Below are 111,621 nucleotides of genomic sequence, written 5' to 3'. Positions count from 1 at the left end.
AACATTACAGCACTCATACAACGATTTATTGTTTCCCCCCTTTTCAAAATATATACTTTGCATTAAAACATTATAAATATACCCTGCACAATATAAATAAAACAAATTTTAATACGAATTTCAGCAAACAAACAACCCTTAATGTGTTTATTCCTTTATTAAGATATTCATGTTAATGTTTATTTTCACTGTTTCATTTAGGGAAACTCCTGAGGTAAATAATTTATATCTCTGAACTTTAATAATAAATCTAAATAAAATGCTGCGCTTCCCACCTCCAGTCGCAATGACTTCTGGGACTTCCAGGGCGAGTTCGGTGCTCAAGTCTGCATCAGTGCGTCCTAGATATCAAGATCACATCCGGGAAGTTTCACGCGTCCTACTTGCGGTCCTGAGTATAGACCAATTACCATGTTTGTAAACATTTAGGATGCGCGCGCAGGGAGGTGGCAGAAAAAAACGGGAGCGCTAGCATTTACAGCGAGGGAATGACATCAGATGCGGTGCAGAGTTTGTTGTTGTCTTAGAAATAAGATATATTGATTACACATTATATATATTATTTACACAATGCTTTCAGCATATAACAGCTCATCGCCCAGTGATAAGCACAGTGATTCGGCAAAATTAACGTTAAAGTGAGCGGCGTTCATCTGACAGGTCCATTGGCGATAGCACCCACCCAATGGATATTGGATAAGACGAAATGACTAAGCATCCAGCTCCAAATATACAATCTCATTGAAGCTCCAAGTGATTTTACAAGAGAGAAGTTAAAGGTCTACAAGTCTTTGGATCCCAACAAAAATGTTCTGTGTGGTCATGTGCAAGAAATAATGCTCCATGATGACCAGATTCAACACTATGTAGAGCTAAAAACCGATATTCTGCTTAGCCAAAGACAAGGAAAGAAGACGGAGTTAATGTTATACAAGACCTGGGTAATTAATCACCAACAAGTAAACGACTGCATTCTGACAGCGAACTGCACCTGTACGGCAGGATACGTGAACGAGGTAAAGTCGGTTTTATATTCGCACATTCGGACTTTCTCCTTAACAATATAATTTCATTAAAGTATTATTTGCAAACTCTAAATAGCGAAATCTTATTAGCAGCCAATGACTATCGAAGTACAACATGTTCACAGTCAAATAAACTGTCACACTTGCAGGTTATTTCAGACCAAATATTAAAAGTGCAGTGGTAAACAATATAGGGAGTGTGTCACAAGTTGTAACTGAATGAATTTGTGAATATAAAACCAACTTTACCTTAATAAACGTAGCTAACTTTCACGTTTCATACTTAGCATTCAGTGTCCGCAATTTAATTCACCATATGTAACTGTTTTTGCTGAAATCATTTCTGCAATCAAAATGAGTGATGTGTATGATTCAGCAAAGCGTGAACTTACCTGATATGACATGAGAACTGCAGAGTCCAGCATTTCTAATTTGCTCCAAACGTCATTCAGCTCCCATTTAGCCAAAGACGTCTGCAGTCAGTATTAAAGCAGTGTGTGGTGTATGGTAAAAGTTAAGTTTTCTATTTTTGGACTCGAATTTGGCATCCTACTGCACAAAACAACATTTTTCCCATTGCAGCCCGTCCTTTTTTTACAACCGGGGACCCGTGTGACGTAGGTTGGTAATTGATCTATTGGAACTGAACTTGGGCAGCTGATGATGACGTTGCACGAGAACGCAAGACCGCTGAAGAACGCACATTGAGAAACAGTACAAATGGAATAACCCCTTTACGTTTACCTCTAATACTTTGCTGCAGTTATTCACAGTTTTTCTTAGTCACTTTGGAGCATTTCTCTCAACACTATTTACATTTGCACAACAGTTAATGCATTTCTCAAAACAATTAGTCATTTGTGCACATCTAGTAGCAGTTTCTCATTCCTTTCAACAAATAGAAAATGCTTTTGAACATGCATCAGCTGCTTTCATACAACTCTCTGCTGTTTTATAACATTACCATTTGCTTATGTCATGTCAGTCAAAATAAACTAAACTTGTGAATGCTGAATAGTCATTCCATTTAAAACTAATAGCCCTCATTTCATTACTTAAGACATTACATACAAACACTTTTAAAATCTTTTTAAATCTCCTAAAAAAAAGGGTTCTAAATTCAATAGTTTCATGAATGATTTCATGACTATCTTGCAAAGGTCATTATAATTATTGAAGCTGCCGGCAGTACATCTTGTCTACATTGTGTCTACTGCACTTGTTACAATGTGAGGATTTGTGCAGAAGTGCATTGAACAAAAACAGAGAAGTATTTCTAGCTTAATCAAAATAATAAATAGAGGCCGGGAATTTGTTTTATTTATCACCATCTTTTGATAGATAGATAGATAGATAGATAGATAGATAGATAGATAGATAGATAGATAGATAGATAGATAGATAGATAGATAGATAGATAGATAGATAGATAGATAGATAGATAGATAGATAGATAGATAGATAGATAGATAGATAGATAGATAGATAGATAGTCTCCAAGTGACACTAAACAATTGAAATAAATTGATCTGAGGGATAAGTTGTGGTTGTTTTTTTAACTGAACAAAGATGAATGAATAAATCTCCAAAAATGTCACCTCCATTTATTTTGGATGAAGTACAGAAGCAGAAAATCTTCAAATGTCACAAACTCTTGGCAAGACAGGGATTAAAGATCTCTTGTTTCTCTCCTGCCTGTTAGAGGCTGATTTACGACTTTCTGGTCTGCCAATCGTCTAAAATGACACCATGATTTTGTTTTTTTCTCTAATATCCTCCTCAGTTACCTAACATAAAGCCGTTTTACTTCTAACCAGCTGTGCACCTAATTAGATGAAGGACGTAGCCAAATAATTCATTAATTTGCATCAAAAAATAATTAACAGTAAACTGTAAAATACTTTAATAATAAGCCCTTGAATCCGAGCGCATGCAGGTAACTGCTGATACTCTAATTAAACAGCAGCGGTCTGTACTTATCCTGATTTCTGCTCTTTAATTTCCCCGCAGTGTGTATATGTGCTTCATTATTACTCATTCTGATTAAAGGGACGAGATGTACTGCGAAGAATATTACTCCGGGTTCCCTGCTGTGTGTTTTGGGAGAGGGGCTTGTGGAGGTAAGATGAAAGACAGAGGAGATGTTTATTCTCTGCCCTGGCAACTGGATCAGACGTTAATCTTAATTCAGGGCCAATGAATAGCTGTCCTCATGGAGTCGTTTTGATTGCATAACGTTGACACCCGCGGTCAGTTTGCTGACTAATGCGGAGAACTGTATCATTCTGAGGTACTCTTAGCTTGGTAATCGCATTAACCTGTGTTAGATACTCACAAGTCCTTCTGACTGTACACTCTTTAATCCAAACGATTATAAATGATATTTTGTGTGTAAATCAGTCACCGTTTGGTATTTTAGATATAGGCTGAAAAGAAAATGATCAACCAATTACAGTACAAAACGGTAGCCTTTGTAACACTGACACCCAGGGGCATCTGCTAGTATTTCGTCTTATTCATTCTTATTCATTTCTTTTCGGCTTAGTGCCTTTATTAATCTGGGGTCGCTAGAGTGGAATGAACTGCCAACTTATCCAGCATATGTTTTATGCTGCGGATGCCCTTCCAGCTGCAACCAATCACTGGGAAACACCCATACACTCTCATTCACAAACATACACTACGACCAAGTTTATTCAATTCACCTATAGTGCATGTCTTTGGACTGTGGGGGAGACCAGAGCATCCAAAGGAAACTCACGCAAACACTGAGAACATGCAAACTCCACACAGAAATGGCAACTTACCCAAGAAGGGCTTGAACCAGTGACCTTCTTGCTGTGACGCAATCGTGCTACCCATTGTGCCACTGTGACGTCCCGTTATCATTATTATTATTATTATTCATTCATTTTCTGTCAACTTAGTCCCTGATTAACAGGGGTAACCACAGCAGAATAAACCGCCAACTATTCCGGCTAACCGATTTAGTGTACCAGATTAAAACAGAGATAAATCATTTTTAAATGTTGCAGATAAAAATCAACACAGTTCAGCAGTTTATTAAAACAGTAGATATTAAAATCCACTTATGACTTGTAATCGTAATAAGCTTATTTAAAGTGAACAACACTGCAGCGCTCATTTCTCAATCAGTCTTTCTTGATTACTGCCTCATTTGGAGCTGTTACGACTCTGAAAGTACTAAATTGTTTTAAGATGTAAATGATTTGTAATTACAAAGATTTGTTATCTGGTGCAATGCACAAAAACTGAATAGGCTACAAATATGAGGAAACATAGCTTTTAGACTATTTTACATCACAAATGTGTGTGTAATTTGTGTTGTATTCTTGTTTTCCATATTTGTTATTGCATCCTGTATTAATCCAATAAGATTATTAATTATTGTGCAATGAGTGGCCTGGATCGCTCTAGGCCAGAGAAGCTTATCCTCATGAAATATGCAGTCAGCACTTTGGAAAAGGTCTTTAAATATCATGGACTGACAAAACGGACAGCCTTTTGTGGCTGTGTTACCAACTAACAAACTAATTTTAAAAAAAAATGGAATAACAATTTTTAAACAATTTAGTAAATTTCACAAATAATTACGTTAATTAAGTTATTGCAGAGAGTGACTTGAATATAATAGTACATTCTTAGAAATGAAGGTATGCATGCTGTCACTGGGGTGATACCTTTTCAAAAGGTACAAATTTGTACCTAAAATGAACATACAGTATTAATACCTCAAGGGTACATACTACCTTAAAAGTACAAAAGTGTTCCTCTTAAAATTTTTAGGTTAAATATTTAGCTAATATATACGTTGGGCAGCACAGTGGTGCAGTGGGTAGCACAGCACTCTCATCTCACATCAAGATCGCTGGTTCAAGCCTCGGTTGGGTCAGTTGGCATTTCTGTGTGGAGTTTGCATGTTCTCCCCATGTTTGCGTTGGTTTCCTCCGGCTGCTCCGGTTTCCCCTACAAGTCCAAAGACATGCGCTGTTGGTAAATTGGTTTAGCTAAATTGTTTGTTGGGTATGTGTGTGAATGAGTGTGTATGGGTGTTTTCCAGTGACGGGTTGCAGCTGGAAGGGCATCCACTGCGTAAAACATATGTTGGATAAATTAGCGGTTCATTCCCCTGTGGCAACCTCAGATTAATAAAGGGACTAAGCTGAAAAGAAAATGAATGAGTGAATGAATATATACTTTTGAGGTACCAATATGGACCCTTTACGTATAAATGTGTACATTTTGAAAAGGTACCTCCTCAGTAACAGCATGCATACCTTTATTTCTGAGTGTATAGCAAGACTAAAATAATGTTACACTTCACAATAGGGTTTATGAGATAATAATAGTGGCTGTATCTACTAACATGAAATAAATAGGGGAAAATACAATTCGTCACCTTGGAATTATAAGGTTCTATCTGATCATTTTGAGATATTGAGCTTCAAAGTTTTTAAATTCCATATAGCAAACATTATGTGTGTGTGGAGAGGTATAGAATGATCGAAAACCCAATGAGGGGGGAGAGCATGCTCAGAGCCTGGCGGCTAATCAGCAGGCCAATCAGAAATAATAAATAACATCTGTTTATTCTAGTGATTGGGCTGGAGAGACACTCTTCTTAAGGAGAACAGAAAGAGCAGGCAGGAGAAGAGAGCGCACACACACAAAGTCATTTAATAAGAGCATGTCAATAAGTCTATTTTGACAAAATTTCAGATAGAACCTTATAATTCTAAGGTGACAAATTATTATAGTTTTTTTTTCATCATTTGTTAACATTGATTAATGAAAATAAAGTCATTTATAGTTTAACTTTTGGTGCATTAACTAATGTTAACAAGATTTTAAAAATGCTATGATTAATAAATGCTGTTCAAGTATTGTTCATTTTTAGTTCATGTTAGTAAATACATTAACTAATGCGTCCTTAATGTGACCGATGCTACTTTCTTGTTTATTCCAAAATGTATTTTTATAGTGAAGAACGATGCACTGTGAACACCCACAAGTCAGACACTTCTCCACTGCACATAAAGAGATTATCATCTTATATACCGTCATGAAAAAATCTTATATACCGTCAGTGTACTGTTTTGCATTTTTATTCTTTAATATCACATGTGTAATCCCATTTCCTCGAGGTAATACAACCTCATTGCAGAACTATTGACATTGTGGCCTTATATTGATAACAGGATGCCATACTTTCTCCAACAGATTCCTTCAGTCATTATATAATGAACTATTTGCTGTAACCTGAGGTAATAAATGAAACTGAGCAACATTATTATGTTTAAAACAGGTTTGTGAATTGTCTTGCTCTGTGAAAGACATCAAAACTTTATTTGAGATTTTTCTGTAGGGTTTTATAGTGAGATTTTCAACCTAAAATGTTGGTGGTGAAAAACGGTGCACACTAAACTGTATCAGCATTCTACTTATCGTTATATGTGGTTATATCTGTGCAATTTATGTTGTAGAGCATACAGTTTAAAATTTGATTAGTTACTTAAAGTGAGTAAACCAAAACTTAAAATCAACAAGTTGACTTTACGAAAATAATGTATGTAAACTCATTGTAAACTATTTACTTTTTCCAAATCTGCTCTCCAGCGTGTCTTCTAAATTCAATACAGCCTATAATTGTAGATTTTATAGACTCAATGAAGCACCAAGTACGTAATATTGTGATAATTATAGTAGTTTTTTTTTTTTTTTTTTTTTTTTTTTACATAAGTGCTAAAATAGTCTGTAAGAATGGATTAGTTGACTTTAAAAAAAAGTAAGTCATTAACATAATTATAAAATTCAACTTAATAGTTCCAAGTTGTAATGGATGCACTTTATTTTTGTAAAGTCAACTTGTTGCTTTTAAGGCAATTGGTTTAACTAATAACTTTTTACAATGTACATAAAAATATTTTTGTTGGTTGTTGAAGTTTCTTTTATGTTCAATCTACTTTAACTTGTAAAAACTAATAAGTTAACCTAATTCCTTCATGTTGTCCAAACACAAATTGTTTGTATGGAACCCAGCTTTTTTGAAGTGTATAGGTCAATCAGTCACAGAAAATGGGATTTTTGCAAAAACAATATGTAAACGCTTTTAAAAAGAATAACAATAAGAGTATATGAACTTTTAAAGTAGAATCTCTGACACTGAACAAAAATCATTTCTAATGTTATAATTGTATGCGTTATTTGCATACATCATTTTTTTAATATAATGGTTCTTTACCATTAGTGTTCCATGGAGAGCTTGAAAATCTATTAAACCTTTCGACTGCTCAGAAGGTTTTTTCTTTGTGGTGGTAAATCAATATTTAGGTTAACATTAAACTTTTTTTAACATTCTCTTTAATGTTCTTTTAGGAATCAAATATGACTTTATGTTTATGTGTTGTAGGAGTGTAACGTAAAAAAAATCATTTTAACTTTAAAAATAAACAAACTTGAACTGATAGTTTAGTTCCTGCAGTGCAAATACTGCAAAAAGCAAGTACATTTGCCAATAGTAACAGGAACTATTTTCTTTAGGTGCAAAAGCCCCAATATAGAGCAGTCATGAGCAATATTGGTTATCTAAGCAACCTTGAATGGAGGATAAACTTTTTTATTCTTAGTGCAAAAAACATTAAAAAAAAAAACTTTTCATTCATCAATCTTCCTTCAGCTTAGTCCCTTTATTCATCAGGGTTCCCCACAGAAGAATGAGCCGCCAACTTATCAGGCATATTTTTTACACAGCGGATGCCTTTCCAGCTGCAACTCAGTTCTGGGAAAGACTCTCATTCACACACATACACTACAGCCAATTCAGTTTATTCAATACACCTATAGCTCATGTCTTTGGACTGTAGGGGAAACCGGAGCACCCAGAGCAAACCCACGACAACACGATGAAAGCTTTTATGAAAAGTTTCATAGATGTAAATGGTAATCCACCGTCAATGAATTTTCTAATGTGTATTAACAACAACAATTTATTATGTAAATGTAAGGTTGAAATTATGTTAAAGTTCCTTATGCAAACATTACATCAAATAGCATTTTAGTTTTCATTGTTGTCCAAAGCAGCACCCTCATGAACTAGGCCAAACTTCTCTGCATCCTATTTTTGAATAACTATTAATAGGAAGGGCAGAGGGGATTATGACTCAGATAGTCTGAATGATTCACAGGATTGAGTAAGATCGGTATCCAGTGAGCCACTTCAACATTTTAGATCCAAAGACCCTATCAGATCCCAAACCCTCAACCAGTGCTACATTTTGTCTGGTAACATTTTAGAACCACAAATTCTGTTTGTCATTTGGTCTTTTAATGTCAATTTTATTGCCATCGATTGTCCCAAACCATCCAAACAACAGACATTGATTATTAATGATATTCACTCTACTCTGTTGTTGTTTTTTTCAGAACTTTTACCGGCTATGAAATCAGTTAAAATAAAAAAACATTTATTTTCGATTGTAACTTTGATTATAGACCATTTCAATGTGTACATGTCACTGGCCCATAAACATTTCCTGCTCATTATCAAATCATATTCATAACTGTAACTAGAGGCAATTCAATCATAACTTATTGTTAAAACAGCTATCATAACATTATTTATCAATATGTGACTCTTTTTGGATTCTCGGAAGCTATGGAAAATAAAAATGTAAAACAAGAAACATGTTGGGACCATTGTTTTTTGTTTACACCCCTCAAAATGATGTTATTAGACAGTAGTCAACATTTGAAGTAGATCAAAACCTTTCATCGAAAATTACCGGACAACACACATTCTTGTCTTGGGACAAATTTGAAAAAGTTTTCTGATCCACTTCAAATTTTGACTAATGTACACATTTTACTAAACATTTTAAAATCTATTTTAATGTCCTCAAATCGACTGCAAGATCTTCACTGGTTCGACTTTGTCTCAAAAATTAAGTGCTATTTTAACATCCATTTTGAGCAGCTTTTCCTGGTGATTAGGTGAAAAAGCGATCTGATATACTTAGTCTCTTTGAACCCAAACATTTATATTAATTTGAACAGGTAAAAAATAGTGTGGTCATGGTTAATGTTCTGACATAGGTATCTCGGGGAGCCATTGAACCTGCGCTGAGCAGTGGAACTCTCTGTGGACTAAATGATCATCTTGTTTCAAGCTAATTGATTCAGACATGGATTGATATCAATAATCCCTTGCAGTCATGTGATCCAAAATAGTCCTTGTGCTGAATCTCAATCCAGTAGAGCACCTTCACCGGCAGGTTGAGTTTACTTTTACACTTTGGTAAACACAGACACCTTTTAACAACTTTATTTTTCTTCAAAGTGTCTTTTTTTATTGTATTGTATCATCAATTTGAGTAGCTTAGGGGTTTATTGGGATGTCTGGATCAGGAGGAACTCCAGGACACTAAAGCAGCCATATGTGATCATGGACATTTTGTGTTGAGAAGTAGAGCTTGTGTGTTTTTTGTTTTCATCTTTCGTGATGGGTCAGCGGCTCAGCGATGATTCGGACGAAAAAGAGATTGATGTTGCTGAACTACAGGAGTGGTATAAGAAGTTTGTGATTGAATGTCCGAGTGGAACCCTCTTCATGCACGAGTTCAAGAGCTTTTTCGGTGTTACTGAAAACCCGGAAGCAGCGGATTACATAGAAAACATGTTCCGGGCTTTTGATAAAAATGGGGTAAGTTGTCCAATTTCAGATATTTTAAAAAATATAGGGATATATACTTAATTTTGATCCTCTTTAAACATTCTGTTAACTAGAAGTAACTTCTGAAAGAAATAATAGTATGAATGGAGATTCGGGTTAATAGAAACAGTCCATCAAAAATAAAGTGTTACTAAAGAAAATACTTGACATTTGAAGTACATTGAAAAATATGATATAATTAACATAATATAATGTATGAACCTGAGATTTTCTTTTTCTTTGTTACAGGACAATACTATTGATTTTCTGGAATACGTGGCGGCCTTGAATCTAGTGCTGCGAGGGAAGTTGGAGCACAAACTGAAATGGACATTTAAAATGTATGACAAGGATGGAAGCGGTTGCATCGACAAAACAGAGCTCAAGGAGATTGTGGAGGTAATCATCCCTTGTGTCCTTTCTGTTGGTCAACAAGCTCAGACAATAATCAGGCTGATTTACAGATCGGTTGAGATTAGAACTCTTCGTGATTGACTACGCTGTAAAAAAGTCGTTCTGTGGCCTTGTAGATTTCATTACATTTAATATGTACACTTTATTTAATTAAATTCATTTCCTGTTTTTAGGGCATTTTTTGTTTTGAAATTACTTAATGTCTGCAATAAAATCTAACAAATTTTATTATAAGAATTTAGCTATTATTTTTGGATAATTGTAAAAAGAGAAAATATTAATTAAATCCAATGTGATTAAAATGAGCATTTTCAAATTCACAATCAGTTGCTGTAATAACAACCAATAATTAAATCAATAATTCTGGTTAAAATGTGCTAATGTACTGTTTTTAATCTACTGTTTTGTTTTTATGTACTGTTTTCTGATCTCCAGCTGCATTGGTGCTAAGGTTTCATGAGGATTTGATGAGCAGCTTTTATCTAGACAATGAAACCTACTGGTGATATGTTTATAGAGGTTTAATCCATTTGACCTCTATATTTGTATAGCAGAATATTTGTGTGCTGAGATTATTCCACTACTTGTTTTTTAAAGTGTACATATTTATTATTAAGTACTACTGTCAATATGAATTTTATATGAAACTTGTTTAAACTATGAAATAAAAACAAAAGTAACTGAGACTTTTTATTTCCCAAATTTGAGGGTAATAGTCAGAACTCAAGGTTTATACACTGTAAAAAAAAAAAATCTGGTTGTCTTAGATTTTTATACTTATACAAATTAACCTTATGTGTCCTTTGGACTTATAACATGTTAAACTGACTAGAAAACAGCTTATAAAATAAAGTTAGAACATGATTACATCATTTAATAAGTTATTTCATTCATTCATTCATTTTCTTTTCGGCTTCGCCTTAGTCCTTTTATTAATCTAGAGTCGCCAGAGCAAAATGAACCACCAACTTATTCACCATAGGTTTTACGCAGCGAACATAAGTTCATTGAATGACCTAAAATATGTTGTCAGGACTAACTGATCATATATTGTTTTTACAGTGTATGCACCAGTTTTTTCTCAGAATTCTACATTTATGTCTCACAGTTCTGGCTTTTTACACAGAGTTCCATGTTTATGTCTGGTAATTCTAATATTTTTTTCTTAGAAAGCATTTTATATCAAGCAGTTTTGAATTTATTGGTCATGAATTGGAAGTTTACCTCCCAGAATTTCATTTTTTCTCAACGTTCTGATATTTTTCTCTTCTCAAAATTGTTCTTATCTTGCAAGTCAGACATTAATTCAGAACTACTTGTTCACTTGCATTTTCTGACATTTTCCTCAGAATTCTAAGTTTATATCTTGCTGTTATAACTTATTCTCCACATTTTTTTCACAAACAAAATTCCCAAAGTTTACAATTCTGAGAAGAATGAAAAACTGAATCGAAACCAGTTTATAACAGATGTAAACTTGCAATTACCAAAACAATACCTTTTTTAAAATCGCAGAAACAAACGTTCATATATTTGTATGCATTCATGTTTACACAAGCACAATTATCACCTTTTATGTTACTTTTACAGTCAATCTACAGACTAAAAAAAGCCTGCCATGGTGAACTCGATGCAGAATGTAACCTGCTTACCCCAGATCAGGTGGTGGACAGGATATTTGAGCTGGTGGATGAGAACGGAGATGGTAAAATCTACTATGATTTATTATTTTTCAACACAATTACTAAAAAGTTAATCAAACTCTGGTTATTCTCTTTTCAGTCTTTATAATATAGCCTTGTTTATTTTAATGTCATTGGCATTAATAATTAAATGATCCAAGGCAGTCCTGATTGTCTTTGGTGTCCGCAGGAGAGCTTTCTCTGGATGAGTTCATTGACGGGGCTCGGCGTGACAAGTGGGTCATGAAGATGCTGCAAATGGACGTGAACCCCGGGGACTGGATCAATGAACAGAGACGCCGCAGCGCCAACTTCTGAACTCCACATTCACCAAAATAACCCTTAACATAAGCCTGCCCTTTAACCAGTCTCAGTCCTGGGTTGTCAAAGTCAATCTTGAGTCATCAGTATAAACTGTATATACTTCTATCAACTACTTTATACATTATCTCCTAGTCCTTTTCTGACCAACAGAATTTAATCACTTTTACATGTGTATATTCATTTTTTCTTCATTGTTTCTTGTTTTATTGACTTTTTGTTATTAGGACTATTATTATTCAGCATATAAGTGCATCTGACCTTTACTGTATATGGCATATTACTCAATTCATACAAAACAGCCAGTTTCAAATGGGCATATCTTTGTAAATATATGAATATTGTAAAGAGCTAAGTTTTTTGAAGGTCCTAATTGTAAAGGCACAGAATCTGTAAATGTCTCAAAAATAAAACTCACCAATTGTATATTAAATGTTTTGTTTATGTAATTCTTTGTTTTCTAATTTCTCATAAACTCAGGCTAGTAATTAAAACTATTTAGTTAAATTTTTATAGTCATTTGTTTTATAAAAGTAATTGGTATTTAGTAAATAGTACAACAGATTTTTGTGTTCACATCGATTCACATCGGTTTTTTCAATGGCTCAAACTTGACTCAAACCTTTAAGAGATTGTAATATTGGCTTGATTTGTGTTTATTAGTAAAGTCAACATTAGCTATTCTGATTTATAACTGAAATAACTCTTCATTCAATGTTTTTAAAGTATATTTTTGCAGATTTAAAATTATGTTTTCTATATAAGGCCAAGCATGAATAAGTTTAGAAGAGTTTTGCTCTTCCTACAGTTTATTAATTGAAACAGATTAGCATTTTTTAGGTATAGTAGTAATTATTTCAAAAAATCTCCTTAAAATAAATTACAACTTATTTTGCAGACTAAAACTATGTTATGCATACATGACTGTGTTAAACATGTTTTAATAATTAATAAGCTATTTAAGCTATACTTTCCCTGCTGATAACTTTGACCTAGGATATCATTCATTCATTCATTCATTCATTTTCTTTTTGGCTTAGTCCCTTTATTAATCCAGGGTCGCCACAGTGGAATTAACCACCAACTTATCCAGCACATGTTGCAGTGGATGCCCTTTCAGCTGCAACCCATCACTGGGAAACACTCACACACCTTCATTCACACACATACACAAGAGACAATTTTAGCATACCCAATTCACCTGAACCGCATGTCTTTGGACTGTGGGAGAAACTGGAGCACCCCACATGAACGCGGGGAGAACATGCAAACTCCACACAGAAATGCCAACTGACCCAGTTGAGGCTCGAACCAGCGCCTTTTTGCTGTGAGGCCACAGCACTACCTACTGCGCCACCAATTTAAAATGTCTGTTGTTAAAAAAAATTAAATAAATTGTAATCACACACATTATTTAATATTTAGCTTTCTATATTAAAATATACATTATGCGCTCAGACTCACGTCACTCTGCATTTAATAATAGGCCTAACTATTACTTAAACTGTTGGCTTATAAATATATGCATTAATTAATAATTTATACAAATACTATTATTTAATACAGATGTTTATTAGTAGTACACTCAAAAAAATTATGTTTGCTGTTTGTTCAAACTACTTAATTAAAATGGGCTGAAACAACACAATTCTTGAATTTTGGAGGAGACAACTTAATGGTTTTATGTTCAATCTACTTAAATTTGTAAAAACTATTAACAAATCTATTGTGTGGAACCCAGCATTTTTTACAGTCTTTCAAGTTAATTCTTCCAGTAAGCTATTAGCATTGTGCAGTTGCAGACTATCCATTGAATCCTGCTTGTGCCTCATTTAAAAGAATAAACAAACAAGTACGTCACAGATTGTTTTCTGCCATTTCAAATCAATAATCGACGCAAGCTTTATTTGTCGTGAACTTTCATTAGCTTTTAATCAATGCTCTTCCTTGGATCTATAAACAAGGCGCTCCCTCACGCCAGATGGCGCTCAAAGCTCTCAAAACAACCCAATTTAAACCTCCAATTCGAAAGTGAAGCGAATGCGCGTTTTCCTGTGTTTTTCTACGGACACTTTATTTGCAGAAATTGATTTACGTGAATGTTTAAAGGAACGCAAAACCAAACATTCATCGCCATTGTTTGGTAAGTTAAACCTTCAGCTCTAGTCAGCACACAATGCGTCTGTCGGTGGACATGTAACGTTAAATAAACCTGTTTTGTTTCCTCAGAACGTGTTATTACTTAGTTTTTGATTTAAATATGATTATAGTAGACTATAAATTAAAAAAAAAGTTATTTGATACATTTAAAAGTGTTTAAATGAAAGATACGACTAAACCTTGACGGCATATTTAAACAGGTTTGACCGGTTTGTTTTAAATCCTGTTCTTTAGAACCAGCATTGCACAGTTGGCATATTGAGTGTCTATGCGTGTATATTGATGATATTATAAACGTGGCTTACAGTCCCTGATTTTGTCCTGAGCAATAACACTCAATGTGTTCAGTAGATTTTTGTATTCTATATAATAAATGTGTCTGTGCAGAAAATCATACCAACAGTCGAGTCCCTTCTTAAATCTCAGAGGAATCTAATGGACAAGTTCGTATCAAGGAAGGTAAGACAGATCATAAAAAGGCTACCTATTCAAGAGCATTTTAAAGAAATAGTTCTGTTCTGTCTGAAATTTCTGTTGTTATTTACACACGCATTACTTGTTACAAACCTTTCTTTCTTCTGGTAAACACTAAACAATATATTTTGAAAAAAGATGGAAACCTGTAACAAGTATTTGTTTTTCCTATTATGAGAGTATATGTTGACAGATTTCCAGCTTATTTCAAGATATATTATTGTGTATTTTGTGTTCAACAGAAGAAAAAAAACTCCTTAACATCTAGAGCCACTTGAGGGTGAATAATCAGTTAGTAAATTTCATTTTGGGTGAACTATCTCTTTAATTGTGATCCTCAGACAGAATAAATCTATTTTGATATAGGAAAGATTGATTTCAGAAGCATTACCCTGGTTATTGATTAGTTTTGTTGTGAGCAGTTTTGTGTTGTTACTTATTTCTTTGGCAGGCCTCGTTCAGCTCAGGCTGGCAACTGCTCCACAGGAGAGGTGATCTGTTCACCTGTCCACCCACCGATGCCCTGGCGCACTGCATCAGTGAGGACTGCCGGATGGGAGCCGGGATCGCTGTACTCTTCAAGAAGCACTTTAAGGGAGTTGAAGAGCTCAAGGCACAGAGTGAGTGTGGATTGCAGTTACTGAGAAGTGTAAAACTCAAATTACACCAATCTGATTGTTAGTTGTGTTTGTCATCTTCTGTTTTGTGCAGAGAGGCAACCTGGGCAGTGTGCTGTTCTTGAACGATCTGGTCGTTTTGTGTACTACCTGGTAAGATGGTTTGTTGAGTTTTTTCGTCTTTAATTTACAGCCTCTGTGTTTTATTGCATTGATTATAAGTGACAAATGTTCAATCAAAATGAACAAAAATGCCTTACAAATCCACAATTAGATTAAAAATATTAAGGATGTTCTATTTGTTGGACAAAGCATATAAATACAGTAACCAATCAGAGGCATTTAGATTAGTCACCTCTGAAAAGGCCAAAGTTTTATATGCATTCTATTAGACAAAAAATGTTTCATATGCATTTTGTTATTTATCTTTAATTTTGAAGCTCTTTTGATTATAACACATTAGCATAACATACACAACCTGACAGAAGTCTTGTCATTGCTCCCAGTTGTAAAAGCAACAAATAAGAACTTCTAGTTGATCATTTGGAAAAGTGGAAGAAGGTAGATTTTTTACAATGAATTATCTGTTGAACTGCATCTTAATCATCACAAATACTGCGGAAGACCTACTGGATCCCGCATTAACCCAAGATTCTTAGAGAAACAGTCAAGTTTTGTGAAGGGGAATCATGGTTTGGGGTTACATTAAGTAGGGGGGCGTGCGAGACATCTGCAGAGTGGATGGGAACATCAACAGCCTGAGGTATCAAGACATTTGTGCTGCCCATTACATTACAAACCACATGACAAGACTTTTGTCTCAGCAAAGTCAGACATTACTGTCCTAATTTAATGATTAAAACTAAAGGCATGATCATATTTTATTTTGGTAAAATACTGTAAGTGTAATCTAGAGGCCTTTGGCTTTCATATAAGCCACATCTGATAACAAATGATCAACTAGAAGTCAAGTTATTATTTATTGTTCTTAAAACTTGGACATATTTTTGTCAAGTATTGTAATGTAGATAGATAGATAGATAGATAGATAGATAGATAGATAGATAGATAGATAGATAGATAGATAGATAGATAGATAGATAGATAGATAGATAGATAGATAGATAGATAGATAATATGCACATTCTAGACAAAGATGTGTATTATTTGATAAAAAAATGTTTTAATGTATTCCATTGTTTCACATCATTGCGTTATTATTTACTGCAATTTACATTCTCTCTAATTATTGTAATATTAAAAGCAATAATAATAATAATAACTTTTAATAGAAATTATATCATATAATAGAGGTTTTGCTTAGCATGAAAGCCTTTTCCTGTAATGAGCTCTTTTTTTAAATGTATTGTTTATATAGTTTAAATCATTGTTTTATTGATAACAGTTTCTTAGTCACTGTTTAATTTTTCTTTTAATTTTTACATTTTTAAATTAGAAAACCGAGATACAATTAATAAGATGAATTTAAATATATTTGTCTTTTATAAAGGCCAAAATGCCACTGAAAATCATGTTTTAACTAACAGAATTGTTCCAGAACTTACCTTTGTCACTTTTGTTTCTTCCTGCACTAGGTCACAAAGAAGTACTATTACCAAAAGCCCACAAGTGAGAGTCTCCGAAAGAGCCTCATGTCTATGAAGGAACACTGCTTAGCTAATGGCGTCAACCGAGTATCCATGCCTCGGTAATCTGACAAATACAATATGTTCATTTTTCATTTAAATGACAATGTTTGTTTTAAATTAGATCTGTTTTTAGGGCTACTTATTTTAAATTAGATTCTACATTTAGGGCTTTAAACAATGAAAAATAGTTTTGCGTTTGTCAGTTATCAAATAGATTTTGTAAGAAAAATAGATTAACTTTTAAATATATTTTATTGCCCTTCATAGATGGCAAAACAAATGTATGTTGGGGAAAGTACTTTTAGAAAAGCTCTGCTAAAATAACTGTTATCCTTTTTCACCTTCTAGTATTGGCTGTGGTCTGGATAAAATGCATTGGGAAAATGTGTCTTCCATCATCACAGAAGTCTTCCAGGACACTAAAATCTCCATCACAGTGTACACAATCTAGACCCCAGTAGGTCTAAAACTCAGGGTATTTCTTTTCTGTTCTTACAGAATGGTCAGGGGGTTGCTTTTTGTTCCCATGGAATTTCACAACTTAATACTTATTGTATGTAGGGTGTTCGATTATCTTCTGGGGAAATGAAAGCTCTTAAAATGTTTGAAATCATACAGACTGTTCCTGTTATATACTCTTAATATTCTGCAACTGATGTTTTGTCACCACTAGAGGGCGATGTTGCATAGGTATAGTTCAATCTCAGAGATTATTTGATAAGTGACGCTTTCAGTAATCAGTAAGTGTATGAAAAATAGAAGTGCACTAAATGAGCTATAAAAAAATAATTTCATCATTCTTTTGTTATTCTCATTCACAGATGATTATGTAGTGGTCCTCAAACCTGTTTCTGTAGCTTTACCTGAATTTGAAATTAGCTGAATATCTTTTTATAGCAGAAAAAGTAAGAGTGCTATTTGAGTATGTGCTTCAGAACTCAGCATGTGTCTCGTTTTGAAGGCTGCACCCTCTGAAGGTCGCATTAGTCAACTGCATGCGTCAGCCAGGCTCTCTTATTTCAGAGAAGAAAGCACCCATTATAACATTGACTGTTATTCCTCATGAGGCATAATTACTGTCATTTCTGTCTTTGGAAACAAATGTGACCTCCTGAGGGTGTAGCCTTCAAAATGAGACACCGCTAACATCATACATATCATAGCGCTGTCTGCTTCTTGCTTGTGACAGGAAACCGTCTCGAGTTTATTTTATTAACATACAAGGATTTGCATACAAGGATATTTTTTAAAAATCATTTCTAAAATACATTTAAACATGATGCTTGAAGCAATGAAAACTATAGTTTAATTAGATGCACTGTGAATTATATGACAAATAATACATTTAATGTTTTTTTTTTATTATTACATGTTTGGCTAATGTTTTTATGTTAATCAGCAAAATATCAATAGGATAGACCATATACTTTAGATGTAAATACTATATGGGTGTGGTTTAAATTTATTATTTTAAAATTCAATGTCATACAAGACGTGTAGAGCTGACAAATGCTGCTAAAATTGCTGGATGATTGTAATAATTTGCTCTGAAGTACCGAGGCGGTGCCCGGGCTGTATTAATCTTAATCAGAGGCCAGCTGTTTATACTGTTAAGAATGCAGGGGTTCCACACAATCGATTTGTGTTGAGACAACATGAAGGACTTAAATTAACATGGTAGTTTTTACAAATTTAAGTAGATTAAACCTAAAAGAATTAAGTAAAAAATCCAGAATTGTGTTGATTTAGCTCATTTTAACTAAGTAGTTTGAACAAACAGCAATTTTTGAGTCTACCCTACTTTAAAATATCCTGCAATCTCTCATCATAATACTCAAAGTTATCTTGACAGTCTTCCCAGGGTGTAAAATTATCTTCTTCGTTCTCAACGAAAGTAGACCAGACATACACGAAATCCACAGGCCTCATCATGCGTAGTTTACACCCTGCCCTAACTAGCGCCTGAAGTCCGGCCTGTATCTCCGGTTCCTCCCATTCAAAGAGACGGGAGCAGTGGATATTAAGGCGCAGCGCCTTGCGTGCTTTCAAGATCTCCACAAGCTTAGCAGCGCAGGCCACACAAGGGCTGGACGATGTGTACCAAGTCACTGTATAGCGGAGGGACTTGTCATAATAGGCCAGCACCTGTTGAAAGAAGGCCTCTTCGGCATGTGAGCCTGAATGCTCATCCTCCAGGTAACCACGAACGCCATCCGTCTCTGCTGCTCCACCTTGTATGTCGACCTGGTAGCACAGGAAGGTCTTGTTGCGCCCGGACGAGTACTCCACATTTTTAAATTGGAACTTGAAGAAGGTTGGGTTTATTCGGTCTCTGTGGGGAAAAAAGGAATATTACATATAAAAACAACATATAAAAACAAGATAATCACATTGTGTTTTTGGTGCATTTGGACTGCCATTGGTTGCATTCATATTCAGTCAAATGTTTGGTATACAGCTGGATTTGCATAAATTCATACACTTATTCCAATAAAATGTATAACCAAAGTATTTACACTGGATTGTGTTTTGATTGTGTTCACAGTTAAAGAGTTTGTTTTAATCATTGGTAGTTGGGATAGTTAGAAAATAAACATTATCAACGTTTGTCCACATTCAAGTGGTTTTAAAGAAGCTATTCTGAAGAAGGTATTTAATTTTGGGTTATCTATCCCTTCAAATTAAAATTTGCTGCAAAATAGTGGAGGCTGATTTAAAGGACCATCACATGAGATTCTGAAGAAAAGCCAGCTAGGCTTTTCTGATGTCACCCATCCATTGTTTACTGATCTTCCTTCCAGCTGGAAATTTAATTGTAAATCACACAAGTCACAAAAATCATGTTTGATAAATCACGTGTTTTTTCCCCCAACATTCTTCACTATATATCCCTTCGTGTTCAAAAGAAATTTGAACAGTTATGACCACAATAAATAGGCTAACATTGTTAATATATGTAAAATGTCTAGTCATATTTTGTGTATATATAATGATAAATTAACAATAAATAATGTTTTAATGCATTCACTATTTTGCTTAACAAACCCTAATTTGAAACACATTTTTGCTGAATACTTGGCTGTCGGTGGGTCCAGTGCTCAAGATCTCTTAACTGAAATCTACACTCGCATAACCCAATAAAACCAGGACAAACATTGAAAGGTAAATGATGGCGATGCTGGATCTCGTGTGTTGATCCACAATCGCCGCACAGGGGTGCCTCTGTAATGGAAACGTTTTGTCCAGTTAGGGCAGTGCGCGGATATTATGTCAGACATCGCCATATGACTGGTCAACAGTCACATTTGTATTCGCCCAAATCCAAATATTTCAATATTGCTGCGGAAAAACCGTCCCGCGCAGGACTTGGTCTCTGCCTGTCCCAGTCTGCACTGCTAACATCTGCCTGGATTTCATTTTACCTATTTCCATAAAAAGTGTAGGCATCAATCATTCTGTACTTGGGTGAACTGTTATGTACAAATAAATGGCCGTTTATAAGTTAACAGTCTTGCGTCTGAGTATGCCATAAAAAGCGAGGACCATTTAAAAATTGCAGTTTAAAATAAATGAAAAAATATATTTGTGAATGAACTTGATCTATAGGGCCAATAAAATCTTTTTGTTGACATTTTGGCTACTTTCAGTTATTTGTGGAATGTAGGCATACTAATGGGCTGACTGTAAATTAAGTTATATGACTTTAACTCCTTTTATTGACTTTGATTATTGTGAAATTTGCTTAAAGACAGGCCTCCATGTTTTTGCAGTTTTTATAAATATACAAATAGGCCACAGTTTTAAATAGAACGACGTGAGTTTCAGCAGGTTTATACGCGAATTCTTTGTTGGGTGTTCAGGCGTTTGTTGGTTAGTGGTGTTTGTGCGGTTTGCGATTTTACTATTGATTGCGGCTATTGATTCTCTGTTTTTGACTCTTTTCTGGATTTGACTCACGGCTTTGGACACCCCTCGGATTTGTTTGCCAACTCGGCAAAACCCCATAATGGGAGTTTTATCAGTGTGTATGTATGCGATTTATACATAGATTAGGCCTACCAATTTATAAATGCTACTGTTGACATTAGTGACCTTGTATTAATATATAATAAACTTATCAACTTGTTTTCAATATTAAGTAGAATTAATAGAATTAATAGTAAAGAATTAATAGAATTAATAGTAAAAAATAATACAATTTATGTTTCCCCATACACTCAGTTACTAATAACACACTTATTAGGCAGCTGTGTGTCTGCTCACTTGATCATTTATTACTCTTAACTCTCTTTCTGCAGGAGGAAACACTGAGTAAAGTGTTGGGTGTGCCTTTGTCCTATCTTAGGAACAACAGTCAGATGAGGCAGGGCTTCCTTTATTCCTCACACATTTATTGGGCTTCCTGGAGAAGCATGGTGAGCGCTGAGTGTTTTCAAGTGTGTCACTTATGCTGAGATTGTATTTGTAAAACATGTGTTTGTGTTTAGGCCTCGATACAAGCGGCCTGTTTAGGGTTGATGGGATACTGTTGTGCCAGTATGAGCTGAGGAGATGTTTTGATCAAGGGTGGCTTTCCAGAGCTGAAGATTGAGGGTGTTCATTCCTCAGCCTCCGTCTTAAAACATTTCCTCTGAGTGCCTCCCGGTGGTTTCATTTCAGGGCCACTCATGATTGAGCTGCTGGAGGTGTTCAGGAGTAAGTGAAGTTCAGATGCTGTTGAGAACATTTTGTGGACTAGTTTCATTTCAAAATGGATTTATCAAATTCTTGAAATATTTTATCTTACAGTCTTTAAACTGAGCAAACCTCACCAGGCGGTGAAAAAAATCCTGGACAGCCTTCCAGAGGACCATTTTAACATCCTCTGCTATTTAGCATTCTTCCTTTCCCGTGTGGTTGCTAATAGTGGAGTCAACTGCATGACCACCACCAACCTGTCTATAGTCTTTGGACCAATCATCTTTCAGTAAGTGTTTGTATATCTGTATGTCTGCTGATGTTTTCTGTACTTCAAAGCACATTAAACATATCTTCAGGCTGAAGTGTTTTAAATGCACCAATTTGTGGGATCTGAGAAGATAGAAAACAGTCTGGAGCTGTCTGACGTAAATGAAAGATGGATGTATGAAAAATGCATTAATGTCACTTGTTTTGTTATCTGTGTTTGAAGTGTTCCTTAAGGCCCCACAATGCTTGAGGAGCAGGAGATGTGCATCAGCTTCACAGAGTACATGCTAGACAATCTCAAACATCTACTTCCCAATATGTACTCTCATGCATCTGACAGCAACACAACAGTGAGTTTATACTTATATTTCAGAGGATAACCGCTCTGCTATGGGTTGTAGGAATTCAGTGAGAATGTTTTTTGAAAATGATGATAGATTATTATGTTGGTTTGGTTTATGTGTGAGAGACTTGTGTTTGATGTGTTTGAGGAGGCTGTCAGTGTGTTTAATGATGGAGAAGACTTCACTACTGAAGAGTGTGTCCAGCAGCAGCTTATCACAGAGGCAAGGTACAAAACACAAATACACACAGCAGATGCTGGTCAGATTACAAATTTACACACACATTTATAATAATTAAAGTAATGTGGAGTGCTAGGCTTGCATATTTATGCTTATGATTTGTCTGGCTTTTTTTAAAGATCAAAGCCTCCAAAAGTTGGACGACTTTGGCATCTGAGAAAAAGATTCTCACATTTTTGGGGAAAGCTCGGCTCATGCACTGGCAGGTCCAAATTGCAAGAGAGTAAAGAACTTTCTGGGGCAGGTGATGGCCAACACAGGTCACTGCAGCCACCGAGAGTCACCAGGAAAAACTGAGGGTTGGTGAGGGTCACCAGAGATATTAGGGTTGTTGAGGGTCACCAAAGATACAGAGGGTTGGTGAGGGTCACCAGAGATACAAAGGGTTGGTGAGGGCCATCAAAGAGGGTCACCAGAGATACAGAGGGTTGGTAAGGGTTACCAGAGATATTGAGGGTCTGTGAGTGTCACCAAAGATACTGAGGGTTGGTGAGAGTCACCAAAGATATTGAGGGATGGTGAGGGTGACAAAAACTGGGTTGGTGAGGGTCACCAAAGACAACATAATAAAGCTTTAAAATAAAGCTTTGAATTTGTCAAAAAGTGTCTCTCTTCTTTTCTATGACTGCATAGTGCTTAGTTTGCAGTTATGAAGGCAAGTTGTTAAATAAGTTAATAGAGTTTATATTAAGTCATCTTAATCATGTCACTCTAAACGTTAATGGCAACTATTACCTCTAATACAATGAGTAACATGAGCGACACTGTCAGTTATTCACAGACTCATTGTGCAAATTGTGAACTACAAATAAGCACTGTTTGCTAGATGACAGAACAAATTAAATCTGAACAAATCACAAATTTGTGCATTTTTTTAAGACTACCATAAAGTCTTTCTACAAAATGAATGGCTAAAGAGAAAAAATGTCAATTATACACTTAACTACTGAGAATCACAAACTATAAAAATAAACACATCCAGAAGTATTTATAATTTGTATAACATAATTAATAATTATGTTGTTGCTATGCGATTCATGATCTCAAAATATCATCTGACTTGATGGAAACAATGTCTGAAGATTCAAAAAGATTGAATTTTATTATACACTCCTTCTTTGTTTGAAATCCATCAATAACTTCTACAAGATAAAAATCTGCAGACTGCTTTTGGCTTTTAGCAACATTATTCAACTTACCCAGACTGCAAATCTGTGCAAAGGCAGTGTGGTGGATTCTAGCTTAAAAAAATGGATTCACACTTTTTTCTTTTTTTTTTTTTTTGAGTGGACACAAATAGACTTACTATGACTCAGAGTAGAGTCAATGGGCTTGTATGAAGCACTTTTGTTTGTAACAAGATTTTATAAAATCTCAGGTGGAGTATTACTTTGTTTGGTAGAAAAACTTTTTGTCTGATGATAAGACCAAAGCCGAACTTTTGTCCTTCAGTTACAATAGATAGTTAAAAGTCTGTGGAGATCTGAACACCACACCCATGTGCTAGCTGAACATTGAATTTCAAACATTATTCTAGTCTTGAAAGCTTTAATTCTTCAGAGTTCTGATTTTCCCACTAGAAACTGAATGATGGTTGTGGATTCAATAGTTCAAACACGTGAGGTCTGGGTTTGTGCAGGTCTGGATGGGACTCAAGGTATATGGTGTGAAGATGTAACTTTACAGCTATAAAACATTTTTTTATGTTTTCATTGATGTTCTCAAATGGTGGTAACTCTATCAGCTCCAACTCTAACTCCTACTTTTTTGATAGGAAAAAATGTCTCTTTTATTATTTGCTGCTTTGTGCCTTATTTAGTTTGGTTAAATCACATAAGAGTTTGTTTTCCCTCTTGGTGCGGTTCGCGTGGGCAGGTGTGAATGTAGTAATCGCACTCGAGTGCAAACTAAAAGCAGACCAAAAAAACGTACCAAGACCTCCTTGAAGAGGTGGTCTCGATATGCTTTCAAACGAACCCTGGAGCAGTTCGTTTGTGGTGAGAACATGATCCGAACAAGAACAGACCCAACTGCAAAAAGTACTGCACCTTTTTGGACTAATCTAGCTGTCGTAGTCCGATGTTCTGTGCATTATGGGGTGTGAAGGAAAAATATTTATTGACAGAGCTTTACTAACCAATTTTAAACAGAGAGAGAGAGGGAAAAACATTACCTGATGGATCTTTGGTAATATTTCTGGAAGATGACCATGTAGCAGTTTAGCAAAATTAATTTTAATTGATTTAATTATTAAATAATCACTTTAATTAATTAAGTGACTTGCGATGCGCTTTCATTTGCAATGCATTTAAACATTGTTTTACAGCCGCAGCTGTGATTCATTCTCAAAAAGTATAGGTTGTCTAAAGTGATGTATACAAACCATATAGTATACCATGACCAGGGATCCAATCAGTCGTCCCTTCATAGTAAAAAGCTGTATTTTGTGTCTGCTGGTTTGTTTACTTGTGGGAGGTCCATTGACATTTTCCCACACATTAATTCTGACCAAGCGAAAAGCAGTTAAGGAAATACGTTTAATAACATCTGGCCAATGAGTGATATGGATTTTGTCACATGATTGCATTTAGTTTTTTTCAACTGGTTCGTACCAAAGCAATCAGTGTGGTGTGAAAAGGACGCAAAAACAGCAGTAAATGCTACAATTAATCATTTGTTGCTCTTGGTCTGGACCAAATGAACCGAACCACAGATGTGAAAACCCCCTAAAACGGATTCTGCTATGGCATCACAGTGAAAACTCAGGAAAACTTTCATTTCAGTTGTGTAGTTTGCATAAAATCTACTGAAAATCTCATCACTCTGTACCATGATGTCAGTTAACAGTTTTCAGTATTTTGTATTTACAGGTTTACTAGATATTTTTTAATTGAATTATGTGGCCTTCATCTTTTTGTCAGCATAAAAGTGAAAACCAACTGTTTTAGTCAGAATTTAGTCAGAATTTAATGCTAATAAATGAAAACTCAGAATTTTGGTTCAACTTAATTTAGAAAAAAGACAAGTCCAATATGAACTCTCAATTCTAAGAAGATACTTAGAATTGTAAAATTCACAATTCTAGAAAGCCAATAAACTTGATGTTTTCTGATATCAATTTAAAAGAAATGTGAGATTTTACACAATTAAAAAAAATCTAAATTCAGTCAACAAAAAGTCACATTTATGTAATTTTTTAGATGACTGTATGCAACTTCTATAGAGTTCAGTGCACTATTCAAACTATGTACAAAAATAGGCCTATTCTATGCATATTTTTCTCTTCTATGCCTATCTTGTATTCTAATGATATCTCTTTGGTGTAGCATGTAGAACTTCAATGGTCCAAGTACTGAGCTGTGTGGTACTCCATATTGAATGATTGATAATATCAAACTTGAAAGAAAATAAATTTTTAAATAAAAAAAAATCTCCTTAAATCACCAAAAAGCAAATATTTTATAGAAATATTAATTAAAATATTGTTATAGCAGTAACAGTGTATTACTATTAAGTGACAGATGTTTGACGTACCCTACAATGATCTCAAATGGCGGCAGCTCCATCGGCTCTAGCTCAAACTCCTCATTTTTGACTGGGCCTTTGGCTTCTTCTGGTATCTCCCCATTCCCTTGAGGCATCTCTTCATTTTTTGGTTGATTTTCTGGGGTCTTCTCTGGTTTCTTTGTCGTCTTTTCATCTTTATTTTTGCTCTTTTCTTTCTCCTTTTCAGGTTTACTCTCTACTTTCTCCACTTTCTTCTCTTTCTTTTTTATAAAACCACCTTTACTAGGAGTCTTGCTGTCCTTTTTGTCTGCCATGATTTAGCCGTGCTGTAAAATGAGTCTCCTAGAAGGGAATGACTGAGGGCTGTTGTTGATTTAGTATGTGAGTCAGAGAGATGACAGGCTGAATATGTTCCTAAGTCTGAGAGTTAAAGAAGAAGATAAAGATAACTCACTGTCACAAACAGGAGCTGGTCAGAGAACACATGAGGGAGGGAGACTGAAGGGCAGCTGCTCTCTTGTTTCCATGCTAAAAAAAAGTATAATGAGGAGGGGGGATGTTTTTACTTTATTGTTTTAATGCGGCCCCCACACTTTGTTCAATGAGTGCATCGCCTTGCCATTTTCTTCCTACTCAATATCAAATGCGTAACGAGTATTGATTTACCCACACACTCATCTAGGCATCTCTCCGGCCTTTTGATCAGGATATTATTGCTGTTCACAAACCAACAACAGGCAGTTTATTAATAACTGTAGTTTGGCAGAGAGTTCAGAATGACTCAGTCTCTTCACATAGTGAATGCCATGGTTCAGTTTAGGCCCTTATAACAAGGTTGTTTAAAGGTCAGTTTTACACTAGTCAGTCCGAGAAAAAAATACAATTTTACACTCAATGACCCATTAGCAGTGGTGTAAAGTCACAAATTACAAATAGTCAAACTACTGTAATTGGGTAGTTTTTCTCAGGAATTGTACTTTACTAAGTAGTTTTATGAATAAGTACATTTGTAGTGCTGTAAATACTTTCCTTTATCCTGCAGTCACTACTTGATTGTGATTCCTGTCCAATCAAATCACACATAGAAGGTAAATCGCATCATAATGAACTACCTCAAGACATGGCGATTTATAATTGCAGCAAACTGTTTGGAAGCAATAAAAGTGTCCAAGAAGATGTCTGAAATCTTTGAACACATTGACAGAGGCTGTTTAAATGCATGTTACTGATGAGAAAATGACAGATAATAATAATAATACATTTTATTTGTAATGTGCTTTTCTTAGACTCAAATCGCTAGAACTTTTGCTAGTTTTGTAGTGGATGTTTACTGTATGATGACCGAAATGCCCTAAACACCCATCAACATAACATCAGATTGATGCTGTACCCCAATGTCATGGAGACATTGCACTTTGTTTGAAAATGAAAATTGAGTTGACGTCAGAACCCAACGTCAGGCTGACGTCAATATCCAGCGTCCAACCTAAAATCAACCAAATTTTAACAACAACGTCTAATGATGTTACAGCTTGACATTGTGTGGAAGTTTTCATTATGATGTCTATGGATTTGGTTGTTATACCTGACGAATAAATATCAGTATTTGATGTTAATATTGTGTTGGTTTAAAATGTTGGCTTGACGTTCTAACACAAGCTAAAATGAACTAAATATCAACATCATTACTGGACATCAAAATCACATTGCCCTTAGACCCTGGCTAGACAATGAATTTGTGAATGTCACCTGACATCTAAATCTAGCTTAATATTAACATCTTAAGACATTGTTTGCCTGCTGGGCAATAACTACAGTAAATGCATTACAGAATGTTACATTTACACACATCCAAGAATTACATGTAAATGCATCAGCTTTTTACAGCGTAATACTCACTACTCTTGAGTTCTTTTAAAATGTCTACATTTTACTCCTAACTTTGAGAAATATTCACAACAGATACTTTTACTCTACTTGCACTACTTTTTTAGGCAAGTTATGGTACTTTTACATGAGTATAATTTTTCAGTGCTCTTTCCACCACTGCCCATTAGCACACTTTAGTGGAAGAAAAGAGTCTCTTTTCTGAAGATCGCAATCACAGATGTGGTTTTCAAGGTAAAATTTCTGTACTTGAGTCTTGTTGTCCCCGCTTCACAAATTTTTAGTCATTGTTTGTTTTGTGCAGGGCCAGGCAGAATCTATGGAGAATTTTGCACAGAATTCATTGTAAAAACATCTAAAGTATAGAAACTAAAGTCTTAAAACATATAGAAACTAAGTATAGAAACTAAAATCTTAAAACATGAAATAAAAAATAATACCTTTTTATCTTTTATTTAAAGTTTACAATGCAAATCCAACTTGGTCTACTTGTTTAGTAAACTAAGCAAATTCCATATAATATATCTACTAACTAAAAGACAGAAAATATGACTTTACAAACTATTATAAATAAAATATACAAGCAGTTCTATTAACTGAAATTAATATAAAAAATGAACAAAAGTATTTTTACACACATTTACTTAAACTAAACGTTGGGCTAAAAAATGTGCAGATCTCCCTCCATAACTAAACCATATTTTGTTATTCACAGTTTCACCATACTTTTAAACAGGATTATGTGTCTTTGAAAACAATCAGTGTTTTTAATGAGCTCTCTAGCTGTACATGTATAACTTAAAAACCATTGGTCCGAGTACTAAACTATGCGGAACTCCATATTCAATGATTGATATTATCAGGAAAAGAAATTCAAGGTTATTGCAGCTGTGTTGTTGAAATACATCTGCTTCTCCTGATGCTTTATTTCTGGTTAAATTAGCAACTGTAGACAGACTCAAAAGTTTGTGTTATAGCTTTAAGCTTTTTATAGGCCATCTTTGCTGTGGTACTTGGACAAATCCATTCCATGCAGCAATATAAAATCTAAAGTAGACATTCTGTTGTGGGCTAAAAAGGCTTAGATTTATTGCATCTTTTTCATTATCTATGTGGATATTAAAGTCAACAACAGCTTTTTTCTATCCAATACTAATTCCGATATAAAATTGGTAAAATTTTTAATAAATAATAAATCATCTTCATTGTACCCTGGAGGCCTGTTTACAGTAGTCTATATAAATGTATAATTTAGATTTATTGACTATATAATGATACATGAGGCCCCATTACTTCAAATTTAAATTAAATTCAGTTCAATTAAAACTTGACTGCTGGCTGATATTGAAAACGTTATTGTAAATTGTAGCAACACATGCTCATCTGCCTTAGGAAAGAAGCTCATGTTTATAACAGTAAGGTCAGATCTGGTTTTAGCCAGGTTTCTGTTGAACAAAGTACATCTAATATTTGGTCAATAAAAAAGAAGTGCTTTAGATCGGTGTGATCTGATTTTTAATAAGACTGGTATTTATTGGACTGGGCAGCAATGTAACTCAGTGGTTAGTACTGTCACCTCACAGCAAGAAGGTTGCTGGTTCTAATCCAAGCTGGGCCAGTTAGCATTTTTGTTTGGAGTTTGCATGTTCTTCCTGTGTTTGCATGGGTTTCCTCCTGGTAGTCCAGTTCCCCCCACAGTCCAAAGATATGCAGTATAAGTGATTTGGACCAATGAAATTGGACATAGTGTATGATTTTGTGTGTGAAAGTGAGAGTGTATGGGTGCTTGCCAGTACTGGGTTGCAGCTGGAAGGGAATTAGCTGTGCAAAACATATGCCGGAATAGTTGGCAGTTCATTCCGCTGTGGTGACCCCTAATAAATAATGTACTAAGCCAAAGGAAAATGACTTAATTATTTAGACCAGGGCTGCCCAAACTCTGTCCTGGAGGGTTGGTGTCCTGTATATTTTAGTTCCAGCCCCAATAAACACATCTGAACCTATCAAATTAATCAAGCTCTTTTTAGGTATACTAGAAAGCTCCAGGCAGGTGAGTTGAAGGAAGTTTTAGCTGAGCTATGCAGGACACCCCTGATTTAGACTGTACACTGTAAAAAGCAAATAGCTACTTTACTCTTTTTATATTTTAGTTGCATATACCCATTGTAACTTGGAACTGTTAAATTGACAAATTAATTTTAAAACTATGCACAGTTCATTTACTTAATTTTAAGGCAGTGGGTCTACTCACATTTTAAGGTAGTCAAAATTGTTTTAAAATCAACAGGTTTACTCACTTTTTTAAGTAAAGTGGTCATCTTTGTTTTGCAACGTGCCTATTTTTAATTTGATGAACATCAAGTAAATAATTTCCTGTAAATAGGTTTGGTTAAACTCATGAATTGGTTTTATATTTACTGGTTCAGGGAACAGATAAAGTCTCTATAAGGTGGCGATGTGCTGTTTTTTCAACAATTCAGATGGAAAACATCAAATCCTTTCAAATTTGTGTTGTGCCCTGGAGGTCTGTATACAGTAGACAATTTAATATCAATAAGGGTTTATTGATTATAATATATAGCAATAATAAGACACAATTAATTTGAAGGAATAGTTACCGAAACCAGGCTGCTGAGTAATGCTGGGTATATTACTATAAATTGTTGCAAAGGCTTATGTTTATAACAATTACCTTTGGGTGTAGACTCATGTCATATAATCATCTGGTTTTAGCCAGGTTTCTGTTAATGATAGCTATAGTGCAATCCAGTTAGTCAAGTGCCAACACTAGGACTATGAGTATTACTAATTAATATAATTAGTCCATAGATGTTAATGAACTTTAGTGTACTTAAACAGTACAGTGTGAAAACTATGGTTTGAGATTTAATAGTAGTAATTAAATCTACAATTTTATATTCTATCAAGGTTACAATATGACTTAAAAAAACTTTTTACTTTACTAATTTTTCTGAGCTTTTATTTTGAAAAGAAAATCAAGGTATGTTTGAGCATTCTGTTATTTTTTATGGTTGCATCCTTCTAACATTATGACCTGTTTTTGTTTTATGTTACAGCACATTCACATTTCAGTCTAACCGCACCAGAGTTCACTTGGAGGTGGACCAAAAGCCATCTGGTTGCTTGGTGTGCATCAGGGTTCAGATAGCAGCATTAATACCTTGTTCACCCAAATTAAAACTAATAGTTCACCCAAAACTGAAGATTTCATCATTTACTCTCCCTTCATTGCACAAAAGTAGATATTTTTTTAAAAAGCTGGATGCTGGGATACAATGACTTCACTAGTATTTCCCCCTGCTATGAAAGTCGATGGGTCACAGCAGCCTGCAATTTAAATATCTTCTTTTGTGTTCAACAAAAGAATCACATAAAGGTTTAAAACCACATGGGGTAAAGTAAATGATGCCATTTATTTTTTTTTTATTTTGATGCCTTTAATAGAATTAATCTCACTAACAAAGCAATCAAACCAGAGTTTAAGAACTATTCACTGAAGGGTTCTTTGCAGAACATTATGTATATGGCATCACTGTGAAAACCTCCTTTTGGAGCTTTCTTTTTTATGAAAGTGTAGATTAACTAGGATTACATAATGAAGACAAGGTCTAGCTCTGTTTTAATCAGGGGTGCCCAAACTTTTTCTTATAAAAAGCCAAAAAGCTAACTCGATTTAGAGGTGTGGGCCGAATATATAGCAAACCGTATATATTAAATTTGTCATGGGTAATTTCCTAATTTTTTGAGAGGGGTCTGGAGGTAGACCTGGTGCAGTGCAGTCTGAGCTGCAAACAATGCTTTTAAATGCGCTCACCTAACCCTACCGCTAACCCTACCCATCACAGTGACTCACGCCATTGTGTCTGACATTGCATCGCTGAGTGATGCAATCACATCTTACATCATAAAGGCTGCATCCAGATACTATTGAATTTTTTTTTGGTAATATTTAAAAATATCTAAAAAAAAAAAAAAAACATTGCTTTAAATCATGTTATCTAATCGGTATCATTTTTAACATTTTATAATTAACTTATTACAGTAAAACATAAACAATCCTATTTAGAACACAAGTTCAATGCTGAATACACCAGTCAGGCTTACTTTGATTTGCTCACAGATGTCTTGTGCAGTTTGCTGACAGTATTTACATTTTAAAAGTCTGATTCATTTACAGTATTTCATTATTTTATTTCAGTTGCCTTTGTTGTAGCTCACCAATAAAACAAAGAAACAAAAGTGACGATAAATTCCTTAAGGCAGGGGAGTCCAAACTCCATCCTGGAGGGCCGTGTCCTGCAGAATTTAGCTCCAACTTGCCTCAACACACCTGCAAATTTGTTACTAGAAAGCCTAGTAAAGCTGCGGTCACACTGGGCTTTCCCTCCCATAGACCCATTCATGAGCATGCGAATGCGTCAGACCGGAAACACAGGGTCATGCGTCAATTTTCATCACTTGGCTGCGTGAGACCAATCGAGGATCAAAACATGACCTCTCTGGACAGAAATTTAAAACTGGAGCAATCGCTCGCTTTTTTAAATGTCTAATAATCTTGTTTAACCCCGCCCCTTTTCGCAAAGCCATACGACAGAATTTCGCAAGCTCAAACTCTAGTGTGACCGCAGCTTAAGAGCTTGATTAGCTAGCCCAGGTGTGTCAGATTGGGGTTGGAACTAAACTTTGCAGGACACCGGCCCTCCAGAAGCGAGTTTGGGCACCCCTGCCTTAAGGCATACATGAGGCTTTCACCCCAACCACATCCTCATCATTCAGATGGGACGGTGGGCCAAATCAACTTTGGGCCAACTTTGGGCATCTCTGGTTTAAATAGACATCTTGTCATTTTTAAATGTTATTTTCATAGAAAATTCAACGGACCAATACACACCTACTCATGACATTCACTGACATGCATCCTTTGTTGGCATAGAGACTGCAATTTCTTTTGATGTTTGTCGAAAAAGAGAGCATGACAATGAGGAAATTAAAATGCGATTAAACCCACTGATTTCCTTCACAAATGTAATGAAATGTCAAATGGACTTTGCTTTTCCTATTAAATTTGCCGCTATAGTCGTTATAAATCACATTTTGCACAAATAAAAAATACAACGGCAAGCACACTGCAACCCAGAAAATGATACTGTAGTCCTACTGGAGTGCCAAACTGAAATCAAGATTTATGTCTAACACAAACACATGAATGTTCATTATACCTGCACTGCAGCACTTCTGCTCTGCCTTACAAATAAGTCTGGTTGAAATTGGGTTAATTGATTTAATGTCCTTTTTGCTATTTTCTTCCACATGATCAGAATACACAAACTCTACTGTTTAAATGCTCTACCTAGAACAGTGCGCTGTTCTTATAAGTGTAAACACACACACTGACATCAGTGATTGTGCTACACAGAAAATGAAAGTGCTTGAGTTTTGGCATATTATTCGCAGTCATGACAGGCCAAATTCAGGTTTATTAACCAACACTTTTTACTGAAATGAAAATGTCTTTTCCACACAAAAGGTCTTTAATGCGCAGCAGCTCTTCTTGATATCCCACAGGCTTCATTTCTCTCTTTTCAGTCCTGCAAGCTAGGAGGGAATGCAGTCTACCATCAGCGTTTTCCAATTCCCAACAGTCCTAAAATGTAATTATTTTCAATTACAGAACCTGCCTGCGGCTTTCTAGCGGGTGAGTTTTGTGCACAAAGAAAACGCACAAAAAGCTTGTCAGCTATATTGCAACTCTATTTACCCAACTCTTGCCTTAAATGATTAAGAAGCTAACTATTATACACCAAATGTTTATTAAGGTTTTGTTGGAAATGTAGCAGTATTTTCTTCATTACTGGTGTTCATTTGGCTTGAAGGACAGGTCTGTGGTTCTACAACATGCTGATAGTGAAGGAGAGTTATTATATAAATGTTTAACTATTCAGTGTGTACTGTACTTGTCTGAATCTGTTGCATTTTAGGAGGTGAATGGTGAAACAGAACTACTAATACTGAGCAAAGTCATATGATAATAACTTTCATTTCTTTTTTAAATATTTAAATAGAATAGGTAGATCGATAGAGGGGGAAATAAATTATGTTTTACTGGGATATTATTAAAAATGGTGTATTATTGTAAGTGTTTACCTATAATAGTAGTTGTTTTTACATAATTTTGCATGAGAATAAAAGTGATAAAAAGTGAGTTGAAGACCGAACAGATAAAATATCTTATGCATCATCATTACCTGAGTGTTTCAATGCTAAATGTTCACAGCAACAAGTGATCAACCTCATTGATATTAAAATGAAAAGCAAGTCCTGTTTAGATTATGGTTTGCACGTCTGCAGTCCCAGTTCTTTTTCCCTTTTGAATGAGGAAAATAGATATAGCTGATAGTGGCGGTTGCTTACACACAGGTGCACGATGCACATGCTAGTTTATAGTCATCTGTAGTCCTTGTAGTGTGCTCAAGGGAAGTTGAGGGATGAGATGCAGTCAATCCAGGATGACAACACAGCTGAATTTGTCTGTGTTAGCTCTTTCATGTAGACTTGGTGTGTCACGGCCTTTAAGTTTAGCCTTTTCTACAATACTTAAAAAAAGGAAACATTTGCTAACTAAAGTATTTGTTTACTTTGGAGTAATTCTGCAGTTTGTATATCAGGCACGATCCCTATTTTGTATTTGAGGTGTTTGGTTTGATATCAGAACAAAGGAAATATAATTAAGACCAGAGTATCCTATAGTTAGCCTTTAAGTAAATCAGAGTGTCTAAGTTTTTTGGCAGAAATCGGCATTGGTCTGGCCTAAGAGTCTTGCTAACCGTGTTAAATATCTGGTCCACTGACGTGGTTGTTGCTGGCACAGTAAAAACTTTCTTGGCCACTTGTGAGAGCAAAGGGAAATCGATGGACTTGCGTTTCCAGTACTGTAATGGATCTTCATCCGTCGGCTCTTCGTGGAGATACGTGGACAGTTCCTGCTCCACAGTCTTGGCCTGCATAGTCGGCCTCTGCTTAATGAAAGAGAAAAGCTTGCAGCGTTTGGAAGGAGATGGCTGGGTCTCAGAGTAATGCTCTATTGGACTCAAAGTCCGAGTATGCTTTTCAACCTCTTCCAGCAGCACCTGCTTGTGCCAGTCGCTGTCACTGCTCCAGGACAGCTTGAACTGTGGGTCCAAGGTGGTGGCTGTTACATAAAGAGGATCCTCAAGAATGCCTGCCAGTCTGCGGTCCAGAGCTTGAGACAATCCCATCACGATCCCAGAGCACTGGTGAGTCACAACCTCTGCCAGATGCTTGCGCAGTCCCAACACACAGGGCAGCGCTAGGCTGATGGACACGTGCTTGTCTCCTTGCACCATGTCTGAGGCCTCCTCAAAAGGCTCCAGCACTTCAACCAGCTCCCTCAGAAGCTCTTTCTCTAAATTACCCAAGACTAGGTCATTCCTATCCACAATGTCCTCAAGGAAATCCATTGAGTCCACCATTTGGCGCAGTATCTTTAACTGATCGTTCCACTTGTCTGTGGATGAAGGTCTTTGCCAATTTGCTGAGGAGCCGAACACTTGCACAAGTTTTTCAGGAGCCACTGTAGCAATAATGTAGTTATAGAGGAGGCTTGCTTTGTTTAGAGGAAGCGATACATGAGGAGAAGCGCAAACGCCCTCCTTTATGCACTGAGCTAGTAATCGAGCAAAGCAGTCAATCCTACTTCGACCGAGACACTGATCTAAAGACCTGTGGTACTCGTTGCTACTAATGCCTTCTTTGGATTCTCCTTCTCCAGGATCTCCATTGCTACCATCTTCCTCCCCTTCTTCATCTTCTTCACCATTTCCAATTAGACTGAACCCAGGAAGACGAAAATCAGATCTGCTTTCACAAGGCAACAAGTCGGCGACCACTCTGAACACTTTTCCAGTGATGCCATGGGATTCGGAGATCTCATCAAACTCGCTGAGCATTTGCTGAGTGTTGCTGTGGTCTGGAAGGGGTAAGCAGGCTAAAAGGGCGGATCTGATGTGCCAGTCGGCGTTTATAAAGTGGCAAGTTACTCCTAGATACCCAGCACCAGAGCTGTTACCCACAGAGCTGCTTCTCCAGAGGTCAAGTGTCACACTGCAGGACTCTGCTCCTTTCAGAGCCTGCTTGGCAGCTAGTTGCACTTGTGAGACGTAAGCTGGCAGGAGCTGCTGTTGTATATAATGACATTGTACTGGTATGTATCGGGGCTCCAGGAGCTGGAGAAGTTCACGGAAACCCTCATATTCCACTATTTGCGGCGGCTGCAGGTCCCGGATGATCATCTTAGCGATAGCTTCAGAGATTAGCGATTGCCGAGGGTCGCTGTAGTCAAACTTGTTCAACCCTGCAGCAGTTTGAGGGATCATTCGACCGCTTGGAGGACCGGTACATGTCTGCATAGCCTCTCTTTTCACATCTTTCTTCCTCACAAATTCATCATACATGGCCTGATGTTTACGCTGTGAATATGACATGATTATATACAGGTAAATATATATATGCAGAATATGATATATGTAGTAATAATATAGTATTTAAAGCATACACATAAAGAACAATGGCATTTTAAGGGTTCACACTTTTTCTGGTTAATGAACATCTCTAACTTGTTTTTAATCAGTAATTACTAAAGTTATTAGTAAATAACATTTTCTTTTATTAAAAAATGTAACAAATATAATTTTTTTTAGTTTTTTTTTTTTTACATTTTATTACTTTTTTTTCCTAGGAAATTAAATGTTTAATCAAAAAAATGTATGTCTTTATAACTACAGGATCCCAGAGAAGTGTAAATTTTGAAATGTGACCATGTTTAGATTTTTACCTCCAATTTGTTCTTGTTATTAAGACACAGAACACTGTTTATTACAAAATAAAACAACTCTTACCTTTAAATGTGTAACAAAGTTAGAAGTAACTGTCCGTTTAGCCTGAATTCTTGTGCCACAAGCTTTGCAGTTTGATTCAATTTTGCCATTTTCTCCCTCACAGACGATATTGAAGTAATCCAGAATGGAGACCCTAGATTTTGACGCCATCAGTGATCTTCTTATCTTCCCCGATATTAGCGACGACACCGTGAAAATAGCTCTTAAAATAAACGTTGATATCCTCTTGTTTTCCCAAATATCTGCTTAGCTTTGGGATTTAGGTTAATAGCCTAAACTCGGCATAGAGATAACAGGATAGAGATAGCGCGTTCACCTGATCTGATGCTGATTGCATTGTCCTGTCATTGTGAAAATATCTTCTGTTACACGTCTTGATCAAAACAAAAAAATGCACGTCCGTCAGATTTACGTGAGCGCGTAAACGTTTGTGCCCGGTTCCGTTTCAGCTGTAAACATGGCTATCCGCTAGCAGCTCATTTGCGATGAACACCAGGAAGTAGACAGCGAATGGGGCATTTATTTATTTAATTATCATGCCGCCTCTATTTGTCTGTTTTGCCGATATTATTGGACATCCACCCACTATGTGATAAAGGTTTACTTAAGCACCCACATTAAAGAACAGCTTTATTGCTCGCTTTGTGGAAACAATGTGTTAGCAATAGATTTAATGCTGTCAATGTCTATAATGTACACAACACATACACGACTGCGAGGACGCGCTTGACACTTAATGCTCGTGCACGTTTAAATCGTGAATACCTATTTTTCTGTTTTAGCAGGAACTTGTGGTATTAATAAAAGGTATCTGTTATTATAAAGCAGGGGAATTACATATAAAATAAAATGATTAATTACTATTTTTGAAAAATACAGTGCTCTGAAAACCTGAGTATATCCCATTTTGAAAATTAACATTTTGATTCATTTCTCAGAAAATATAGGCAATGTATTTTGGTGCATTTAAACAAAACAGATTTATTAAACAGATATATTAAAATAATATTTTATTCACCAAACATATTTAGAAATAGAAAGATATAAGAATAAAATTCAAGCAAAATATTGCAAAAAAAAAATCACATTTTTTGCTTTTCTTGATTTTTTTCTCTTCTTTAAACTTGTATTTAATATTTTTCTATAACATATACATTTGGGTGTACTAGTTTTCAGACGGTTATCGCAAGTTATTTTGTTAGATAAGCTCCAGATTTGGCTTTAGTACTGACTGATCTAATGTATATGCACAAATATACCATGGTATAGCTTCCTATTAAAAATATTCATTTAAAAGATAGATTTGTGAGGGGTGTAATTATATATGCTGAGCACTTTAAATTGTTCCAGCTGTGTAAGTTTATGAGGATAAATCAGTCAATTTACCTTCATTAACAGCTCTTAACTTAAATTTTACATTAAAAAAAACATGCATTTTAATAATAACATGATTCAGTCACAGAAAATAGTTGGACAATGTTTTAATTAATTAATTTATATTACTTACTGAAGAATCTGATAATTACGCACACACATACATTTATATATATAACATAACAACAAAAGCATTCATATTTAAAATGAAAAACCTGGCAGTGCAAGTTATCAAAAATGATTGACTACAAATCCAATGTAAAGTAAATATGCACATTTAATGAATTCAAGTGTGTATTACTGCTTGAAACAGGTTTTTTTTAATTGGGAAAATAGCATTGTTTATGCAATAACAGTGATGTCAAACATCCAACATATCAATAAATAATGAATATGGATGAAAAAGAAAGAGTCTGCCGTTATTCCTCTTTTACTTCCACCTGAGCCTTCTCTGTCCTCTCTTGTTTCTCCTTCATTTGGACTTGCATCTCTTTCCTTGTAGCAAGTATTGTGCTTTGCAAGGATGCAATTTCTACAGACAGAGTGATGACTGAGGGGGGGGAAAGGTACATAAAGTGTTAACATTTAAGATCAGAGTAGTAATACTAAATCAATTAATTAAATGATGCTTAAATAACTCCTAAAATAAAACATACACAATGCAAATGTTCAGCAAACCACATCAAATCAGTACAATATAAAGCAGTGTTTCTCAACCACATTCCTGAAGGCCCACCAACACTGCATATTTTATATGTCTCCTTTGTCTGTCACACCAATTACAGCTCTTTCAGTCTCTACTAATGAGCTGATGATCTGAATCAGATGTGTGTGGTTAAGAAGACATGGGAAACGTGCAGAACTGGTGGTCCTTTAAAAACGAGGTTGAGAAACACTAATATAGAAGCATACAATTAAACAGCTTAAGCAAACAGTATATATCCACCTTGTCTTTTTTTACAGCGTTTCAAATTATATATTGTACGTCCATGTTTGTGGAACTTCCATTCTAAATGCTAAATCAAGACTGCACTACAAATAAACCATATACATAGTGAAAACTGAGCAGTTTGATATGGGGTTAATTTTATATATGAAAAGAATGTTATGCTTGATATTTTATTGTGACTTTCATATTGCAAGCATATCTATTGCTTTTGTTCCTCCAAATAATTTTCTGTCTGGTAGTGCAGTAACATTAAATATACATCAGTAATATTGACTTATGAATTTTTGGAGTTCTTCATGCTCTGCTAAAAGAAATTTGTTAATTCTAATCATTTTATTTTTTTATACTTTTAATCGATGAACTGTGAGACGTATGTAAAAGATCATCACAACAGAGCTTACCCTCTTTAAAGGCAGACTGAGCTTGTTTCAGATTTTGCGGTACAAGGATCCCAAACCACTTCAAGGGATCCCTGTGTTCTGGCGTGGGTGAGTCTGTCTTTGTTTTCACTTCATCTGTCTCTTGTTCGCCTTCTTTAACCTCCTTTTGTTTGGTATGTACTCGTCTCCGAAGACCTGTCAAGAAATGATAAATCATATAATTCCTTATTATTGTTTTAAGACCATGCATGTATTATCATCAAGGCCTAATATTATTAACATTCATCAACTGCTAAATGAGAGTAAAAATCAGTCCTGGTTGCCAGTAAATTAAAGTTATTTGCCATCTGGCTGGTAATTTATGGATTTATTACTATTAATATCTTATCATTATTATCAAATCACTGCGCTTAGTTTTTACTATAAGCTTTTGATGCGAGCAGGTCATAAAAAACTGAGAATGCATTTGAGATGTTTACTTGTGGACTACATTAAAATGGTTTTATACTTGAAAGCAAAGCAATAAAATAAATAACAACACCACCAGTAATAATAGCAAGTAGATGAATTTCTATCATTTGTTCTGCCTGTTTTTAATCACATAAAATACACATTTTATTGGCTGGAACATTTCTCAAGTCAGTTGCCATAAGCAGGTGTGGCAAAAAGTTTGTTTTAGGCACTGTGAAAATGATTAGATGTAAATCAGGGTTTCTGCAGTTTCAACCAGTTCAATTTAAGACTTTTTATGGCATTTTTAAGACCATTATGAATAAAGTTTTAGACTTATACAGGACTAATTGCTAAGGACTTTTTTTTCAAATATCCCAGTTAGAAAACATTATCACTTCCCTTTAAAAAAATATTACATTTAAATAAAACAATTATAATAACTTTGAATTTTTATATATATATATATATATATATATATATATATATATATATATATATTTTTTTTTTTTTTTTTTTTTTTTATATATATATAAATTTTCAAATATATCTATTCACAAACCCCATATCCCTTACCAAGAATATAACAAAACTGCTGTCAATACCTTCAGACTACAATAATAATTATTTAATAATAAAAAAAATGTAGGTCAGGTCAGTATCCTTAGCAGAATGGAGAACTTTTAAGCAAATGCAACTGCAAGAAAATTTTTTAGAAAAATTAAAACCTGTTTAAAAAAAAGAGGTTTTACAACACAACATTTAACTAGATTAAAGACTTTTTAAGGCCTAAAATTTAGCTTTTGAGATTTAGGACTTTTTAAGACCCTGCTGATACCCTGTAAATACTAAACAATTGGCAACAATTTATATATTACAAAAGTCTTGATAAATCAAAAGCCTTATATGCCAGCAAGTCTGACTTACCTGTCTCTTTTGCTCCAATGTCTTCTATTGTTTTAGTTTTCTGTTCTTCTGCTTTATTCTCGCTTCTCTCACACTTGAACTCTGCTGTTCCTCCTTCCAACAAACTTTGAATCAAGTAGAATTAGTCAGCTAGTACAATGATTAAAACTAAAGCACGAGGGAAAAGTTAACGATAATCGCATGTTGAGAAAAACAGACCTGGTTTCAACATGAACAAGTGGCTGCATCTCACTAGCATACTGCAGAGCAGAGACCTGCTTATTCCCCATTGAATAACGTGCTTTGGCGATTGAAAACCATCCCTGTGCAACAGAATTAAGGACATTTTTAAAAATAAAGATCTTTATAATTCGTGACACACAATCAAAGTCAAATGTAACGTTAACTGCAAGTTTACCTCTTCTATAAGGGAATTAAGTCTTTGTCGTTTCTCCTCCAGAGCCTCGAGCTGCTCCATAAACAGCAGCAACTGCTCGTCCAGTCGGAGATTTTCATCAACTCGCATTTCTGTCGTTTTTTAAACCAGAAAGTACTGGATGATTAAAAAGGCAGAAAATAATGGACTCGATAAACAGATGTATTCCTGTGGAACGCTTCAGAGCCTCTACCGGTCACATGATAAAAAGTCACATGACAAAGATTGCGTAGTGTTTTGTGAATACGAGTTTTGCTTGCTTCTTTTTTCTCACCAACAAGGTCAAAGAAGTGTCTTTTAAATTGATCAACAAAATTTAACCTATAAAACAATTTTTGAAGTTTAATTCTAATATTGATGTAAAATGTTCATTTTGTTAATTTCATACTGAAACTGTTTTTCATTTATTTTGGAAGTGTAATTCTGTACAATTTTATAAACATATTGGATTATTTATTAATGATAATATACAACAAGATGTCTCGGTTACTTTTAAAGAAATTATTTTTGGTTATTATGAATCTGCCCCTACTAAGAGAAATGCTTGTTTTGTTATAAATTTTATTTATTTTCTTTGTAAATTCCATATCCACAAATGCAAATTTACTAATACTAAACCCTATTTTCCTGTTTTTTTTTTTGCAAGAATTTAGTCATTATATAGCCTACAATTAAATTCATTATCTAAAAATAAGAAAGCAAACAGAACTATTTCATTTTGTAATGACTTTAATTTATGTACTGTTCATGATTCTTAAATGTCTTACCCTCAAGTTTATATCATGTTCTTTACTCTTTTTTTTTCTTCTGTCTTTCTCTCTCGTATCTAATTTTAATTGACAATGTTATTCATATTCTGTATTGTAAACAAATATTGCTACAAACTTGTCAACGTTAAAACAGAAAAAAAAAAGTTTTGCTTGTTTCTGCTCTCCGATGACTACGTTCAAGCTCGCACATAACGTTATTCTTTTTTGTGAAGCTTCAGTGTGAGAGATTCTATTCTAAAGTTTATATGTTCTTAATGTTATTATTATTTTAAAGCATTTACTTATGCCATATATTCGATCATTACAATCTAGTGTTATTTCGTTTGTAGTTTTAACTTGAACGAATAAAAGTGCCAAATGCTTTATTTGTTTGCGTTCCAATGTGGCTTTTTAATAATTAATAAATATAATTTAATAAACCAATTTTTATTAGACCTTAGGCTGTAAGAAATTAATGTAGGTCAAGCTCCTACACTTTTTTTTTTAAATCTGCAAGCAGATAAACAGTAACCCTGTCATGGACAAACTCAAAGTAGTGCAAGTTTATTTGGCAATGTATCCCTTTACCAACCCAACTTTTTAGATTAGGGAAAACGTATATTTATGTTAATGAAATAATAGACAAAACATTTATTTCCCAATAAAATACGCAATCGATGCACGTTCTTTTCAAAATAAAACCCAAGATCTAAAATGTTTGGCATACTTTCAAACAATATTAACTGGCTCTTATTGGTTTATTAAGAAATCACACAAGATGTTTTGCTGAGGTTATAAATAATTTGTTTATTTTCATAAAAAAAACTAAATGACAGGGTGGACATTGGCATGACAGGGTGGACAAAGGCTTTATTTAAATTGAATTGAATTGAATTTTATTTGACAGATTTTAGACAAACTGTACAAAAAGTATTCCATACACTTTGTTAAAAAAAAAAAAAACTGTATGTATATGTAATGTATGGTTTCAAATTACCAATGTTGCATAAAACAAACAGTCGCCACAGCTATACGAACAGTCAACTTATCCAGCACAAGTTCTACACAGCTAATGGCCTTCCAGCCGCAACCCTATTCACACTCAAGTAACATATAAAATAAAACATCTTCGTCCACCATGCAAACTAATTATCCTCATCACAACCATCTTTTGGTAGCTTTTTTGAACAACCTTAAACTTTTTATTTCCTTGATTGATTTTGGTAGTTTGATTCACATGATTGCATTTGTATATAAAAACATATTTTTCCTCACTAAACTTCTAAATTTAAATAAACAAATATTAAAATCCCAACCCCTAGTACTGTATGAATGCTGTTGCCTCACCATTTAAAAATAGTTCATCAAATAACTAGGAACCACATTAATAAACATTTTACATACCATTCCCAGTTTTAAAGAACACACTCTAACAGTTAACATGCCTAATTTATTAAAAGACTCTTTGTGCAAATGTGCCCTAGGATGCATTTTTAAAATTATTCGTACTAATTTATTTTGTGCCTTTTGCAATTTTTCCTTCAAACTCTGTGAGTTTAGTGAACTAAATATGGAGGAACATTTGAAAAATAACAGGTACAACATGAAATATTAAAGGTTAAATATAAAAGGGTTGTTAGTTTGTTTTTACTGCAAACCAGTGAGCCACCATGTGAAATCTCTTCTGTTATCAATTAGGTTTTATCAATATGAAAATTAATGACAAACTCAACAATGACTGTCCTTCAAGTTAAACTAAATTTGTTAAAATATGCAAATCTTTACATTGTACATTGTTTTGGAGGTGTGAATGTAATGTTGAAAGCAACTCAAGTTAAACACCTTGATAATACTGTTTGTTTGTTTTTCTCAGAAGAAGTTAAATAATTACATTACAGATATTCACATAAATTTACAAATGCTTAGGGCTGTATTATATAAAAAAGAGAAGAATAATAAACAAAATAAAAGTTATTAAAATGACTGTCAAATAACTTGTTAAAGAATATAAAAAGATCTTTTTAATTTGATCTAATTTACCTACTTTTTAGACTCACTGAAGTTGGCTGATTAGTGTATGGGACATGGCAAAATCCGCTTCAGAGAATATGGCAAACATTGACAAAAGCACATTTCAAACACACAATTCGACCTGCATGTGTGTAAAGCTTTAAGCGATTATATTAACACATCAGAATTTCATTATTTCGCATTATGTTCATATAGTACTGACTCAATCTTGTGGGACATCGAGGGCACTTTATAGTGATAATGACCCACTCAGGCCCGGCGCCAGAAAGTCAAAACTGAGGGGGCACTTTAAATCCATAGGGGGGCACTAGACCTGGTGACTGATTTTGGTCTCTTTTTTCTTTTATTTAGGCTATTTATTCACATTTGTTATTACTTTGCTTTAAGTTACTGACCTAAGGCAGTAATATAGGCTACGTTTTAATAGTAATAACAATATGCAGTTTTGCTATTACGAATTGTATTAACGATGGTAATGCATACCGCTTATTAATGCAGACGGATCATGGCTTCAGTGCCAAACGAGTGCTTTAAATCATATGTTATTCTCCTTATTTTCGTTTTATTTCAAATAACAGGCATATGAATGTTTAAAGTTTTAGGTAAAGACTTCAAATTATGCCCACACATGCAAGCTGACCCACGATCAGACTATTCATTTAACCGGTAAATAAATATAGTGAAATCAGCTCAACCGAGTCATCCCGCTTCACGTAGCCTATTACCCAACCAACATCAGTGTTAGGGAAAAGCTAAATGTTACAATCTAATGTCATTTAAAACAATTACTTAGTTACATTTTAAGGCATTAGTGTAGCCAGAAAAAAACCTAAAAATGATACCAAATTTGACCCCTGCTGAAAAATCCAGCTTAAACCAGCCTAGGCTGGTTGGCTGGTTTTAGCTGGTCAACCAGGCTGGTTTTAGAGGGGTTTTGGCCACTTCCAGTCTGGTTTCCAGCCATTTCCAGCCTGGTCTCAGCTGGTTAGGCTGGGAGATGACCAGCTAAAACCAGCTTGACCAGCTTAGCCAGGCTGGGAGCCCAGCCAAAACCAGCTATGTCTAGCTTAAACCAGGCTGGTCAAGCTGGTTTTAGCTGGATTTAGCTGGTCATTTTCCAGCCTGACCAGCTAAGACCAGGCTGAAAATGGCTGGAAACCAGCCTGGAAGTGGCCAAAACCCCTCTAAAACCAGCCTGGTTTTAAAAGCCTCACACCCCTCTAAAGCCTCATTTTAAATGTAAAAACAAAGATTTATCTTAGACTATAATAAGTGTGTTTTTTTCGTGATATTGTAAACCATCATAAACCATTAGGTTACTAGGCCTACCCGTCATTTTATTTATTAATTATTTTATTTATTAAGCCTTTTTTTAATAGCTTGTTTTCAGGTTATTTTCATTTTAGGGCCATGAGCTACAAGTCAAAACAAACTCCATATGTTGTATTTTAGCTCTTAAATTATATCTACAATATATTTTATGTTGTTTAATTTTGCATAAGCAAATAGCAGTATAGCCTAAATTACATATTTTTAAAAGATTATCATTCTGCCTACCTGGAGCATGTGAGAGGTTTCTCTGTAGATCCGCGGTAAATCCACTTAAGCACGTCACCTATTCCCTTTATAACACTGCAAACTTGACTTCGCAGGCCGATCATCTTTAAACGCAAAAGGCATTTATTATGTGTTATACCTTGACTGCTGCTGCATAATGGGATGTTTCTCTACACAACTGTGAAAGTGAGCTTTTTAGCAAAATGAAAGCAAACATTCAAAGGGTTCTGCGTTTTGTCAATTTTAGCTTAATTGTAATAATATTAATAATAATATTAATAAATAAATTAAAATATTATGTATAGTGTAGCCTACTGTGGGACTCTGCAGTAAACTATTTATTTTATTAAAACATTTTTATTAGGCTACATCTTCCCGAATAACTAATAAATGACTGGCAGTTGCGTCTCTGCTAAAATTAATTTAACAGCAAATTTCTTATGGGTTTTTTTTTTCTTTTAGAGCTCAAGAGAGTTGTGTTTAAATAACTAGTTAACCAAAACATGTAATTAATTAAGCTGCTCCTATCATGTCACCCACTTTTCTCCCTTGTTAGTTGAGTGCGCCTCCATCGCCGTGTGCGCGTTTTAAAGGCTATTTACGGGCGCACCTGACTATGGAAGCATATGAGTAGCATAATTCAATTCAAAATGTAATATGCAAAATGGCAATGCAATATGTTAAATGGCAATGTATTTCTGTATTTGAATTTGCATTTTCCAAGACATATGTGCAATGTTTGGTGCAGAATGAAAATGTAAATTAAATTACATTGTTTGCATTTCTCATTTCAAACACTGTTTTAATATGTAAATTGTATCCACATTTCAAAGCTTTATAAGTAGCAAAATTAAATTGAAAATGCTATACACAAACTGAATTTGATGTGAATAAAGTAAAAGCAGAAACTGTAGCAAAATGATCATTTAAATGTTATTTGTCCTAAATGCATTTACACTCGCGTCTAGGAAATGCAGGATTACATTTTCAGCATAACAGCATGGGATGTGTGTAGCAAAATTAATTTTGAAATGTAATACACAAAACGATAATGCAGTATGTAAATGGCAGTGTATTTCTGTATTTCAGTTAGCATTTCCAAGACATATGTGCAATGTTTGCTGCAGAATGAAAATGAAAATGAAAAAAAACATAATGCATTTTCATTTAACACATCGCGACGAATGAAAGCCGATTTGAAATTGAAAATGCATTCTGGCCTGGCCACGCCCACAGACGGCCACCGTTGCTGCAAGGCAGGTTTTAGGTTATGTCGTCACAGCTGCATCGAGGACATTTGGCAGCATAAACAGGGCGAAGTCTGTTCCTCAGCGGCTTCGTGAAGCTGCACGAGCCCTCGAGCGTGAACTGGGAAATACTTTAGAAAGCCAATCACCTCCTAGCTCAGTAAACTTGGCTTAAGGTGTGATATTCGCGCACGCAGTTTTAGGGATCATCTGCAAATTACATCGACAGAACCTAAAGGGGCTTTAGCTGATGTGTACTGTATGCTTATGACAAGAGCTATTGCCTATTTCTGCATTGTATGTACCATATAGTTAGAGGTATAGTAGCTTTGCTACCTGTATTAAATCAGTCTGGCCTCTAACCATTTATTGGAATCTCCTGAATTTTTTTCTACTTTGCGTTACTGTGCGTTTTGGTTCTGTTGATGATTTGATAATTCTTATAATTTGCAGATGATCCCTAAAACTGCATGCGCGAAAATCAAAAGGCCAAGTTTACTGAGCTAGGAGGTGATTTCTTTTCTAAAGTATTTCCCAGTTCACGCTCGAGGGCTCGTGCAGCTTCACGAAGCCGCTGAGGAACAGACTTCGCCATGTTTATGCTGCCAAATGTCCCAAATTGTCCTCGCTGCAGCTGTGACGACATAACCTAAAACCTGCCTTGCAGCAACGGTGGCCGTCTGTGGGCGTGGCCAGGCCAGAATGCATTTTCAATTTCAAATCGGCTTTCATTCGTCGCGATGTGTTAAATGAAAATGCATTATGTTTTTCTCATTTTCATTTTCATTCTGCAGCAAACATTGCACATATGTCTTGGAAAATGCTAACTGAAATACAGAAATACACTGCCATTTACATACTGCATTATCGTTTTGTGTATTACATTTCAAAATTAATTTTGCTACACACATCCCATGCTGTTATGCTGAAAATGTAATCCTGCATTTCCTAGACGCGAGTGTAAATGCATTTAGGACAAATAACATTTAAATGATCATTTTGCTACAGTTTCTGCTTTTACTTTATTCACATCAAATTCAGTTTGTGTATAGCATTTTCAATTTAATTTTGCTACTTATAAAGCTTTAAAATGTGGATACAATTTACATATTAAAACAGTGTTTGAAATGAGAAATGCAAACAATGTAATTTAATTTACATTTTCATTCTGCACCAAACATTGCTCATATGTCTTGGAAAATGCAAATTCAAATACAGAAATACATTGCCATTTAACATATTGCATTGCCATTTTGCATATTACATTTTGAATTGAATTATGCTACTCATATGCTTCCATACCTGACCTGACGCAGGGACCGGATCTCTGGACAATAGGACTAGCTTTAATCTCCCCATTTTCATAATTCAGTTGCTATGTCATATATTTTAAAATATTTAAAAGTGTGTTCTGAAGGTTGTAACGACGGGGGGGGGGGGGGGGGGGGGGCACAAACTCTTTCTGAGAGGCAAAGCCCCCCTTTGCCCCCCCGTAGCGACGGGCCTGCCTTTCTTAAGACGACAAATCTGACGAGAAACACCTGAGGGAAAACCTGAGGCAAGACTTGAAGCTCTAAAAGATTATATTCATCAAATGAAATGCAACCAGAGAGCAGTTTTGTGGACTCTGTCACTCTTTAGTATCCTTGTTCGCTCCTGTCATGCCAAAATGAATAAAAAGCCCGTCTGGCAGCGTCCACTCCAGCCATAACTCACCTTATATTCGTTATCAAGCATCTGACAGTCAGGGCTAATGATAAAACTTCTGCTCAGGCAGCGATGTTTACGAGCGAGCTAAATGCTGCATTGTGTAACTATGGTAACAGTTACACAGACGGTGCTACTTCATAGTTGCCTAAATATCATTCTGAAATCCCGTCAAGACTCTCAAAGAGCGTAAAAGAGTAATAAGAGTTGAGCATGATATTACTTGAATACTACTTAGCTCCCATAGAAATATATACCTTGGATGTCGCCTACCCTGATGTTGTCTATTGGAAGGAATGCGTCAATAGAGCCGCCATTTTAGTACAGGGTAGCGCTCCTTTTAAATGAACGCTCCTTTTAATTGAGCGCCATCTAGCGGTCACATAACCTAATGACTAAATATTATGACAACTTGTTCGACTTCTTTTATAAATATATAACTTGATATTACTTTTTTTTCTCACCACCACACTGGTCTTTTCACAAGATAAAATTTTGTTGTTGGGAACTGTATTTTATATACTTAAATTTGACTTTTGCATTAAAAGTACTTGAGTAAGAGACGTTTTACTTGATTTGGGTCATTAAAAAAAACCCTATGATGTATGTAGCCTATACCTGCTGTAGTCAACCTAAATCCTACTGTAGGTTGACATAAAACCAAAACAACACCCATTCTTGTCTTAGGACATTTTATTAAGCAATTTTTTTAAATAACATAAGTTCATGACATGTTAAATATATAGTATAATTTGCTGGTTTTAAACATACAGAATAATAATAAATATAGTTATGAAACAACCATAACATAACCCTTATGTCATAGAACATCTTTGATTAACTTTTCATTACCTACACCAAATGTTGACTTATGAAAGTACATTTATAACAACCATTTATTTGTTAGACTCCTGTATTGTCAAACCATGTTGCATACATATGCATTCAACAGACTTGCATGACAGTGCATTGCTGTAGAGGACAAATAAAACACGAGACAGGTGTTTAGAAAGAGTATAGTTTATTTAGTTTGACATGCAAACAAGACAAACTTTCAGAAAACAACCCGGAAACATTATAATGCGCGCGCTCGTGAATATAAACCGCGGTTGTCTTCAATAGACCTTCTTTGCTCAACAGCTCAGCTGAAAAACAAAAGCAAAACATTACAACAGTCAGACAAAGAGCAAAGAGCATAGAATCACCAAGAGGTGACACTCTACAATTTGGGAAACAATAACGCGCTTTTTGAAAAAATTTAATAAAAACAAAGCAGCTGCTCCATCGCGACAGCAATGAGATCCAATGGACGGCCGATCGGAAAACGGGGCTGTTGCTCTTGGTCATTCTAAGCTCTTTGCATAAAGTTAAATCATAACAGTTACCATGGTGTCTATTTCAAACTATAGTTTAAAATAGACTATGAGTGGGCCTCCCTACTCCCACCCACCATAACCCTCGCAGCGAGGTCCCACTGCCGGCCCCCCGTAACTCAAGTCAAGCATTTACTTCTGTCACCCTTTAAGGATAAACAGGTAACAGATACAAAGAATGTGTCGATGTGTGAGGCATATTCAGTATATCAGGCATGCAGCATAGTAGAATACGGGGTTGATCAAGCGACAAAAATTAGGACCAAGTTCTCAGACGGGTGCTCAGGCTGGACATTTTCCCCATTGATTATGAAATAGTAATGAAATATGTACAAACGTAGTACAAATATGTACATCTCACATCTCGTTTTGAAAAAATAAAATAGAAATGAGAGAAAGTATATTAAAATCACAGGTATAAACAGTCGCAAGAAGTAAAAAAGAGTAAATAAACATATAAAACATTCAAATTATTTATTGTTTTTTGTAGTTTTTCTTTTTCTAGTGTTAGTGTAGTATTATATTGTTTAATCTTATTAAACATCATTGGAAACTTCTAATTTCATTAAAGGTTGTTTATTGTGGACGAATGTGCTTTAGATTTTTAAAATACACTAACAAAATATTAAAATATTCGCACTGACAAAAACACAATACTGTTCACTGAACCCAACAAGGGCCTCCTAAGGCACAGGTGTCAAACTCAGTTCCAAAAGGGCCGCAGCCCTGCACAGTTTAGTTCCAACCCTAATTAAACACACCTGATCAAACTAATTGAGTCCTTCAGGCTTGTTTGAAACCTACAGGTAAGTGTGTTGGAGCAGGGTTGGAACTAAACTGTGCAGTGCTTCGGCCCTTTTGAAACTGAGTTTGACACCCCTGTCCTAAGGCATCTAACAAGTATTTATACAGTGGTTCTCAATTCCAACCCTCAAGTCTAAACTGTTCTTTAAACTGGGATTGTCAAAGTTTGAACAATTTGGAGTCTCTAAAGTTGGTCTGCAATCTTGACTGTACCAGGAGGCAAATATATATGAGCAACAGATCTGACAATGTTCACTTGTGTGATGTTCACTCACCATTTTAACCATGATAAAGAAAAGCTGCAATCGCACACTGGAGTCCAATCGCACACATTTATACTTCTATTTTCAGAGATTTTATTTTGCTCAGTGTACTGTTAGTCAATTAAGACTACAGTTTAACAATGTCCAGTCTGAAACTCTGCTGTTTAAATAAAAGATCATCCCAGTACACTATTTGTTGTGTTAGTATGATACGGTAATATAAAACAACATATTGTCTAACAGTAAAACCTTCCTTGTGCTTCCATTTGGCTAAACAGACTCATAGTAAATTATAGTAAACACAGTATATGGCACTACTGGTTTGTTAAAGAGATTGCTTCACCCTATAATGAATATTCTGTCATCTTTTACTCAGCCCTTACTATGAGTTTCTTCTGTTATACACAAAAGAAGATGTTTTGAAAAATGCTGGAAACCTGTAACTATTGACATCCATTGTATTTGTTTTCCTACTGTGGACATCAATGGTTACAGATTTTCAGATATGTATCTTCTTCAGTGTTCAACAGAGGAAAGAACCTCATAGGTTTAGAAACACGTGAGTAAATAGTTGAGGGAGAACTCTCTCTTTAATTGAGTAAGGAGTCATTTAGAAAACTCACAGAAATGATGATCAGAGCTTCAGTTTGATTCACAGGATTTTATTTGACGTATTAGCCAACAATACATAAAAGCAGTTCAGCACAAAACAATTAAAAAAACAATTCATTACAAAACAATCATGAACACTTAATTATAAAACAATCAGTCTCTCTTATGACAGAACACCAGATTCATTAATGAGGTAGAAAATAGTTGAGCAGATCTTTGATGACACTTTAGAGGAGAAAACTGTGACAGCACTGGAGTTAAAGTTCAGTTCAGTTCAGTTCAGTGTGGTTTAATTGTCACTAACCCAGAGGCCTGCGCGACTTCCTCTCATTTAAACAAAGCGTGGGCACATCTGAGGTAAACATCAGCAGTGGACACACATACAGTGCAGGACAAAGCTCTCATCAACACACTGACACTGAAAAGTAAGGTCTGAGGGGTTTGGAATGACATGAGGGAGTAATTAATAACTTTAACAGTCTTGTGAAATTTCTGGAAATGCTGCTGTTCTCCTCTTCGCTTCTTTAGTGTTTTCTAAAATGAAGAAAAACAACACAAAGTTATTTCAGCAGTGATATGAAGGGCTGTCAAATAAGACTTGTGACTCTAAAAAGAGCAGAAGAGAAAAGAACAGGAATAGCATGAAGCAAAGAAAGACTGAAGATGTAGTTTTGTGCTCGGTGTGTTCCTCTACCTCCTCTTGTCTCACTGCTGCACAGGATTTGGGCTCGTTGGATTGAACCACCGGTGCTCTTCTAACTGATGTAACTGCAGTCGCTTCTCTGGATTGCGGACCAAACATTGGGAAATCAGGTCCAGGCAATCTGAAAAGTGACAGAGAGAGTGTGAAATATGTCTGCATACTCAAGATTCATGAACGTGTTTAAATCTTACAACATCAAATAACAAAACATTCACAATGAAATGACTTTAATATCTACAGTAACCATTATATTGAACCCTTTTCTATTCGTGACTGACATATTTTATTCTGTCACTGAGGCTGAGATTGTTCAGAAGAGTCTGCTTACCTAAAGATAAGGTGAGGTCTGTCTGGAGGTCTCCAATGATTATCGAATGCGTGTCGTAAAAGGCCAATCGTGTATGTAATATTTCATACAGGATGAGGCCTAATGTCCAGACGTATGCCGGGTTAGGAAAGAATGTGGGATCCCTCAGAACCTCAGGCGGCGTGTAAAGTAAGGCTCCTGTAAGAGAGACATTTTCAGAATTCAGTCATTTCATAAGACAATACTGTGACCAAAGAAACTCCCACAAAATGCCCACTCACCTCGATAATCACTGCTGTTGAAAGGCTCGCTGGTGATTAGCCGAGCACAACCAAAGTCAATCAGTTTGAGCTCTGATTGGGGTTGAGTCACCAGGATGTTCCCCGAGTGGATATCTCCATGGAAAACTCCACGCTCAGCGCAGAACTTGACAGCTTGGATCAACTGATGCATTAACCGGCGTGCGTGGTTTTCATCAATGTCCAATGAACTTCTGAGATAATAAGCCAAGTTCTGGGATGACTCGGCGTACTCCAGAAAGAGAACGAAGTCGTTCTTATTCTTAATCCAGTGGTGTAATGTGATGATGCTGGGACAAGGTGGGTCCTTCATCAACTTAAGCATGATTGCCACTTCTGCAAGCACAGGTTTGGAATGGCCATCCTAGAAAAAAAACAGATTTCAAAGATATTACCAAAGCAGAATGGCACAAAGTACAGAAACAAAAACTTCATGAAGTAAATAATCACTAAGCTCCTGTTTGGACACATGTTTGCTTGTATTTGAGCATTTAGTCATGCAGTTTAAGCTAAAAGAGGACTCTACATGTGTGTGTTCTGTCTGTGTGTATGACGCAATGATCATTTTTATCTGCATTAATGTTAAATGAATATTAATTAACTCCACAGCCCTACAATTATGTGTTCAAAACTAGTCTCTGGGTTTATTTCTTCCGCTGAACACAAAAGAAGATATTTTGAAGAATGTTGATAAACCAGTAAGCAGTGACTTCATAAGTATTTTCTTTTTCTACAATGGAAGTCAGTGACTCCCTGTTTCCAACATATCAGCTTTTGAGTTCAGTTTAAAGTGGTCCAGACAGGTACGGGACAAGTGAAGGATGAGCAAATGATCAGCACATTTTTACTTTTGTGTAAACTGTTCAACTTACAACGTCGAGATAACGGTCCTGTTCACGCTTCTTGATGTACTTCAGGGCAACCTGCGGAAAAACAACAACAAATGAAATGAAAGCCGACAAATGATTTATATTGAGTAATCAGGAGGAAAATGTTGACTGAATTTGAAAAATAGTTCTCTACCTTTGTTCTCTCATTAAATACGTGAGATCCCAGATACACCTTGCCAAAACTTCCTTCTCCAATCAGTTCTTTCACTTCAAAAAGACCCACCCTAGATCCTGAAACACAGAAAAACAGCAGGGAGATTTACTTGGATTGTCTGGTATGAAACAGATCAAATAAATGACTCGAATCCTTTAAATCTGGATCTAATGCAATGAGCTGAAAGCAGAAACTTCCATCAGAATTGCAGGAGTAAACTGATTACTAATTTATAATAATAAAAGGAAATGATCACTTACCAAGAGTGAGCCCAGAAGCCTCTTTAGGCTCTTCAAGAACTGACTCTGGCTCGGACTCGGACTCGGACTCGGACTCGGACTCGGACTCGGACTCGGACTCAGACTCAGACTCAGACTCAGACTCAGACTCAGACTCGAACTCGAACTCGGACTCGGGCTCGGGCTCGGGCTCGGGCTCGGGCTCAGGTTCAGGCTCAGGCTCAGGTTCAGGTTCAGGCTCAGGCTCAGGCTCAGGTTGTGGTGTAAGATGCTGGACTACATCTGTGTCACAGCACAGGAAAGGGCGCGTTGCAGCCTTCCATACTCTCTTGAAGAAAGCAGAGACTCTTTTGCCTTTCCTTCCTTTCTTGGGTTTTTCTAAAATGAAGAAAACAAACAGAAACATCTCCATGAACAGAGCTGCAGCTACAGCGCTCAGCATATTCATATATGCAGTACACCCCTTTTAGAAAATTTATATTTTTATCCATTTCTCAGTGAATCTGGGTAATATATATTGGTGCATTTGAACAAAACAGATTTATCAAACAGATTTATTTATTAAAATAATAATTTAGTCACAGAACATCTTTAGAAATGGAAAGATAATAGATTAAAAACAATTAATATCATGCAAAATATTGCAAAATTTACAAACTACAACATTTCAACAAAATTGTCAATATTTTTGTTTCCCTTAGATTTTTGCTAATTTTGAAAATTTAATTTAATATTTTCCCTGAACATATACATTTGGGCTACTAATTTTTGAAACATTATTTAGTTATTTTGTTAAATAAGCTCCAGATTTGGCTTCAGTTCTTACTAAACTAATGTACATGCACAAATATAATATTATAAAGCCTCCTATAGAAAATCTGAATTTAAATGAGAGATTTGTGGGGGGTGCACTCATATATGTTTAGCACTGTATTAATACACAACCAACAGTACATCAAATGACACTGTCTGATTTATAAGCTAAAAACAACAAAGCATAAAAAATAACAGACGGCAGAAATAAAATGAACCACATTCAGGATGACTCACCATCAGTCCCATCAATATCAGAGGGGTCTTGAACAGACGAAGGCGACTCAGGACAGGCCGAATCAGCATCCGTCATGTTCTTAATATTGGAGAGGTCATGGACACTGATTGGCTGAGGATCTTCCCAGACCTGGCCTGGCAGAAACACCAGCTCAGTATCAACATGACCTGTGAGGGCCATCGAGGACTCTGGACGGGCCGGATCTGCATTCGGCACATCTGCTGTTTGCTTGATGCTGAAGGGGCCCGGAACACTCAACGGCTGAAGATCTTCACAGACCTGGCCTGGCTGCCACACCGGCTCAAGGTCTGCATGTGCTGCGACGGTCCTGGAGGGACCTGGAACAGGCAGGTGCTCGCAATCATCGACATCTGACCGTGGTTCAAAGGGAACCACTCTGTTCCGGTCACAGCAAAGGAAAGGGCGCTTCACAGCCTTCCATGCTCTCTTAAAGAAAGCAGAGGCTTTATTCCCTTTCCTCCTTTTCTCTGTGTTTTCTGAAATAAAGAAAATGAACAGGGAAATATTAGAAAACTCTATAATCACAGGTTTAAAATAGACAACGTGCTGTAAATTAGACATATAAAAGGCAATCACACAAAAGAAACAACAATAATAAATGTATAACTATAATAGAAAATGTTTGAAAACTAAAATTAATTATGTGGAGTTGCAAATCATTTCTATGATGTAAAATGACAAACACAAGCTGAAAAATAGTCGGTAAGTCATAAGACCATATTAGACATCAGGAAAAATCCTAAAAGCAACTATTTAGCAAAAATATTTTTCTGTTATATTATTATTAAGGAGAAAGTCAGAATGTGAGAATATAAAACCAACTTTACCTCAATTGTATTAATTCATCCCTGCTTGAACAAATAAAGACTTAAATATAATATTCTCACTCAGTTTGCTAAAATATAACAAATATTCCTCCACACCATCAAAAACTAAGAAAATTACAGTGCAGATCTACACAAAGGATTTAAATTAAAGTAAAATTAAAATGATTTTTTATCAGATACATTAACAAGGCACAATTTCTGTTGAGTGGAAAGGAGAAACTTAAAAACCAGAATGTCATTACATATAAGAGCAGGGCTCTATCACAAAAATATACAAAACCATAACTACACACACAAAAAAACATTACAATGAAGAGACGTTGCATATTTGCTACACTAATAACCTTACATGGCGATATATTATTATTATTTTACATTTTACTTCATAATTTACTGTATTATTAAATAATACGTGGGAATACACAGTTTTTGTAAACTCTCATCTCACCTGTTGGGCTTCTCATCACGGTAGAAGGTGAAGGAGAAGCCATCGTGTCACTTTGATGATTTTCGTTGACAAACTCAGTCGTGATCGTATTAACTCGATTAAAAAACGCAGCTGACGTGTTATTTGCCATTTGAGATGCAAAACAAGTCGCTAAAGTCGTTAAATCAATGTTCACTGTACTCGTTCGTTTGTCACTCTGAGTAAATTCTGAATTCTGACCAGTGACGTAACGGCAATCGAATTCGTTCTTTTTATTCGTCATCGGTGGTGGGGGAGAGGGAGGGGGGCGCAGGCCGCGGGAGGATCCAAGATGGCGCTTTGATCGGTGAAGTTCGTTGATCGTGTTATGATATAAGTTCTGTCTGCACAAAAAAACAACCCAAACCCATCGCAATCTGTTGTCTGAGAGACGAGGCGACTTTTGCAGAGTATTTCTGTGCGAATCCTGAGATTTCTGAAGCTGTTCGAGGATTTCCTAGAGAAGACTAATTATAAAGAGCACATCTTTAATCAGTTTTTATTCCGTTCTTGTTTTCTGATTATTTCATTAAACATTTGTTGTGTTGTGCTTTTCACTTCATTTTTCCTTTTATTTATTTACTTCCTTTTATTTAATTATTTCCTTTATTAACATTTTTATTTATTTACTTTGTTTTAAATGTATTTTCCTATTTTATCTGCTTTTTTTATTATATTTTTTTTATTGCAGGTTGGAGGAGATTGTCCATGTCCCACATGGTTGAAGAAAGAGGAGGTGAGTGTTTTTAATTTGTCATTAGTTTGTCTTTGGTTTGTCACTGTATAATGCTGTACGATGTTTGACTGATATGAAAAAGATCACAGAAGTTACCATGAAACAAAAAATATTTATTAAAAAGAGATTTTGATATATCCCAGCCGGCATTTCAACGGTGATTCAACGTTGAATCAACGTCAGGTCTATGGTTGGATCAACGTTGAATTACCTTTCGATTTTGCAAATTGGATCAACGTTTATATAGTGACGTTGTTTCACCGTCGGACCACCACCGGTGATTCACCGTTGAAATCACAACGTTGTTTCACTCTTACCTTCTTCATGGGTGAATTGTGGTCGTTTTGTAGACGTTGAATGAAGGTTGAATTACCTTTCGATTTTGCAAATTGGATCAACGTTGATACCGTGACGTTGTTTCACCGTCATACATTTCAACGTAAGTTAAATAGGAATTACATACAACGCAAAGTCCATAAAAATAGCAAACAAATTTTTACTAATTAAAAATACACGACACAAATACACAACTTAGTCTGTGTATCAATTTATTTAATTCACACCTCATTATTTCAATTATTCTAAATATACAGCAACATTTACAGCATACATAGTTCATTAAAACCATGCAGGTTACTATACATGCTGTACACTCAAATACAGAAAAAAGGCATACAATTAAATAGTCACTTTTTAATTAGGTTTCATGAATTAAAGTTAATGTTTACTAACATGAACAAAGAACAAATACTTGTACAGCATTTATTAATCATTTAATTAATTGAAATATGTCCTGATGCTATTAAAATCAAAATGTATGCTTGTTAACATTAATGCACTGAGCTGACATAAACTGTACTTTCTTTATATGAAAGATGCTTCATTGCTCTTTGTTCATGTTAGTAAATACATTAACACTTACTAATACAACCTTATTGTAAAGTGTTACCGTCTTCAGAAAGACAGATACTAACTAAATTAAACTAAGTAACTAAACTATGCTTCAATTCTGTTTACAAAGTTTACAAAATACCCATTTTTAAAGTGGCTGCAGTAAAAAAATAAAATAAAAAACATCACTCACAACTAAGAATCACAAGTGAAATACATTACATCTGTTTGAGGTTTTATAGATTGATAGAAACAGATAGAGGTAAAAGATGGCACTGGGGACAAAGAATCAAGTGTAAAACACTAAAACATCTATATCAGTCTAGCAGTTAAATACATATTTATTTCTCAAACACCAGGTGAGTTTCCTACAAAATTAATAATGAGGTTTGCTATTCCAATTCATTGTGAATGAATGGCTTCACATTCACAATAGTGAAAACTCATGCTATAATCTTAACCTGACATTACTCCTTCACTTTGCAGGTCTGCATGCTAAATATTTAGTTTTTTTTTTTTTTTTTTTTTTTTGTATAAAGTACATCTATTGTGTTTAGCATTACTGCAGCAAAACTGAGCACCTGTGACAGTGGAACATAGACAAATATTTCAGTAAATCATCAAGAAAATGTGTAGAATATATGGTTTGATTCTCTCTCACAAACACAACAGTAAAAGCAATTTGTTATTCCATTATTATTATTAGTATCATAAAAATTGCATGTTCACATGGGTCTTATAATAATGGCTCACATTTGTGAATGTAGGACCACTATTTCACTATTACATGTCACATTAAGTGTTCATATAGGTTCTGTAATTAATTACTTGTGTCATCCCACAAGTCCTGTTAATCTTTAGAACACAAACTAAAATATTTTAGATTAAATGCTCCTCATCCTCTACAGACAGCAATGGTCCCAAGATGGTCATTGTCAAGATAAGGCACAAAACACATTGTCAAAACGTTCCATGTGACTTCAGTGATTTCAACTGTGAACATACCAAGCTCCAACAACACTTTAGTGAGGCAAAACAAAACATTAAATACAATTGTGTTTGCGTATATCTCTCCCTCATCAGATCAGCGTGTGTTTACTACGAGCAGTAAGCACACACCATGACCTGTTGTGGCAAAGGCAAACAAGTTATTTTTACAGTACTTACTGTGATTTTACCTTTATGACAAATGTACTGGACCTGTTACACATATCACTATCTTTTATGAACACAAATTTCACTGTAACGGATGCTATTGTTTTGCTCCAGTTATACCTTTAGAGAACACCGTACTAGTCAGACATCCATACAAAAGCAGAGAGTTTGGTCTTGTGTAGCAGAACTGCAATAGATGCCTGTCTGTCTAGGCTGACACTGGTTTAGGCCATCAGTATGTCCTTGATGCCCTCAAATGGAGCCTCCAGAAAACCTGCAATAAATGAAATACAAGGTTACAACTAAGTTGGTATCAGCTATTATACAAAGTGAAATTCAAATATTTATTTTTTTATTGAATCCAAATTAGTCCTATAATATCGCCACACTCAATAATTTTGAGTCATCCATCTGAATATTCCTAACTAAGAGAAGTGAAGAATTAGGTGTGATATCGTCAGGAAGCCCTTCGCTACCACCGGTGCCAGCATTTCCAGAATTCAAATTTCAGATTCTCGAAAAAATTGCTTTTATTTATTTTTTTAACCAAGGCTGCAGTAAAGAATCATGAAACATTCAACACATCTAATAATTACAAGTTGTTGTAAACCATTATATGTACTGTAAAAGCTGTTTAAAGCTTTTTAGACATGGTTGAGAAAAACTCTAGAAGGAGTAGCACTTCTGCAAAAGTCTGCATGTAGGACAGAGAATTAAAGGGATAGTTCAAAATTTGTATTCTGTCGTCATTTACTGACCACGTTGAACACAAAAGAAGATATTTTGAAGAAAGCTGCAAATCTATTCAACCATTGACTTCTATAGTATTTTTTTCTACTATGGAGGTCAATGTTTACAGGTTTTTAGTTTTTTTTTTTTCAGAATAGCCTCTTTTGTGTTCAACAAAATAAACTCATAATGGTTTTAAACCATTTGGGGAGTAAAATGTGAGTAAATTTTCATTCTTGGGTGAACTATCCCTTTAAGTTGGAAAAGACCAGAATTCTTAAGTAGACCCTTTTCGCAAGACAGATGATGCATTTCATTTGTCATCTTAATCCTCAAGTTTTTAATATTTAGATTTATTTAAATAGCATGTTTATTTATTTGTTTTAATGACATTTAATAAAAACAACTTCTTAATGACATCACATGTACTGGACCTGCTACACATGTATCACTATTTTTTTTAATACAAATTTTACTGTAACGGGTGTTGTTGTTTTGCTCCAGTAATACCTTTAGAGAACACAGTAGTAGTCAAGACATCCATACAAAAGCCTTGGCATGGAGTAGCAGAACTGCAGTCTGTCCAGGCTGACACAGGTAGGCTATCTGCGTGTTCTTGATGCCCCTCAACTGGACCTTCCAGAAAAATCAGAAAGTTAAAACCCATTACACCTTTTATCTGCTACTATACAAAGTGTAATTTAAGCATTAATTTCTCACTAAATACATATTTGTTCCCCAATACTGTCACATTGTATAACATCACAACATGATTTCACAATAATAATATCAATATAACAATATAATATCACAACATGGCCTAACAATCAATAAACAAACAGATTAGAAAGAGAAAATCACCAACCAAAGCACCAAGAAGATTTAACAGATAGCTTTGTTAAAGGTAAAGTAAACTTACATGGACAAAGCCTTTTCCATTTAATGCTGTGCAAGTTAGTGCGTCTCTGGAGTAAGTTACATGTCTAAAAGCAAAAACAACAACAACAGTGAAACGACAGCAGTTCACTTTGTAATAATAACACTAATAATACAGCGTATAAAATGGATATTGTTTTATAACGTTGCTCAGTAACTTTAAACTGCGTTTGGAGTTTATCGCTTTGAATTTGCCATAAAAACGCTCATTTAGACTAACGTTAAACATTTGACATTACCTTGAGGTTAGCTGCGTCACCGGAGCGCAAACAAGACTAAAAACAAACTGGAAAGTTTTAAATGCTTCAAAATTCGAAACACTACACCAAGTCACATTTAAGATACACTGTGTGTAAAACAAAATCGGGGGGTAAATAAAACATTAAAGCATCTAAAAACACGCTTACCTCTGAATTCTGCTGCACTGCAGGTCAGGTGTTCGTAATTAAGTGAAGTGAAGCGCTGCGCGTGGCCGCGTGCGCCGAGTCCTCCGATACCATGGTAACCAAACATGTTGAATATTGGGTGAAGCCATGACGTTAATTCAACATACAGACCATGATAAAAAAATGTCAACGTTGATTTGTACAAGGATTTCTGTAACTTTTTTTAACCATTTATCATTCAACATTGTTTCAACATTAAACAACTGACGTATTTTCAACCACATTTCAACGTTGAAGCCTTGTCATATGCAGGCTGTTTTTCAACCGTTCAACATTAAACGTTCTATCAACATTATTTCAACGTTCAAAACACATCTGACCTTATTTCAACCATATTTCAACGTTGAAGGTCGGTCGTGTGGCGGCTGGGATGTTAATATCAAAACAATTATAATGATGGAAAACTACTGAGTTGCTCAATAAAAACTGCAAGTTCCAATTGAAAGAGTGAAAAAAGTGACCAGTGAAAGTGTTTGTTGTGTGTGATTTATCTTTTAGCTTCAAACCACTCCAGAGCAGAGATGTATAGTAACGAAGTAGAACTACTTCACTACTGTACTTAAGTACTAAAAGGCAGTATCTGTACTTTACTGGAGTGTTATTTTTTTCTCCTACTTCCACTTTTACTTAAGTACATATTTTCCATGAGTTTAATACTTTTACTCCGATAGATTTTTTATGTGATGCATCGTTACTCGTTACTAGGGGTGTCAAAATGATCGATATCAGTTCAGTAATAGGTCATAACCGGTGATTACGTGATGACGTCATTTATCTCCTATGCGCGATGTCGCAATACTATTGCGGAGGACGGAGGCGCGAGTGAAGGCGGCACACGAGCCGCTAATTTACTATAGGGAGAAATGTTGTAAAACTTCACCTCTGCCTCTCTCTTTCTCACTTTGGACATTTGACCCGCTGGCCTGTTTGTAAGGTAACTTTCCCTCTTTTCTTGGCTGTTAAAGCTGTCGATCCATCCAGACACGAGCGTGCCTGATGTAGTTTTCTCCACTGTGTCTATTACCTGTGATAACCGGCTATTCTTCCCGCCATGGGTGAACAGCGCTTCTTTTCTAAAGCCCTTTCTGTTGAGCAGATGAAGATAATAACCAATCATCATAAGACCTCGCCTGTCAGCGCTCAAAAAGCAGGCGGTATAATATTGACATGAGTTTATTAGCTGTAAATGCTCATGCTGTCTTCTGTGCATGAGTTTTGTTTGATACATTCAGAAAGAGTGCTTTCTTTAAGCAGGTCAAATTAAGAGTACAGTTCATATATGTGACTGCTGTATTAAAGAACAAAATTGTATTAAAAATAACCCTATAACTGTCACACCAAGACAAAAGCAATATATTTATGCAATATAAAAGCAATAAGTGCAAGACCAATTTAATTAAAAACATAATCAAAATTTTAAAAAAATAATACTAAACCATAGCCATAAGCCATAAAGTATTTTAGAGTTTCTTTTAACACAGTACTATACACACTTTCCTGTTTTTCTTTTTTCTTTTTTTTTACAATAAAATCAAAATCAAGTGAATTAGTGCAACAGGATTTAGTTTGCTTGTTTAGTTTAGTTTCACGACTGCTTCCAGAAGACATAACTCCTGTTTATTGTGGTATTAACCAATCAAACTTCAAAACTACCAAAGTGTGAGTGTGTGTGAGTGAATAATGCATGTAAGAGAGAAACTGTGTGATTGTACCTGTGTGTGCGTCTGTGTGTGTGTAAGAGAGAGAGAGAGAGAGAGAGAGTGTGTGTGTATGAGAGTGTAAAAGAGTGTAATTTCGTGTTTGTGTGTGTGCGCCCATGTATATGTATAACAACATCGGTATTACACAGATGTTAGGAGGAGATGGTGAATTATGTGGACATTATGTATAAAATTCAATCACACTAAATATTTTTTTATTTTCAGAAAGTAAAACTACACATAATTTCCTGTAAGGGTTGGGTTTAGAGATTGGATTTGGGGTTAGAGCATTCAAAAGTTTGTAGAGTATAAAAACAATTGTAACCTATGTAATGTCCCCACAATTCACAAAAGTGTGTGTGTGTGTGTGTGTGTGTGTGTGTGAGAGAGAGAGAGAGAGAGAGAGAGATAGAGTGAGAACTGTGTGTGAGAGTGTATGAATGTGTAAGAGTGTACATTTAGGTGTGTGTGTGTGTGTGTGTAAAAGAGAGAGAGAGATTTGATTTTACAAATCCTTTTATTAACAAGCAATTATTTAACAATTGATTTACAGCTCAAATCAATTCATTTATAAAAAACAGCTCTTCATTAATGACAGAACACAAGCCATCATCGCAACACCATTCAATTTTAAACACATTAATTGCTTTCATCATTTTATAGTAATTAAAATCAACAATAATTCTTGATTTTACTAGGTTTTTAAAAACTACTACAATGTTTTTACCATTCCTCTTTTCTATTTCATTTTTTCTTGTAATATAAATAGCTGATTTTGCTTGACCAAAAATAAAATTCAATAATTGACATTTATATTTGTTTTGTCTTTTATATTTAAAACCTAATATAAAACATTGTTTCGTAAATAAAAAACCAAGTAAAGAAACTAAAACATTTAAAAGATCAAACAGAGGAGCAAGTCTTTTACAATACATAAAACAGTGAAAAATTGTTTCCCTTTCTAAACAAAACGGACATTGATCACTCACACTAGAATTTATTTTAGTCACAAATGCATTAACAGCTATAGCACCGTGTAAAATTCTCCACTGCAAATCCCCCGATCTTTTATTCAATGGTGGTTTATACAATAATCTCCATTCTGGTTTTTCTTCTTCTGCTAAACACAGTTTATCTCTCCACACAGTGTCAGATCTCTCTTTTAAAGTACACTTATTATTTAGTTTCACAATATTTTTATAAAGCACTTTCCCTTTAACTGTACTAAAATCAACATTCCCATTTTCCTTAAAACATAACAATGGACTATTAATCCCAGAATTTTCAATCTTAGGTGTAAGTCTAATGTCTGGGAAACAATCTTGATCATTAGGGAAAATAATACCTTGACTGTAACCTTCAATTAAATTTTTTTCTTTTTCATTTAAAAAACTTTTCAAAACATTCAAAAATTTTGTAACAAACCTCACCGATCTAATTCCCATATATAAAGCAACATTTTCTGCATCTCTTAGTCCAAAACCCGCCTTGTCAACAATGTCTCTTAGTTTGGTCATTTTGTTGGAAATAAGCAATTCTTTTAGTCCTGGGGTATCATCTTTTGTTACATCAAGGCGACTGCCAAGAAGTACTGGTTCTTCAAGCAGCCAGAAAAGAGATGTTGTTGAATCTGCCCGCGAATGTTTAAAAAGTCCCCATACTTTAAAAATACTTTTGTAAAAAGAAGGTATTCCAGTCAGATCTAGATGCACATTATCTGCCAAAAAAAGTGACGCATGAAGATTCAAGCCATTTATTCCACGTAGGATGCATTGAGCTAAGGGCCTCCACACGAGATTTTCAGGCCCATACAACAACTTCTGAACGAATTGTAGTCTATATGTGGCTCCCCTGCTCACAAGATTCACCAACCCTTGGCCACCTTCATCTCTTGGCAGAAACAGAACACTTTGAGGTGTCCAGTGCAAATTGTCCCAAAAGAAGTTGACCAGTTCTCCTTGAATTTTTGGTAAGAGTCCAGCAGGTGGATCAACACAAGCAAGTTTATGCCACATAGAGGAACTCACCAAATTGTTAATAATGAGTGTTCGTCCTCTGTAAGAAAGTTGTGGGAGCAACCATTTCCACTTCTGTAAACGACTTTGAATTTTTTCAAGCAATCCGTTCCAGTTTTGTTGAACAAAGTCACTTTCACCTAGGTAAACTCCAAGGTATTTTAAAAAACCCCTCTTCCATTTTAATCCTCCAGGTAATAAGGGAGGGTCTCTTTTCCAGTCACCTATGAGAAGTGCTTCACTTTTTTCCCAATTAACTTTAGCAGAAGAAATCTTTTTAAAATTGTTAATAATACATTCCAGTCTTCTTACATCATCAGTGTTAGTTATAAAAACAATAACATCATCTGCATATGCTGAAAGTTGCACTTGAGCATTACCGTGGGGTATAGAAAAACCTTTTAATTCCGCTCTTATTCTGTGTAGAAGAGGTTCAATGGCAATGGAATATAACATTCCTGACATAGCACAACCCTGTCTAACACCTCTCTGTACATCAAAAGGAGCGCTTAAACCACCATTGATTTTGAGTACACTTTGAATGTTACTATACATTACCTCAATCATTTTTATAAAATGAGTACTAAAACCAAAAACCTTTAAAACTTTTTTCAAATACTCATGTTCAACACGATCAAAAGCTTTCTCTTGATCTAATGAGATCAATCCACAATTAATACCAAATAATTTAGCAACTTCTAACGCATCCCTAATTAAAAAAATATTATCAAAAATTGATCTATTTGGTATAGAGTAATTTTGATTAGGCTGTATAATTTGGTCCAGTACTTTACTTAGTCTTACAGCTAAAGCCTTTGATAAAATTTTATAATCTGAACACAAAAGTGACACAGGTCTCCAGTTAACTATTTTTTGAAGATCTCCTTTTTTGGGTAAAAGAGTAATAACTGCTCTTCTACAACTCAAAGGCAATGATCCTTTATTTAAACTGTCATTTAAAACTAAAAACAAATCTTCACCAATCACTGGCCATAAAACTTTATAAAAATCAACAGGAATTCCATCAATGCCAGGCGATTTGCCATTTTCCATGCTCATCATTACTGTATATAATTCATCTTGTGATATAGGCAGCTCAAGCATTGCATTGGATTCATCATCAACTTTAGAGAGATTTTCAAAAAAAACTGAGTTTTCAACATCCCTCTGTAATACTTCACATTTATATAAAGATGAATAAAAATTAACTGCATATTTGCGAATCTTACTAGAATCTGTAATATCTTCTCCTGTTTCAGACTTTAGTGAATGTATTAATCGGCTTTTTCCATTCTTTTTTTCCAAATTGAAGAAAAATTTTGAAGGTGCATCCATTTCTGAAATATTTTGAAACCGAGAACGAATTAAAGCACCCTTTGCTTTTACATTCAATAAATCTGCAAGTAAATCTTTTTTAGTTTTACTTTCTTCAAAATCAGTGCTATTATTTGTAGAAGCTGTTGTATTTAAAAGTTCTGTTATACTTTTTTCTAACTCTTTCATTGCTCGCATTGTTTCTTTAGTAACATTAAAAGTGTACTCTTTACATAACTGTTTAATTTGTATTTTCCCGCAATCCCACCATTGTTGCAGTGAAGAATACATTTGTTTTTGTTTTTTAAAATTTTCCCAAAAAACAGAAAAAAATTCTTTAAAATTTTCATCATTTAAAAGTGATGTATTAAAGTGCCAGTATGCACTTTTTACTTTCACCGAATTGACAAAAATCTTACAAATAACCGAACAGTGGTCAGAAAACCCAACAGGAATTATACGACAATCTTTGACATAATTTATTTGAAACTTGAACATATAGAACCTGTCAAGTCTTGCCATAGAAATTTGGTTATCTTTGCTATGTACCCAAGTATATTGTCTATCATTTAAATGTACATTTCTCCAAACATCACATAAATCACAAACTTGTACTAAATTCTTCATTTCTTTCTGCGAAGCATTATGTGGTTCTAAATGATTTCTATCCATTTTATCATTTTCTGTGCAATTAAAATCTCCACCTAAAAACAATAAATCTTCTGAATCTACATTATTGATAACATCACAAAACTTCTTTAAAAAAATTATTCTTTCAGCTCCTTTATTAGGAGCATAAATATTTAAAAACACCATTGTTGCATGTTCAAACTTGACTTTAACTTTCAAAAAACGGCCTTTAACTATTTCTTCTGTTTCAACAGACAGTGGAGACACTGTCTTAGAAAACAAAACAGCTACTCCTCCACTGTTGTAAGCCAAATGGCTCATAAAAATCTGACCATCCCAATCTTTCTTCCAGTTTATTTCATTAAGATTGTCACTATGTGATTCTTGAATAAACGTGACATCTAGGCGTTTCATTTTTATGAATTCAAATAAACACATTCTTTTCTGACTGTCTCTAGCACCATTTAAATTGAGAGTTCCAATGTTAAACACCCTCATAGTAAATGATGTTTTAAAAATAAAAGAAACAATCAGAAATACTGCAACCTTAACCAAGAACAAATTACACCAAATCTGGTTTTTCATCATTAAGGAGGTTTTTTTTCTTTACTTTACCCACTAATTTCCTTAGACGATAAACCTCTGTGTCTATGAATGCACCTTCTCTAGTCAGAATCTTTACATCTTTCACGAAAGCAGAAACATCTTCAAAATAATCCTCAGCCTCCACGTTTGGTAAAAATTTTGTTTCCCTCAGAAATTTCTTGATTCCCTCAGCCGTATATCTTTGTGTTTGACTTTCACTTTCATTTTGCGATGAAAAGGAATAAACTGAAGAACTGGAATCAGAAGAATCAGCATCGTTATCTGATATTATATAATCAGCCTTACTCTTGTCTTTTTTTGCTTGTTTGATCACTTTGTTTTCACTGACTTTTTTTCTTTTATTAGGAACTTTAAAGATTTGCTCTGGTTCAATTTCCATTTCCACTATCCCTTCACCTGTACTTTCCTTAGCTGTTCCAGCTGTGGAAAAATTTGCCTTTTGTCTACTTGTGTCATCCTTAGAATTAATTGAGGTTTGAACAGCAGACGAGCCTGCTACTACCTCTGCCATAGTAGGAGCCACCGCACCTCCCCCGCCTCTCTCCTCAGAGACCGCAGCATCAGCCGCGACAGACGCAGCCGCAGAAGACTCGCCTTGTACGTCTCCCTGACCTGTCTCACCTCCACTTGTACACGATCGAATTAAATGCCCAATTTTTCCGCACCCGAAGCACTTCATTATGCTCTCGGATGTTGCGTAAATGGTGTAATTGAACCCATCTACTTTGACATTAAACGATAGGTTTAATTCGTCATTGTTGTCTTTCAGAATCATATAAACTTGTCTTCTAAAAGACATCACATGTTTAAGCATGGGTGATTTACACCCAAGAGCTATTTTCCTGATCGGTGAAACTAATTTGCCAAAAGAAGATAATTCTTTTGTAATGCATGCATCGGAAACAAACGGAGGTATGTTTGACACAATAATTTTCCTGGATGGACTACTAAGAGGAAGTACAGGTATGAGTTCATCATTTATCACCACTCCTTTTTGCACAATCTCATTAGTTTTTTCTATCGTGTTCAAAAACAAAACAACCGCATTGTTCATCCTAGAAGCTGAAACCACCGATGAACATCCCACTACTTCGCCAACCGCTAGAATACAATCTTCCACACTGGCCTTACACATGATTTTAATTCCATGACGCCGAGTCAAACTTTCACAATCTGCGTCTCCTGACGACGCCATACCTCCCGGCAACAAAACACGCCGGGAGTAAACTTACTACACTCACAAACACTAACCAACAGCACACTTATACAAACAACAAACAAAGAAAGAAAAGTTAGAAAGAGAACCATTCAAACTCACCGCACTTTCCCAACACTCGCTCACCACACACTCGCTCAGGCACATGCGCACACGCACAGAGAGAGAGAGAGAGAGAGAGAGAGAGAGTATGAATGAACATGCTGAATTATCTCATCAGTGAAGTGATTTTCTGGTAAAAGAGCCTGACGATGTGAATTCTTGTACCATAGAAATTATTTACAGAGAAAAACAGTATCGTAAGCCATGTTTCTTTTCATTCTGCTTAATCAAGTGCCCCAAAGATATTTAAAATAAACAAAACAATATGATGTCTTTTGACTGCCTTCTTTAATAACTACATTACACAATACTTGTACTTTTACTTTCAGTACTTGAGTAGTAAATTTTGAAATAAACTACTTGCAATACTTAAGTACAAAAAATGTTGAATACTTTTGTACTTCCACTTAAGTATGGTGATTAAAGAGCACTTCTACTTCTACTCAAGTCACTTTTTGATAGAGCACTTGTACTTTTACTTAAGTATGGGTCTCCAGTACTTTATACATCTCTGCTCCAGAGTCAGCACCCTAGCATTTTAGAGAAATAAACTGCAGGATTAAAAGTATATCACTAAATATATCCATATTATTTATGGATCAATTTTTGCATTAATATTAATTGTTTTGTTGTTTTGTGAGTTCTTAATCAGTCCAGGACGTATATTTTATTAATAAGTACTGCATTTAATAAATTACTATTAAGTGTTGTTTTGTTTCAGAATTAGAATTTTTGCTTTTGGGATTTAAAAAAAAATAAATCAACCTACAATCATATTATAGAATCTTCAATCTGTTTGCTAAATTAATTTAATGTGTAAAACTCCAGAAGGACACAATGTATATATATATATATATATATATATATATATATATATATTTTTACAGCATATAGAGTTAAAGTCAGAATTATTAGCCCCCCTTTTTATTTTTTCCCCGTTTTATGTTTAACAGATTTTTTTCAATACATTTCTAATCCTACTAGTTTTAATAACCTATCTCTAATAGCTGATTTATTTTATCTTTGCCACGGTGACAGTAAATAATATTTTACTACATATTTTTCAAGACACTTATATACAGCTTAAAGTGACATTTAAAGGCTTAACTAGGTTAATTAGGTTAACAAGGCAGGTTAGGGTAATTAGGCAAGTTATTGTATAACGATTGTTTGTTCTGTAGACTATCGAAAAATAAAATGTCTAAAGGGACTAATAATTTTGTCCTTAAAATGGTGTTTAAAATAATTAAAAACTGCTTTTATTCTAGCCAAAATAAAACAAATAAGACTTTTTCCAGAAGAAAAAATATTATCAGATATACTATCCAATACTATATAATATATCCTTGCTCTGTTAAACATAATTTGGGAAATCTTTAAAAAAGAGGAAAATATTTGAAGGGGGGCTAATAATTCTGACCTTAACTGTATATTTATGTTGTTGGTGCAAATTTTCACTTCAAAGAAAAAAAATCACAGTTTTATTAAAGTTTAAATTGTTTTTGTGTGAAGGTCATGTGATCAACAGGAAACTTGCAGCATCTCATTTCTCAAATGCATTTGTGTTCTCGCAGTTCCAGTTTGCTCTTCCAAGGTAACCTGCAAGACCGACCAGTCACCACAAGAACACAAATCCATGAACAGACACAGCCACCATGGCCTTTGCTTCATTGCCTGCCCCATTATTTGCCTGATTTATTTTGGAAATTGGATCACGAAAATGGGACACACAGTGGCGCAGTAGGTATTGCTGTCGACTCACAGCAAGAAGGTTGCTGGTTCGAGCCTTGGCTATGTAAGTTGGCGTTTCTGTGTGGAATTTGCATTTTCTCCCTCCGGGTGCTTCGGTTTTCCCCACAGACCAAAGACATGTGGTACAGTTGAATTGGGTTGGCTAAACTGTCCATAATGAATGAATGTGAATGAGTGTGTATGGATGTTTCCCAGAGATGGGTTGCAGCTGGAAGGGTTTATGCTGGATAAGTTGGCGGTTCATTCAGCTGTGGCGACCCCAGATTAATAAAGGGACTAAGACGAAAGAAAATGAATGAATGGACCGCGAAAATTAAATAAAATAACGTTATTCTTCAGGCGTAGAAAAACTGAGAAGAAAAATGACAAAAGATAAGCACAAAATCATTTTAGCATCGCTTTTAAGTGCTAATGATGATGGCAATCTAATAGCACATTTACCGAAAATAGGCAAATACAGATTAATACACGTTGTCTACTTATATAAAATATCTTATTTTTTCCTGAATTTACAGACCTGTTTTTTGGTCTAAAATGCATTTTACTGAAATGCAATAGTACTTAAATGTCTTTCGCTGACATATTTTGTACATTGGTAATATATATTTTTTCCTGAGACATGTTTATAAAAGGGTGGTGCAGTAGGTAGTGCTGTCGCCTCACAGCAAGAAGGTTGCTGGTTCGAGTCTCGGCTGGGTCAGTATGGCGTTTCTGTGTGGAGTTTGCATGTTCTCCCTGTGTCTCCGGGTGCTCCGCTTTCTCCCACAGTCCAAAGACATGCGGTACAGTTGAATTGGGTAGGCTAAATTGTCCGGGAGATGGGTTGCAGCTGGAAGGGCATCAGCTGTGTAAAACATATGCTGGATAATTTGGCGGTTCATTCCGCTGTGGCGACCCCAGATTAATAAAGGGACTAAGCTGAAAAGAAAATGAATGAATGAATGTTTATAAAAGTTATGTCTTAATTGAATTAAGAAACAGGGAAAGAGACTGAAGGGTAGATACTCTATTTATTTTTAGTGATTTAGGAATCGTCTGATTGGTGAGTCATTTATTAGCTAATGAGGACCAGCTGCTATCAATCATAAGCATGTGCTCGTCTCGAAATTAGTTTATAAATAAACTTCACTTAATTATTGTTTAGTGTCATTTTTGCTTTTTGGATTTATAAAAAATAAAATAAAATAAAAATTTTATTTACAATCTTATTATAGAATCTTTTATCTGTTTGCTAAATTAGTAGAATGTGTTTTAAACACTCCAGAAATTCTTCGATTTTCAAGCTGCTAGCTGACACAAACAGAGCTGTTTAAAAATGTATAAACCATTCAGACAGTTAAGTAGAAGAAATCAGGCTTTAATTCCTGTTAATTGATTGTCTTTAATAAGCAATAAAATCAATAAAATATTGTCGGCTGAATTGCAAGGGCAATATTACCCTATTTAGAGCAGGGATCACCAAACTTGTTCCTGGAGGTCCGGTGTCCTGCATATTTTAGCTCCAACTCTAATCAAACACACCTGAACAAGACAAGGTCTTACTTGGTATTCTTGAAACACCCAGACAGGTAAGTTGAGGCAAGTTGGAGCTAAACCCTGCAGGGCACCGGACCTCCAGGAATGAGATTGGTGATCCCTGATTTAGAGCAAGGTAGGGCCCCAAAATTATTCAGCTTATAGTCCCCAAATGTACAGGGCCGGCCCTGCATCCCACATAGCAAACAGACTTGGCCCAAATGTGGCCTAATTATCCCACATAGCAAATGGACTTGGCCCAAATGTGGCCTCATTAGGGCACTGCTGCCGTGTTGCCGGCACTGGCATGCATAATGTCAGTTGAATGTGGGCCATGCATGACAATGATGGCACTGCATGCACAACGGCAAACTACATTTGGGCCAGTTGTGGATGGGAGGTGTGTAGCCCAGTGTTTAGGTAACATTACACTGTAAAAATTCATTTTGTGGCCTTGTAGATTTCATTAATATTAATATGTACACTTTATTTAATTAAATTAATTTCCTGATTTTAGGGCATTTTTTTGCTTTGAAATTAATTTAAAAATGTCTGTAATAAAATCTAATCAATTTTATTATAAGAATTTACCTGTTATTTTTTAATAGTTTCAGAAGAGAAAATATTAATTAAATGCAACGTGATATTATTATAAGAATTTAGCTGTTATTTTTGAATAATTTCAGAAAGAGAAAATAATTAAATCCAACGTGATTAAAATGAGCATTTTCAGATTAGCCAGAGTCACACAAGTCGCCGAGTACCAGCTGCCCTCGCCGGGGACACGAGTGATGAGCGCCCGTCATGACCTGGAGGTGGACATTTTCAAAGGATGTTACTCCCCTCGAGATGAAACAAAGGCTCAAGTCGTTCTTTATTTTAACTGACATTTATTCGGACACGAGTCTGTAGTATGTCTTGTACATTCTAGCCTTGCACTCCTTTATGTCCCAATATTGCCGTCAGAACTACGAAAAGAAATACATAAACTTCAATTAACCCTTTAAAGGTGATGTTGCACGTAATAAACAACATACATACAAACAAAAAATAAAGTGCACATTCAACATGTAACGAAATACACTTAATTGGCTAATTATACATTACATACGGACACATAATCATACGGAACCCCGGAAGGGACGTAGTGGGTGAGAAAAAAATGGGTGCGTGAAAAAAAAATAATGGGTGAAAAAAAAAATGGGTGGGAGGAAAATATATATTTCTAAGTTTTTTGCGTTCTCTCGCAAAGTTTTGCGTTCCCTCGCAAAGATGTTTTGCGTTATCTCGCAAACATGTTTTGCGTTCCCTCGCAAAGATGTTTTGCGTTCTCTCGCAAAGATGTTTTGCGTTCCCTCGCAAAGATGTTTTGCGTTATCTCGCAAAGATGTTTTGCGTTCTCTCGCAAAACTGTTTCTCCACAAACACTTCCTGTTCACTGCACTCACGTAAACCCTCCCGTTTTTGCCTAAATTCACCCGTATTTTACCATTCTATCCCACTTTCTTTACATTACTGTGCGTATGCTACCTATGAACCAGTGAATGCATGTATCAGCGCTGACTGACAGACGCGCTTCGTACAATAAACTGATCCCAGATCAGCGTCTGTACACGCCATTTACAGTGGAGCGGGTGTATGTTTAAACAGACAAATACACTGAATAATATGAAACATCTCCGTCCTGCATGTTTTATTTTAAACAGCTTATTTTCTCTTAAATGAGCACAAACAGTTTCTAAAGTAATGGAATGCTTTCATTATAGATCTGTGCATTCTTACAGAGACACCTCTGTTATCAAACTAAACAAAACATGAGATTCATTTGCTGCGCACTTGTTTGATAACAGAAGTGTCCCTTTAAATGGCGCGTACAGACGCTGATCTGGGATCAGTTTATTGTATAGAGCGCGTCTGTCAGTCAGCGCTTAAACATGCATTCACTGGTTCAGAGGTTGCAAAGTGAAAGGCGACAATCAGCGCACAGTAATGTAAAGAAAGTGGGGTAGAATGGTAAAATATGGGAGAATTTCAGCAAAAACGGGAGGGTTTACGTGAGTGCAGTGAACAGGAAGTGTTTGTGGAGAAACAGTTTTGCGAGAGAACGCAAAACATCTTTGCGAGATAACGCAAAACATCTTTGCGAGGGAACGCAAAACATCTTTGCGAGGGAACGCAAAACTTTGCGAGAGAACGCAAAAAACTTAGAAATATATATTTTCCTCCCACCCATTTTTTTTCTTTCACCCATTATTTTTTTTTACCCACCCATTTTTTTTCTCCTCCACTACGTCCCTTCCGGGGTTCCGTATAATCATACACGTTCACATACGTTAACACCATACAACACATACCTCATTGGCCTCTCTAACTCAAGAGGAATAAACTTGAAGGGTTGCAGTTTCTCTTTAACAAACTTCTTTGCACTTCTTAAACCTTAAACGTGTTTTAGCACAGCACCTTGTGGCTGAACTACTTGTAGTGGATCGGAAGAATATCTTCATTGCAACAATGAAATAATTCCCAAGCTAAACATAACAAGAAAAGGTTCCCCCCTCCCCCTTATAGTTTTAGTTAAATAACTTTAAATGAATTAACATGCATTAACAACAAATATACATTACTTATTTATTCTAATGATTAATTTGAACATTTTAACTATTTATTGACTTTTTAATGTAAAGTTTATGTTTATAGAGTGTAATATATAAGCATTGCTTCTGACGGCAGCTACAAAGGACATTTATAAATACGCACAATCTTTAGAAATAAACAGCGGATTTGAGTTTAATCAACTACATTCTCGCGTGAACAACAGTTAAAACTTTATTTAATGGTACATTTAGAGCAGTATTGATTATTGTATTGGATCTGTGTGAGATTGAATAGGATTGAACCGTCTTTGGATTGAACTGTTTGTTGGGAAATCTTTTTATCGCACGTGTTCAAAAGCTTATAGTCATCAACATGTAATTAGTGTATAGTGTAAATGCGTGTGGCTGAGTTATAGCGAAATGCTAATCAATCGTGTTGGTAATTACACAAAAATGCAATCGGTTTCGGGTGGGATCCGACTCTTACAAATCACTTAAGTGAGCCGATTCCTAGAACCGAACCGAGTCACTCGACTCAAACAACGCCGACTCGCTTCAACGCGGAGATGTCGTGGTCTCATCCAAACGGATTTATCGGTAAGTGTTGAAATGTCCAACTTTGTTAATTAAATAATTGTTATATATTTCTGTATAGCATGTAATTCACCAAGTAACTTTAGCTTCTTTTGTCTATTTATAAACAAAGTTACCAAATCACTTTATTGTCACATCAGCAGCAGCACGCAGGGGCGTAGCACCGAATTCTTGGCCCTGTACCCTCTCAATGTCAGTGGGCCCCCTACACATTTTTTTTAAATTACTTGAATATAAACATGCACAAATAGTGTTTTAATCTATTATCAAATTAGATTATAATAATGACTGGTTCTTTCATTCACCTCCAAATTGATGCATTTGGCCTACTTGTGCTTAAATACCTTTAAACCGTAGGCTACATCGGGTTTGTGTACTGACATTTTGATCCATGATACTGATGCAAGTTCTGATTTAAAAACATTTATTTTTGAACAGGAGAACACGAGACAACTGTACCCTCAGAAACGTTAGCTGGCCTGGCCCATAATTTACTTACAGCCACAAGCAGCGTGGTTGACAAACTAAGCTAAAGATTTAACATTAGCATACATACATTACAGGGCTCGAAATTAACCTTTTTACTTGGCAGGACTGGTGCTCCCAACTTCAAAAAGTTAGGAGCATCCCAAAAAATTTCGGAGCACCCATTTTCTTTTTGGTTATGCGCCGATCTTGATTCTTAATGGCCGATTTTGATTAGCACACGTACATCTCGGAGATGTCTATTTGACATCTGCATTCACATCTGCAAGACATCTACAAGACGTTTCCTATCAGATGTGAAATAGACTTCTATTAGACATCTTTAAGATGTTTGCGATTCAGAATGTGTGTAAAACTGACATCATACAGACGTCTGCCAGACGTTTGTATACAGCAGGTGCTTTCCAGATCAAGAGATCTTTAACAGACATCTTGCAGACGTATACAGACACAAAATATCTAATACAATAGCATTTCAACCTTTATACCATTAAAAGGGATAAATCAAGTATATAATTTCTTATATTAGTATTACTTAATTGTTTAGATTTTTAAAAGGCACATTAACTTCTTTCACATTTACTATGGACTAAACCATTTTGAAATATATAATGACATTGACATCAATTGGAGGGGCCAATTAATTCAAGGTAGGCTACAAAAAAATAATAATAATAAAAAATTGGTGGAATTTCAAAGGGCCCTCTCCCTAGACGGGGCCCTGGGTAGTCAGGTCCACTTTTCCCCCCACTACCATGCCCATGCCCCCATGTTTCCCTGAGGGTCCTCGGGGGTTGTTTGTTCCCTGCCTAGGGCTCAAAGGCCACCTCGCCCCAGGGAGTGCACAAGAAGACCGGGCTCCAGGCCGTGCCAGTATTCACTGAATGTTGCTCTGCGGCACATTTCGAGCAACAAACACGTAATGTTCCTCGCGATATTGCATTTATGTACGCAAACCGCAAGAAACTACAGCACAGACGGGCCCGAGTGAAGCTTCACGAAGCGGATTTCGTGAGATTGGCGTGGCTCCACTCATACCGTCGGTATTGAATTCACCTTGGTCAAGTACAAACAGCAACACTGAGCGAACTGACAACGCTGATAGAGAGCACACGAGCTTTATAGGAATCCAGATGCAAATTTTTACAAGGCACGTCACTGCTGTCTCGTTGTCATGGCGAGCGCTGACAAGGGCTCACCTGATTGGAGCACACAGACTCGGGAATCTGTGTCACGGCGAATTGCCGTCTGCCGTACACAAAAATATATTAAATATATATATATTTTTTTATTACATTTTTGGTGCAGTGTAATATTCTGGGATGCAGTAGAATATGGAGACAGATGAATATAATTGGGTATATGCCGAGCTAGTGTTGTTCCCATATACTTATAAACTTTCGGTGACTTCACCGTTGTAAACAACGAATTGCATTATGGGACATAGCCGCCATTTATGTTGTATCCGAGTTAACGTGAGCTGTTATGTGGCTTTAGCGTCTTTCGCAGAGTAAATACAGTGTTACATTCTTGTTGTGTTAAGGGCTGTAGTAGTAAATCACACGATCGAAAAGGTAATAAATGATCACGACAACAGATATTTTAAATTTCCCGCTCGGAAGAAAGTGTATTGACAGACTGTAGCAGTAACAGACGCATCGGGTGTTCTGGCCAGCTGCATTGAGATGCAAAATATATCTTCATTTCTCCAATTATGCTCTCAACATTTTCACAAAGGTAAGTACGAAAAAATATTTAAGTAACTCTACAACTGTCATTGCTTGAGCTTCAAATAATTTTATTAATTTAATGTAACACTTTAGTTTTGGGGGTAGAACTACATTTAAATCTTCATGAATCAACTTAGTGCTTATGGATTTAAGATTGTAAAGTATTTGATTGGAAAAATATTGTAAAATTCTTTTTTACAACTTAGATTTGCTGATGTACTCACTCCCTGACAAAAAGTACATTTTCTACTGTCCTTTTTCTGAAAACCAATATAGTTTTATTGTTGAAATCATTCCCTTAAATGTTTTAAATCTCCAGACTGTAACTTCATGAAACTGCAGTTAAAAAACCAAGTTCTTTTCCACTGTAGAAAAAATATAAATGTATTGGTTGACAAAGTTAATGCTTAAAAGTTCAAAATTCAATTCAGGTTTCTTATGCTCAAATATGTCATATTTTTCATAAGCATGTAGCATTATAGTACATTTATTTTTTACTTATTCCTTCTATGTGTTATATTTTTGCTGTATATACATTTCTAACTTTTTCATTGCCAGCCAAGCTGCATATGACAAAGACTGAGCAGCATCTCTATATCTGGGCCACACAGAAACTACACAGACAGACACTGCACACTCTGCAAGACAAACACTTCATATCGGATATAACTCAGCCAGTGGAGATCGCTTATTTTTAAAGAAAACAGACATTAAAAACGTGCAGATTTTTTCCTTTGGCATACAGTTAGCCGGAAGCACTTAACCCAGGTTACTGGCAAATTAAAAGTCCTATTAGCATGCTTCAGCATATACCCTAAAATTCCAGAATGTCTTTCGAAAAAGACTACGGGTTTATCATGGCCTCCTAACCCTTCCCATATCATAATTGGCTTCATTACTCTGTCTTCTCTCTCTGTGGTGTGCGGTCTGGTGGAAAATGGCTGCTGTTGCTTCATCCAGGTGGATGCTACACTGGTAGTAGATGAGGAGATTGCTACCCAATAAATACCAAACTAGCTAAATTTAATAACACTATTTCCCCTAAATGCTTATTTTGTACTCAATATGATAAAATCTTAAACCATTTTGTTTTAGGAGTGTACTTACTGTAAAGTGTTTTGGGTTGACTTTTCCAATTTCATAAAAAAATTCTTATTTCCAAACTTCTGTATTTCCCCAAAAATTGTATTCTTTGGTTACTCTCTGAGTGTAGATCCTTCTCATTTTACATTTATTATTGATTTATTGCTTTTTTTAAACAAAATTTTACATCCATAAATGTAAATTTTCATAGAAACACTCTTACTTTTTTATTTTCAGAAAGGACTCTTTAAAAGACTCTAACAATTACACTGCATTTAAAACACTTAGTGTAAATCATTTAAACTTGTTTAATTTGCTGAAATTCTATTTATGTAACCCTCTTTGTCTCTTTGTTCATATTTCTTGCATTAAAAGAAAAAGTAGATGAGAAGATTTCCCCTATGTGTAAAGCGCTTTGAGTGCCAAGAAAAGCGCTATAGAAATGTAATGAATTATTATTGTTATTATAAAGCACTGTTCTACCATCATGATATAGCCAGACTAAAATGAAGATCACATTATTTTGATTAGTTTATACTACAGCAAACACTCCACTCACTGACAAACAGTCCCTTTCATAAAGATTTATTCCACTGGTCTGTCATAATCAGGCAAATATACATTAACATACAGAATATCAGCCTCTTGTGATGCGCCACACGTAAATAACGCAATAGCACAAGACACACGTTTGCTTTTTTTCTCTACTTAAAAGAACGATAATAATACATCATAACAAGAGCAACAACAATAATTCATATCATAAAGATAAACCAAGTTGTCTTTTCTAAAATTCAATATATAGCAACTCTTTTAAGGTGCACCACATAATCGCCAGGGGCCTCATGTACGAAGACTTGCGTGGAAATCTTACTAAAACATTGCGTACGCACAAAGCTGTAAATGTGCGTACGCAGAAAAAAATTCAGATGTATGAAACACTGCGTACGCTGAATCTCACGCATATTCTTTTGTACATCTGAATGAACGTGAAACTGAGCGCAACATGCACGAGCACAAAACCCCTCCCTGCCTCCTCCCCCGTATGAATATGCTAATGACTATGCTAATGGAAAACCCAACGAAAAAGCAATGGCAAAATCAAGCAAAAAGAGAAACTTTGAACAGAATGTGAAATGGAGGTGCTGCTTTCGGAGGCAGACCGGAGACCGGTGTTTTGCAGACCGATGTTTTGCAAGTTTGTTCTCCGGAATTAACAACAAAAGAAAAAAAATAGAGTGGGAGAGTTTAGCTGATGCGGTTAACACAGTTGGGTCTGAACATCGCACTGAATGCATTATAAATAGAAATAGTGTGGTTTATATCTGTAAAATGTTGCAGAACCCTTAGCAGTCTTAGTGGCGCACCTCGTAAGATGCACGTGATCATGTATTGACACGTTCGAGCATAAACTCGGCTCAAATCTAGCGTCTGATGAACTCTTTCTTCTTTATTTCCCGCTACATATCAGATTTTGCCCACTATTTATCACGAGAAAGACAAGTAGCAATCATCAATAAGTTCATATCAATAAGCATCATATTTTATTTGCACATTTATTGAATGGAAATGTTTCTGATTCACGCATGCAAATTCATCTTCAGATAGTGTCTTTATAGCAATGTGCGTGCAGTAGATAGCTCAGATTACATTGGGAAAACAGGCGACCACTGCAAATTGTGCTTTAATGTTTAGCTGGTCAAATGTATGGTATGGAAACCTTATTTACCTGCTAGATGAACCCGTCTCATACAGCTGCCATTGCAAGGCTCAGACACTTTGTAGAGAGGAATTTAACACAACTGCCTCTAGGAGTCGCCAATGGAAATAAAACAGACACGCACAAAAATGTGCGTACGCCAGCCAGAAAGCTGCCGTGAACCTGCGCACATTCCCACGTTCAGTTCATTGTTAGTAAATCCAAACGTGAGCGATTCTGAGCGTGAAATCTGGCGTACGCAAAGTTTTTGTGCGTACGCAGCATTGATACATGAGGCCCCAGGTGACTTGTTAAAGAAACTCAACAAATGCTGCACCATGACACACACACTGAAATAGACGGAGACTTTTTGCAAACGTTGTATATAAGTGTCTCTTTAAGGTCGTCTTCTGGCACTTTCTCCAGAGCGCATCCGGCTCGGCAGTGTTTCTAAAGTTAAAGCAGTCTGTTTTTGTTGGTTTGGCACACGTCAGGGTGGAAGCAGTGGTAGAGCAAGGCTTCTCTTCTTCTCATTATGTCCAGAAGACTCTGATATCTCATCTCTCACAGCACCTCTGCAGGAAAACAGCAGAAACACACATGGGAAGATGATTTATTGTAATGTAATGTAATGTGTATTTATAAAGCGCATTTATTGTGTATGGCCATACACCCAAAGCACTTTACAATCATGAGGGGGGTCTCTCCACACCACCACCAGTGTGCAGCATCCACTTGGATGATGCGACGGCTGCCACAGGACAACGGCGCCAGTGCGCTTACCACACACCAGCTATTGGTGGAGTGGAGAGACAGTGATCAAGCCAAAGGCGATGATTGGGAGGCCATGATCGTAAGGGCCAATAGAGGGACTTTGGCCAGGACACCGGGGTTACACCCCTGCTCTTTCACGAGAAGTGCCATGGGATTTTTAATGACCACAGAGAGTCAGGACCTCGGTTTAACATCTCATCCGAAAGACGGCGCCCACTGACAGTCTAGCATCCCTTTCACTTTTACTGGGGCATTAGGACTCACACAGACCACAGGTTGAGCAGGCCCTGCTGGCCTCACTAACACCACTTCCAACAGCAACCTAGTGTTCCCTAGTGGTCTCCCTTCCAGGTACTGACCAGGCTCAGCCCTGCTTAGCTTCAGTGAGTAACCGGTCTTGGGGTGCAGGGTGACATGGCTGTGGCTGTATTGAACTATTAAAAGCTTGCCAACAACATCCATGGCTGGTATTATGAAACTGAAAATAGAGACGCTTTGCAGAATGCCAAGGCTGCTTTTTTTCAGTCATTCACACTGTCCCAAAGTCAAACTGCAGATATCATCAGCTTCATGCATGGAAAACAGCTTGGAGACTCTCTTAATCATCCTTTATACATTATTTTCAACATTTTATTTTAGGTTCAGTTTAGTTCAGTTCAGTGTAATGTAAATGTCACTGCTGAAAGACGAAACACTGAAAAGCAACTCCACTGATGACAAGATTTGATCCATATATGATCTAACATAAGGTTAAAACCAGAAGTTTACATACACTTAAAAAAAAACAAAAAACATAACCCTTTAAAAAATATCTGATGGTAAATCATACTAAATGTTTACTATTTTAGGTCTGTTAGGATTACCTAAATGATTTACATTTGCTAAATGCCAGAATAATGAGAGATTTCTTTTGGAGAATTTTTTATTAATTTCTAGACAGTCAACAGTTTACACACATTTCCTTGGTATTTTTTTGCTTTGCTTTTAAACTGTATAACTTATATATCTTATATATACTTATATGTATAACTGTATAACTGTATTGACTTTGGTCAAATGTTTTGGGTATCCTTCCACAAGCTTCTCACAATAGTTTGAAGGAATTTAGGCCCATTCCTCCAGACAGAATTGGTGTAACTGAGTCAGATTTGTAGGCTGTCTTGCTCGCACAAGCTTTTTCAACTCTGCCCACAAATTTTCTATAGGATTGACATCAGGGCTTTGTGATGGCCACTCCAAAATATTCACTCTGTTGTCCTTAAAGCACATTTTAACTAATTTGGTAGTATGCTTAGGGTCATGGTCTGTTTGGAAGACCCATTTGTGGCCAAGTTTTTATTTCCTGGCTGATGACTTGAGATATTGCTTCAGTATTTTTTCATAATGTTCTTTCTTCATGATGCCAACTATGCTATGAAGTGGACCAGTTCCTTCTGCAGCAAAACAGCCTCACAACATGATGCTGCAGCCCCAATACTTCACAGTTGGTGTTCCTAGGCTTGTAAGCTTTCCCCTTTGTTCTCCAAATGTAACACTGGTCATTATGGCCAAACAGTTCAGACTTAGTTCCATCAGACCACAGGACATGTCTCCAAAAGTCTTTTTGTGCCTCTTATTAACTCAAATGTTATCAATTAGCCAATCAGAAACTTCCAAAACCTAGACACCGTCATCTGAGCTTTTTCAGAGACATAATAATCTGATTGTATGTAAACTTGACTTTCAAGAAAAGTTATAACAATTTCTCAACAAATATCTCTCATTATTCTGCTATTAAACAGAACAGAAACACATTTGAAAATCCTAACTTACCTAAAAAAATAAGTTTAGTCTCATTAACATCTGACTTTTTTGGTGATGTGCCTTTTTATACAGTGTATGTAAACTTCTGGTTTCAACTGTTTGTAATCTAACAAAATCTTGATTCTACCTGCCACATGTTGAGGCTTCATAGGCCCCGCCTTCATCATAAACGGTTCTCCTACCTCGAAGGCCATGATTCCACTGTTCCCACTGTGATTGGACAGCTTGATTATCTCCTCAAAGTCTGCTGCGTCTCCATTGGAGGACAGTCCATTATGATGCTTAGTGGGCGGAGCTGGTGCTGACTGGTGCTGTATCCCAGGACACAGAGCTGAGGAAAACACACATGCGGGAAAATAAGCAAACAATATTTCATGCAGCTTCATTTCAATTTCAATTCATGCAGCGTCTCGATTACCTCATTGGTGATTGGTTTGTCACACCACTATGAAGAGCTTCTGACAGATTTTTCTGTATTACTGCAATACGAGAGAAAAACAACATTGTATTTCTTTTATTGAACTCTACTTACATGATTTAAATAAAAGAAAGAGTGATTTTTATAAATTCTCAGTTCTATACATGTATTTCTTACTGCTGTCAGTGACTCTGCCATTCACTTGAGTTGGAGTTTTCTCCCTCACCTGTGCTCCTGCATCACTCTTATGAGTCCTCTTCATGATTTCTTCCAGACGCTAAAAATATAAACACAAACGTTAAACCGACAGTACTGAACTAAAATCTCAAATACAATTGAAGACAAAATTTTGAGCCCTCTTGTGAAATTGAAATCGTTTAAAAATATTTCCCAAGTGCTATATTTAACAATTTTTTCAAATTCATTCATTCATTTTCCTTCAGTTTAGTCCATTTATTTATCAGGGGTCACCACAGCAGAATGAACCACCAACTTATCCAGCATATGTTTTACACAGCGAATGCCCTTCCAGCTGCAAAGCAGTACTGGGAAACATCCATAAGACACTCATTCACACACACTAAGAACATGCAAACTCCACACAGAAATGACCAACTGACCCAGCCGGGACTCAAACCAGCGACCTTCTTTCTTTGAGGCGACAGTGCTAACCACTGAGCCACCACAGATTAGAGGTCTGCATTCCCGCGGCTGTACCAGATTTCTTAAGGCGTAAGAATACATTTCCGAATAAAGCATGGGAGTGGTCGGTAACTGGTGTAATTTGAACGGGAGCGGGCGGTCTAACAATATCGCTCCCGAGCGAGCGAGCACGCGTATGTGTGTGTGTGAATGAGCGAGCGTGATGCTGTGTTTAGCTTGATTGGTGGACTTTTATTTTACCTTCTTTCTTTCCAAGCGTTCCAGCTCCTCCTTCTGGAAGTGTTTCTCTTGTTTGATCCTCTGTTTCTCTGCTTCCTCTTAGGCTTTGGATTCAGCCTCTTCTCGCTGCCAAAGACACATAAAACCACATCATACATTCATTTATTACACATCTCTAAAATACCTAAAAGTCTAGTGCCATGTCACATTTGGGACCCACATTTGGCTGGTTAGTGTGGTCCAATAATGTCGTTTGACCATGTCCTGTCAGCTGCTTTAATCAGCTTTATCAGTGGTTATCAGCTGATAGAAATGGGCCTTCTGCGCAGTAAATGTCACTCAGAACGCGGTTATCATCCATTCACATTGTTAATCAGCTATACTAATAGAGAAGACTCCAGATCTGTTTTTACATTACTGTGACGGTTAAGGTAGGGGTAGGCATTAATGAAATATAATTAATGGGAAATTTAATAAGTAATATAAATCATTCTTGTTAACTTCCGGCTGCAGCCGTTTGTGATCTATAGCAGATTAACCATGTGGATGGATGATAACAGCCTTCTGAGCCTACCAGTAGGTGCAGAAGTCACCTAATAGCCCATATCTATTAGCTGATAACCACTGATAACGCCCATTCAATTGATAACATTCAAATCAGCTGGTCCAGTATACTGTGAGAAAAATTTTGACATCTCACAGTTATGGAGGCGTTATCCATGTTACTGACAGAAATAAAAACTATCATTAAAATATAAGTACTAGATGAAATATTACCTGTTAAAAGTGACAACTAAAAAAATGTATTATACAAAATAAAAATTAAATGTAAAAAAAATTAAATATATATATTTTAAAAAGTTAGCTATGTTATTTAATGATAAAATTACAAAAAATTTAAAAAACTATATTATATTAAAAATATAGACCTACACATATATAAATAAAGACTAAAACTAACTAAATAAAGCTATATAGAAATATTAAAAGAATTTATAATATGTGTAATTATATTATATAATTGTATACTCATAAAACTTATATTTATAAAAATAAACCGAAAAAACATTCAAATTTTACAAATCACAATTAAAAATAATTTAATTTAATATTTAAACATACATTTACATTTATACATACATGTATACATTTAAAATGATAACGGTCTGCAACATTACACATATCTAGCAAATGTAAAAAAAGCTAAAATATTGCTTCCCATACCGGGAGTCGAACCCGGGCCGCCTGGGTGAAAACCAGGAATCCTAACCGCTAGACCATATGGGAGGTATACGCATGTTTCGAGAGCACAGTATATAAACGACTACATCTTCCGTCCAGCCAAATATAAATGTTTTTTAATGGTTATCCTAATTTTCGGCACTTCTTTTCATATCGTAGCAGCGCAACACACGTAAAAAGTTTATATTAAAGCTTAAACATAGTAATTTAAATGACTTTCATTTTTCACCTTTAATAATAATAAATCATCAATTTTTACTTCACATTAATAGCAAAGTACAAAAGCTGCCATATTATTTGTTACCAAAATACAGTTTGTATAAATATAACACAAGTAAACTGGCGGACAGCTATGGTGTAGGGAAGTATGAAAGCTAAATTCTGCCAGCCACTATCACCACCTCCGGTAGCTCGCCGTGATCGTATAGTGGTTAGTACTCTGCGTTGTGGCCGCAGCAACCCCGGTTCGAATCCGGGTCACGGCAGGGATGAGTCCCTATCACGGCACAGGAGTGTGACTTTTTCCTTTCTTAGAATACTGTTTGATTTCGTTGTACCTCAGTCATGCTAAAGAAACTGGTTTTAGTGACAACACATTTATTTAACGAATATATTTTACGAGCATATGCGCACTTCGCAATCACATATGACGACATGAATGTGTTCCGAGCAGATCGTCCAATCGCGAGCCGAGTAAACTTCACGAGGTGCTGTTCCTCCCTATGACACAAACAGTGATTGGCTAGCGCGCGTCACGTGAGCTTACAGTTTGATGTGACTCGGTGGCGCGATGTTTCTACTATTTCATAACGCTAATTCACAGAGCAGATGTTAACTTTGCTCAGTGTTGCGATATCCAGCTCCAGCAGGACAGCTGCATGCACCTTACAAGACCATTCATCGATATAAGGGAATAATTATATTTCACTAATTATCAAAAGGTACGTACATGCGTATTAAGTCAATAGCATGTTACTTTCACGTCATCTGGTGCATCATAACTTTAAATTAACAGCTATTTGTTGTATCATTAACGTGCTTTCTTTCATACAACAGATGCCAATGGAGGCAGAAGCTGTAAATCATCCGTATTGGCCACGCAACCTGTCCATTCCCAACTATGTGGCCAATGACCGCTCGATGTCAGAGATCCTCGTGTTTCTCTTCTCTGTGTCCGGGATTCTGCTGTTTGCCACCTGGTCCCTGACTGGCTGTAAGGTGTCTGGAAGCAGGCTCAGTGCAGCAAGAAGGTTAGCTCTGTGCTGGTTCACTGTGTGCGGCTTCATCCATGGGGTCATTGAGGGATGGTTCTCCTTATACTACGCTATCATTCCTGAAGACCAGAGTTTCCTTTCTCAGCTGTGTAAGTGGGGTTCAAAGTCTGATTCGGTTTATCTTTAGTGTGATTCGAGATAGTAGTTAGACACTTTCCCCTTAATGTCCAGCTTGAATCTTTTTCTGTTATAAATGTTATAATGTGTTTCCCAGTGCTGGGTTGCAGCCGGAAGGGCATTCGCTGCATAAAACATATGCTGGATAAGTTGGCAGTTCATTACGTTGTGGCGACCCCTGACTAATAAGGGACTAAGCCGAAAAGAAAATTAATGAATGTTATAATGCATAGTACACAAAATGTAAACACTATGCACTCGACAAGTCCTCCAGAGAAATTCTGGAATTTTGCAATGAAGTCTGGTGCATTCAGGTCAATTTTTTGGCACAAGATGGAGATTCTCCTGTGCACTTTTCAGCAAAAACAATATTTTGTGCTCCTACAAAATAATTTTTTGTATGTGCTGTAAATTTAAAAAGTCCTAACAAAACTGTGTTAGGTCTCCCAAAAATGAAATTTCTGCTAGTAATTATTCACCTTCATGTCATTCCAAAATCCAGAGACCGTCATTTATCTTTAGAACACAAATGAGGATGTTTTAGATTAAATCGGTGAGCTCCCTCATAAATTTCATGACTTCAGTAGTTTAACTGTAATCATATGAAGCTCCAAGAAAACTTTTGTATGTCAAAAAACCATGAAAATGACTGTTGGCTTGTGTTATCTCTTCATCAGGTCGCCAGGATGCTAGTTAAATACCTACTATATAGATTACCTATTGTAAACGCACACCCTGATCTGAAGTTGTTTTTACAGTTTTTTTGGCACACAAAAGTGTTCTTGGGGTTTTGTATGATTACAGCTGAACTGTTTGATTTCGAAGTCACATGGAATGTTTTGACAATATTTATCTTTTTTTTTATAGACTTTGAATGTCTCCTTACCCGTCATGGCTTAATATGGAGACATTTGAGATGAAAGAGGACACTAATATACTATATGCATAGGATGAAAAATTGATAAAAACTAGAACCAATAACCCTATGATTATCCACTCAGTTCAAATCTGGAACAAAGTTCAGTTGATGCTGGGACAAGAGGCATTTCTCTCTCCCAAAACACCTTTATGGGGGGACAGATTGCTTCCAATGTGCTATAAAAACAAAAATGTAAAAATTTGGGCAGATAAAAGAATTACACATTTAGAGCATTGTTTTGATGATGGTATTTTAATGTCATTTGTACAATTAAAAAATATACTTGCTGCAATGAACAGTGGTGCATATGCTTATTTCCTTTTAGTAAAGAAGTAGTGGAGTTATTTGTGAGCATTAACTTCTTATGCATCAAATATGCGCTCCAAACCTTTTCTTCATTGAGACCTGTTGAATTCTTCCTCCATCATTTTACATTGTTTCCAAATTGTAATTTTTCTTACCAATTCTTTTATGTTTTATCTATTATTTTCTGTAAATCTGCTTATGACCATGACATGTTCACATCTAAATGGCCATAAGAGACGTGTTTAAGGGATTATATGCAACATCCTTAATTTATTATCTTGGCTAAGGAGGGATCTCCACTTCAGTCTCATACTTAGAGGGAAAGTGTGCTTAATGCATTATAAAGCTTGAAGCATCAGAATCAGTACCCGGTATTGGCTGCAAAAATCCTGATCAGAACATCTCTACTTAAAACATAATTTGTGTTTCAAAGATGAAGGATCTCAGAATTGGAATGACAAAAGTGTGAGTAATTAACAACTGAACCCTTTGACATTTTGACTTTTTAGATGAACAATATTTTTTTTCTGTAAAAATCCCAAAGATAACACGACTTTCTGAATTCTAGTTCCTCATAGTTATTACATTTAGATGCCATTCATATGCATTCAACTTTTAAAGCAAAGCTCTTTCCATTGTCAATGGGGTATATGCACATGGACTATTAATTTCAGTCAGCCAGCCCCAAGGCTTCTGGTGAATTGTCATTCCCTACAAAATCATCATGTTTAAGATCTGATTGCTTTAAAAAAACACGGTGATCTACACTGCCTGGCTGAGATATGATATAAAGTACTAAAAAGTGAAAATTGGTTGTTTTTGCATTATTTCGAGCAAATTCATACTTCCAGTTTAAAACTAATTTTTGAAGCTGCGTCACAGCCATGAGATCTTATCGTGTATTTCAGCATGTAGACTGGACGTCTGTACCTGGGAGTACCATATTACATCTCTGAGTGTGCTGCATTCATTCATGTGTAAGACTTGGTTCAAACCAATCAGCGCTGTATTTTGTATGCGTGCAACTTCATTAATATGCTAGCTTCGAAGACTGTTTGTACCTGAAACAGTGTTCAGACGGCAGAGAGACGACACATTGAGTTGCCACAAGAAGTGGGAAATGAATATGAATTGTTTAGAGATTCGGGTCGCCAGTGTTGCTTTTATAGTGTGCTGCAACAAAGGTTTTGTTTTCATTTTCCAGCTATGAGAGCACAACTGGACTCATGTGTGGATCAGTGCACGCAGCAGAAATGCGTTTGGACAGAACTTTTTCTTACTCTAGAGCTTTTCGCATCTGGAAATTGTGAAATCCGGATTTGCTGCTCATCTCCTTTAAAAAAAGACGCAGCTCTACTACAATATTATGGACTGAAAGATCTGCTGTAAATGCTGCTCTCAGAGTGTAAACGTAAACACTGCAAGCAAACTATTACCGACCGCCGTGTTTAATTTTCGCCGCATTTTGTGACAGGATAGTCTACACACACACACGGCTTTCTGACCTACCGAGTGCATCACAGTTACCGAGAAAGGCAGAGTTTTTTTTTTCTCTTATACGATGTGCGGTATCAAACATTCCACTGCCGTTAGACAGTCACTGTCTGTCTCCCCTGCGTGCGTGTTTGTTTTTCCTCAGTGAAAATCAGGGTGTGCCCAAATGGAAACTCACATTTTTATTTAAATCCTTCCCCTTTTCCCTCCCCCGACACTCCCAACCAAACAGAGCTAGACACACCCACTTTCCTGACTTTTTGCCAAACTAGAGGTGTGAAAACACCCTGCTGAAACGGGGGGGTTCATGGCCCTTAAATTAAAATATAACATCGATGCTGTAAAAGAAACCTTATGAAATTGAAACAGTCACATAAACTATTCACCAGAAGTTCATCATTGGCTAAAAAAAAAAACACACTAGCTGTGCATATAGCCCATCGAACACACCAATTTTCATATATCTGAATACCAATTTTTTTTTTCTTCAGGGAAAGAATATTCCAAAGGAGACAGCAGATATGCGATGTAAGTAAAACACAAGCTTACATGTTTAAGTACTGCATCTATGCATTGTATTATACCTCAATTGTATTTTTCTTCTCTAGAGCGGATAATTTCACCGTCAGCATGGAGACAGTAACCGCATACATGTGGGGTCCCTTCAGCGTATGGACTGTTCTGGCCTTTCTGTATAATCGCCCCTACAGATTTGTGCTGCAGCTCATCGTATCATTGGGTAAGATATCTATTGCATAATACATATTTTATCTACAGTGACTTTTCCACATCATACCTCATCATAAGGGGTTGCTTCCGAAACTGAGTACTATCAAGAAGGCACTGGTTTTGAAGTCATTACTCCACAACCACTAAAAATATATGTTACATAAGGGTGACAATATAATCTTATTGGAATGTGTATATTAGGAATGTAACACAGGAGTACTTCATTTGCTGTTGTATTTATCATACGACATACTGTAAGTTACATCACTGTCATTCACAAATCAAATCCTTCCCTGCTGCCTTCAAAAATAATCTTATATCACATGCTGTGTTTTTGCACACTATTCAGTAGGTAAGTATGCATTTTCAGATGCAGCCAGTGTTCAAGTGCACAAATTCAGTCTAACGTCCAACATTACTTACAGGTCAGCTGTACGGTGCAGTCCTCTACTTCTTCACTGAGCACAGAGATGGATATATTCACAGCGAATATGGTCATCCCATCTACTTCTGGTTCTACTTTGTGTTCATGAACGTTTTGTGGATCGTCATCCCTTTCATTCTTATCGTGGACTCATGGCTTCAGCTGTCTTCCTGTCAGTCCATGTTTGATAAATCGACACTGAAAGAGAAGTCTAAAAGAAGCTAGAGCAGAAATACTGTGAACAATACTTGTGTGTGAAAATCCTAATGTCAATTTATATTATGGTGTGCTGGTGGACGAAAATGAAAAAGGCTAAAGTGGGTCATATTACAGATATGAATTTTAATTAAATGTGCTGAATCCACATTATTTTGCAATGCAGAAGTGAATGTATAAGAGTTCCAATTCATTTGCAGCTGTGGGGAAATTACTAAGTAAACAGTGAAACTGAATGCACTACAAACCAGTGTGTTTATCTGTAGAATTTTAAATAATATAAGAAACATATATATAAATAAAATATATAAGAAAATACTAGTCAAGCTGCACAGCAAGCCGGTTTCTGTTTTGTACAGCTAGAAATCAATCTTACATGCTCTAACATGAACATTTAGGTGGATAGTACTCCAGCAGGGTTGCTTCATATTTACCTGTTTTGTATGCCTCTGTGCACTATATCAGTTCTCTACTCTCTGGTGCCTTTCTTGTTGTTGTTTTTCATTGCAAATGAATATGTATGCTGTTTATGTCTGAAATGTTCTTAAATAATTCTCCATCCTTTTATATCAATGTTGTCTGACTGTTCTCTTAATTGAATTCAAGTTTATAGAATTTTTCACAATGATTATTGTTCCAAAGCAGCTTTAGAAAAGGCCAAAACTAGAAAAAGATAAAATGTGAGTAGTACAGCTGTCGAGCATTTAAATAAATATACATTCGATTTTCAAAGTAGTGCAAAAAGATTTGTGGCGCATTCACAAGTAAACGTTTGTGTTATTTTGTTAGATTTTATAAGAAATTCTAGTAACACTTTATTAAGTCACATTAACTATGTGGCTACATTTAAATTAATCAATTGGTACTTTGCACTTATTACATGTACATGCGTTTTGATTATACTTTTAAATTATTTGCAAATAGTTACATCTTTATTTAATTTCTGTATTTACATTTGTAATTGACCCATCACTTACACCTTAACTCACCCTTAAACCTCTCTATATTACTAAACCTGACCCAAATTCTACCTGTATCACATCTTAATAGCCCCTTAAGTCTTATACATTACAATGTTATTATTCCTTTTATTTCATACTCTTAGGTCCATATCCCAAAACATAACAAATCACAAAATACAATAAAACATAATGCAATCATAATTATACATTTACATCACCATTTAAAAACATACAAATATTTATTACAATACAAGGAGTGGTAATTAGTATTGCTTAGTGTGGGATCATTTAAAACATTTATGATGAACAAAATAAGTACATTATGCTTATTTTGATGTAAGTACATAGTAGTTAATGTGACTAAATTAATTATAACCAAAATTCCTAATATGAAACTGTCTGGTGCATATACATAGATAGCAGAGTGTGTTTCCATTTGGAAAATGCTATCAAATTTTAAATGTGTATTTGCATGAAAAACACCACTAAATAATGTGTATTTTAGCACATAGTCCTACATATTTACATGTCTATTTTATATGCATTATATATATATATATATATATATATATATATATATATATATATATATATATATATATATATATATATATAAAATCATGATAACATTGACATATTTGCGGTTATAAACAAAAAGTTAAGATAATAAAATAATACAAATCATAAAAGTAAAGAATTCATGTGCAAGCGTTTGGTGTCAAAGGCTACATTCACACTGCAGCCAAATGTGGCCCAAATCTGATTTTTTTGCCCACATGTGACTCAGGTAATGATAGTGTGAACAGCCCAAACCACATGGAATCTGATCTTTTCAGCTCAGATCTGTGCCACTTACATATATAATCCTAAATCAGACAGCTCTGATGTTTTGCGATGCGACCTCAGTGTGTAAGTACAGTAATATCGGATTTCATGTGACTTTTACATACTCTTCGAGCTACATGCGCCCTCAATCTGTGCTGCAAACATCATCGACTCCTCAGCTGCACAGTAGAATGGCACACAGGCCGATTACTTTACCACCAAGAAGTTGGTTGTTCATATTGAAAAAGATTTTGGAGGTGCTTGTAAACGATTGGGGCACGGGTTGATCGCGAAGAGCGTCGTTCGTGTTGCGGATAGGGGATCCGTGTGCAAAGGAGGGAGAACTTTCTCAGAGAGAAAAAAAAGGCAGGTGCTCGAGCACCCCTTCTGTACGTGTCTTGTTGTTTATACCGAAGTAAAATGAAATAACTGCAAACAGAGATAAACCAACTCCACCTTCACAGTTGTCAGCGGTTGCTCATGAACCCTTGATGAGTTCAGCTACACCGGTGGTCAATACCCGCACCGCGGTTGTTATAAATCACAAGTGATCAGTGTTTTCCATCACAAGTGACTTATTTTAGATTTCAAATGCCGAAATACAAATTAGTAGTAGCAGAACAAAACTTTACAGTTCATGAAATACACCATGGTTGTCTGAAAGGGGCAATGATCATATAAGCATGGTCCGACAACGTGTTTACTTCATACAGTAACGTTATTATGTGTGCATAATTAGACATTTTGTGCACTCTGTATCTGTACTTCTGCGCAAGCGGATCAGTTTAGGACCATGATCTGTTCACACTGCAAATCTGATATTGGCCACATTTATAAGAGCAGTGTGACTGTGAACAGTCATGTCATGCAAAATTTTTTTTTAAATCAGATGTGAGAAAAAAATCTGATTTAAGCACTAAAGCCTTAAGATGCGAACGTAGCCAAAATGCCGAAACCCGGGATCGAACCAGGGACCTTTAGATCTTCAGTCTAACGCTCTCCCAACTGAGCTATTTCGGCTACAAAGACCCCTACAGGACAGAAGCCATAATATTGTCTCCATGAACAAGCTAGCGGACTATACTATTCCTCAAAAACCCTCATCGATCTTATTATTCATAAGTACACACTATTTTAATGAAGCCTTTAATTAGAGGACATCACACATTGAGGGGTGTGACTTTTTACAGATCTGGTTTAAAAACTGCGTCAATTGTTTAAGTAGATCTTTTCAATGCTTAACGTACATTCTTAAAGACACCACAGCATTTATTTAAGCAAACTGGGCTGATGGCAGGAAATTTCCTCATCTACCAAGGGCTTTGACTTGTTATTGTCATTGTTTTGTCATAAAGCTTCACGTTATCTGTTGAATTAAAGACAAATGTTTAACTTTATCCTTTTCCTCAACAAAACCCTTATATCTCGAGCTCGGGCCGATTACTATCTGACCAATTTTAGCATATAGAAGTATATAGAATACACTTATTCTATATACTTCTATATGCTAAAAATGGTCACAAGCAATCAACATATAGAGTGACAACATTTGCGTGTACTTTATCGTCCGTTTAGGTATGAAAACAAATTAGGGATGCTACAAAATGCTCTACATCTATTGTTCTCCCATTATAAGTAATATAGTTTGTCTCCATTTGTGCCACCTACTAGGCTTTCATAGATATAAACCCTAGATATCGCATACAGACCCTGAGCATGCGTCAATAGCGCCGCCACATTGGTACAGTGCTCCCAGGACCAATGTCGCCCAACGGCACTAGTCAAGACAGTTACTACGTGAAGATGCTGGACTTTAAGCGCTGTCTACTGCCGATGATGTGACAATAAAGTGATTTGGTAACTTCGTTTATAAATAGACAAAATAAGCTAAAGTTACTTGGTGAATTACATGCTATACAGAAATATATAACAATTATTTAATTAACAAAGTTGGACATTTCAACACTTACCGATAAATCCGTTTGGATGAGACCACGACATCTCCGCGTTGAAGCGAGTAGGCGTTGTTTGAGTCGAGTGACTCGGTTCGGTTCTAGGAATCGGCTCACTTAAGTGATTTGTAAGAGTCGGATCCCACCCGAAACCAATTGCATTTTTGTGTAATTACCAACACGATTGATTAGCATTTCGCTATAACTCAGCCACACGCATTTACACTATACACTAATTACATGTTGATGACTATAAGCTTTTGAACACGTGCGATAAAAAGATTTCCGATCTCCCAACAAACAGTTCAATACAAAGACGGTTCAATCCGATTCAATCTCACACTGAACAGAACCAATACAATAATCAAATACGTACCATGAAATAAAGTTTTAACGGTTGTTCACGCGAGAATGTAGTTGTTTAAAACTCAAATCCGCTGTTTATTTCTAAAGATTGTGCGTATTTATAAATGTCCTTTGAAAATTGCTGACATGTCTACCTCCAGGTCATGACGGGCGCTCATCACTCGTGTCCCCGGCGAGGGCAGCTGGTCCTCGGCGACTTGTGTGACCCTGGCTAATCTGAAAATGCTCATTTTAATCACGTTGGATTTAATTATTTTCTCTTTCTGAAATTATTCAAAAATAACAGCTAAATTCTTATAATAATATCACGTTGCATTTAATTAATATTTTCTCTTTTTGAAATTATTCAAAAATAACAGGTAAATTCTTATAATAAAATTGATTAGATTTTATTACAGACATTTTTTAATTAATTTCAAAGCAAAAAAATGCCCTAAAATCAGGAAATTACTTTAATTAAATAAAGTGTACATATTAGTATATGTACCCGTGCCCCAATATTATGCATGCCAGTGCCGGCAACACGGTAGCAGTGCCATAATGAGGCCACATTTGGGCCAAGTCCATTTGCTATGTGGGATAATTAGGCCACATTTGGGCCAAGTCTGTTTGCTATGTGGGATGCAGGGCCGGCCCTGTACATTTGGGGACTATAAGCTGAATAATTTTGGGGCCCTACCTTGCTCTAAATCAGGGATCACCAATCTCATTCCTGGAGGTCCGGTGCCCTGCAGGGTTTGAGGGGGAACTCTTGAAATGCAGTACTTCGTAATAAAAGATACATCCTTAACTCATTAAAAACTATAATAACTCATTGAAAACGAAAATAAAACAACAACAAAACAATTAACATTAATGCTAAAATTGATCCATAAATAATAAAATCAATAAGCAAAAAATATAAATTAAATAAGAAAAATATTAATATAAAAAAATATAAGAAAAAGGGAAGCAACAAATACTGGGTTAATGTTAATACCCAGACATACACTTTATTATACCCTTCAGTCTCTTTCCCTGTTCCTTAATTCAATTAAGACATAACTTTTATAAACATTCATTCTTTTCAGCTTAGTCCCTTTATTAATCTGGGGTCGCCACAGTGGAATGAACCGCCAAATTATCCAGCATATGTTTTACACAGCTGATGCCCTTCCAGCTGCAACCCATCTCCCGGACAATTTAGCCTACCCAATTCAACTGTACCGCATGTCTTTGGACTGTGGGAGAAAGCGGAGCACCCGGAGACACAGGGAGAACATGCAAACTCCACACAGAAACGCCATACTGACCCAGCCGAGGCTCGAACCAGCAACCTTCTTGCTGTGAGGCGACAGCACTACCTATTGCACCACCCTTTTATAAACATGTCTCAGGAAAAAATATATATTACCAATGTACAAAATATGTCAGCGAAAGACATTTAAGTACTATTGCATTTCAGTAAAATGCATTTTAGACCAAAAAACAGGTCTGTAAATTCAGGAAAAAATAAGATATTTTATATAAGTAGACAACGTGTATTAATCTGTATTTGCCTATTTTCGGTAAATGTGCTATTAGATTGCCATCATCATTAGCACTTAAAAGCGATGCTAAAATGATTTCGAGCTTATCTTTTGTCATTTTTCTTCTCAGTTTTTCTACGCCTGAAGAATAACGTTATTTTATTTAATTTTCGCGGTCCATTCATTCATTTTCTTTCGTCTTAGTCCCTTTATTAATCTGGGGTCGCCACAGCTGAATGAACCGCCAACTTATCCAGCATAAACCCTTCCAGCTGCAACCCATCTCTGGGAAATATCCATACACACTCATTCACATTCATTCCTTATGGACAGTTTAGCCAACCCAATTCACCTGTACCACATGTCTTTGGTCTGTGGGGAAAACCGAAGCACCCGGAGGGAGAAAATGCAAATTCCAAACAGAAACGCCAACTTACATAGCCAAGGCTCGAACCAGCAACCTACTTGCTGTGAGTCAACAGCAATACCTACTGCGCCACTGTGCGTCCCATTTTCGTGATCCAATTTCCAAAATAAATCAGGCAAATAATGGGGCAGGCAATGAAGCAAAGGCCATGGTGGCTGTGTCTGTTCATGGATTTGTGTTCTTGTGGTGACTGGTCGGTCTTGCAGGTTACCTTGGAAGAGCAAACTGGAACTGCGAGAACACAAATGCATTTGAGAAATGAGATGCTGCAAGTTTCCTGTTGATCACAACTTTAATAAAACTGTGATTTTTTTTCTTTGAAGTGAAAATTTGCACCAACAACATAAATATACAGTTAAGGTCAGAATTATTAGCCCCCCTTCAAATATTTTCCTCTTTTTTAAAGATTTCCCAAATTATGTTTAACAGAGCAAGGATATATTATATAGTATAGGATAGTATATCTGATAATATTTTTTCTTCTGGAAAAAGTCTTATTTGTTTTATTTTGGCTAGAATAAAAGCAGTTTTTAATTATTTTAAACACCATTTTAAGGACAAAATTATTAGTCCCTTTAGACATTTTATTTTTCGATAGTCTACAGAACAAACAATCGTTATACAATAACTTGCCTAATTACCCTAACCTGCCTTGTTAACCTAATTAACCTAGTTAAGCCTTTAAATGTCACTTTAAGCTGTATAGAAGTGTCTTGAAAAATATGTAGTAAAATATTATTTACTGTCACCGTGGCAAAGATAAAATAAATCAGCTATTAGAGATTATTAAAACTATTAGGATTAGAAATGTATTGAAAAAAATCTGTTAAACATAAAACGGGGAAAAAATAAAAAGGGGGTCTAATAATTCTGACTTTAACTCTATATGCTGTAAAAATATACATATACATTGTGTCCTTCTGGAATTTTACACATTAAATTAATTTAGCAAACAGATTGAAGATTCTATAATATGATTGTAGGTTGATTTATTTTTTTTAAATCCCAAAAGCAAAAATTCTAATTCTGAAACAAAACAACACTTAATAGTAATTTATTAAATGCAGTACTTATTAATAAAATATACGTCCTGGACTGATTAAGAACACACAAAACAACAAAAACAATTAATATTAATGCAAAAATTGATCCTTAAATAATATGGATATATGGAGTGATATACCCAACTATGAGGACTTTCACTGGTCACTTTTTTCACTCTTTCAATTGGAACTTGCAGTTTTTATTGAGCAACTCAGTAGTTTTCCATCATTATAATTGTTTTGATATTAACATATATCAAAATCTCTTTTTAATAAATATTTTTTGTTTCATGGTAACTTCTGTGATCTTTTTCATATCAGTCAAACATCGTACAGCATTATACAGTGACAAACCAAAGACAAACTAATGACAAATTAAAAACACTCACCTCCTCTTTCTTCAACCATGTGGGACATGGACAATCTCCTCCAAAAAAAGCAGATAAAATATGAAAATACATTTAAAACAAAGTAAATAAATAAAAATGTTAATAAAGGAAAATAATTAAATAAAAGGAAGTAAATAAATAAAAGGAAAAAATGAAGTGAAAAGCACAACACAACAAATGTTTAATGAAATAATCAGAAAACAAGAACGGAATAAAAACTGATTAAAGATGTGCTCTTTATAATTAGTCTTCTCTAGGAAATCCTCGAACATCTTCATAAATCTCAGGATTCGCACAGAAATACTCTGCAAAAGTCGCCTCGTCTCTCAGACAACAGATTGCGATGGGTTTGGGTTGTTTTTTTGTGCAGACTGAACTTATATCATAACACGATCAACGAACTTCACCGATCAGAGCGCCATCTTGGATACTCCCGCGGCCTGCGCCCCCCTCCCTCTCCCCCACCACCGATGACGAATAAAAAGAACGAATTCGATTGCCGTTACGTCACTGGACAGAATTCAGAATTTACTCAGAGTGACAAACGAACGAGTACAGTGAACATTGATTTAACGACTTTAGCGACTTGTTTTGCATCTCAAATGGCAAATAACACGTCAGCTGCGTTTTTTAATCGAGTTAATACGATCACGACTGAGTTTGTCAACGAAAATCATCAAAGTGACACGATGGCTTCTCCTTCACCTTCTACCGTGATGAGAAGCCCAACAGGTGAGATGAGAGTTTACAAAAACTGTGTATTCCCACGTATTATTTAATAATACAGTAAATTATGAAGTAAAATATAAAATAATAATAATATATCGCCATGTAAGGTTATTAGTGTAGCAAATATGCAACGTCTCTTCATTGTAATGTGTTTTTTTGTGTGTGTAGTTATGGTTTTGTATATTTTTGTGATAGAGCCCTGCTCTTATATGTAATGACATTCTGGTTTTTAAGTTTCTCCTTTCCACTCAACAGAAATTGTGCCTTGTTAATGTTTCTGATAAAAATCATTTTAATTTTACTTTAATTTAAATCCTTTGTGTAGATCTGCACAGTAATTTTCTTAGTTTTTGATGGTGTGGAGGAATATTTGTTATATTTTAGCAAACTGAGTGAGAATATTATATTTAAGTCTTTATTTGTTCATGCAGGGATGAATTAATACAATTGAGGTAAAGTTGGTTTTATATTCTCACATTCTGACTTTCTCCTTAATAATAATATAACAGAAAAATATTTTTGCTAAATAGTTGCTTTTAGGATTTTTCCTGATGTCTAATATGGTCTTATGACTTACCGACTATTTGTCAGCTTGTGTTTGTCATTTTACATCATAGAAATGATTTGCAACTCCACATAATTAATTTTAGTTTTCAAACATTTTTTATTATAGTTATACATTTATTATTGTTGTTTCTTTTGTGTGATTGTCTTTTATATGTCTAATTTACAGCACATTGTCTATTTTAAACCTGTGATTAAAGAGTTTTCTAATATTGCCCTGTTCATTTTCTTTATTTCAGAAAACACAGAGAAAAGGAGGAAAGGGAATAAAGCCTCTGCTTTCTTTAAGAGAGCATGGAAGGCTGTGAAGCGCCCTTTCCTTTGCTGTGACCGGAACAGAGTGGTTCCCTTTGAACCACGGTCAGATGTCGACGATTGCGAGCACCTGCCTGTTCCAGGTCCCTCCAGGACCGTCGCAGCACATGCAGACCTTGAGCCGGTGTGGCAGCCAGGCCAGGTCTGTGAAGATCTTCAGCCGTTGAGTGTTCCGGGCCCCTTCAGCATCAAGCAAACAGCAGATGTGCCGAATGCAGATCCGGCCCGTCCAGAGTCCTCGACGGCCCTCACAGGTCATGTTGATACTGAGCTGGTGTTTCTGCCAGGCCAGGTCTGGGAAGATCCTCAGCCAATCAGTGTCCATGACCTCTCAAATATTAAGAACATGACGGATGCAGATTCGGCCTGTCCTGAGTCGCCTCCGTCTGTTCAAGACCCCTCTGATATTGATGGGACTGATGGTGAGTCATCCTGAATGTGGTTCATTTTATTTCTGCCGTCTGTTATTTTTTATGCTTTGTTGTTTTTAGCTTATAAATCAGACAGTGTCATTTGATGTACTGTTGGTTGTGTATTAATACAGTGCTAAACATATATGAGTGCACCCCCCACAAATCTCTCATTTAAATTCAGATTTTCTATAAGAGGCTTTATAATATTATATTTGTGCATGTACATTAGTTTAGTAAGAACTGAAGCCAAATCTGGAGCTTATCTAACAAAATAACTAAATAATGTTTTCAAAAATTAGTAGCCCAAATGCATATGTTCAGGGAAAATATTAAATAAAATTTGCAAAATTAGCAAAAATCTAAGGGAAACAAAAATATTGACAATTTTGTTAAAATGTTGTAGTTTGTAAATTTTGCAATATTTTGCATGATATTAATTGTCTTTAATCGATTATCTTTCCATTTCTAAAGATGTTCTGTGACTAAATTATTATTTTAATAAATAAATCTGTTTGATAAATCTGTTTTGTTCAAATGCACCAATATATATTACCCAGATTCACTGAGAAATGGATAAAAATATTAATTTTCTAAAAGGGGTGTACTGCATATGTGAATATGCTGAGCGCTGTAGCTGCAGCTCTGTTCATGGAGATGTTTCTGTTTGTTTTCTTCATTTTAGAAAAACCCAAGAAAGGAAGGAAAGGCAAAAGAGTCTCTGCTTTCTTCAAGAGAGTATGGAAGGCTTCAACGCGTCCTTTCCTGTGCTGTGATGTGATGTGCACAGATGTAGTCCAGCATCTTACACCACAACCTGAGCCAGAGCCCGAGCCCGAGCCTGAGCCTGAGCCTGAGCCTGAGCCTGAGCCTGAGCCTGAACCTGAGCCTGAACCTGAACCTGAGCCCGAGCCCGAACCCGAGCCCGAGTCCGAGCCCGAGTCTGAGTCCGAGTCCGAGTCTGAGTCTGAGTCCGAGTCAGTTCTTGAAGAGCCTAAAGAGGCTTCTGGGCTCACTCTTGGTAAGTGATCATTTCCTTTTATTATTATAAATTAGTAATCAGTTTACTCCTGCAATTCTGATGGAAGTTTCTGCTTTTAGCTCATTGCATTAGATCCAGATTTAAAGGATTCGAGTCATTTATTTGATCTGTTTCATACCAGACAATCCAAGTAAATCTCCCTGCTGTTTTTCTGTGTTTCAGGATCTAGGGTGGGTCTTTTTGAAGTGAAAGAGCTGATTGGAGAAGGAAGTTTTGGCAAGGTGTATCTGGGATCTCACGTATTTAATGAGAGAACAAAGGTAGAGAACTATTTTTCAAATTCAGTCAACATTTTCCTCCTGATTACTCAATATAAATCATTTGTCGGCTTTCATTTCATTTGTTGTTGTTTTTCCGCAGGTTGCCCTGAAGTACATCAAGAAGCGTGAACAGGACCGTTATCTCGACGTTGTAAGTTGAACAGATTACACAAAAGTAAAAATGTGCTGATCATTTGCTCATCCTTCACTTGTCCCGTACCTGTCTGGACCACTTTAAACTGAACTCAAAAGCTGATATGTTGGAAACAGGGAGTCACTGACTTCCATTGTAGAAAAAGAAAATACTTATGAAGTCACTGCTTACTGGTTTATCAACATTCTTCAAAATATCTTCTTTTGTGTTCAGCGGAAGAAATAAACCCAGAGACTAGTTTTGAACACATAATTGTAGGGCTGTGGAGTTAATTAATATTCATTTAACATTAATGCAGATAAAAATGATCATTGCGTCATACACACAGACAGAACACACACATGTAGAGTCCTCTTTTAGCTTAAACTGCATGACTAAATGCTCAAATACAAGCAAACATGTGTCCAAACAGGAGCTTAGTGATTATTTACTTCATGAAGTTTTTGTTTCTGTACTTTGTGCCGTTCTGCTTTGGTAATATCTTTGAAATCTGTTTTTTTTCTAGGATGGCCATTCCAAACCTGTGCTTGCAGAAGTGGCAATCATGCTTAAGTTGATGAAGGACCCACCTTGTCCCAGCATCATCACATTACACCACTGGATTAAGAATAAGAACGACTTTGTTCTCTTTCTGGAGTACGCCGAGTCATCCCAGAACTTGGCTTATTATCTCAGAAGTTCATTGGACATTGATGAAAACCACGCACGCCGGTTAATGCATCAGTTGATCCAAGCTGTCAAGTTCTGCGCTGAGCGTGGAGTTTTCCATGGAGATATCCACTCGGGGAACATCCTGGTGACTCAACCCCAATCAGAGCTCAAACTGATTGACTTTGGTTGTGCTCGGCTAATCACCAGCGAGCCTTTCAACAGCAGTGATTATCGAGGTGAGTGGGCATTTTGTGGGAGTTTCTTTGGTCACAGTATTGTCTTATGAAATGACTGAATTCTGAAAATGTCTCTCTTACAGGAGCCTTACTTTACACGCCGCCTGAGGTTCTGAGGGATCCCACATTCTTTCCTAACCCGGCATACGTCTGGACATTAGGCCTCATCCTGTATGAAATATTACATACACGATTGGCCTTTTACGACACGCATTCGATAATCATTGGAGACCTCCAGACAGACCTCACCTTATCTTTAGGTAAGCAGACTCTTCTGAACAATCTCAGCCTCAGTGACAGAATAAAAAATGTCAGTCACGAATAGAAAAGGGTTCAATATAATGGTTACTGTAGATATTAAAGTCCTTTCATTGTGAATGTTTTGTTATTTGATGTTGTAAGATTTAAACACGTTCATGAATCTTGAGTATGCAGACATATTTCACACTCTCTCTGTCACTTTTCAGATTGCCTGGACCTGATTTCCCAATGTTTGGTCCGCAATCCAGAGAAGCGACTGCAGTTACATCAGTTAGAAGAGCACCGGTGGTTCAATCCAACGAGCCCAAATCCTGTGCAGCAGTGAGACAAGAGGAGGTAGAGGAACACACCGAGCACAAAACTACATCTTCAGTCTTTCTTTGCTTCATGCTATTCCTGTTCTTTTCTCTTCTGCTCTTTTTAGAGTCACAAGTCTTATTTGACAGCCCTTCATATCACTGCTGAAATAACTTTGTGTTGTTTTCTTCATTTTAGAAAACACTAAAGAAGCGAAGAGGAGAACAGCAGCATTTCCAGAAATTTCACAAGACTGTTAAAGTTATTAATTACTCCCTCATGTCATTCCAAACCCCTCAGACCTTACTTTTCAGTTTCAGTCCAGTGCTGTCACAGTTTTCTCCTCTAAAGTGCCATCAAAGATCTGCTCAACTATTTTCTACCTCATTAATGAATCTGGTGTTCTGTCATAAGAGAGACTGATTGTTTTATAATTAAGTGTTCATGATTGTTTTGTAATGAATTGTTCTTTGAATTGTTTTGTGCTGAACTGCTTTTATGTATTGTTGGCTAATACGTCAAATAAAATCCTGTGAATCAAACTGAAGCTCTGATCATCATTTCTGTGAGTTTTCTAAATGACTCCTTACTCAATTAAAGAGAGAGTTCTCCCTCAACTATTTACTCACGTGTTTCTAAACCTATGAGGTTCTTTCCTCTGTTGAACACTGAAGAAGATACATATCTGAAAATCTGTAACCATTGATGTCCACAGTAGGAAAACAAATACAATGGATGTCAATAGTTACAGGTTTCCAGCATTTTTCAAAACATCTTCTTTTGTGTATAACAGAAGAAACTCATAGTAAGGGCTGAGTAAAAGATGACAGAATATTCATTATAGGGTGAAGCAATCTCTTTAACAAACAAGTAGTGCCATATACTGTGTTTACTATGATTTACTATGGTTTACTATGAGTCTGTTTAGCCAAATGGAAGCACAGTGAAGGTTTTACTGTTAGACAATATGTTGTTTTATATTACCGTATCATATACTAACACAACAAATAGTGTACTGGGCTGATCTTCTATTTAAACCGCAGAGTTTCAGACTGGACATTGTTAAACTGTAGTCTTAATTGACTAACAGTACACTGAGCAAAATAAAATCTCTGAAAATAGAAGTATAAATGTGTGCGATTGGACTCCAGTGTGTGATTGCAGCTTTTCTTTATCATGGTTAAAATGGTGAGTGAACATCACACAAGTGAACATTGTCAGATCTGTTGTTCATATATATTTGCCTCCTGGTAAAGTCAAGATTGCAGACCAACTTTAGAGACTCCAAATTGTTCAAACTTTGACAATCCCAGTTTAAAGAACAGTTTAGACTTGAGGGTTGGAATTGAGAACCACTGTATAAATACTTGTTAGATGCCTTAGGACTAGGGTGTCACACTCAGTTCCAAAAGGGCCGAAGCACTGCACAGTTTAGTTCCAACCCTGCTCCAACACACTTAACTGTAGGTTTCAAACAAGCCTAAAGGACTTAATTAGTTTCATCAGGTGTGTTTAATTAGGGTTGGAACTAAACTGTGCAGGGCTGCGGCCCTTTTGGAACTGAGTTTGACACCTGTGCCTTAGGAGGCCCTTGTTGGGTTCAGTGAACAGTATTGTGTTTTTGTCAGTGCGAATATTTTAATATTTTGTTAGTGTATTTTAAAAATCTAAAGCACATTCGTCCACAATAAACAACCTTTAATGAAATTAGAAGTTTCCAATGATGTTTAATAAGATTAAACAATATAATACTACACTGTGTAACACTAGAAAAAGAAAAACTACAAAAAACAATAAATAATTTGAATGTTTTATATGTTTATTTACTCTTATTTACTTCTTGCGACTGTTTATACCTGTGATTTTAATATACTTTCTCTCATTTCTATTTTATTTTTTCAAAAAGAGATGTGAGATGTACATATTTGTACTACGTTTGTACATATTTCATTACTATTTCATAATCAATGGGGAAAATGTCCAGCCTGAGAACTTGGTCCTAATTTTTGTCGCTTGATCAACCCCGGTATTCTACTATGCTGCATGCCTGGTGTACTGAATATGCCTCACACATCGACACATTCTTTGTATCTTTTTCCTGTTTATCCTTAAAGGGTGACAGAAGTAAATGCTTGACTTGACTATGGGTGTAGTAACGAGCAAACAAAGAAAACAAAGCACAAAGGCAGATCATTTCATAGGTAATGTTTAGTTTTTTTACGTTCTTGTACGTTATGAACTTTTGTGCTAAACGGGTAACGTTATTGATGATAATACAGTCACTTACTGCATTCACCATAAGGCAAAGTAGCACCAACTCGCACTAAACACTTGGCTTATGCTAGTTTTGTTGAATAAAATTAGCAAACAATGCAAAATAATTTTTTACGAGATGCTGCGGTGCCAGAAACTTGTATTATTGTCGGCTAGAGAACGAGTCGCTCATAACAGAGAATCGGAGATTCATTCACAAAGGGACCACTCCCTCCGTTAGTATAAGAAGTGCAAGCAGGAGAAGGGTGTGTTTCAGCATATGGATTAGATCAAATTCAATAGGTAGAGTGGATAGTTCATTTCCACACAAACACAAGCTTTTTGTCAGGAATGCCCGTGCGGTCACTGTGACTGATCCATCAGAGTAAAAAAGTGATGTAAAATTATAAGTTTCGTAATTAAATAATTATTTGCATACTGACCTCCGGGAACACTACCAATCATAGATATATGTGTGCATTCATTTCAAAGGAGCACTACCCTGTACTAAAACGGCGGCTCTATTGACGCATTCATTCCAATAGACAACAACAGGGTAGGCGACATCTATTGTATATATCTATGCTAGGCTTTGGTTAATCAAACAGCAAAGAAAATCGGTCAACTATGCTCCTCTATCGCCCCCTACAGGAAAAACACGAAGAAAATGTACACTTGTTGTTTTTACGTTGAATCTAACACAAGAGGTCACTCTTTCACAATGTATAAAGGAGCCCTCATAAAAGGAATAGTTATTCAATTAAACTGAACACCTATCAATAATTACGATTAACGAGTGTTAGTATGCATGTACCATGCTCCGTATTAAAATGTAGATTTTGATCCATAATATTTTGGATCAATTACTAGTGTAAGTGAAACTTTGTCCGAAATTTATAAAAAGTCCTGCAGGGTTTATATATATATATATGTTTCAGGCTGCAACTCACAAAGAAATTAATGCCTGTATATGAATGTGCTTTTAAAGAATCGGTTTGAAGAGGTAGATTTGTGTGTCACACAATGACTGAGAAATCATTGCCTGTCAAGGTAGCAATGCAACAAGGTTGCTTGCTTGGATGCAGACAGTGTTTTAGCACTTCTTGTTCCATTATCTTAAAAGTCAGTGGATACTTTTCTTTGTTAAACACCTAAAATAATGTGTGTAATATAAGTTCAAGATATTTTCACACTTTCTTATATAATTATAATTCTTATATAATTCTAGAATTTAATTAGAGCCTAGTATGGCTAATGAAACAGATCTCTCAAACATTCACAGAACAGAGGCTTTATTCTGAATGGGGGAAAATGTGCATAAAACATTCATACCAATTACTAAAATTGATTGACAAAGAAATAAATAATCAGACGTCCCTGGGTGGGCTCGAACCACCAACCTTTCGGTTAACAGCCGAACGCGCTAACCGATTGCGCCACAGAGACCTGGTGGTCAAGGCCCCTGGTGTCTTTCATTAAGTAGAAACAAGATTCCTGTTAGAAAGCCTAAGTCTGTCTGTCCCAACCCTGTTCCTGAGGGCACACCAACAATACACACTTTCAACCTCTTCCTAATCAAACACACCTGAATCAACTCACCAAAAGATAAGAAGACAAAACCTGAAGTTATTGGCTCAGACAAGGAGAACATATGTACCCTTAGTGTGCCTCAAGGAACAGGGCTGGGAAACACTGGTCTAAATTATGCACAAATGACACATTATGAAGATTGACATAAAAGCCAGTTTTAGGTTTACAAAATATATTTACAAAAAAGGTTTCCATAAATATTTACGTGATCACTGTCAGTGTATAGCATTTGAAATCATGACTCCAAATTCTGCCATTGGCTAATATTAAATACCTTGGATCATGTTTTTAGTTAATGTTTTTATCTTTCTCAAAGTATAGCTGCTGCTTTTAAAATTTTTTTTTACCAATATTCACAGTTTATTAGCCATATCTTTGCCTTATAAATATAAACATATAATATATTAAAAAGATAAAACTAACAAACCATTTTAAATGTATTATCTTGTTTCATTTAGTTGTTTTTCTGCTTAGTCCCTTTATTAATCTGGGGTCACCAAAGTGGAATGAACCACCAACTTATCCACCATGTTTTACGCAGCTGATGCCCTTCCAGCTGCAACCCATCCCTGGGAAACATTCATACACACTCATCACACACATGCACTATGGACAATTTAGCCTACCCAATTCACCTGTACCGCATGTTTTTGGACTTGTGGGGGAAACCGGATAACCCGGAGGAAACCCAAATGAACACGGGGAGAATATGCAAACTCCACACGGAAACACCCACTGACTCAGCCGAGGCTCAAACCAGCGACCTTCTTGCTGTGAGGCGTACGTGCTTCCCACTCCTCCACAATGCAACCTGTATTATCTTGTATTAAGGATAAAACAATCAATTATGATTTTTTTTTATTTCAAATGAATAAATGACAGTAGTTGTAGTTACACCTTATCAACATTAGATGTCGCTCTTTAATAAAGCATAAGAAGTAAAATAACAAGTAGAGTAGTAAATGTGTAATAACACTATAATAACACAAATTCCTAGCCAAATATTTTGATAATTTGTAATACCTGGATGTCAAGTGTGTCAGGCTTAATGCCTGGCCAATTTACACTATACATTTGTAAGTGTGGGGTGTGTTTTGCATCTAAATATACATTTTATTTTGGTTTTGCTTTTAATGTTTGTTTGATTCTTCATCAACTGAAAATCAGTATTATAAAAACACATAAAAACACACTATTAGACAGGGAGTAAGCTAGTTAATTGTAGATGTTTTGATGCTTTATTAAGTGTACAACAAAGACATCACTAGTGGACCTGTAAGCCACAACAAATGTATAAATGTGTGTGGATGAAGAGTTTTGCTGTGTCAATTTGACAATCGTGTTTATCACTGAAAGAAGAAAATAAACATAAGATTAACAGAAAAGCTTACCGTCCCTGGGTGGGCTCGAACCACCAACCTTTCGGTTAACAGCCGAACGCGCTAACCGATTGCGCCACAGAGACTTGTTCCTCCATGTTGAATGACTCTTCTATATGTACAACCTGGACACAGATCACTACTATTTCACTTCTATAGATCTATATATATAGATATAGATATAGATATATTCTATAGATATATATAGGTGGTGTATATATATAAAGGTGGTTTGTTTGGAATGCAAGCAAGCTCTCCCTGAAGGCATAAAATAAATGTTCACAATTCACATTGTCTACTAAATGTCTGTTTAAATCAACCTGGAAAGCCGGCTGCCTCCTGCTAGGAAAAAGGGTAAGTATTTACCCTATTACTATTAGACAGGGACAGGGAGCCGGCTGGGTAATACCCTATTACCCAGCCGGCTTTCCAGGTTGATTTAAACAGACATTTAGTAGACAATGTGAATTGTGAACATTTATTTTATGCCTTCAGGGAGAGCTTGCTTGCATTCCAAACAAACCACCTTTGGAAAGACACATACATGAAAAACAAACACAAATGTTTATTTCAGCCAATGATTTACATTAGATATATGTTATTTTAGATAATCAGTGCCATATTCCTTATAATAAACATAAAAACAAGTGTTGCTTGACATTGTTATACAAGTAGGTTTTTTTTTGCTTCTTGAAACAAACACGGTGAATTATACTTGGAATCTTATTAGGTAACTAACATTAAATGTCATTAATATATGAGTCATGACCAATACTTGAGGATCACTTAGGGTCTGTCGTTAGCCTGACTTTTTGTCAAAAAGCGGTAGAGTGTGATACACTTGATAGAGGTGCAGGCCACCTTTATCTCTCAAGTTTATAGTTTATAGAAAATTCTCCACATACATATACAAATATATATATATTTTGGGAGGTACTGGCAGATAAATAGCACAACGTTACATTTCGTAACTAGAAAGAATAACGTTACACGAAACACACTATGCACACGAAATCGATTGGTGGATTGCTGGTTAGTAAATACATCGACTTCGACTGAAAAGTTTTTTGGCCATGCTGAGAAGCCATTAGACTTAAATTTAAGTAATTCCTATTAATGACATTTTACGACATTGCTGTTATTAGGCTGGCTTGTGTAGCAAGCCAGACTACTGTTATCCTATTAAACTTATTATTAGGCTGGCTTGTGTAGCAAGCCAGACTACTGTTATCCTATTAAACTTATTATTATATTTATTATTCTTCTTCTGAGACTAAAAATTAAACTCTATCTCGTCCTAGGCCTTTCAAGCTATGACCATCAAACTCGGGTCAGACCTCCGAACTATTCTGACTCGAGTTGCTATATCCTTTCCGACTGATCCGACTTTCGGTTTCCCGAAAAACGTCCCGGGACCGTCGGAAAAATCCCATAGACGTAACATTGGATCAAACTTTGTGACCTAATAACTCCGCATCAGAATGTCACACAGACTTCTAACTGGGCTCATTTAACTCAGACTATCAAACTGCCAATGACTGATCACCTTTAAACTTTCTGGCCACGCCCTAGCAACCACTTTTGGACCCTAGAAACCGTCCCATAGACTTCCATTGCAAAAGACTCTCATTGACTTTACATGGGATCAAACTTTGTGAGCTCATAACTCTGCATCAAACTGTCCTACAGACTAATGATTGAGCTCATTTAACTCAGTCTAGCCAGCAGCCAATCACTGATGGCCTTTTAACTTTTTAGCCACACCCTAACAACCAGATACTGCACCCTAGCAACTGTCCCATAGACTGCCATTAAAGAGGTTCAGACTGATATTGTCATGCTGCAGTGTGATAGAGACATGGGGGTTGTTTTTAACTGTTCATACTGGCAAGAAGCTTTGATATATCATCAGTCTAAGCTGTCAATCAACTCCATAGCAACAAAACAGAGTAACCTAGCAACGATATGGCACCAGCTATATCTCAGCATCAGAACATCATAGAGAGGCGAGGGTTGGCTTGTTTGACTCATGCTCGAACACCATCCATCTATCTATCTATCTATCTATCTATCTATCTATCTATCTATCTATCTATCTATCTATCTATCTATCTACATCTATCTATCTATCTATCTATCTATCTATCTATCTATCTATCTATCTATCTATCTATCTATCTACCTACCTCTATCTATCTATCCATCTATCTATCCATCTATCTATCTATCTATCTATCTATCTATCTATCTATCTATCTATCTATCTATCTATCTATCTATCTATCTATCTATCTATCTATCTATCTATCTATCTATCTATCTATCTATCTATCTATCTTTATCTATCTACCTCTACCTATCTATCTATCTATCTATGTATCTATCTATCTATCTATTTATCTATCTATCTATCTATCTATCTATCTGTCTGTCTGTCTGTCTGTCTGTCTGTCTGTCTGTCTGTCTGTCTGTCTCTATCTATCTATCTATCTATCTATCTATCTATCTATCTATCTATCTATCTATCTATCTATCTATCTATCTATCTATCTATCTATCTATCTATCTATCTATCTATCTATCTACCTCTACCTATCTATCTATCTATCTATCTACCTCTACCTATCTATCGATCTATCTATCTATTATAATTCATGCTAGAATCATGCTAGTTACATGCTAATTCAAGCTAGAATCATGCTAGTCACATGCTAATTTATGCTAGAATCATGCTAGTCACATGCTAATTCATACT

At 35.9% G+C, this 111,621-nt stretch overlaps 8 protein-coding genes, 2 long non-coding RNA genes, 5 other non-coding genes and 2 pseudogenes across 25 annotated transcripts; 7 read left to right on the top strand and 10 right to left on the bottom strand.

The window, feature by feature from the left end:
• The first annotated feature begins 9,311 nt into the window (after nucleotides 1-9,311).
• Nucleotides 9,312-12,589, top strand: guca1b (guanylate cyclase activator 1B). Its single transcript, NM_131871.1, is given in 4 exon segments — nucleotides 9,312-9,744; nucleotides 10,003-10,152; nucleotides 11,758-11,872; nucleotides 12,040-12,589. Coding segments are annotated over 4 exon segments (594 nt in total). The 5' UTR covers nucleotides 9,312-9,543; the 3' UTR covers nucleotides 12,168-12,589.
• Nucleotides 12,590-14,208: 1,619 nt separating this feature from the next.
• Nucleotides 14,209-19,581, top strand: oard1 (O-acyl-ADP-ribose deacylase 1). Of its 4 annotated transcripts, none has more exons than XR_015522831.1 (7): nucleotides 14,209-14,313; nucleotides 14,718-14,789; nucleotides 15,256-15,424; nucleotides 15,516-15,574; nucleotides 17,017-17,129; nucleotides 17,419-17,923; nucleotides 18,187-19,581. XR_015522831.1 is itself a non-coding variant. In NM_001020755.1 (6 exon segments), coding segments are annotated over 5 exon segments (468 nt in total). In that variant the 5' UTR covers nucleotides 14,259-14,313; nucleotides 14,718-14,765; the 3' UTR covers nucleotides 17,522-19,514.
• apobec2b (apolipoprotein B mRNA editing enzyme catalytic subunit 2b) lies at nucleotides 18,868-26,422 on the bottom strand. Its single transcript, NM_001168463.1, is given in 2 exon segments — nucleotides 18,868-19,402; nucleotides 26,136-26,422. Coding segments are annotated over 2 exon segments (822 nt in total).
• Nucleotides 21,282-22,502, top strand: LOC147831281 (protein FAM13A-like; annotated as a pseudogene). The gene is made up of 4 exons (XR_015524220.1): nucleotides 21,282-21,485; nucleotides 21,558-21,765; nucleotides 21,859-22,036; nucleotides 22,241-22,502. The product of XR_015524220.1 is annotated as a protein FAM13A-like (transcript).
• Nucleotides 26,423-28,432: 2,010 nt separating the features above from the next.
• Nucleotides 28,433-37,415, bottom strand: si:dkey-109j17.5. 2 transcript variants are annotated; one of them, XR_015523430.1, is made up of 3 exons: nucleotides 36,932-37,415; nucleotides 32,744-36,502; nucleotides 32,187-32,269 (listed from the first exon to the last, which is right to left on the bottom strand). XR_015523430.1 is itself a non-coding variant. In XM_087306945.1 (2 exons), exons 1-2 carry the CDS (start codon nucleotides 37,079-37,081, stop codon nucleotides 34,742-34,744), a joined length of 1,911 nt encoding a protein of 636 aa, XP_087163071.1. In that variant the 5' UTR covers nucleotides 37,082-37,415; the 3' UTR covers nucleotides 28,433-34,741. The 2 variants fall into 2 exon arrangements, 1 of the variants encoding a protein (XP_087163071.1); XM_087306945.1 differs by having other exon boundaries at nucleotides 28,433-36,502.
• A 1,149-nt stretch (nucleotides 37,416-38,564) lies between these two features.
• Nucleotides 38,565-49,091, bottom strand: vma22 (vacuolar ATPase assembly factor VMA22). 5 transcript variants are annotated; one of them, XM_087305640.1, is made up of 7 exons: nucleotides 48,975-49,063; nucleotides 45,764-45,867; nucleotides 41,409-41,518; nucleotides 41,210-41,313; nucleotides 41,012-41,115; nucleotides 39,656-39,829; nucleotides 38,565-38,855 (listed from the first exon to the last, which is right to left on the bottom strand). In XM_087305640.1, exons 3-7 carry the CDS (start codon nucleotides 41,514-41,516, stop codon nucleotides 38,725-38,727), a joined length of 621 nt encoding a protein of 206 aa, XP_087161766.1. In that variant the 5' UTR covers nucleotides 41,517-41,518; nucleotides 45,764-45,867; nucleotides 48,975-49,063; the 3' UTR covers nucleotides 38,565-38,724.
• A 2,712-nt stretch (nucleotides 49,092-51,803) lies between these two features.
• LOC561456 (uncharacterized) lies at nucleotides 51,804-58,219 on the bottom strand. Its single transcript, XM_087306950.1, has 9 exons — nucleotides 56,709-58,219; nucleotides 55,412-55,909; nucleotides 54,383-54,739; nucleotides 54,102-54,199; nucleotides 53,951-54,001; nucleotides 53,061-53,442; nucleotides 52,801-52,977; nucleotides 52,464-52,593; nucleotides 51,804-52,303 (listed from the first exon to the last, which is right to left on the bottom strand). The coding sequence occupies exons 1-8, from the start codon at nucleotides 56,968-56,970 to the stop codon at nucleotides 52,475-52,477; spliced, it is 1,944 nt and encodes a 647-aa protein (XP_087163076.1). The 5' UTR covers nucleotides 56,971-58,219; the 3' UTR covers nucleotides 51,804-52,303; nucleotides 52,464-52,474.
• Nucleotides 58,220-71,456: 13,237 nt separating this feature from the next.
• On the top strand, nucleotides 71,457-75,728 carry LOC141380482 (uncharacterized). The gene is made up of 3 exons (XR_015523482.1): nucleotides 71,457-72,430; nucleotides 72,610-73,303; nucleotides 75,200-75,728. It is a non-coding gene; the product is annotated as an uncharacterized LOC141380482 (long non-coding RNA).
• On the bottom strand, nucleotides 73,340-74,982 carry LOC101883010 (uncharacterized). Its single transcript, XR_015523459.1, has 2 exons — nucleotides 74,824-74,982; nucleotides 73,340-73,437 (listed from the first exon to the last, which is right to left on the bottom strand). It is a non-coding gene; the product is annotated as an uncharacterized LOC101883010 (long non-coding RNA).
• A 6,320-nt stretch (nucleotides 75,729-82,048) lies between the features above and the next one.
• LOC147831280 (uncharacterized) lies at nucleotides 82,049-85,253 on the bottom strand (annotated as a pseudogene). The gene is made up of 5 exons (XR_015524219.1): nucleotides 85,233-85,253; nucleotides 84,554-84,658; nucleotides 83,828-83,927; nucleotides 83,651-83,711; nucleotides 82,049-83,563 (listed from the first exon to the last, which is right to left on the bottom strand). The product of XR_015524219.1 is annotated as an uncharacterized LOC147831280 (transcript).
• A 494-nt stretch (nucleotides 85,254-85,747) lies between these two features.
• trnae-uuc (transfer RNA glutamic acid (anticodon UUC)) lies at nucleotides 85,748-85,819 on the bottom strand. The gene has a single exon. It is a non-coding gene; the product is annotated as a tRNA-Glu (tRNA).
• Nucleotides 85,820-86,187: 368 nt separating this feature from the next.
• Nucleotides 86,188-86,259, top strand: trnah-gug (transfer RNA histidin (anticodon GUG)). Its single transcript has one exon. It is a non-coding gene; the product is annotated as a tRNA-His (tRNA).
• Nucleotides 86,260-86,609: 350 nt separating this feature from the next.
• ebp (EBP cholestenol delta-isomerase) lies at nucleotides 86,610-91,822 on the top strand. Its single transcript, NM_001002328.1, has 5 exons — nucleotides 86,610-86,715; nucleotides 86,831-87,137; nucleotides 90,376-90,412; nucleotides 90,493-90,623; nucleotides 91,039-91,822. Exons 2-5 carry the CDS (start codon nucleotides 86,831-86,833, stop codon nucleotides 91,260-91,262), a joined length of 699 nt encoding a protein of 232 aa, NP_001002328.1. The 5' UTR covers nucleotides 86,610-86,715; the 3' UTR covers nucleotides 91,263-91,822.
• A 2,165-nt stretch (nucleotides 91,823-93,987) lies between these two features.
• Nucleotides 93,988-94,060, bottom strand: trnaf-gaa (transfer RNA phenylalanine (anticodon GAA)). The gene has a single exon. It is a non-coding gene; the product is annotated as a tRNA-Phe (tRNA).
• Nucleotides 94,061-97,809: 3,749 nt separating this feature from the next.
• LOC100150353 (uncharacterized) lies at nucleotides 97,810-104,191 on the top strand. Its single transcript, XM_087306943.1, has 9 exons — nucleotides 97,810-99,457; nucleotides 100,258-100,755; nucleotides 101,429-101,764; nucleotides 101,948-102,045; nucleotides 102,146-102,196; nucleotides 102,705-103,086; nucleotides 103,170-103,346; nucleotides 103,554-103,683; nucleotides 103,843-104,191. The coding sequence occupies exons 1-8, from the start codon at nucleotides 99,196-99,198 to the stop codon at nucleotides 103,670-103,672; spliced, it is 1,923 nt and encodes a 640-aa protein (XP_087163069.1). The 5' UTR covers nucleotides 97,810-99,195; the 3' UTR covers nucleotides 103,673-103,683; nucleotides 103,843-104,191.
• Nucleotides 104,192-107,269: 3,078 nt separating this feature from the next.
• Nucleotides 107,270-107,343, bottom strand: trnan-guu (transfer RNA asparagine (anticodon GUU)). The gene has a single exon. It is a non-coding gene; the product is annotated as a tRNA-Asn (tRNA).
• A 1,535-nt stretch (nucleotides 107,344-108,878) lies between these two features.
• On the bottom strand, nucleotides 108,879-108,952 carry trnan-guu (transfer RNA asparagine (anticodon GUU)). The gene has a single exon. It is a non-coding gene; the product is annotated as a tRNA-Asn (tRNA).
• Nucleotides 108,953-111,621: the final 2,669 nt, after the last annotated feature.

This window comes from Danio rerio, chromosome 23 (genome assembly GCF_052040795.2).
Source record: "Danio rerio strain M-AB ecotype USA chromosome 23, GRCz13ab, whole genome shotgun sequence".
Lineage (NCBI taxonomy): Eukaryota > Metazoa > Chordata > Actinopteri > Cypriniformes > Danionidae > Danio > Danio rerio.
The sequence above is the reverse complement of the archived record's forward strand: the minus strand, read 5'-3'. Positions and strand labels throughout refer to the sequence as shown.

Bases quoted from the DNA above. Each gene is read 5' to 3' on its own strand.
- si:dkey-109j17.5 (XM_087306945.1), bottom strand. From the start codon at position 37,081: ATGGCGTCAAAATCTAGGGTCTCCATTCTGGATTACTTCAATATCGTC. The intron at 36,503-36,931 runs GTAAGAGTTGTT...TCATATTCACAG, and splicing joins ACTTTGTTACACATTTAAAG to CGTAAACATCAGGCCATGTA.
- vma22 (XM_087305639.1), bottom strand. From the start codon at position 41,516: ATGCGAGTTGATGAAAATCTCCGACTGGACGAGCAGTTGCTGCTGTTT. The intron at 41,116-41,209 runs GTCTGTTTTTCT...CTTGATTCAAAG, and splicing joins CTTGTTCATGTTGAAACCAG to TTTGTTGGAAGGAGGAACAG. The intron at 39,830-41,011 runs GTAAGTCAGACT...ATTTCTTGACAG, and splicing joins CATTGGAGCAAAAGAGACAG to GTCTTCGGAGACGAGTACAT.
- LOC561456 (XM_087306950.1), bottom strand. From the start codon at position 56,970: ATGACGAATAAAAAGAACGAATTCGATTGCCGTTACGTCACTGGTCAG. The intron at 55,910-56,708 runs GTGAGATGAGAG...TCTTTATTTCAG, and splicing joins CGTGATGAGAAGCCCAACAG to AAAACACAGAGAAAAGGAGG. The intron at 54,200-54,382 runs GTAAGTGATCAT...TCTGTGTTTCAG, and splicing joins GGCTTCTGGGCTCACTCTTG to GATCTAGGGTGGGTCTTTTT.
- ebp (NM_001002328.1), top strand. From the start codon at position 86,831: ATGCCAATGGAGGCAGAAGCTGTAAATCATCCGTATTGGCCACGCAAC. The intron at 87,138-90,375 runs GTAAGTGGGGTT...TTTTTTCTTCAG, and splicing joins GAGTTTCCTTTCTCAGCTGT to GGAAAGAATATTCCAAAGGA. The intron at 90,624-91,038 runs GTAAGATATCTA...CATTACTTACAG, and splicing joins GCAGCTCATCGTATCATTGG to GTCAGCTGTACGGTGCAGTC.
- LOC100150353 (XM_087306943.1), top strand. From the start codon at position 99,196: ATGACGAATAAAAAGAACGAATTCGATTGCCGTTACGTCACTGGACAG. The intron at 100,756-101,428 runs GTGAGTCATCCT...TCTTCATTTTAG, and splicing joins TGATATTGATGGGACTGATG to AAAAACCCAAGAAAGGAAGG. The intron at 102,046-102,145 runs GTAGAGAACTAT...GTTTTTCCGCAG, and splicing joins TATTTAATGAGAGAACAAAG to GTTGCCCTGAAGTACATCAA.